This window comes from Telmatherina bonti (genome assembly GCF_933228915.1).
Source record: "Telmatherina bonti genome assembly, chromosome: 9".
Lineage (NCBI taxonomy): Eukaryota > Metazoa > Chordata > Actinopteri > Atheriniformes > Telmatherinidae > Telmatherina > Telmatherina bonti.
Genome location: NC_136627.1, coordinates 8,973,893 through 9,118,071, shown reverse-complemented (window position 1 = coordinate 9,118,071; position 144,179 = coordinate 8,973,893). Strand labels below are relative to the sequence as shown.

The 144,179-nt window shown below is 40.6% G+C and overlaps 5 protein-coding genes across 6 annotated transcripts in view; 4 read left to right on the top strand and 1 right to left on the bottom strand.

Annotated features, from left to right (window-relative positions):
- Positions 1-22,773: 22,773 nt before the first annotated feature.
- Positions 22,774-57,294, top strand: smtnl (smoothelin, like). Its single transcript, XM_079245777.1, has 10 exons — positions 22,774-22,892; positions 23,027-23,957; positions 50,339-50,420; positions 52,374-52,631; positions 52,724-52,786; positions 53,306-53,369; positions 53,449-53,595; positions 53,667-53,778; positions 55,867-56,018; positions 56,801-57,294. Exons 2-10 carry the CDS (start codon positions 23,313-23,315, stop codon positions 56,925-56,927), a joined length of 1,650 nt encoding a protein of 549 aa, XP_079101903.1. The 5' UTR covers positions 22,774-22,892; positions 23,027-23,312; the 3' UTR covers positions 56,928-57,294.
- Positions 57,295-60,156: 2,862 nt separating this feature from the next.
- Positions 60,157-61,560, top strand: sebox (SEBOX homeobox; the record flags this gene model as incomplete). The annotated part of the gene is made up of 3 exons (XM_079246826.1): positions 60,157-60,259; positions 60,533-60,738; positions 60,871-61,560. 3 exons carry the CDS (start codon positions 60,157-60,159, stop codon positions 61,558-61,560), a joined length of 999 nt encoding a protein of 332 aa, XP_079102952.1.
- Positions 61,561-66,680: 5,120 nt separating this feature from the next.
- vma12 (vacuolar ATPase assembly factor VMA12) lies at positions 66,681-74,372 on the bottom strand. Its single transcript, XM_079246529.1, has 6 exons — positions 74,007-74,372; positions 73,786-73,859; positions 72,388-72,477; positions 71,252-71,294; positions 71,065-71,177; positions 66,681-67,017 (listed from the first exon to the last, which is right to left on the bottom strand). The coding sequence occupies exons 1-6, from the start codon at positions 74,185-74,187 to the stop codon at positions 66,922-66,924; spliced, it is 597 nt and encodes a 198-aa protein (XP_079102655.1). The 5' UTR covers positions 74,188-74,372; the 3' UTR covers positions 66,681-66,921.
- A 522-nt stretch (positions 74,373-74,894) lies between these two features.
- poldip2 (polymerase (DNA-directed), delta interacting protein 2) lies at positions 74,895-96,606 on the top strand. Of its 2 annotated transcripts, none has more exons than XM_079246903.1 (11): positions 74,895-75,109; positions 83,709-83,784; positions 83,993-84,090; positions 84,172-84,271; positions 86,341-86,416; positions 86,522-86,629; positions 89,296-89,432; positions 89,532-89,558; positions 89,647-89,772; positions 95,234-95,313; positions 95,439-96,606. In XM_079246903.1, exons 1-11 carry the CDS (start codon positions 74,925-74,927, stop codon positions 95,551-95,553), a joined length of 1,128 nt encoding a protein of 375 aa, XP_079103029.1. In that variant the 5' UTR covers positions 74,895-74,924; the 3' UTR covers positions 95,554-96,606. The 2 variants fall into 2 exon arrangements, with proteins under 2 accessions (XP_079103029.1, XP_079103028.1); XM_079246902.1 differs by having other exon boundaries at positions 83,703-83,784.
- A 2,168-nt stretch (positions 96,607-98,774) lies between these two features.
- lrrc75a (leucine rich repeat containing 75A) overlaps positions 98,775-144,179 on the top strand; it is a gene marked incomplete at both ends in the record, with an annotated part of 61,413 nt that continues 16,008 nt past the window's right edge. Inside the window, 3 exons of the mRNA XM_079246537.1 lie at positions 98,775-99,026; positions 109,952-110,080; positions 127,370-127,482. Coding sequence (XP_079102663.1) covers positions 98,775-99,026; positions 109,952-110,080; positions 127,370-127,482 — 494 coding nt within the window. The remainder of the gene's footprint in view (positions 99,027-109,951; positions 110,081-127,369; positions 127,483-144,179) is intronic.

Genomic DNA, 144,179 nt, shown 5'->3' with positions numbered 1-144,179 from the left:
TCCCAGTGGACAGTCCTTCGCAGGATAAGCACTTGTTTGGTAAACTCCAACAATAGTAGCGTGTCTGGGTGGAGAGGAGTGGTTGTGATGTTGACTGGGAGCTTGAGCTATCTTCCCAGGTTGGCTTGAAGTTTCTAAACTGGTTTATATTAAACTTTTTTTGCCTAATTTACAATATGCCTTAATAACTTTGAAAACTCTGGCACCTAAAGAGTTAAACCAGTTTATCCACATCTGTGAGAGTGAGGTAATTTAGCAGGAAATTAGTTTCATCATGGTGGTTATCTTTTCTCCCATGAGGTTCACAGTAGCCTTCAGATCCTGATGCATCCTCAGTGTGACGGTTTAAGTCCCTGCAACCAAACCACTGACCACACACTTAACTACTGGATTCATAATGATGATCCATGCAAAGTTGGTGGAAAATTTCCTGCATGAGTGTGTTTAGGAGCATGTGCCCGTTGGTTTTTCTTTTCATCCATTTGTGGCTTCAGCTCTTTTTTTTTCCTTCTCTCTTCCTGATCCATCTGCCCCGAGTTCAACGCAGAGCTGACAGCGCAGCCTCTAAGTTCATCCAATAATAAACAGCCGACTGTCAGCTTCTCGTCACCTGAAGTGTTGTTACGGATCTGGAATGACACCCGGTTGTGATTTTCAACAAGAAGAGTGTTTGGAAAAGAGAAACGGCTAATTGCCGTAACAGATCTCACTGACAGACCTTGACAATCCAAACTCACTGCACTGCCAGTTCCTCTGCTGAGGCCAGGTTGCGTGAAATTTCAGCACAGCATAATAAAATAAATAAATAAATAAAATAGATGCAGCAGCCTGACACCATGAGGTCAGTGTCTGTTCTGGCTAACATCGAACTCCTGTCAGCCAACAGCTACATGCGCCTCGGGTTTCATACTGAAACATCATAGATGCACAAGAATGAGAGTGATTTGATTTGATTTATAAAAGCCTCAAAACTGACATTTAAGTCAGTTCATAAAACATGGATGTGTCATTGAATAGCTATGTAGATAGAACACGCAACATGTTGGATGAAAGAAAGCTGGTCCTGTTCGGAGGGGATCCCTGTGTTTGAGGTAAATGTGGCCAGAAAAACAATCCCAGTTATGTGATGCCAGTAAACACATGAGAACTGGCAACAGAGTGGGAGGCGATTCAGATAAATCACATTGAGTTTAATGATTGTTTTTTTTTTATTATTATTTGTGTTCCTTCCATCCCTCTATTTGTTTTTATATGGAAACTGAAGGGTGAGAGTGGGGGCAGGGCAGGGCTGGGAGGGGCTCAGAGACAAGAGAGTGGGAGTATTTATGTCTGTTTATACCATCTGCCGCTCTTCATAGAATTTTTAAATATCTTCATGGTGTGTCTCATATGTGATGGTGAGCAGACGCTTATTTTACACAAAATCTTCCAGAGGACATAAAGACTGAAGGTAAATGATAGTTGGAGCCGGTTGATAAGGAAAATCCATGGTTACCGCTGTGTTTTGTAGAGTTGTGTTTGTTGTGTTGAGGACGACACAGTAACAGGCTCCATGGATAACTTTATCTGTAAGCTGAGCTCTGCCAGCTGCCTCTTGATGAAGTTCTTAGTCCCTGAGGAAACATTTGATCTTCAAGTTGTAAAGTATGATGCAAATACATTCATACAAATTACACTTGCATGTGTTTGTATCCTCAAATCCTCATTTTTGACTGTTTGAATATTTACAAGGGGTGGAAAAATCAAATTAAAAAAAATTGGAAATCAGGATTTTTTTCTTAACAATTTTAAAATCAATTTTTTCTAAATAAATAGAATGAATGCACTACTAATTTTTTTTTCATTTTTATTGTTTTTTTATTGATCTTTTTACTTGTCTTCTGGGGCATTATAGCAGCAGAATGATGGTCTGCTACTGCGTTGTTTTTTTCCTAATTGAAATGAAGAAAAATGACAAGCAAAAAAAAAAAGTTTTATACATTTTTTTGTTGTTGTTTTTAATCTACAAAAATCAGCAAAATCGGAGAATTGTGAGAATCGCAATTTAAATCGAATCGGCACCAAAATAAAAATCAGAATCGAATCAAATTGGGACAAAATCGTCGCTGCCCTAATATTTACACACCCATTCGGGTTGTGAAATTAATAAAATTTCTGATACTGATTCGAAATCCATTGCTTCACTCTGATTAATCTGGGCCTTGCAGAGAGAGCTAGGTGTTAAACCTGAATTTGCTGCCTCAACAAACATGTGCTTAATGCTGAGATAGAGGTGCTTTGGCCAAACTAAAACTCCTTTCTGGTCTGTCTGCAAATGGCAGCATTTTTACTGATTGTTCAGGTGGGAAATGATGGTTCCTCCAGCACTCGTTTCACAGCCATGGAGAAAAAAAAGCTGTGGAATCAGTCTGTCGGTGTCGGCTAATGGCTAATTAAGCATCCTTCTTTGCCTGTTTTTTTCTGAGAGAAAAAACAAAGTGGAAATAAGGACAAGTTAAGCGTAAGAAGTGGGCTGACTTTTAGTGGCTGGAGAGATCTCAGAGAAGAAACAGGATGAAGATAGAAGCTGTATTAGCCATCACTGGTGTGGCAGGATGGGTAAATCTGCTAAACTTCCCTTGTGTTTCTTTTACAACAGTTCAGCGATGGTCAGATGGAAAACAGGTGTGCAAGCTGAAAGTGAAAGCCAGATTAGCACATGCCACCTCTACCTGAGAGCAAAGTGTGTGCAGTGAAAAATCTGGTAAAAACCAGCCCAAGATAAGTCAGGTAATACAGTCCCACGACAAAAACTGTTGTTTTTCACACCTCATACTGTGTCATGGTGAACCCCAGCCAATGGTGCACATGCAATGCTTTATGGAAGGATCACAGAACAATCTAAGTAGCAGAAGTTTAAATGTTTCTTGATGCTGATAAACAGGAATGCAAAAGACAAAACTGAACCAAAATTATCTGAAGAACAGACCACCCATTCTGTCCTCTTGGTGTAAACACGTTTTTTTTAACTTTCTTTTCTGGGGGAATTTAATTTTTTTTAAAAAGCCATTATCTCGCACTGTCACTTCAAAGGACATTGCTTGTTTAGATTGTTGTTTCCATTTCCTGGCATATTTTTTTAAATATTCCCTGCAAATCTGGATCTAATGCAAATATCCTAATGTGTGATGATGTCTGATAATCTAGCCATCTTTGAATGATCATCTGCCTTCTAACTTCATTTATTATCTCAACAAAAACATTTTATATATTCTTAATTGTAAATGTAAAGTGCCGAAGTTCATTTAGTTAAGTTAAATCTAACTAAATGAATGAAATAAATTCCACAGTTATGATAGGTTTAAAAAAATTACAAACAATAATTATAAATTACAAGATATTATTTTCTTGTTCTGGAGGGTGATGACTGCAGGCAGGAATGATCTCCACTACCTTTCTGTCTTTCTTTGGATTTCACCAAACCTCACATTGAACACACTCTGTTGTTTCTTCACTGTGGTGCATAAAGATGTGAAAAATCATCCATTATCTTCAGCAGCATTCTTTGCAGCTCCAATGTTACCACCAGCACAGAACCAGCCTTCTTGATCAGCTTGTTCAGTCCAAAGTGTCTGGTTCTGATGCATCAGACTTATTGACTTATAGAAGATCTGCAATGGTGCAGATACTGAATGATCTCCTCCTCCTAAAGAAGCAGTCATCTCTGTTCTTTCTTGGCGATGTCTCTGTGTTGCATTTCCAGTCCAGTTTGTTGTCCAGCTGAACATTAAGGTACTTGCATTCCTCCACCATCTCCACCTCTTCTCCCAGGATGTGAAAAGGGTTTTGTTCACTCCTGTTCCTCCTGAAATCAATAATCATCTTTTGTTTTGTTTCTGTTCAAGATAAGCTGATTGTTTCCACACCATCTCACAGACTGACTGACTAGTTCTCTGTCAGCTTCTCATCACTGATACTCCCCACTACTGAATCATGTGTGTTGCTGCAGGGAGATATGTAACACCTGCAGGAAACCCTCGAGGACTACAGTTGGCCATCCTGCCATAGGAGATGCAGACATTGAGCAAGTTGTTGATGCATGAGTAACACACAGCCACGAGTTATTTCTTCTTTCTATCGATGTCACCACACAGGCTTGGTACCAACTCAAGGGTTGGCTTTCTTTCTGCATGTGAATATCTGAGCTGTGACAAAAATATTTTTCCAGCCTACATTTTCAAGACCTCCCTAAAAGCAACAGTCTCAGCACGTTGACTGATTTTCTGAAAGATGATCCCCTCTTTTCCAACCAGCATGTCTGCCGGTTGGAAACTATAATTTAATAGCAGACACAGAGCTGCCACTTTACTGAAATCCATAGCTCATTTTATGAGTAGGTGGTATTAAGCATCCACACTGAGAAATGATTTAAATAACTGAAGGGTAGAAGGAAACTAGTGTGCAGATACAACATGTCCTAACCACACCGTAGACCCCGTTGAAACTGGGATCAGTCTCCATTAATTTGAAATGAGGATGCCAGATGTGTGTGGCTTTGTTTGTGTGTCTGGTTGGATGTCACAGTTCCTCAGCAGTGAAATGCGGGAAAGGTCAGCAGGACGGATTCCCAGACTGTTGAACAGCAAGAAGGGTTTTTCAGAAGTAGTCATTACTGCTTCTCTGCATATGTGTCTCACACAGACATGATGTTAAGACAACACACTTCAGATTTCTTAATTCTCCAGGGTCCTGATAAAACTCATCCTGGATGAGCTCATAGAGAAAACAAACTTGAGCAACACTCACTTGTGTGTGCGTTTATGTGTGTATTTCCTGGGAAAGTTGCCAAGCAGAAGTTTTCTCTTTGCAGCATGTGTGTTATGGTTAATTAGAAACTACATGTCTCATCGTCATTACACAAACTTGCCCTGCGAGTGGAAACCAGTTGGTTTTTCTCGCACCGTGCAGCCACTCGACTCCTACTGAGGTAATAAATATTGGTTTGTGTAGGTTGTTTGGTGGCTCTATCTGACTCAAGAAGGCATTTTCAGCTTTCCATTTCGAAAGACCAGTTCTTGGAAACAGATGTCTCTAGTGTTCATTATACCACACGGGGAGGAATTTCACAGGGGTCCGGCCACCCCAGCATTGTTTGTTGCTGGCATAAATCATGCCTGTGAAACTCTGGATATGGTTTGGTTGGGAAACAGTAAAGCATTGGAGCAACCACTTAAGGGTGAACCTTGTGTCTTGTTTCTGTTGTCTTGTAGCAAAGTGTTGAGCGAGCCCATCAAGCTGTTACTCCACTGTTTTTTGTTCCAAGATTAAATAAAATTTCATGAAATCATCATTTTTGACATTCAGTTCAATTTTATAGTGCATCCAAGCAAAGTCATCGCATGGCAACTTTACAGGTGTAGTCCAATACACAAACTCAATTTATTTTAGTCCAATTATGATCCAATTAAAACAAATCCATCATGTGATCCATATGATTTGTCGAGTTTACAAGAACATTTATATATGCTAGTTCATAAAAAATAATCACGTAGCTTTGGATGTCATCAGACTGAATCGTCTCCTCAGTCCTCCTTCCTGAGTTGCATAAGGCAACAGTGGAGTGGAAAAACTACCTTTAACAGGAAGGAAAGTCTCCATCAGAACCAGAAAGAACACCCATCTGTCTGGACTGGTTTGGGGTGGAGAGTACAAGAAAGAGTGGGTCAGCAACAACCATAACTCTGAAGTCCCATTCTTAAATGGAGACATCCATTTCAAACGTTTCCATACGTTGTGGCCTTCATACACCCATGCATCTTTTATGTTGCCATAACATTCATCCACCAGAGGGCAGTACTGATTCCAGAACTTCGTCATTGTGACACCAGTTGGTAGCGATTATTTTTTAGCTATAAAGTCATTTACAACCATTCAAAAACACCAGAGGAAGTAAAACAAATTTTCTGATACTTTTTATTTACCAATTCCTATGTCGTCTTCTTCCCATTTCTCTACTTCTGATTTATTCCTTTCACCAGTTGGGTTTGGGCTATACAACTCAATACTGCCTTGAAAATATCCGGTGGTATTACTCTGTCTGTGTTGAATGACGGATCTGAAAGGATCCTGAAAACGCACTAAATTACGTGAGTAGCCTACACAAGCGATGGAGAAAACCGGGCTTCCATCTGTGTATTCATCTTCTTCATTGAGCATATGGTCCTTAAGCTAGATATACCTCCAGAGAAAGAAAAAAACAGTTAGTGATAACAGCAATGTCAAATATTTTCTACAAAAGGAGTAAAGAGAGCAGAGGGGAGCCTAGTGCATAATGGGATGTTCCCCTGTAGCTTCAGCATTAGATCTAAAAGAATAGATCAGGGGCACCAAGCCAGACTTGACTATAAGACTTATCAATAAGTCTGAAGTCTGATCTGAAAGGTAGAGAGTATTTCTGCTTCCTAAAGCCAAACTAGGATCCGGTTCCTCAGAGAGGGTTCTATCTGCCTTTCTACTGCTAGAACTTCTCGGAACACCCTGCGATGGACTGGCGAGCTGTCCAGGGTGTACCCTGCCTGTGGCCCAAAGCCAGCTGGGATAGGCTCCAGCTTCCCCGCGACCCTGAATTGGATTAAGTGGTTCAGAAAATGAATGAATGAATGAACTTCTAGGAAACACAAGTTAACCTGTAGTCTGAGAGTAAGGAAAAAAAAAAAAAAAGGGAGGGGGGGGGGGGGGGTGCATTCTCATATTTGACGCTGAAGTATTTAGTAGAGAAGCCTATATCAGAAGCCCAAAAGGCCATGTGATAGGCATGTCCATGCCTGCTTACATACATATATATACATACAATTCTTACATACATCTATACATACATATGGCTGCATACATCTATAAAGCCTATACATACATACGCCAACTGCGTTTACATCTGTATACAAAATATAAACATATGTATGTATGTAAGTCTACATACCCATGCAAAACTTCTTTTTCCTCTTTTTTCTCATTTTTTTCTTCCTTTTCCTTTTTTTTCTCCCCTTTCCTTTTTTTTTTTTTTTTTTTTAGTTACATTGCAATTTATATACTACATGTCAAAAACCCGGACACACATTCCCTCTATGTGCAATGGGAAACTGTCTCCCTTGTATAAAACAAAAAGAAAAAAAAAAGAAAAAAGATAATTACTTACTTATCATCAAACCATCATTTGTGATCCCATGTGTCCCCATACCAGCTTCCAAATAGTTTCAGAATTGATTTTAGTATCATTTAGCATATCCGTTGTTCTTTCCATGCTTATAAGATTTAGAAATTCAGATAACCATGTTTCTATGGAGAAGCATTTTGCCTTGAGAATTTTCCAGTTAAATAAAATTATTCTTTTGGCAGCCAGAAATGCTAAGCCCACTGTTTTCTTCTCTAGTCTTGTTTTAAACTTTACGGTCCTATGACCCAGCAGACATAAGGATGGACATGGAGTTATATCTACATTAATAAGCACTGAGGTTAACCTACAGACAGAAGTCCAAAACAGATTAATAGCTGGGCAGAGTCATAACATATGAAATAGATTAGCTACTTGTCTACATTTATGCCAACAAAGATTTGAGATACTTGGGTCTATTTTTTTAAGTTTGGAGGGAGTAATGTATGCTCTATGAAGAATTTTTAGCTGTATTACTCTTCCTCTAACAGATTTAGAGATTATTTTAATATCACGCCAAATATTTTCCCATTCTGTGGATGTGAGTTGGACCCCTAAATCAGATTCCCATTGTGCCTCCGTTTTCAAATTTGGATTTGAAGAGGACTGAAGTAATAGCTTATATATACCTGAGACTGTGCTTCTATTTGAGGATAGAAGTCTGAGGTTTTTTTTTTTTATCAATCTCAAAATCATAAATCAAAGCATTTTTTTATTATAAGAAGTATTTAAAATCTAATGAAGTTTGGTCCTAGAGAGTTTTATATGTGAAGGGAGTTTTATTAGATGTTTTCTTCCTGTGTACAAGTGTGGCCACAAGTTAATTATCTGTGCCTTATCTCTGGCTCTCATGTTTTCTGTCAATGTCACCAGATATAATTCCTGTTTTGTCAGTCTTCACAGCTTCCACCTTTTGGGTGGGTTTTAAGGTTTTATGTCAGAGGTGTCCAGCTCCGGTCCTCGAGGGCCAGAATCCTGCAGGTTTTCTATGTATCCCTGCTCAGACACACCTGATTCAAATTAATTAGTAGTAGAGCTTAATCAGTTGTGCACATCATTGGCTGTTTGATCCATTTAGTGGAAGCTAGATGTGTTGGAACAGGAATACACGGGAAACCTGCAGGACAGCGGCCCTCGAGGACCGACTTTGGACACCCCTGTTTTATGTGTTTTTGTTCATCTGAGAAGTTCTGTTGTGAGTGAAATACAGACTTTTCTCCATGCAGTTTATGCAGCGTGTTTTTAGAAATGAAGTGCATTTGCACCCGTCAACCATTGTACTATATAAAGGAATCTGAATTGTATATGGTGTACTCCTGGGTTTCAACTGTTTGATGCCCTCACTGTCCTGGAATGGCACTGTGGCCTTCATGCTGCTGAAACTGGTAAAATGGCAAGACAATCCATATGGCCTCTGACAGCAATCAAAACCTCATACCATGACAGATAACAGTTAAGTCACTTACCAAGTATTAGAGATATAATTGTTTAAGACAGAGCCAGATGGAGCTCAAAAACTATTTGTTGAAAAACGTCCTTTAGATGGATGTGGTCTGGAGGCAGGGTTGTGTGGCTGCATCTAAAGCTAGGAGGTTAGCGGCATCAATCAGCCACCAAGACAATTGTAATGGGTGACTGTGAGGACCCCAAAATTCAACCACACAAGAATGTTAGTAGCAAAGAAAACAGCTTTATTAAAGCCAAGGGATGAGTCTGATAAGACTGGGCTGGTCCTGTGGCTCAGAGGAAAGCTGAAAAATTCACAAGGTCAGGGATCAGGCCATGGTCAGTATCCGGAAGCAAACGGTACTTATCAAGGCGACAGTCATCGTTCGAGGTCCAGAGGTAAGGCGTGGGTCGACAACCAGAAGTCCAGAACAGGCAGGAAGGACCTGATAAGGGAAAGGCAAGAATGGAAATCAGAGCATTTAAACTGGTTGGCAATCTAGAAGGCAGTCACGAGCATGCGGGATTTCAACTGGGCAGAAACCTGTGCTGATAAGCTGGCGGATAAGGAGAGCATTAGGTGAGGTTTGAGACCAGGTGGCAATTAGGGAAAACCAGGTGGAATGAGTTGTACTGAATGTCAGAGTGGAAACCATGGCAGAGTGGCAATCAGATGTTCCCAGATGAACTGAATCCACTGATTAATCCAGACAGAGAACATGACAACGATCTGGCAGTATGCAACCTGAGGTTAACACTGGAAGGCATTTAGAGGAAAGATGTGCTGCATACTGAGGTATATAGTGGAGGTATTTCTTTGTTTTTAATGTTAATTTTTTTTATTTAGGTAGCAGCTTTTTACTCATTTTACCAAAGAACAGTGAAGACCATCAATAGTTAACTGGACTCAAAGTCAACATGGATTACCCAAACCAGTGATATCTGGTAAGAATGTTTTAATAATGCTTTTTTTCAGGTGTATGCAGGTCAGAGTTTGTAAACTGAAGGAAAGTTGTCAATCTGGGCTGCTGTTGATGAATCTTCGATCTGCAAACCATTTCTGGCCTAAAAAACTTCTGACAGCGCAATTATGAGATATTTGATCTTTGACATGAACCATCAATGTTTTAAATACATTTTAAATAGAAAAAAAAAAACGTGAAAACTAAATTAAATAGATTCAATCTTGTTTTTATTTGTATGAACTGGCTTGCATCAACAGTTATCATAAATTAGAGCAAAACACAGACAAAAATCTAAAAGCAACACCTGTATGAGAGGTCAAATAGGGTCCTGAGTGTAAGGAAAGTTCAGGCTTGAGCACAGCAGGTTTGCAGGCACAGCGATACATGTCAGAAGAAGGATGTTTGCATCCAAGCAGAACTTTCTGAATGTGACAGCAGAGCTTTTGAGGAGAAACACAGAAACTGCTCTCAAAATGAAAAACGATGCTTATGATTAAAGATAGTGAAATATACTCGTAGTACATTGACATTAAATGTACTACCGGGACAGCTGAAAGGCCCCAGATGCAGTACTCCATCCACCACCAACACCTAAAGTACAAATGCATAAAGCAGTTTAAGCATCTATTTTACTTTACTGTTGCACTGTAGCACATATTTCTAGTTTAATCTTTATCAGCTCTTAGATGGCCGCTCATTGTTGTAACTGGTAACACTTTATAATAATGGTACTAATAATATACTTAAGGAATGTGTAACTTATGATGAACTGATGCATTAATTTATTAAAACTTTATCATGAATTCCTGTTGTTCATCATGAACTAATGATGATCTCAATGTTGATTCATGTGATTACTTGATCCTTTATTGATCATCGATTAATGAACATTAGTTCACTGTTAATTCATCAATATGTCAACAAACTTGCAGGTTTAGATACAAGTATATAATTTAATTCCTGCTACTTTTTTTAAAATTTATTTTTATTTAAAGCAAGAGACACTCAAAGAAGTTCATTTAGGTGAACATGGATATGTAAAAGCTTGGAAGGATTATTAACGTTTTAAAATCACTGTATTAATGCAGTACATTTAACAAAGATATGACACTGGTATGTATGGAAATGCTTTATATCAAATGCCGAGCTGCTTTAGAAACAACAAAACAATAAATAGATGAATAAACCTACAATGAAACTTCTTTAATAGTCACCCAAAGCGCTTTTATATCCATGTCCACACAAATGAACTTCTTGAGTCTTGCATGAATAAAAATGAAAATAAAATCAGTAGCAGGGAATTAGATATGTTTCTATTTAAACTGACAAATATGTCATCATATTGATGAATCAACAGTGAACTAATGTTCATTAATTGATGATCAATAAAGGATCAAGTAAACACATGAATCACATCATTAGTTCATGATGAGCAACAGGATTTCATGATAAAGTCTTCATTAATAAATGCTTTAGTTCATTTTACCAAGTATGTGATTTGCACAATTATTGTAAAGTGTTATAACTTATATGGTAAATGGACTTGTACTTCTATAGCACTTTTCTAGTCATACAGACCACTCAAAGCGCTTTACACTACTTGCCACATTCACCCATTCGCACACACACTCACTCAACACACTCATACCCTGATAGGCACATCGGGGGGCAGTTTGGGGTTCAGTGTCTTGCCCTAGGACACTTCGGCATTTCAGGGGAAGCCTGGAATCGATCCCCCAACTTACCAGTTGAAGGACAACTGCTCTTCCTCCTGAGCTACAGCCGCCCAATATATGTTTTAAATATAGACAAAATGAGATTTAAAGTCATAGTTCTAAGATACAAATTCATTGTTCTATAATTAAAAAAAATGCAAATTATGACATTAGATATTCATTATTGTAAGATAAAAGTTATAATAATCAAAGATTCAGATAAATGTAAAAGTCATTAGTATAACATAAGATAATAGTTATAATCAAGAGTTTAAAAAAAGCACGTTGCCACATAAAAAGTCATCATTATTAGATGAAAACATGTTATGAAATAAAAAGCAATAAACTGATGTCATAACATTTTATCTCATTAAATGTTTAATCTCAACTCTTTGACTAAATCTTGTGATTATGCAACGGAAGTAACAAGCTGCAATATGCAGGTTAGAAAAAAAATCTCTTGGTGTTTTTGAGCAGTAAAACCGTTGAATGTCTGAGAGTTTCACCTACTAAACCTGACATCTGAATTCCACTCACATTTCTGGAACTTCTGGTTTTTACGTTCGATCAGTATTTCCATATTTCACACTGACATCATGTGTTTTTCTTTAACCTGCTGCTGTTATGTTGCTTTTCATTTGACATACAGCAGCTTGAAGCGTGTGACGTCTGCAGCTCTAATAGCTCTCCTCATGCGTGCCCACAGATTGCTCGATCGCTGGCTGGAGCCAATGATGCCGTCTTTCCAAACTTTGGCTTTGAGAAAAAATATGGCCTCTGCTTGATGGATGTTCTCTTATAAGGCTGCTAATTGGCACAGGCCGTGGATGCGTGTGTGCTGCTGGTTGTGTGTGTTCAGCTCCGGGGCCTGGATGAGAAAAAGATGATGTAATGTTAAAACAGGACCTCTACCCGCCATAAGACCGATGTGGTAATGCTTAGATGTTCTGATACAGCAGAGCATGTGCGCAGAGAAAGAACAATTGATGGATGTGACTGAGATGTATTTTGGCTCAGTGTGTGTAAATGACATCATCACACACACATGCACGCGCAGTGTTTGGCGTAACAATCAGTTATCGGCTGTGTTGCTACTTGATTGAGCACTGTGGTTCCTGGAAAAAGTGCAGGATACTTCGGAAACATCTTTTCATCTTATTTTAGGTATGAAGTCTAAGTACAGATGCAAAGATGTATTTATTGATAAAAAAAACCACAACATAGTGTTTTTTTTTTTTCATGTTTTGTCTCAAAAGTCTGATCCAGTTCTTGCATTCCTCAGTATCCTCTCCACTGTTGACATTAAGGGCCTGTCCACTTCAATGCATATCTAATCCAGACACCGTCCCACAGAGGACACCCTCTATCTGCTCACTGTCTCTTTGTAGAGGTGCTTCTGCTGAGTCTTCAGTGGTTTAAATAGACAGTCAGACATTCATATATTATTCCACATATATCACACTGTCTACATTAGTAAATGTGGCTGCGACCAGCACCAACTCGTTGTTGATCAAGAAGAAGTTTCAGCTGCATACGTCATCTGTTGGCAGAGATATTACAATAACATAATGACTCCATTGTGATCTGGCAAAAACAAACTGGCTCCAATGAGGTTGTAAAGTTGTACAGATGAAACTGGCACTAACAAAAGGCCAGTAACAGATACTGGCACTGTGCATAAAAAAAGATAAGCATGTTCTGAAATTCCTAAATGCAAACATAAATCTGCACCATTTTGGTTGTAATCTGGGCACGCAGGGATTATATAAAGGTTCACAACTTGGACCAACTCAGAATTTATACCTTTACTTGCGCATTAAATGTCCACATCAGGCAAAGCAGACGGTATCTCATGTATTTACAAGGCGACAACCTCCGGCCTATGTGGAAGTGCTAAACCTGCATCCCCCCACATCCACTAGGGGCTCCAAAATAGAGCAAATCCCCATAGACTCCCATGTTAAAAAGACCAACTTCACAGCAGAAATAAACACATTTACAGCCTGGTTCAAAAATCAATTTTAGGTTTGATAGGTCAGGTTTATCTTCATGACAACTGTGGGGGGAGTGACTTTTTTTAATAAGTCAATTGTTTATAGCCAATTTCATCTTGAAATTCAACATAATTAGGGGCGTGTCCTTTTGATTAACAGGTACCCGATATCCAACTGCTGGTAACTGGCAGAGTGTAGCACAACCGCGGTTTTTAGCTGGCTAACAGAGTGTTTCAACTTTAGCCCGCTTACCTCTGTTAGCTGGTTAGCTTCTGTATGCTCTGGGTTAGCATGGTTAGCTCTTAGCTACAGGCAGGTTGGAGTTTGCTAGATGTCAATCATCCACCACCACTCTTACAGCCCCCCTCTCAGCTCTACCTCTTTGCCAACTTTTGTATTTTCTGGAAGAGACGACATGAGTGACGCTGCCAAAGTGCCAACAGTAGGAACCGCCCAATGAGCTTCACTTCAGCATTCAGAAACCTACGGGTGGCGTCACGGAGGCTCCGTCCACCTTTTATACACAGCATATGTAGCATTTACCTCTCATAACCTAATGCGTCATCTTTGATTATTACAGTTCCTGAGCCCTGTGGTAAAAAGTTTGTTTAAAACCTTGTGTATGATACAATACTTGTCTTCTGCCCGTTTGTGGATAGCTTTTGCGCAACTTCAAACATGTCACACTGCAATAAACTGCATATCTATGCAAACAATTTGAGCTGTTTTTCATATGTTGTTAAAGGGCCAAATAAAGACATCAGGCTTAAAATATTTAAATTTCTTCTGTTTCTTGGGTCAGGCATTAAGATGTGTTTTTATTTGAATGAAATGTTATGATGTTGTTCTGTCAGAATAAAATCTTAGCAGCCATTCTGCATTATTCATGCAGCAGGTATTCCAGGAAGTCAGAGTCAAACAATGACAGGTCTGTCTGTGGCCAAGTTGGAGTTTGGCAGTTAGAGGCCTGCTGGACGCTGCAACACTTCTACAATAAGAGGTGAATTTAATTTGATTTATTTTGGTTGTCAGGAAATTCCACTGGTTCACACTCTGGACATGTTGCCAGTTCATCGCAGGGCTAAAGCTTTAAAATGGTTTAGTTAGTCTTCGGTATGTTTAATATTGGCTTTCTATCGATAGCTGATATTCTGATTTTGTCCAACTCTTAATTTCCAATTAACCGATTCCAATATTTTTGGAGCAAGTTGTGCCAAATAAACAGATATATAAAAGAGATGGAAAGATATAAAAACATACATGACATCTCTCATACGTTGTCATTTTGAGTTAGAGGAGATGTAGCTGAAGAGTTTGAGATATATGTTCATTTTGTGTATACAGATGGCTGAAATGAGTTTCTGCAGGGTGGCCGGGCTCTTCCTTTAGAGATAGGGTTAGGAGTTTGGTCATCTGGGAGGGGCTCAGAGTAGAGCCGCTGCTCTTCCGCATCAAGAGGGGCCAGTTGAGGTGGCTCGGGCATCTGGTTAGGATGCCTCCTGGGCGTCTCCCTGGTGAGGTGTTCCGGGGATTATATCTCTTGGCTGGCCCAGGAACGCCTGGGACAGTACGAAAACGCTCCTAACACTTTGAGTTGAACCTTGTTGAGTTCTAATTTACTAACTTTGATTTAGATTTTTTTTTTTTTTGTATGCAGATAAAGAACATACAGTAAGTCATCATGCTCTGATGTGCATTATCAGAAAGATTTGGGCCATTTGTGGAGCAGAAGTAACAAAGTGCTTAAAATTTGGAGCTATTTCCTATTAAACAGGGATACCTGATTTTTTTTTACTTAGTTTTTAGTATCAACAGACTCAATGTTTACAAGCTTTGTAGTAATTCTCATTTTCTTTCGTCTGTCATTAATGGTCCACTCATCGCACCATCAGATCTGATAGCTGTCATTAATCAGAGCTGGCATGTCTACATGTAATTATGAAATGTCATATTCAATATATTAGATTCTCCAGTCTACGTACATAGTGTCGTTACTTCCACTTATTTTCTAGACGTCCAATCTTTATCGAACATGGTGACATCCACAGTCTTGGCCTTAGCTGTGTTCATGTAGCAGCCAATAAGCTTGAAAAATAAATGTCACATGAATTTTTATGCAAAAGAGGATTTAAATAAAAAAAAAAAAAGACCCAAAAAATCCAAGTGCAGACAATCAATTTAAAAGGTATTTAATTGAATGGGCAAGAAGCATTAAAATTACACCAACATGTATCGATCATGCCTAGAGTGTAGCGACACAGAGAAACAACCAAAGTAAGTACAAAAGCAGGGACCTCACCCTCGGTCCCTGCATTTTTACATACCGTACATGATTTCACCTGTGGACACATATGTGCACAGGTAAGGTAATGTAGCGTTATATTCTCGGCCTCTAGGACACCACACGCTGAAATAAATACAAAAGGGAAATCATCCCAAATGCAATAAGCCTCCATGAGCATCAGGAAATGGATACATTAGACTGGTTTGACAGATACCTGCAGCACACCTGTTGTATTGTTCGTACATGATTTTTTTTACTTCATTTATACACTGGGGCTGCACGGTGGTGCAGTGGTTAGCACTGTGGCCTCACAGCAAGAAGGTCACTGGTTCAATCCTTGGCTGGTTTGGTCAGTGGCCTTTCTGTGTGGAGTTTGCATGTTCTCCCCATGTATGCGTGGGTTCTCTCCGGGTACTCCGGCTTCCTCCCACCATCCAAAGACATGCATGATAGGTTAATTGGTCACTCTAAATTGCCCCTAGGAGTGAGTGTGAGCGTGAGTGTGGTTGTTCGTCTCTCTGTGTGGCCCTGCGATGGACTGGCGAGCTGTCCAGGGTGTACCCTGCCTGTCGCCCAAAGCCGGCTGGGATAGGCTCCAGCTTCCCCGCAACCCTGAATTGGAATAAGCGGTTCGGAAAATGAATGAATGAATGAATTTATACACTGACTTTCCCTGCAGCATGTCATTGTGTTTTTTCTTTGGCGCTCGCTTCTGTCTTTTTAAATGGAAAACGTGAAAACAAGGACAACTGGAACGCAGTATAATGCCTCTGACCCTTCACACCTGTGGCTTGGAAATCATAACGGAGAAACCAAAATCATGTTTTAACTTTCCATTTTTTATAAAACACTTAGTCCAACTCAGGGTCACGGGAAGCTGGAGCTTTTCTCTGTAATCAGTGGACAAGAGGTCACCAGTTTCAGGTCACCAGTCCATCATTGGGCTGAAGTTGTAACTTTTTAAATTGTAATCTGACTGTAAAATATGCATTTTAAACGGGCAAGAATTTGAGAATTTTCATTAATGCTCAACTTTAGATGGCTGTGCACAGATGTGTCCTTGTCCACACAAATTGTTATTGACAGCTGTCTTCCACCATACCTAACCCTCTGCAGGAAATGTGGTGGGTTGCAGGGTGGATGATGACGGAGGAGAAATTAAAGAGCGCCGAGAGGAATGCGGTTAACTTTGCCATGTGTAGCTGTACAGTGTCACCACATCCATGCTAGCAAGTCTGCAATTAACAACGTAATTGTTGGCAAACTGATTTTGTAATTACTCCGCAGCTACATCATGCGCTCGCATACAGGACTGGAATTACTGCCAGCTGGAAGCAGAAAAAAGTCAAAGAAGTACGGTGCTAAAGTAGAAACAAACGCTAAACTAACATAACTGTTGTAATTGTGATCAATGACTAATCAAAGTCTTCTGTAAAGAACATGCTGCTGCTTTCCAGAGAATCATGCAGCCATCGGGATTCCTGTAAATGACTCAACAAGAGCAGTGTGAGAACCATCTTCTCCATGTTTCATGCATATGATGAGAGTTGGTCTGTCCTTGTTTTGACTTGTTGTGTAAAGTAACGCGCACCAGCCAGTTATCTCTCTTTAAGATCTGTGTTTTGGACTGATTACATCTGTTTTTCTCTGCATTGTTTCTCTGTTGTAACGCTCAGAAGCAGTCAGAGACGGGCCAGTAAACATCTCCCATAACAAGTATGAGAGAGCAGATAACAGTTTCTGATGTAGTCAGTCTACAAGCATGTTTCATGAGCTTTCATGACGTATTTAACCGTCTGTATGACTTTACTGCCAATGGATTTTCTCATATATTGATTTTTTTTTTTAACCGCTGCAAGAGTGGAATACTTAGCTGCATGAAATAATTGTATTTTTCTGAGGAAGTAGTAAAGATAAAAAAAAGAAAAAAAACTTTAATTATATTAATACAACTTTATTTAGTCAGTACTTTAAGACAGGGTGTCCAGCTCCGGTCCTCCAGGGCCACAATCCTGCAGGTTTTCTATGTATCCGTGCTCCAACACAAATTAATCTGTCACTCTGCAGAACTACATTGGCTGTTGCATCCGATTATTGTGAGCCAGGGTATCTCAAAAAATAAAAAAGCATTGAAAACTTGTAGGATAGTGACCCTCCAGGACCGACTTTGGACACGCATGCTGTAAAACATTGTGATAACCTCCAGATGCAGCCTGGAGAATGGGGCAGAGCTGGATATCGGGCGGGATTATATGTCCAATGGGTGTGGGGTTGGGGTTAGCCTAATCCAATCAAAATGGACGTCCAACCACGCCCAATCTCCAGCCCCGCCTCATGCTCCAGGCTGCAGCCAAGACCCTCTTAAACATTTAACCCAGAGGTACCTAAAAATGTCTTGGAGGACTGCTGTTCTGCAGGTTTTTAATAGCTGCGTTTCCATTACACCTAGAATTGCGCAAAAACTAAATATCTCAATAAAAAAACTTGTAATGAAAAATTTAGAAAAGTCTCATGGTGGCATGGTGGTTAGCATTGTGGCCTCACAGCAAGAAGGTTGCTGGTTCCATCCTCAGCTGGAGCGAGGTTTAGACAGTGGCCTTTCTGTGTGGAGTTTGCATGTTCTCCCTGTGTATGCGTGGGTTCTCCCAGGATACTCTGGCTTCCTCCCGCCATCTAAAGACATGCATGTTAGGTTGATTAGTTGCTCTAAATTGCCCGTAGGAGTGAGCGCAAGTGGTTGTCTCTATGTGGCCCTGCAATGGACTGGCGAGCTGTCCAGGGTGTACCCTGCCTTTCGCCCAAAGACTGCTGGGATAGGCTCCAGCTTCCCCGTGACCCTTCATCAGATGAAGCGGTTTGGATAATAAATGAAAGTCTCAAATGTTGCTTAAGTTTTACGCTCTCATATGGTGGTTTTAAAGACGTTTTGATATTGATATATATCGCAAAAATGTAATCAAAACACTTTTTTTTTCTTTTTTTTTTTCCCCCATTTACATGTCCCCGGACGGGACGGGGGGGGTGGGTCACATGACCAGTTCATTTTTGACAAAGATGGCGCTGATTGAAACATTAGCAAATTTCAGACTTTTAGAACAAGGAAATGAGGGTGAAAGGCTTTGAAAAGCTGTAGCAAATTCTCCACAGCAAGTAGGAAATCCCAAAATAACGCTACAGGGCTACCGTAGACTCTATCGTAAACTCTCGTCAGCCACCGAGGCTGATATGCTAAACTGTTCAATGGAAATACCTTCAAATCGGAACTGTTTGATACAAAAATCGCCTTTATTTAGCAAAAACTCATAATGTAAACGTAGCTGCTGTTTCCTGCTGCTCCACACTTGAATCAGACTACAGCTTGTTCCATACTCCTTGTTCGTCAGGTCCATACATCCTCCACGAGAAGCACATCTGCAGCGGGGAGGGATCACTGCGGGGGGGGGGCGATGTCTGCTGTAATGTGCAATGAAACCCGGTTGTTACCTCCACCAAGGAGGTTATGTTTTTACCGACGTCTTTGTGCTCAAGATAACTTAAAAGGTTACGGACGGATTTTTATAAAAATTTCAAGAGTTGTTGCAAATGTAAAAATGAAGAACTGATTAAATTTTGGAGGTGATCCGGATCACCGTTTGGATCCTGGAATGTTTTAAAAAGGATTCTTTAACATTGTGCTTGGTGGAGGTTTCCGCTCTGTGCTTTTCTAGTTTCATATTTAACGAGCAACTTCGTCCGCGGCAGGGCGGGTCGTTCACGCGGCTGGTTCCTAGTGTTTTAATGCCACATGTAAAAATGTTCGTACTTTCTCACCACCTCAATCAGCTGTTTCATCAAAACAATCCATTTTACCTGCAACAGCAAAAATGCAGAAACAGCGACTCCGCTTCATGCTTTGTCCGTGTTAACCACGCCCACCTCAAATCTCTGACCAATCGCACGATACTTCGGAGCCCCGCAAGAAAAAAGTTCTGCCAGCCCGATGTGTCAAGAACTGTCTTCAAACGCGTCCGCGAAAACAAAATGATGTCATTTTCTTCTCGGAGCCTCGAGAACAAGAAAAAAAGTTCTCGCTTCTCATGGAGGATGGAACAAGCTTCATGGATTGATGGCAACAAGCTGAGGAGTGGAGCCATTTTATTTAAGTCTGTGATTGTCCAGGGAAACAGAAAACTTGCAGAACTACGGCCCTGGAGAACTGGAGCTGTACATCCCTGACTTTGTACCCTGTGGCTAATTTTCAGGATTCTGCTCTAAAATTCCCATCATTCATTTTCTCATTTATTCCTTAATGACTTAACTGCTTTGTACTTTTTTTCTTTTTACTCCCTCTTAGCCAAAATGGCAGAAAAACACATTATGCAACCAAAATGAGCTCTGAACACTGAAAATAAAAAAAAAAACACACACAAACAACAAAATGATTGTTGTAAAAGGGACACGACTTTAAAGTTTCAGTTTTGATTGATCTGTATGTCGGCAACCCTTAACCAAATGAAACCTGTTTGTACACAACAAATATCAAAACGACTCCGAAACAGAGTTTTAAGGTCAGAATCTTATGTAGTTTTCTTTATTCAGCTTGTGTTAAAATGTATTCATAATGACAACCTACTAACACAAAAAGCCCTGAGTTTCACAGCAATGGAAACACAGAACATCCCTGTCATCAGCGGTAATGCAGTCAAACAAAGTACACGCCTGTTCATGTGCACATATCTCTAGAAGAGGAGACTTGCCCACTAAATTTCCTTAAGCTGTTGAATAAATTTGAGTTCCAACAGAAACTTATCAGTTTAGCTCTGAACAATGTGAAGTTGTGCAACGACTCCTGTGTTTATCTGACTCCTGCTCATTTCCAGCCATGCTAGCTCTTCTGCTTCTGCTCCTGGCCAGTCAGCGTTGGCTCTACATTTAGGCAAATATGAGAATTATTTGCATTAACACAAGAACAATGTCCTATTTTAACATTTAGAGATTTTTTTCCTGCCAACTCATGCTCATGGAGAAAAGAAGCTAGCCACTTAGACACGCTGGCTTTCTGAAGTTTTAAAGACAAATGACCGAGACGTGCTGAAAGACGAGGTTGGTTTCAAGTTCTGCTGTAAGATTATCAATTATATTCTATCATTTAATCAACTCAAATGACACTGTTCAATTAATTTTACTTTCTCCTGCTTCCTTTATGGCTTTGGTGTTTGAAAATGTTTTTTTTTTTTTAGAAATGAGCATCTTCATAAGAGTTTCATTTGACAACACAAGTCAAGGCAGACTTATACAGCTGCACTGTCCTTTTCATGGACCTCAGATGAGCGTGGTAAAGGAAACCGCTGACCTGTGTTTGATGCAACCCCCAGCAGAGCCACAGAAAACAGCAGGAGGTGTTGGTGTGTGTCATTTGGCGTGTGTCTCTGAATGCTTTTAAAGAGAGATAAGTGGACACACGGGGGGCTGTCTTCCAGTAAAGAGCCCCCTCCTCATCACAACTTGGCACTCGATCACATTGCAGCACACAAACACACACAGTATTGACAGTAAACAGGACAGTGGAGTGTCAGGATATTTGCATGAGTGTGTGTTTTGCATAGACACACACACTTAGACTATCGCTATGTGGTGTGGAATGTTTGCTCTGCTGGGGTCCAGTAACTCGCAGGTAAGTTCATCTCATCCAGACTAAATAAAACGCATAAAAACTGCATCAGTGAAAACCGAAACTGATGAAAACAATTGTTTCAGCTAATGTGTTTTTTTGATTTTGTCATTTATGTCTGTTTCCTACATTTTTTTTTTTTGTTTTGTTTTAGTTTTTTGTTTGTTGAAACACACTGCTATAAATAAACGATCCATCATCACTGGAAGAAGAAGAATAAAGCCACAGAGCTTTTAGAAGTTCTTTTTTTATTTGGCAATTTCTGCGTTATCTTCTTCGTGTCCCTTTTCTTCTTCTCTGGTTTGTTCCTTTCACTGGTTGTGTGTCTATAGAGCTCAATACTGCCCCAACAATTTCCGGAGGTATTGCTCCATTTTCTGCGCCACGTGTCGGATAGCTAGCCATTTGAAAATGGACCAAATGAAGCATGTAAACAGACAAAACTGTCCATTTGCGTATCCGTCTTCTGCATCCATCATAAATTGGCCTTTAAAAAAGAGACCAAGTGGTAAGTAATGCAGATAATACGGAAGCTCATTTAGCTCAAAACAGCTTGTTTTGTCCTGCCCCTGCTGAGTACTTAAGTTTTAAAAGGCTAAAAATATAAACAGATTTCTGGGATCATTTCAAATTAAAGCTAACCATGTTAAATGATCAAATTTAAAAGCAAGAAATCTGAACATTCATTACTAATATCCTTGGATGGACGTTATGTTGTGTTGCGTGTTTGTTTTCCATGTGTCCAGACTTTATGCTACTGAAAACTTTTATTTATTTAGAAATTGACTACAAATGTAGGCTTGAAAGGCAAAATGCAGGTTGGCAACTGAAGAATTTAATGCTGTAACAGTTTTGCCTTTAAAGATAAAATTAACATTTTAATGTCATTTATTATAAAAACATACAATATAATAATAAAAGGAGAATAAACGCTGGATTGGCGCACTCCCAGTGGAATTTTGCTCTATTTGTTTCTTTGTATTGAAGCCTATATTTTACAAAATCAGATCTATTTTAGATCAATGACCGATGAGTTCACCAGTTCTTTCAGAAATTTTAGTATTTTTCTGGATAAATCTTCCACAAAGTTCACCGTCTGTCCACCGCTGCAGGAAATATGGTTTAGACACTTCTGGATTTTTGTTTTTACCTAAAACATCCAGTTCAAGACGAATTACAAAGAATAAGCTGAAAGATGCTCAAACTTAAGCTCTTCTTTGATCTTTTGATGTTTTATGATGTTTTTTATTGTCACCTTTTGTCTTTTAACGTGGTCATGATGCGGTCATGTGATAAAACTACAAAAAACAACAAAAGTCTCAGAAGCGATTCACTATAATTTCCTCCTTTACGCTTCCATGTGACAACTGCGATCAAATAAGAATAATTCATAGAGGAAACGAGAAAGCGGCGAGCTGGTTTGCACAACCCCCCCCCTCTCCCTCAACATTTACTACTCTTTCCATAGTAATTCTCCACTCCACCACACCCTCCTCCCTGATACCTCCCCTCTCTCCTCCCTCCTGCCGTCCAGACAAGAGGAGGGATCAACCTGAGAGTTTAAACGCAGCAGAGAGCCGGCAGACACACACTGCAACAGCTGTTCAGTGCTGAGCAAAGCCAGATGAGCTGCAGCGGAGAGCAAAGCTGAGGTAGGAGACTGAAACTTGCATCACTTCTATGTTTCGCTGTTTAGGCGAGCTGCACGTCTCTTTGGACTTTTTCCAGACTTCTGTCTGGACATCAGTGGATATTTTCAGGGTTTTGTCTCCTTTTGTTTTTTCAGGCAGAAGTCATTCTGAGATGTTGACAATTGAAAAGCAGGACTTACTAAAGAAGACGCATCCCAGGACATTTTTTCTCAGGACAGAGCTGAAGGCGCGGGTATAACACAGACCAGACTGTTTCCCACTCACCCTGCAACCTTTCACCTCTCGGCCCTTGTCCATAAGCCCCCGCCCCCTACAGCCAAACCCTCAGCACACTGCCCAGAGCTTTTCTTCTGCCTCCACTGGATCCCCTTCAGACATTAAGTTAAACATTAAAGGTCGCTGGTGGCAGCAGCTGTGCCGATGGAAGCCTCGACTCTGGCCCAGATGGGGGACTTGTGTCACCCTCGATCCCCCTCACCAGAGGGGGAGACGGTGTGTGCAGCTTTAGCCCGTTATGAAAACACCCTCCGAGATGCCATCAGGAAGATCCACGTGGATGTCAGTACTTTTAAGATTGGTATGGAGCGTCGTTTGGAGGAGACGGCCAACATGAGCGGCCCCCTGGGACAAGCTGTGGCTCAGCTCCAGCAGGAGAACCAGCAGCTCAAGAGTCAGCTGGAGGCTCTCACGCAACAAGTGGAGCTTCTGAGCGGCATCCAATGCGACAGGAGCGTTTTGTTGAACAGTAACCACAAGAATGACCTGCAGGACATACAGGAGAACCATCAGACTGTGAGGGAGGTGATATACGGGAAGGGTGAGGCTCACACGCAGAGCCAGGGTCATCTCCACACCCAGACACACCAAACGCAGACGTGCAGCAGCCTCAGCAATCAGTCCAGCCCTTCATCACCCTCAGCCGTCTTCCCGTCCTCCCCCAGGTCCAGCAGTCCTCCTGCTGGCTCCAGAGGTTCCTCTCTGGTGATGAGTCCAGGGTCCAGCAGCAGCCCCTCCATCACCCGCTTCTCCAGCCGAGCCACCTTTGCTCTGACCAATAAAGCCAATGTGAGTACCGTATTTAATCATTTAATTATATCACAATGAAAAACAACTATTTGGTTCAGTTTGATTCTGAAACTTCAAACATCCTTTAAGTTTTTACCACTTAAACTTTAAACTTTCAAAAGATTTTACCCTTATCTTGGCTCAATATTTAAGCTATTCATTCAACAAATTGCTTATCAATGATCAATATTTCCACTTTAGATTAACATTTCAATTCTATTTTTGGATTTATCTGCTTGTTCCAATAGTTTATCAGCTAATTATTACAAACAGATCTTTTAAGTAAAAAAATGTTCTTGATTTATTGTCAATACTGTTTCACATATCTATTAACTTTTAGCTATTGAGTCTAACACTTGCCTACCCTGATCGTTTTTCAATACTTTTCCCTATTTATGCCTACGAGAAAACCAATTTATGTCTGACATAATTTATGATTATACAAAAAAAGGTGTACTGCCATGGCTGGCCCAAACATTTGTAGGGCCCAAGGTAGAATTTGATTTGGGCCCCCCCAGACCACTTCAACACCACTGGTGCTTAATGTTTACTGGTGCTTGATAATTTCTTACACTCATTAATTTGAATAATTTGTGGTTGAATTACACCACACTGGTTTTACTTTGCTTGTATAATCATTTTAAATAAATTATCAGTAAAGGTTCTGTACTTTTTCATATACAGTGACAGAAAACATTAGCAAAGACAAGACAAATTTAAAGGAAACAAGTTCAACAGTTGGATTACTTTTGGTATTAAAACTTGGATCAGAGGTGCAAAAGTGTGCAAAACATGCAATTTTTCACTGCAAAATAACTCCAGCCGATGCTTTACACTTCTTATATAACTCAACTTAAAAGTTTCTGGAGCGCTGTGCCCCAAAAATGTGCATGCACCATTTGACAAAGGTAGCAGAAATGTATCAAAATAGTAGTATTTGAATGACAACAATGATTTCTCCATGTTTGGAAGTTGTCTATGATAAAATGGCATGAATCTTATTTTTTGTTTATTTATTTATTTAGTCAGTCAGTTAGCTAGTTAGTTCAACATATTTAGGCAATCCTAGGGGCATCTGCTAGTGGTGTGGGGCCCCAAGAAGCCCCTTAGTTCACTTGTTTTCAGTCGGATCTGAAATCAGGAAACAAAACAGAAGAAATGAAAGGCTTCAGTAAAATAAAATACTGCTAAATATTAAGTCAATAAAAAAAAAAATCAATGTTGAATTATACAAAAAGTCAATTATAGTAAAGAAAAACAAAAAGTAACTGAATAAAATAAAAAGAGGAATTTCATTAACTTTAAATATCTGTTTCCACTTCTTCGGTGAAGGTTTCGCCAGTCATTGCAATTAGCTCCAAGTCTATTTATTTCTTTATTTACATTTAGTCTTCCATGTTAGCAGCCGCTGGTTTACATGCCATGAACTGCTGCAAACTGAGGTCATTGTCCAGATGTGTTGTAGTTGTAACGACTCACATTTAACCCACCAGCTATGGGCCAGACACTCTGCAACCTGGTTGGTAAATGTAATGCACACCTCAAAAACAGCTCATCCTGTATTTTCATGGGTTATTTTAGTAACGAAGCTGATTGTGAGCTTGACTAGAACACTTTCACAGTGTGGCTTCTCAGGCTAACTGTGTTCCAATCCAATCCAATCCAGTTTATTTATAAAGCACCGTTAAAAACAACAAAGTTGACCAAAGTGCTGTACAGAAGAAACAATAAAACATACATATTTACATCATAATGGGGCATCAGCACATTGTTAATAGTAAAACAACCCTTTAAATTAGTCAAACACCAAAGAGAAAAAATGAGTCTTCAGACAAGACTTAAAAACAAGAAGCGATTCAGCCTGTCTAATGTACAGGGGCAGCTTATTCCACAACTTGGGACCAATAACAGTTGCACAACATCCCTCAGCAGGATGCTTAAGGATTTATGAAGTACAGTAATATGAGTGGAGCAGACTCCAGGGAGGGGAGGTTAGAGTGGCTGTGTGGTTTGTCAGACCTGAACCAGATCTGTGGCGTCAACATAGTGAAATGTGGGCTCTGATTAGTCACTGCTGCTTTTGTCCTGGTTAAACCACGTGGATCCAGTGTGGAGGATTTTCATGTATTCGCTCCACCTGAGTGATTACATGGTGATGGTGAAGTGGAGAAAATTCCATCTTCAGGTTCAGAGAAACTGTAAAGTCCACTGAATACATCTAATGACAGGTGAGACGACATGTTCTCCCACCTCCTGTGACCGAGGAAGTTTTCAAAACAGCATTTCATGACCCATTTCGGTTTGAGTTGCGTCACAGTTCATCACTTCGTCTGCCATGACCACACAGTTTGAGTCAGAGCTTTACTGCTGTGTGGTTTCTGACTGAAAGCCAGGAATACTGTCTGACTGTCACTCTGGGAGAGTTTATGCGCAGCATGTGGATGAAAATAATCCTTTGGCTTGGTTTCATCCAGGGTTCTTTCCTGTGTCAGATGTTGATTCTGCTTCATCTCTTGGCTCATTTTGCTTCCAGTAAGAGAATCTGGCATTTATCTGTTCCTGCAGGAATCAACCAGTTGTTGATGAACACGCCTCCTACTAAATAGAAATATACGTTCTTATGCACAGAAAACAAGGTTAAATCAATCAGTTTATTCAAAAGCAGCACAAAGTGCTTTACAGAATAAAAAGCAAAACTAAAACATTTACAGACAAAAACGTATAACTCACCCGAAGTCAAACACAGCCACCTTTACACACACTCACTTAGGTAAAACATATAAAACACTCTCATCCAACCCCTCAGGCAATCATTACACTCCAACACCAAGGTTAGTGGACGATGTATATAAATCCACTAAAGATGTTATTTGCATATGTATGTTATGTACATCTGTTATATACATCTCTGTAGGACATGTTTAAAATTTGTATCAAGATTCTAAAGGTAGTCTTCGGCAAGTGAAAAATATGTTGTAATCAGGGCCGGATTAAAAGTGTACAAGCCCCTGGGCCCAGAGTATTCCAGGGGCCCCCTCCCCTCTGCAACATGTAAAATTTGTGAATGATACGCTGTGAAACGACATTTCTAACATCTCTCAGCCAATGGTACTAATAGCAATACACTAGACACTGTGGTATAACTATCTGGCTTTCATGCACATTTACTTTTATGTTCAAACTGCTGGTGTTTTCCCCACTTGGGCCCCACATGGGCCCCACATGGGCCCCAAGTGGGCGTGGGCCCATGGGTTTGTGCCCATAATCCCTATTGGATAATCCCGCCTTGGTTGTGATAAGTCAAAGAGCTGCAGTCACAGAAAGATGCCACTAATTTGACCTCCATGGTAGGTGAAGCAGAAAACATCTCAACTATTTGAAAATTCACCACATTGGTGAAATTTTTAATTTCTTCTTTATTTTCAGTTTATTAAAGTTAGTTACAGCCTCGAACAGCAGCTGAATCCTGAAATAATGTTTGCATGTGTGGTTAGGACGGGAATGGAGCTCTGTATTTGGCTAGATAGCCGTGTTTTAAATGTGATGCAACTGTTGTTTGAGCATTATTTCACAAAGTGGGAGGAGAATGTGTTTTTAGATGGAGTTGTCTTATATCCAGTTTCATAAAAAACCCTAAACAAAATAAAGAGATCACATCTATAGACAATGCAGGACAAGAGCTGATTGGAAATCCCCTGTCCCTTTTCAGGTGATTAACAGGTCACTGGTGAACAGAAACATCTCTCCAAACCTGCATGGATCACCAGGATTACTACATCAGTTTGAAGTACATTATATAGTAGTTTCCTAATTATTTATTCTTTAAAAATATTGAGGTTTTGTCCCTGTGCAAGTACAACTGCTAATGTTATACAAGGCTGTTAGCCTGATGTTAGCATGAAGCTACGAAGCAGTGGTAATGTTGTTATATGGAATCACTAGATTAGTTTTAAGATAGTGTGGGGAAATCGTGTCATTTAATCAAGATTTTCATATCGAAGCTGAAAATAAACTGTAAAGATTATCAAGGAGAACGTCTGAATCCACGTTACGTAGCGCTAACTAAGCTAACGTGATATGAAAGTCGGCTAAGTAACTGCACTGATAAGGAACAACAGAGTTCCTGACAACAAGAGCAAAGGAGATTACATAAAAATACATTTACTTTCCCTAAACATATTACCAAAACTAATAAATAGCTTAAAAGGGTGGAATTTGGCAGAAATTTTGGTAAAATGTTTTTTATGGGTTTGTGTCAGACACAGATATGGAAACGTTAGATTTAACATGTTGATGAAAGTCAGCTTAGTTCCTTGTGCCACAATTCATCAGACGGCAATTTGTTTAGAAGTCTGTCTTTTACTGAACCTTTTTTACTGTGTGTTTGTAGTTCACATGCACAGGTCACCATTCAATAAAGATGCCGAGCATGTAAGGGAAGCAGAAAACTGCACACTATTTGCTTAGCCCTACAAAGCCAAACGTATCATATTTGATGCATACAGTTTCTGGGACATTTTGCGTCACTTCATGGCAGAAGCTTTATTCAAACCTTGTTGTACACAATGTAATACTGGTCTCCTGCCCCCTGGTGGACACCAGAAAGCAGACGGTTACACTACAATAATTTTGAGCTATCAGAATGGTGAAAATACCAAAAATGAAAATTTTCCAGATTTTGTTAAAGGGCCAAATAAAGACATCAGATTTTTTTAAAAAAAAAAAAGACTTTTCTGCCCATAGTTCTGAGGTTGGGCATTAAAGCTATAGTAAGTAATCTTCCTCAGACATTTTTTTTTTTTTTTTTTTTACTCTGGGTAAAGTGGTTCCTCGTCCTGATAGTAGTCTATACATTTTGTAATCATGAACAATAAGAAATATAGTTAGACCCCTCTGTTTACTGTAAATCTGTAAAAACTCTGACCAATCCAAACACTCGGACTGAATTAAAGTTGTTCATTTCTTATATTTCATAAGCTTCTTCTCCCGGCTCCCCTCCTCCACCTCCAGCAGCGCATACCTGAGAGCCACACCCTGCATATAAACAGCGTGTTTGGATGAAAATACAAAGTAGTTAAGAAGAAACTCGGAAGGCAAACATGGCTGAGAAAATGGAGAGGGTTTCTTCGACCTGGCTCGGTTTATTTGCCTCCTCCCGCTAAACAGCCGAGAAAGAGAAAAAAAATTGGTGGAAAAAGCTGCGCATTAAAATAAAGTCTCGGATCACACAAGGAGCAAAATCAGAGGGGGAGGAGCCAAGGCAGGGGGAGGAGCCAAGAGGAGCCACTTTCACATCTTGCTCGCTCCCCAACATTAGCTACCCCAGCTTTAAAGGGTTAGTTTCAGCAGACAGCAGGGCCTCAGGAATGTTGTACCACAGTTGGGAGAGCTAAAACCTGAAAGCTGCTTCACCTCCTTTGGTTTTGAAGGTAAAATTATTCCTGCTAGAAGGGGAAATTTTGCTCTAGAGCTCAGCAGTGTGAAGAATAAATAACAGCAATGTTTTAGTGAATCTACAGCTTGTTCGGATTCTCATCCTTTACATTCAGACAGTCGTAAATATCAAATAATGCTCTCAGAAATATTTAAACCACATGAAGGCACATGCTCACATTATGCAAATAGTTGTTCCTCCTGTATCTGTAATTACCCAACTATGTGGTGGATACAACAGTGGAATGTTATCTCCTGTGAAATCATGTGGTCAGAGCAGAAAACGGAACAAGGCCACCTTTGTTTCTGCATGTGGAGATCCCCTGCTGTCAGCTTAACACTCTGCCACGGTGCATCTCATGTCACAAAGTATTGTGATAAAACATACGTGTGCACAAAGCGTCACTGTGTACGTGATGCTTTTTTCGCTCTGCGTGGTCCTTTTTTTGGACTTTTTTTCTGCTGCTCTTTGAAATCATAAAGGCATATCCTCAGCTGTCTGTCAGTTAGAGATGAAGATACAGTACATAAAGTTCAGTTCGCTGTTCAAACAGGCCTGACTGACACAAAACACACATGCAAACGCAGCGCATGCATTCTTCCCGGCTCAAGTCCACGTTATCAGTGCCAGGTAGATGTGTATGGGCGTGTCCGTCCTGCAGCCTGCTCTCCAGCTGTTACTGTGCACCATCACTGTGACCTGCACGCCCATTTCACCTCTGAAACACACACACACACCTGCAGCATGTCAGCGGGTCAACATCAGGAAGTCACCAGCAGCATGCAACTGTGTGAATAATAAACTTCCAAGCCGTGTAGAAATGTGTGGCATGAATTTTCTGCTGAGACGTTTATTTCTCTGTCTGCTGGTCTAACTGGATGATTCATGTATTTTAGCACAGAAGAAGTTTTGTCATAATTTGCTGTCTCTTTCTGATTCACTACGGTGGAATTCACATAAAAATACTTAAATGAAAATCCAGCTGTGTGTGTTTATAGTTATGTCCGTGTGTGTTTCCATCTGGAAGGCTTTTGAGGTTTGTAAGGAGGCAGCTGTGGAAGTCTCTTCTGTCTTTTAATGGTTCTCAGCAGCAGGAATTAGCTGAGATTAGGATTAGGACAAAGACCTGGGTCTTCAACAATGCCCCTGTTTCCTTCTGTTTTTATTTTTAACACATACACACACATCTGCAGACACAACTGTTGCCAGTTCCACTGCAAAAATAACCGTCTCAATGGGCCTTTGTGCGGGTTTTTGTGCTTCACTGGGAGTACACCGAGTGTGGAAGGATTACAGAATCGACCCTCCTTCCCTCATTCCTCTACGCATTCCTGTTTTCTCTTTCTTACCTGCCTTCCTTATCTCACATCAATAAACAGTTCCCTGGAAGCCAACATATCTCCCCACCTTAGTTTTAAATACTAAAGCTTTACATTTAAGGAAAACTTAGAGACTTTTCCCTTGTCCCGATGGATTTGTTAACACCCCACAGCACTAAATTTCCATCGTTCGGACAAAGCATTCAATTTATTCTGTCCCCTTCCTGCCTCAAACAGATCGGATTTAATCTGTCTGGTGTTTGTCAGTGATGCTGCTCTGTCATGTTCTTCAGAAAGTCTTTGCTGCCTTTGCCTCAGGCATCTTATGTTTGCACATGAAAGGGAAAGGGGTCTCACAGCCAGACTGTCAGAAATAAATCACTGCCAGCTACTGTAACTGCAGATGACTGAAATTATCTTTCTGAAGAAAACCATCCTGTCTGAGTTAATATAAAACGTATTATTAATAAGTCCCTATATCAACTTAAGAATGAAGATACTATCAAAATATTATCACTCATAAGTTTCTAGCAGAGAAGTTGACAACTCCCTTTGTGAATATTGAAGTTGTCACTTTTAGCTGCAGTTAGTATCTGCCGTCTGGTCTGCTTGGAAATCCACATTGTAAAATCGGAGGAATTTAAAATCCACACTAACTTTTGTCTGACAGTATTTTGTAACAGCATTGATCCTTAGTGTAACCCTTAAAACTCTGCAAGATCTCTGGGGCTAATATTAAGATTTTCCGAGGAATTTGTGATGGATAGCGAATTCTTCAGGTGATCTCTGGAGGTTTTCCAGGAATTTCTCATCTAGGAGGTTTAGAATCCTGCCACAAAATGTAGTGTTTTCAGAGATTTTATATGGTCCACAACTAGAGATCCAGGATAACACCATTATTTACGTTAAATACAGGAGGGAAACCGAAAAATGATAATACTGTACTAATACTAACACTAAAGAGCTGTAATCTGCTTATTCCAATAAATTGATCTGGTAAAACTGCATTATTTCCAGTAGGTCTGATGGGTTATTGGTTATCTGGGTTGGTTAATGGCAAAGCAGCCGTTTATGGAAACAACTCTGTGTTCAGTAGATGTCTAATTCTTCTTCTGAACACATTCAGCAGAGCCAGTCTGCTGAAGTTAACATTATTTTTAATATAAATTTAATGAAAAGCTAACAATTACTGTGGCACTAAGCTAGTTGCTAACATAGATGCTAACATTAGCTTTGATCCGCCTAGCCTCTCTAAGTGTGTTTTAATGTGGATTCGGTGGATCCAGTGTCCTGGACTTTTTTTTATTATTTTTTTTAACCACATATGTTGCAGTTTGCTACGACTTCATTAGTCCCTTTTTATAAAGTTGTGAAGAGATTGTAAAGGTTGTATCATAGACTCTATTAAAAGATGGACGTAGCCTCCATTACGTCACCCATAGGTTTCTAAAGAACTGAATTGAAGCTCAGTCTGCGGTTCCAACCATCGCCATCTTGGCAGGGACATGCGTGTCATCTCACCCAGAAAATACCAAAGTGGGCAAAGAGGTGGAGCTGAGAGGGGGGGCTGTGAGGGTCATGGTGGATGATTGACATCGAACAAACTCTGAGCTGCCTGTAGCTAAGAGCTAACAGAGCTAACCCGGAGATAACAGGAGCTAACCAGCTAACTGAAGTAAGCTGACTAATGCTAAATCACGTTGTTAACTAGCTAAAAACCGTGGTTTTTCTATGTTCTTCTTACTCGAAGCGGGAAATCAGGTCCCAGTCAATCAAAAGGACACGCCCCTAAATATGCCAAATTTTGAGATTAAATTACTTTTAAACGGGCGAGTTAGAAAAAAAATCACTCCCCCCACAGTTGTCATGAAGGCAAACCTGATCTATTAAACCAAAAATGGATTTTTGAACCAGGCTGTAAACATGTTTATTTCCGCTGTGAAGTTGGTCTTTTTAACATGGGAGTCTATGCAGATTTGCTTTGTTTTGCAGTCAGCCCCTAGTGGATGAAGGGAGAACTGCAGTTTTTTGCACTTTGCATAAGCTTCATCTTTATCTGCTGAAGGTTGCTGCTTGGGTTGCATAGAAAGATGTAGTAACAATGTGCACTCGTTAGGTCCGGTGTTGCCAACTCCTCAATAAGAAAAGTAGCTGTCAGGTGTCCTAAAAGTTACTAGAAGGCACTAAACGATGCAATGACCTTTGCATAATCAAACTGGTACAAATTGTAATGGACGGTGCCGCTGTGAGAAATAATGTTGTAGGAGAGCCAAATTGACGATTAGAGAGCCTAAATGTGTTTAGTACATTAAAAACCGTCAGTAAATATTTTTGTGCTTTTTATTTTAGTTTTTTTTAAGTGCAGTTTGGTTTTTAATTAGGAGTCTGAAACATCTTACAGTACTCCTGACTTTTTGTTTAAACTCTTCATTAGGAGAAATTATCTGTAAGCCAGGAAGGGATCAGCCAGCAGCTTTGCATGTTTCATTTTCAGTCGAGTCATGAAGCGGAGGTGGTCTTCTCCTTCTTCTTTAACTGCAGCTGGAAGGTGGGACTGATGCTGCAGAAGGATAGAGCGTCTTCCGAGTGCTTTTGGATGTGGGAGGGGCATGTGCAGCAATGCTGTTAATTGAAATTAAACAAAAGATGCCTGCTTTCACGTCAGTCTCCAAAAGTCTCCAGTAACAGCAGAAAAAATCTCGATTTGTTGCTTTTTGGGAAAAAAAAGTTGCTAGAGGGGTCAGAAAACCTGTTAAAAATAGCGACAAAGTCGCCACGTTGACGACACTAGTTGCATCTGACATTGTTTTTATTGTTTGCATTTGCAGAGAAAAACCAAGAAAAAATATAAAAAATGAAAAGATTGTCTAAAGTAACACAAGTGCAAGTCAAGTCTGCATCTCTGGCTTTGTTGTTCTCTATCAGAAGAAACTTTTCTTTTCTTTGTGCCCTCAAATATCTTCCAGAACCCCACCTGTACCTCTTCCCTGGATGTGACACGACGCATTCCTCTGCTGCGTGTGTTCATCACCAGATAAACAGATCCGATTAGAGGAGGCAGGTCAGGAGGTTGTTGAACATTCAGCACAAAGAAACGTATTTGATTTATATCTCAACGGATCATTTACGTCATCTGTCAAGATGCAGCAGCTGAGTTTAGGACGCTTTCACAAGCTGAGAGGTCACACGGGTTTTTGCTCGAAGGGGCTGAAAACATCGAAGCGACCCGTAAATCAGTGTCAGACACATTTTGCTTCCAGCTGTCCACTATAAACTCAGCAAAGGCTTTCATTGGTGGAGGAAGGAATGAAAGGCTGAATTACTTTCAGCAGATTGGCGCAACAGACCACAGGATTTATGCAAAATGTGGATTTAATTCTGAGGAGCATCCTGCTGCAAATCTAAACCTAACCTTTTATTCAGAGTAACTTTCCAAAAACATTTAAAATGGGAATCTTGTCTATATGTCTACATTTTGGAAAGTAAGTTTTAATTAGATGGTCTGATCATGTCACTTGTGTTGATATGAACTCAGTCTCCTTCCACCCTTCCCTGAATGTCCACTCGGCCACGTCACACCACTCTGCTTTGATTTTATCTCCTTCACACACACACACACACACACACACACACACACACACACACACACACACACACACACATGCTTGTATGAGTAGCAGACAACCTGAGCATTTAGTCTGCTCTGTTTCTAGCTCTGTAACAGTCTGAGATCAGGCTGAGGGATAGATTATAGGTAAACAGCACTAAAACCTTCTGATCCGGATCTAAAGGGAATTGCACTAATATTACTATTGTAGTCACACACTCACGTGCACAAGATTGGAAAAGGTTCAAGCACAGCAGTGTTGTTTCTGCTTTGTGCTGTTTTAGTCTGTTTTCATGATAAGCCAAGCGGCTCACACGACAAAACCTGAAATCCCTAAACTTTGTGAAAAGTCTGCAGTTATTAGGTTTTCCTCACACATCCAGCTAAAGTTTCCACTTGTCAGCTCTTCAGCATCCTGTTTCTCCACATGCATCCCACAGTGCCGTCCACTTTCCACATCTGTTTGTTTAGCCACAGCCCTTGTAACAAAGGTAGGGAAGGACGGTGAGATGAGCTAATCCAGGGATGGGTTTAACTCTCTGAATGCTCTGAGAACAAGAAATCAGAATCCCTTGATTTTATTCTCCTTTGGCTGGGAAGAATGCTTAGATATTAAAAAAAAAACATTTTATATCTGCAGACGACTGATCCAGCGCCGACATTCCATTCTGTCTCTTCTCTCCGCTCTCTCTATCCATCTTCCCTGTAGCGCTTCTTTCACATTAAAAACCCTTAAAGCTTCTATCCAAACCAGAGCTGGAGATGACTATCCATGCTTTTATTTCATGTCATGACTATTTTATAAAGGATTTGCTGCATTCAGACAGTTCAAAGCTGCTTTAAACAACACAATAATAAGATGTTTTAACTCCTGCATGGTAGCTGCAGTTGTCGCGGTCATGGTGGCTGCAGGTTGATGAGGCAGAAGGCAGGTCGGTGCAGGAATATGGTTTTAATGCTAAAAACAAACAGGGAACATGATATGAAATAGAAATAAACTTGCCATGGGATATGATACCAAAGTGTGTAAGTACAGAGGTGACTTAACAGGGAGAAGGTGAAGCCAATGAGAAGATTAAACCAGGTATATGAATGAACAGGAAGCAGAGAGCAAAACAGGAAACCAGAACTAAACAAGAATACAAAAACCTAAAGCAAAACCTAGAGACTATGATAAACGCTGCGTTTAAGAATACATTTTAAGATTGTACTTCTCACATTTAGAGCCTGATCTGGTCTGTTTATATTAGATATCTACTCTCCTTCTTGCAGGCTGAGTGGTTCAATGGATTATTTAAGGTCTTGAGGGCTTTTGAATCTGTGCCCTCCTGACTGTGAATCACTTTCCTGTGTCTTTACACTGCCTTGATTATCTAAAAACCTTAAAAAAAAAAAAAAAAAAAAAAAAAAAAAAAAAGGTGCCAAAAACCCTTTACCTAGATAAGGTTTGACATTTTTATCTCCTTTAATGCTATATTCAACATTTCCACTGTCTTATCTCTTATCTTGAGTGTTATTATTTATGTACTACTTATATTGTTTGCTTTCATTATATTATTTTACTACCGTAAAGCACTTTGTGGTGTTTAACCTGTGAAAAGTGCTGTATAAATAACCTTTACCTACTCTCCAGCCAGTGAAAGTCAGTCTGATGTTTACTCATGTCTTGTGTCACTGTCACTTTTCTTCTTTTGTCTTCCTCTCTTCCTCTGATAACATCCTTTCTTTGATGAATCAGCCAACGCTAACTGGCTGTCAGCATTCCTAACAGTGGAGAAAAGCAGCTGTCTCATGATTTTCTCATGGAGAAAAACTGTCGAAGTTCCAAAGTTTGTCTGAAAAGTCACGTAGTGAAGTGAATGTATAGAGTTTGGTCTGCGTGTTACATGAATGTGTGATCAGATTTAGTTGCTCAGATCACATTTCAAAGTGTTTATGGCTGTGGTCGTCCCTGCAGGGTGGAAAAATCTTTGACCTGGGTTCCACTGACGCACCACCAATGCTCACAAATCCTACACACGTCAGGCTATCACCACATGGTCTGGTGATACTTTATCTTCTATACTGACAAACTCCACTTGCATCAGAAGCTAAGACTAAGAGTGCTTTTACATCATGATAGTCCGTTTTACTCGACTGGCGACTGCAGCATAGCCCTGGATAGAGGTTGCAAAAGCTGGCGTGAATGTGCCTGAAATCAGTGTTCCTTAATCCTGGTCCTCGGAGCCCACTGCCCTGCATGTTTTAGCTCCTACCAACTCCAGTACACCTGATGCAGATTAACTAAAACAACTTGCCAAATTCTATGAATACCTGATAATCAGATGCTTTATTGGCTACCCATAACACATGCAGGGCAGTGAACCCCGAGGACCAGGATTGAGAAACACTAAAAAATCACATAAATGCACTTAAGTGCACAAAAAGACTGAGATTAGCAGATTATAATCCTGCATGAATCAGACTAGAAGATAAAAACCATCTGATTCATGAGCCGTTTGACAAGTTTTGTTCTTGGTCATTAGTTTTTAATTGACAGAAAACTGTGCGTGAGGAGCTGCAGTGTCATTTCTGACTGAATGGTAACAGCGATGCACATTGCAGTGTTTATTTCCACGATGGGGACATTGGAGATTTCATTCATGACAGTGAAGTCTGAAGTAAACCTGACTGTTTGTGATGACACTAACATACCTCTAAACCTGTCATTTATCCACCCTCAGGGCCAGTTTCTAGTCGTGTGGCGTCTGTGTTAGCTTGGGCCTGCGTAGCAGATGCAGATGTTTGTACGCGAGTGAAGGGTAAAAACGTCATGCTGCAGTTCCTTCTCTGGACCAGCAGGTGGCAGTAGGGCTGGTATTGGCATGTAAACTCCACAGGGTGGAGTTTTCTGATGGTTCGCTTCAGTTCTGGCAATCATTTCCTGTCTTAGAAAGAAAAATATGGCCAGTGGCATTCAGTCCGCAACAAGACCCAAACATCCAGAAACACCTGATCAGACTCCAGTCACAAGAGAGTACCTCTACGTTGCTGCGTTCATGTTGCTGGGATGCACGTCTAGCCCAAAAAGTAGCACATCAAGCGTCTGCAGAGCTGCACGATGTTCAGCTACGTCAGTGTTAATACTTGCTGCAAACAACAAAAGCAAACTGCAGCCAAAATATTCAACACTGGATGTCACCACTAGGAGGCAGTACACAGTATTTGGAAATAGAAAGCAGGTCAATCTGCAAGTCACATCGTATTTGCAGGAAATATCTGTAAACAATAGTTTACCAATCTGTTGCTAACTGTAAGGCTCGAGTGTTTGTCAGTATTAAAGATGCTGGTAGTTGCGAAGGAGTTCTGAGAGATAACTATCCACCACTGATGTTTTGTTCCTGCTCTTGTTTGCGTTATCGCCCCAAGCGGTCAAGTCAACGTTGTAACTTGTCTACCCGATACGATACCTCATGTCAATGCGAGCAGCTTACATACCAAACAAACACCACCAATGTCTGGCAGCCATGATACATACGTGGATGTGTTGCAAACGGCAATTATATTCCAGCCCTAAACCGGCTTTCACTGTTCTGTCCCGGTGGCCCCCTTCATCTAAACCCCTCCTTCACCCCTTCGTCCTCACTTTAAAGCCTGATTCCTGGCACCATCTTTCCCTGTTGCGGTTATTACTGTAATACAGAGGTGTCCAGCTCCGGTCCTCGAGGGCCAGAATCCTGCAGGTTTTCTATGTATCCCTGCTCAGACACACCTGATTCAAATTAATTAGTAGTAGAGCTTAATCAGTTGTGCACGTCATTGGCTGTTTGATCCATTTAGTGGAAGCTAGATGTGTTGGAACAGGAATACATGGGAAACCTGCAGGACAGCGGCCCTCGAGGACCGACTTTGGACACCCATGCTGTAATACATTCACAAGTCAGACAGAGAGGACTGTAGGCCTCCTGAACAACACACTCCCACATGGTTTCATGAATCCCAACATGGGACGAATTTATCACGTCATCATATTTTTGTGCTTAGTGTTTGCTGTAGGGGGGGGGGGGGGGGGTCTTGGTGACGCAGACCACTCATCCAGGTTATTTGGAATACTTTATTTTCCATTAAAGGCGTGTTATTAGTCATTCTAATGGATTTGGACTGATGGGGGGAAAAAAGAAAAGAAGTGAAAGCTGTGTGTGTGTGTGTGTGTGTGTGTGTGTGTGTGTGTGTGTGCGCGCACATGCTGGGGGTTTAACAGAGGTATGCGGCCACTCCCTGGCTACCACTGGTTCTCTTAATGACTTCCAGACAAAAGCCAGTGTTCCCATCATCTCTGTGGAAACAGGTTAATAACGGACTGGCCTGTGGGACAGCTCACCCTTGCTGCCCTCTGGGACCAGTGAGACTTACTGGGAGTTGGCTTGAGGATGATGGATCAGCCTCAACCTCTCTGACTGTGGCAGTGAAGTCCATCTTGGGGATACTTAACAAATTTTATTTGACTCCTCTCCAGCTGCAGTATGTTGGACTAACACCCAGAGGGGACATTAAAATAACGAAGGGCCGAGAACGGGGGGATCAGGAGTACCAAGAGATTTAAATCTGACCAGACTGAAACTGTTTACATGGTGTTCAGTCCAACTGAATCATTTCTGCAGAGTCTTTTTTTTTTTTATTGGCTTAAGCACATCTAGAAGCACAACACCTGGTCGGAGCGCTTCTTTTATTTCACCGTAACTTCTTTTATTTACAGTAAAAAATAAACACATAAAACGTATCAAACTTATCGATATGCTGTTAAACTAGTTGGAAAAAAAAAACTATTAAGTCATTTAAAGGAATGTGACGTTAATGGATTTTTCTAGTGACTTTTTCAGCTTCTTTATTTAATTTAATTATTAATGTTTTGTATATGAGAATCCATCCTCAGTGTTTATCTTTAGTGGAGGTTTCTACTGTTTAAGAATTTAAAAACTGCTGATCATTTAATATTCATGCAGTCATTTGAAGCCGGAGTAGGTAATGTTGGGGAGCGAGCAAGATGTGAAAGTGGCGCCCTGTCTTGGCTCCTCCCCCTCTGGGTTTGATCCTTGTGTGATCTGAGAATTTTTTTATTCGAAGCTTTTTCCATCAACAATTTTCTGTTTCTCATCTGTTTAGCAGGAGGAGGCAAATAAACCGAGCCGGGTCAGTAAAAATCCTTCCTGCATTTTCTCAGCCATGTTTTCCTTCCCAGTTTCTTCTTCACTACTTTGTATTTTCATCCTAAGTTTATATGCAGGATGTGGCTATCAGGTATGTGCAGCTGGAGGGGGAGGAGGGGAGCCGGGAGAAGAAGCTACGAAATATAAGAAATGAACTACTTTAATTCGGTCCAATTATTTGGATTGGTTAGAGTTTCTACAGATTTACAGTAAACTGAGGGGTCTAACTATATTTCTTGTTATTCATGATTGCAAAATGTACAGACTATCAGGACGAGGAACCACTTCATCCAGAATAAAAAAAAAAAAATCTCTGAGCAACATTACCTACTATAGCTTTAACAACCAGATAGATTTGAAACTGTGAGTCTACAAACTGATTATTTACTGTAAATACTAATGAAATGTTTTCTTTTGTCATATATTGACCATGAAATTAATGTCATGATGCTCAATATATCAACTACTATGTCAGCATCAGAAAATAATAGTTCTTTATTTGAACTTATTTGTATTGATACAATAAGTAAAACTGGACTGATATTAACAATCGATAATGCTGATAATGTTTAAATTTTGTACAGAATTTGATCATCTTAACCAGTAGAAAAAATACATCAATATCTGTTATCGGCCATAACAACAGTAATATAGATTCCGTATCGGCCTGTTTATATCAGTGCATCCATAATATTATCTCTGTATCTGTGTGGATGCATTTCTGATAAATTAATTTATTCTGGGATTTATAAATACAAAGACTGATGTCTAATTATAAAGGATTCAATCTTTTCATTCATCTCGTTTAGGCGGAATAAGTAGTAAAAAAAAATTAAAGCAGCATATGTTGATGTAGATTAACCTATATAAAAATAATAAAATATACCAAAAAGGTTTACTGGATGTGATGTGAGTTTAGTCTGAAACCAGTAAAACCAGTAAACAGTCCTGAATGTCTGACAGAAGAGAACTGGGAGAACAACAAACATCACAATCTGGCGCAGATGTTCTCATCTGCACAAGGACGTTTAATCCAGACGGCACCATGTCATCAAAATCCTGCAGCCAGAAAGGCTTTCTGCATGAATTCTCAGGTGTTCCTCTTCACCTGTTTCCTCAACATCATCCAGTTCACCCAGCTGCAGCCATCTTTATTTCTGCACACAAGCAGCCCAGACTGTCCCTCATGTCCGACACTGTCAGCCAGAAGCACGCCAGCAGAGCTTCTCTCTTCTCTGGGACGTGTTTCTCACCACGCTGCCTCCAACAGCAATGACAGACTGCAACTGGGGGTGGAAGAAAATATTGATAAATCGCAATATTTTGTAACAGTTTTATCGATATTCCAAAGCACTGTATTAATTTCATCAATAAGCGATCTTTCCTGATGAGGCAGATTTTCATTTCTTTATTCATCTTGTACATAAAGATCAGTGTTTTTATTTATTCTGCAGTGAAATTTAGATCCTCTGTTCTAATACAGTAAGTTGATGTCAAGCATGCAACAGCGTTCAGTGTTTAGTACTACTAAAGAAAAATCGCAATATATTATCCTGCTTAGAGTGTCCTGATATATTGCAATATATGTGGCCTGAATTGTTGGCCCGTATTGTGATACATATCGTATCACGAGATTCTTGCCAATACACGCCCCGTTAATCTGCTTAAGATGATCGTTTTGGGGTGTAGAGAGAACTCCATCTCACCTTTTTTTCTCGCTTCACACCTTTTCAGGTCTGTTTTACCTTTAAAACACATAAGAACAAGAAAGATCCAACTCTCCGTCTTAAAAACAACATTTAGGATAAATTATCCATCTTTTCTATAACAGATCAGGTGTTTAACTTCATTTCAAAGCTTCATTTTTCTGTTTGGTTTACAGTTTGAAAAGCTAAAATGTTTATATGAGCAACATTTCTGTCATTTTCTCATTGTGTGCAGAGCAACACAGAGACAATCCTTCACATCGACTCCCAGGGACAGTTTAGAGTAACTAACAGAACTGGTTCCTGCTGAACTGCTTGTGACGTGTTCATCGATTTCCAGTTTTGTAGGACATCTTTTCTTTTATAAAGACACATTAAGTTAGTCACTCAATGCTGTGTTTCACTGAGGCGCTTTCCTCCTTCCATGTGGAATCCAGGCCATGACGTATGTTTTCCGATCTTACCTGGACTTGAAAGCATCGGTAAACCTGGATCCACACAAATTACACGTTGTAAATGTTTAGGAGTCTGTTGTTTCTTCCTCTACAGACGCTCCGCGGAGGAAATGAAAAAGCAGAAGTTCTTTCTTCTGATAGCTCCACAGTATAGTTGTTAGACATGATACCATGTTTCGGCTTCGTATCTGACGCTACAGCGTCCTCGTGTCTTTTTAATTGCAACAACTGGAACAAAACATGACCGTCAGGTTGATGTAACGTCAGATATACCAGTGCTTTTGCATTTTCCGTGATAAAAACTGCTAAAGTTCAGTTCCCACACACCCAGTTCACCCGGCTTTCACTCACTGGATGGCTGCCAGCTCACCTCTATTGTTCTGCTGTTTTTCACCACTAAAAACTCCTGAGAAGCTCAAATGTAATAAAAAGAAAGAAAGAAAGAGAGAGAGAGAGAAGCTGCTGATGTGACTGAAAGATTAAAAAACCCATCAATTTAATGAAAAATAATAAACTTTAGTCCAACTTGATGACACACAGGTGGAGCGATGTTCTCATTTGATGGACTGAATCGTGACCACTTTCACAATGTATCTGCAGACATCCGCGTCATTCTGCAAACAGCTGTGAGACTTTTAAGTCAGGTTACAACTGTCTGGCGTTACCTGAAAAATATAGTCACCTTTAAATCCAAACAAAGTGTGCGTAAAGTATTTAGTATTTGTGCACAAATGTTTAACACTGACTTTGCTATTTTGGGGTTTTGAAGAACTTTCTTTTGTCTGGAAACAAAGACTGAGAACAGAAGTGAGGAGTGGAAATCAGCCAGAAACTGTACGTGTGTTACATGGAATCTGCATGAAAAGACAACTTAAAGTTGACGTCAGTCATTGGTATGTTTATTAGTCATTTAGTTTTCTTGCTGCAAGGCTTGGGGAGACTTCAGGTTTGTGTTTCTATGTTCAAACTGTTTGATCAGCTTCTAAAATCCTGCTTTGGTCCATTTCTAATCCTCATAACCAAATTTTAGGTCCTCCAACAGGGGAAAGTTGAGAACAAATGGTGCCAAACTGTCAAAATGCCCATTTTAGGGATCTCACCTGAACAGTCTGTCCTACAGCCCCTTTAATTTGGTTTTACAGAGGTTAGAGATCACAGCTGCTTCATCCCAGAGAAATTTATATTCACTGTAAAGGTTTTTTCTTTAACTTCCTAATCCTTTATCACTACCATGGTAGAGCAGGACTAAAGCTGCAGTGACTTTGATGAATCTCTTGAACAAATTGTGGAAATAAACCTGCTTGAGCATCTCTACCATCTAAAACCAAACCAAGTGTTTGTTACTACTGTTACTGTTTCAATTTTCAGCCATTTTACTGTTTTTACATTATTATTACCTTCTTTTAAAAGTCTCAACCATTTCCTAAATAATATTTATTCTGTTTATTCTTGTCCAGAAAAACGCATAGAAACATGTTTCTCTGGTCTTTCTGTGAGTGTGAAAGTTAAAGGGTTAAAACCCATTTGTCACTCTGTTATGTGTATTTCCAATCAACATAAAAATGTTGCATAAAAATAATGTTTATCTTTTGCCACTATGGACATTTTGTACATGTTAGAAAGCTTGGTGTCTCCACACCTCAGCCACTGAGTTGGGCATACAAAATGCCATTAGGGTTTTTTTTTTTTTTTTACTTAAAGGTGAATATTAAGTGGTTAAATTATTTTATTAAAGTCAAGTTTAGTTTTATTCTAGTTTATTTTTTAATTGTGCCATATTGATTTATTTCTCTCCAGTAACACAAACTCTGATATTTACACATTTTAACAAATCTCCTTTTATCCAACAGTAGTCAAATAGGCAACAGAGATTAACTTATTTCATTATGGGGCAGAAACATGAAGACAAGGCACAGATTTTAAAGCATCCTTTCCAAATTTGATGAGTTCATGAACTTCACTTTGACATATATATATATATATATATATATATATATATATATATATATATATATATATGACATATATATTCCCTTCTCTGTGACTGTGCTGCTTGCAGAACTAGGAAAATAAATCGGAAAAAGAGCAAAAGTTTTATAGAAACGGTTCTGTAAAATTAAAAAAAACTACTTGTTTGCATTAACACATAAAATACACAAAATATTTGTCAACTCTAATAATCTCTGATTTGTTACCTTGATTCTGTGCAAAGTGGAAAGAAAAAAAGGCTTTTACTTCCTATTTTTTGGGGGATATGAAACTGAAGTATGATTGTTAATCCTCAGCAATAAATTATAATAAATGTTTAAAAGTTTAACTATTTACCGACACCAGTTTCTCCCTAACCTCACTTTAAAGTGTAGAGAACAGATCTTATGTGGGGGTGTTTGAGGTGTTAGTCGCACTCCTGTAGAGTTAATATATTTTCTCATGCAGAGTTATTATTTGGAGTTTACCCTCATCAGATCCTTTCCACACCTCAGCCCTGCCCCTGCAGGGTCTTTATTAAAGCATCGGTGATGAAGATGCGTCTGACAGCCTAACAATGTCTTCTGACCAAACACAGGATGTGGCGTTCGCCCCGTACCCTCTTACCTCCTCTTGTTTAAACAGACCAGCAAGGTTTGACCAAGCGACATCGCAAATAGAACATGTCTAAGTTTCCACTGACTTTCCACAGTTTGTACTGTTTTAGTTTAGTTTTAGTTATAATGGTGCCTTTATGGAGAAACATCTGAATGCTGCTGAACAAGACAAATAATCCCAGTATGAATGTTTTCATCATTTTCTCTCTCGGCTCTAATACTGAAGGATTTTCCACATTTTCTGCCCTGTCTCCTTCATTTTCTACAAATATGTAATAACTCAGCGACGCAGTTTCATGAAGCAGCCGGTCTGCTTCTCCTTAAAGAGAGAAAATGAAGCTTTTGTCTGTTCAGTTACCAAGCTTTATAAGAGATGAACTTTGCATATGTTTGTTTGTTCCCTTACATTCATGAGGCTTTTAAATATCACAGAATAGAAATTACCAGACTTATACTGCATTCGATTTGTACACAGAAGTTGGATTTGCCAAGTTCCCTGTAGGAAATACAACGTGAACGTCCTTTGAATTCAGAAATCCAACTGGGAAAGTGGGAGCAGACCCACCTAACCGGAGTTTACTAGTAAAGATGGCTGCCCAACAAAACAAAGATGAATAAAACCAGGAATAAATATACTTTTATGGCTAAATGTACTTGTTTAATTGTACATGAATTAGTGTTAAAGGTAGTGCGTTGTGACTTCTACACAGAAAATAAGTTTACCAAATGCCTGCATGTCCAAAACGCTGAATAAAAGGGATGGATGTCGTCTCTCTGCTAACATTAGGAACGGTTGCTAACATGTTAGCATCTGAAGTCTCAAGCAAAACAAAAGGGGATTCTGGCGTCCATATTTTCCGACTTTGTCAACTTGAACGTTCTCAACTCTGTTATGACGTCATTCCCAGTTATGTTGGAGCGGGGATACATGGAAAACCTGCAGGACAACGACCCTCAATGACCCACTTTGGGAAACCAAGTTATAACCAGTTAGTGTTTTTCTTTGCTTGTTGCCTTGTCTATCCTGTCCCTGTTTGTCCTTATGTTGTTCTCTTCTATTCTTTATTTTTGGTTCCAGTTTCCTGTTAATCCTGCTATTGCAGTGTCTTTAGTTACCGGAAATAAAGTCTGGTAACCTACCCGCCTGTCTGCAGCCAGCAGGCAGACGTTTGTTCCTTCCTCTTCATCACCTCTCTGCGCTTTACAAGAAGTATTAGTACTTTAAGAAGAGAATATTTAACATAAAGAAACTTGATGTCAGTAAAAGATTGAACTGGTTTATGTGCAGGAAAACAACACAAAGTTGATTTTTTTAAAATAAAATTTTCATATAATTTCCCTTAAATGTTCTTGTTGGATCCAACACTTGAGCTTCTGACTCCCTGCATGAATATGTCGGATGCTGCACGTCCTCAGACCTCCGGTCGGCTGCATACAGTGTGTGAAGAACAGCAACAAGCTGTGTGTTCTGCCAGCAAATGAGACCTTGAGATACCAAAGAGTTTATAAGAGCCTCTGGTATCGTGTTTCCCCCTCTGACCCGAAGTGGACATTTGAACAGAGCCACGAAAGCTCACCCTGCTCGACGCCAGACATTCTGTAATTTGTCTCCCTCCTCCTGCAGGATCACCAGCTGTTTCCACCTCGCTACCCCGACTTGTTATTCCTCATCATTTCCCATCACGCAGGAGAAAATAAGTCCACTCTGAACATCTCATCCTGTGGAATAAAACTGCAGAAATCAGAAATATTTGGGGTTTTTTTTTTTTTCCTCTGATGAACTGGGTCAACACGGCTTTATGAATTACAACCCCTCCTCTCCCTGTATATACACACAGCTTCTCCTCCAGCCCTCTTTTAACACACACAATCCACCAGCATTCCTGTTTGGTGAGCTCAGTCAAACACACACACACACACACACACACATTTTCACTCCAAGGTTCCTAAAGTGTTGTCCCAGCAGCAGCATATTGTTTCTACTGAAGGTGTTGATGTGGTTTTGTTTTGTTGCTGTTTCTGCTGGATGTGAAATAATTTAATTATTTTTGTTATGAGACAGAAAGAGAACTGGATTTGCTTCTATGTGAGTTGTGAAGAGAAAACAGGCTTAGTTAAAGAAGATTAGAGCAGAAAATGGTGTTTTTAAGAATAAAAAAAAACACTATGCCATTGTTCATTTTGTTAACATGTGGTCAAAAACAAATGAAATTTGCTATAATACATTTTCATATTATTATTAATAGGAAATCTAACCCTATATGCTTTATATTGAGCCATATTGTGTATTTTAGCCTCTTCTTTTTTAGATGGTTTTGGTTTTTAAGTCCTTGTAACTCCTTGTAGGAGACAATAAAGTCCAACTTTATTGTCTCCTACATTTGCACAGTAGCATATTGTTCAGATGCAACTTCCAGATGTTTTTTATGAGGGAGTGTCGCAGCCGAGAGCTGTCTCCAGAGTAAAGTGGAATATTTACACTAATCAGCAGAAAGCAGACTGTGGACACGGCTTTTTGAGACAGTTTGTTCATGCTTTTAGATGAGAGCAGTATTTCTGTCTCCTTTCATCAATCTTTTGTTTTTCAACAAGAAACAAACTTTTGTCATGTTTCTGCTTTTTTTATGCTCTTACAAAATAATTGCATGTCAGAACAAAGTAAAACTCATGGAAATTGATGAAACACTGCAGAACTTTTGCAGGTATTAGCCATCTTGCATCCTGCCTGCACCGTTAGATCCTCCAGTCAGCAAAAAGTCAGTCTTATCTACTTTTGTTCTGTGTTGTTTCTGTCTTTTACTGCCTTCCTCTGATAATGTTTTCTTGCATTACTTTGCTGAATCAGTCACAGTTTGCATTTAAAATGTCTGGTGTGTTTATATCCATTTGCTAGTGTGTAAAGCTGCAACGTCATGCCGCGTGAAAAGTTGTACAGTGCTGTTTTTCAGCCTTCCGAGACAGCCGGGCAGCAATGGCTCCATTAACGCACAATAAATGTCACTGTGCCATCAAACGAGTCTGGAACACGGAGTTTTGTGGTTGGAAAGTTACGTAACGCACCTTTAACAGTAATAAATGTGAACAGACGGTAGAAAGCTTGAATTCTTCAACCAGCTCTCTGTTTGCAACGCAAGCTGATTGAAATATTAAAAAGAGGGAAAATGTAACCAAAAACAAACTTTTTCCCTGTTTCAATGCAAAATGCTAACTTTTTTCCTTGACATTTTTGAGAAATCATCAGCAGAATGAAAACTATCTTTCTGGGGGAAAAGCACCAGAAACGATGTAATGCACATGCCAGGCCTCTAGGGGGCAGTGAAAACGCAACAGAAGCGTTTTGTCTTTGCGTCTTGCCTGCTAACAGCTGCATGTAACCCACAGTTTGCATCCGATAACATAAATTTTTGGCAGAAACAGGTTTTGCTTCAACATTTAAATTAACTAAAAAGTTGGAGCAGCTCAATCATACCGTGAAGATCTGCCATTACTGTTGTGTTTTTGGAGGGTTAACATGGACTGAGTGCAAGATGACATGAAAGACGTCAAAGAAAGATTCCAGTTGGACACAACTCGTCATGCGTAGCAAGAAAGTCTCACTACAGACGCTGCTGTCAAATCTTTGCAGTTTTATGCTACCAAAACGCTGTTACCGTGTAAACCAGACGTCAGAACACAATTAAACTGCATATAAATCATCAAACTTCATATGGTTATATGCAATTAAATAGCATATGACCATGTCCACACCTTTATATGTTGTTTACTTAAAGGTGGAGTATGTAAGATTTTCAATATTTTCAAAATAAATTAACTAAAAAAATAACTACAATCATAATTAGATTAGGGTAGGTTCCAGTCTGTCCATATATGATGTTATTAAATTACAAGTTTAATCAATGACAAAGACCCTTCTTAAATGTTTGCCTATCCGTAAAACAAAAAAAAAACCCAGGGCTTTTTGTCTTTTGTCATTAATTAAACTTGTAATCTACACGTATAACTAGAACATGGTGTTATTTTCTCGAAGTTTAGAGTCTTTAAAAGGCTGAACTCTGAGAAGGATGTTTCTTTGAAAAGGCCCAGATAATTACCACTCTGCCTTCCTGTCTGACTCTTTGAAATGTTCTTGATTGGTTCAAGTTGTTTTTTTTTTTCAACACTCTCATCCCGTCTCTGTTGGTTTCATGGTTTCTGACCAGATGCTGCAGCTCAGCCTTCAAACACGCTGACTTTATCTAAACACAAAGCGGATGCATCCGCTCAAATGCCTTTTTCATTTCATTCAGCCTGTCAGGTCAGATAAAAACAGCTTTTCATGGATCCAGCATGGAGGGAGAGCCTCGTCCCGGTTCTGAGACCAACGGAGACGCATTGCGACGTGCGGTTTGGGAAAATGTGAGCATCTATCAGCGCTGAACTGTTGACCTCGGCAGTGTTACTCTGTGCTAAAGGGGCTGACTATCAACACACTAAGCTGTGTGTATCTGTTAGATGGGGCCACATGGAAAGTGACAGCTCAACCAGCAGCCTATGTGGGTCAGCAGCAGTGTGTGTGAAGTGTTTGAGGTAGAGGTATCTCCTCAGGAGGGAGATCAGCTGTTGCATGTGGCTGATAGTGCGTGGACAGAGGAAAGCTCTGCTGCAGGTCAGGAAAGCAGGAGGGTCAGGAAACCTGAATACTCATCATGTATGACATTAAAGGGGTCCTATTTTGGTATTTTGAGTTTTCTGAGCTTTCTACAGTGTTAGTGTTGAATCCTCATCAGACATGTGAACGGCGCTGTTTTTTATCACCTAAACGCTTGAGTTTGAGTTCCAGTACACTCTCCATTCGGTTCCCATGGCGATGAAAAACGCATCGTTTTAGAGAGTTTTTTCTACTTGGAAATCCTTGTGACGTCCCGGGGGATAAGGTTCGGTGATTGGTTACCTTCTACTGGTTAACAAGGGCATGTACAAATACATCAGGCGGGTGGAAAACGTGGGATAAAGTTATTTCCAACGATGGCTGGTGAGTTTACCAAAGAGAGACATCCTGCTGCATTCGTTGCTGTGGGTTGCTGTTTTCCACTTCGTTTTCAGGGTCTGATTCAGGTTCCAACATGTAGGGCTGTATGCTATGTGTTGACATTGTATTTTGTTCTTTTTTATTGAGTTCATATTAGCCTAATCCTTCTGTTTATGAGATGTTACAATGACGGCGAAAGCAGTTGCGGTGCGCGCTCCCGATGTAGTGCAGAGGCAGCTGACCAATCAGTGGCAACTTATATCTGGCGGGAGGCGGGGCTTAATGCGGAAGAGTCTCAATCCGCTCGTTTTGCCCACAGGCTGATCTGACAGCCTACAGAGAGGGTCGGTCTGAAGTAAATTAACCGATTTGTGACAATAACTCGATCAATCCCAGCCCTTCTGGTCTCAGAAATAAAAAGAAATTAGCCTGAAATGCACAAAATAGTTCCACTTTAAAATCTTAAGCTCATCGCATTAGTGTGTAGAACTGGAAGGATTTTTGGCTAGCCTCCCATCTGTCAGGCTGTCGGTGATAGCGGTGTCTAATTTAAAACTTCTCAGGTCTTATCGGAGCAGGGGGAGGCAGATACACAACAGAACACTGCTCCTTCCTCCACTTAGCTGCTGCAACGCTGACTTTGAAGTATGCCGAATTGCTCGGTTGTGTCAAATAACTCAAAAAGTCTAAAAGCCCAAAAGGAGTAAAATGATCCAAAACTGACTCAATGATCGATGAACATCTGGATTTGTTTTTTGTTCACCCTGCTCTCTGTCTGTGGTCCAAACGCAACACGTTGGTGTTTGGGCAGCTCAACACGAAACCCCAGAACAGATTAAACTAAGTGTGTGGAAGAAAATGATCCGGCACAGCTAATCATTCCTCCCAGATGATCGATACCACGGTGGTTAATTCACTTGGTGTTTCACTTGCTGGATTTCATGTTCCAGTTTTTACTCACCACTTGAGAAAAACTGCTCTCCCTCTGGTCCCCAGGAAAGGTCAAATATGACTTCATACTCCATTTAAAGCCATGAAGGCTGTGTGTGTTGTTAATTATGAGTGTGTATGTGTGTTTCAGAGTGTCGAGCGAGACGAGCCGATAGAAGCTGATCCAGCGCCAGTGCATACTGGTCAGGAAAACGGACATGCTGCTGCAACAGGTAGAGTTTCTGTGTGAACCATGCAGGATGTTGATTCTGCAGACCGTCGAACTGTTAGAAAACGTGAAGCTGAATGTGTTCAGTTGTTCTGAGGGAACTTTGTAAACCTTAACAGCATTGTTGGGTTGAGTCCCGTGTGCAGGGAAGAGCGTGAGATACCAGCTGAACAGAAGATCTTTGCACGCTCTAGGATGCTGCAGTCCTTAAAGTGTCTCCATGATGCACATTTCAGTCTAATTTAGTTTAATATGCAAGTCCAGAAGGGCAAGAAATAATCAAGCATTTCTCACAAACCCCTTCGTTCATCTTGTAGTGATCCTCTCAGATCAGCCCCTGCCAGAAACAAGCCAACAGAGAAAGCTCCACCATATGCCTGCGTCTGACTGGTCGACAGATAATTACAAATATATCTGTATTAAAACTACCTGTTATTTTATTTAATAACCTTATTTTTACTGCTGCAAATCATGAATATACCACAAGACATGCAAAAGATGGAAATTTTAGCTTGCCTAAAGCAAAATGCCATGAAAAGAACAGTTATGTATAGAGGCATGAAAACATAGAATTCTCTACCGAAGAACATTAAATTAACCACTTAAAAACTTTAAAATATTATTAAAAGACTATTTTTCAAAATTACATGTATCTATATAAATCATAATTATAAGGGTTTGGTGATAAGTATAATAAATACAAATGAATGTGTAACAGAGTAATTGATAATGTGGATAGAGGTGTGCTAGAAGATTTGTATTATAGATAATTAAATATATACGTTGATATCCAATTTTAAGCAAGGGTATTTTTTGTAAATGAATAGTTCACATGATAGGATGTAATATGAATGGACATTACATGTATGCATTTACTATGTAAAAATGGATGTAAAGAGATGATTTTGAAGATGTATATAGCTTGTATTCCAGGATTGAACTGAAATGTTGATGTGCCGTGTAACTTCTTACAAGTTTTTGTTTTGATGTTATAATTGTGCCAGACCCCAGGAAGAATAGCTGTAGCTTGATACAGCTAATGGGGATCCTAAATAAACTAAACTAAACTAAACTGCTTGGAGTACTTATACGGAGCAGTGGAGGTGGGCGTGGCCTAGAGGCGATGACCAATCACGGAGTCCCTCCCCCAGGATGTCACTGGAATTTCAAAGTAAAAAAACTCTCTAAAACTAATCATTTCCATTGTCATGGAAACTGAAGAGTGCTGGAAAACTCAAACATGTGTTTAGGTGATAAAAAATGGCTCCGTTCCATATGGCTCATATGAGTATTCAACACTAAAACACCGCAGAAGGCTCAGAAAACTAGAAACAGCATGATGGAGCCACTTTAATCAGAGACTGCTGGTGACAGAGACGTCCGTCTCATCACTGTGGGACAAAACCTCTGTGGACCAGCAGCCAGAATCATTAATCATGTCTTGTTTTCGCTGTTTCTGTTGTGTTCCCTGCCTGTACCCTGCTGGGACAGGATCCAGATGGATTAAAACAGCGTTCTGACCAATCATACTTTATTTCTTCATTGGCTATCCGAAAAATTCAGACAAAATCTTTATACCCTTCTCTTTCTATACAAAGTTGTCTCCATCATATCTCCTGGATCATTTGGTTCTTTATGGTTCACTCTCAAAATGCTGCTCTCTTGTGCTTTGAGTTTCCTGGAGAAATATGGGAGCTTCAGTTTTCAGCCTTTTTTAGGGGTTTGGGAAACAGACACCATGTCTGCTCGTAAAAAGACTTCCCTTTTTCACGAGATTAATAAGAAGATCTGGCTGAGTTTTTGTCAGACCCTCCAGTCGGCCCACCATGTTCTGCTTTCCTTCTTTCCTTCTTTCTTTCTTGTTGCTCCACAAACTTTTAATAAATTGTGTAAGAACACATTAAATGACCGCATGCACAGTGGGAATATCAAGTTTCACTTGACCTTTTCTTTTCAGAGCACTCAGTGTTGGTCCATGGAAAGATCTCTCCTCCCACCGACTCCCCACAGGAGCATGCAGCGCCGGTCGCCATGCGCATGCCCCACCTCCCAATCACGGCCACAACCAAGACAGCAGAGATCCGGGGCTCTCCTGGATCTTCCAGCAGCCCTGCTGGATCTCCTCCTTCCCCGGGATCTGAGGCTTCCCCCACCAGCCAGTTGACTCCCAGCACCTTCCAGCCTCAACCCACAGACCAGTCTCCAGTTACAACAGGTTTCCAAATTCCCAGTCATCATTTTGTTGTCGCGTGATTCCTAATCGTTGTTGGAAGATCTAAGTCAGACTTGTTTCAACCTTCTCCTCAGTGTCGTCGGTGAAGACATGGACCCCTACAGCAACCAGAGCTCTGGGATCTCCAAGTCTTCAGGGTGAGCCACAGACAAATGTTATTACACAATATTACATGTTATGACACAATATTACATGTTATGACACAATATTACATGTTATGACACAATATTACATGTTGTTACACAATAACTTTACATGTTATTACACAATGACTTTACATGTTATTACACAATAATATTACATGTTATGACACAATAATATTACATGTTATGACACAATAACTTTACATGTTATGACACAATATTACATGTTATGACACAATATTACATGTTATGACACAATATTACATGTTATGACACATATTACATGTTATGACACAATAACATTACATGTTATGACACAATAACATTACATGTTATGACACAATAATTTTACGTTATGACACAATAACTTTACATGTTATTACACTATCTTTACATGTTGTTACACAATAACATTACATGTTATTGCACAATAATTTTACATGTTATTACACAAACATGCAGCAGGAGCTCTGAAAAACAGGTAAAAATGTGACTTTTACTTTGTCTCCTCAGCTGAGAAAGCAAATTCAGCTCCTTCTAAGTCTGTGACGTATTCAGGGCTTCTGCACCCGGACAGGTGAGAAAAATTTCTGAGTCATGCCTTTTTGTTTGGCTGAAATGTGTTTTGCTTTGCGTGACCCTTGCGCTTGCTGCAGAGACGGTGACGTAGTCTGTGACAAGTCCTTCAGCCAGGTGGGAGACAGGAGGCGGGAGCTGGTGAGGTCCCAGACTCTACCTCGCAACATCGGTGCTCAGGCTCGCCGGTCCATCTTCGAACGCCCGGACTCAGAGGCCAACAGCAGGTACAGCTGACGCAGAGCTGTGTTTGAGTGGTGCATGGAGGCAGCTGTCTGACGCATGTTTCCTCACACAGCCGTGCTAAAGCGGTGACGCTGAAGCGGTCTCAGAGTTTCGGGGTGTCCAGCGCCAGCAGCATCAAGCAGATCCTTCTAGAGTGGTGCCGCTCCAAGACCATCGGCTATCAGGTACAACAGCAACAGTTTCCACACAGAGCTATGATATAACTTATTACTCAGTGTAAATGGAGAAAAGTGGCCATGTTGATGTCCTGATGCTCATCAGTCTGCAGGAACCATAAATTCCACTGCAGCCAAAGCAAAAACAAAAGGTGTTTTGGTTTGCATGAACTGATTAGCTTCTTTTAGCAACTTTAGAAAAAAGGAAAGACATTAACTGTAGATGAGGTGAGTGTGCAGAAAAATGTGGCACTTTTAATTGGCTCAGTATTGTCCAGAAAGTGAGATGTGGAGTGACATGTTTCATATTTTCTAAAACTGAGAAACTGTGATCTTTCAGCACCATGTTAGCCTTATATTATTATTTTTTAATGGATTTTACTTTTGTTATCACTCCAGTTCTCTCCTTCACCAAGGGCTGCCCCTGCTCTGACTGCATGGGTGTTGCTGTGGGGGCTGTCCCTGTCTGGTGGGTCGGGATCCAGCGCTGCAGCCTTACAGTTGTGGCGTGGGTCCTGTCTGCCCAGACCCGGGTGGCCCCCATGGTGACGGCCTGGGTGGTCGTGGGTGGGGGTGGGGGTAGGCCTTTGTGTAGAGGCACCCTGAGGATATCGTTTCCTCTTTCTGGTACACATATACCTGGCCATTCGTCTTCTTTTAACTGTTACAGGGACTAATAGGGTGGTTGTGGGTGGGTGCAAGGGGACTGTGGATGTATGTGTGTGTGTGTTTTATATATTTGATGTAAAGCACTTTGTATTGTTTTTTTTTAAGCACGAAAAGCGCTGTACACTGCAAAAACTGAAATCTAACGTTAAAAATCTTAAATTGAGTACACACATGCTTATTTTTTTAAGGGTAAGATAATTCTTAGTTTTTATGCCAGAGAATTCCTCTTGTTTTAAGAGTATTTTTACTTGTTTTGGGAAGTCTTGACAAGCCAAATTTTCTTGTTCTGTTGGCAGATAATTTATCTTATTTTAAGCAACGTTTACCTAATTTTTGTATATTTTTTCTTGTTTTTTAAGGCTGAGTTTTTGCAGTGTAGAAATAAATTTCTCTTCTTTTGGTCTTCTAGTTTTATTGAAAGGAACCTTTACTCATTTGCTAAGTACTTAGATGTTTAACCAGCCAATCACATAGCAGCAACTCAACACCTGCAGTCATGCAGACATGGTGAAGATGACCTGTGGAAGTTCAAACTGAGCATCAGGATGAGGAAATAAAGGGGTTTGAGTGACTTTGAACGTGGCGTGTCTGAGTGTTTCAGAAACAGCTGATCTGCTGGGATTTTCACACATAAACCATCTCTACGGTTTACAGAGAACTGAACGGGGAGGATCTCTCCATTTCAGCTCAATGCTTCAGGTTGCTGGTGGTGTAATGATGTGGAAGACATTTACTTTGGTCCCATAGACTGTATATAGAGATGGGTGGAGCCTCCGTGACGTCACCCATAGGTTTCTGAAGAGCTGAATTGAAGCTTGGTGGGCGGTTCCTACCATTGTCATCTTGACAGGGGCATGCGTGTCGTCTCGCCAGGAAAATACATATATGGGCAAAGCTTTGGGATGAGGTGGAACGGGAGATTCTCATCATGATGTGCAGCAACTGTGTGATGCTTCATGTCAACATGGAGCAAATCTCTAAGGAATGTTTCCACCTTGTTGGAGCGATGACACCAGGACTTAAGACAGTTCTGAAGGAAAAAGTGGGTCCAATGTTCTAGCGAGTTGGACCTGATAAAGTGGACGTGTGTGTTGACTGAGGAGGTTTACTTTATACTTTAACAGACACACACTTCGCTGAACTTTTGTACCCTCACACTGGCCAGCTGCTCTATGTGGCTTTGGTTATTGTCCAGTAAGCAAAGCTGAGCCAAGATTTTTACGAGCATTTAGCTAACACACACACATTCTCTCTCACACACACACACAAAAAGATGACTTCACATGTTGTGTTTTGTTCAAGGCGAACTGCAGACTAATAAAGTGCAGCCTTGAAACGACATGATCTCAGCAACATGTTTCAGACTGAAAACAGAGACTGTTAATTCCACGCCATCATCAGCAGGTTTCTCCCCATGTTTGTCCGCAGAACATCGACATCCAGAACTTCTCGTCCACTTGGAGCGATGGGATGGCGTTCTGCGCCCTGGTCCACTCCTTCTTTCCCTCAGAGTTTGACTACAGCTCTCTGTCGCCCGCCAACCGCAAACACAACTTTGAGCTGGCCTTCAACACCGCAGAGTGAGTGTAAAAAACACGAATATATCAAAGCTGCGAGATGCAAGCTGTGTTTCCCAGAAAATCCATCTGGACTTACTGGTCTCCTGTGGGCTGGTGCTGGTCGGCTCTTATCCAGTCATCTTTTTACAACTCTTTATACAACACACTTTGATAATACAGCCACCATGTTTGTTATTCTTTTCTCATATATGGTGAAAGGTGTGCATTCCTTCTGTCTGACTTCAGAGCGCAACACACACACACACACACACACACACACACACGTACTGTACAACATGTGCGTAAAGAAAGCTTTCTGCTCTTTGACTGCAGGATTAAACCGGTTTGAATGAACAACATTTATGTGTGGTGACTAAGTCTTTAATGTGCAGCAGCAGCTTTATGTTTGACCTTTAAAAGAGATTAGATTTATGTAATAATAAATATGTATATTAATGATCACACGTGTGGGATTGCACTGTAACCCAGTCACCTAAAAACATGCTCAAGACTGGTGTTTTCATCAGAATTATATCTATATATTTGGCTGATTGTGCGCGTTCATCAGTGATTCCACTTTTTTTAGATAGTTAAGAAAATACGTTTCTGCAAATTTTTACAGGTTTTCTTTTAGAAAATATGTTTTACCACTACTGTGCTTTAAATAACCTCACAAATGCTCTTTTTTTTAAAAAAAAAATAGTATTGTTGCTCATTTTAGCTTGAATATCTTAAAACCTGTCAGTTAGATTCTTGCATGAATGCCTGCGTCCTAAGTTGTCTCTGCCTGTCCCTGTCTCCAGAGTGAAGGCGGGCTGCGACCGGCTCATTGAGGTGGACGACATGATGATCATGGGCCGTAAACCAGACCCCATGTGCGTCTTCACCTACGTCCAGTCCCTCTACAACCACCTGCGCAAGTTTGAGTGAAGCTCTGAAGCCTCCAGCTGTGATAAAGTGGCACTGAGGGGATTTTCAGGCAGTCTGTGTCGCCCCCTGGTGGTAGATTATTGTAGTTTCCTGTAGTTTGCCCACAGGAAGCTGGGGTCAGACAAAGCTGCTGTGCTTCAGACATCTTTACCATCACCATGTGTTTGAAAGTGACCGTCCACACTAAACTTTGCACCAGAAACTCTGAAAACTGAAGCTACAATATCTAAGTGATCCGACTATGTTGTGTGATGTTGTGTTATTGGGATGATGAGGGAAATGAAACCAGTAAAATGTGCTGTATACATAAATATAAAAGCTGTTTCTTACAGGAAGACTCTTGTTTTTATTTCTTTAGAAGGTCAAGGTCAATTTTATTTATATAGTACATTTCCAAACAGTAACACTTCTCCCAAAATGCTGAACAATATAAAAGAACACACAGAAAACAGTACAGTAACACTATTGTAACCACGAATTTAACAATCCGTAAACAATTCAGTCTGGGGCAGAATAAAGGAGGGCATCGCACTACAAGGAGTGATTAGAATAGTAAATTAATAGTAACTGGTCAGAAACATGTAAACCTTCTTGTCTAAGGACAGATAGGGGATTATTACTCAGGCTACTGTCATCTAGTGCTGAAGAACACTTCACAAAGCTTTCAGACACAAAGAAGGAAATATAAATTTGGACAATTTCAGGTATTTAAAATTTCAACAATGTAGATTTTTTTAAATCTGTAAAATGTAACCATAGAATGTAGAGAAATAACACAACTTGAGGTAAAGACTCAGGCGGGTTCCTCTAAAATCCCCAAACTTTACGAAAGGTCCATTAGGGCAGTGGTTCCCAAACAGGGGGGGCACGGCATGGCTAAAACTTGGGAGTTTTTACACTGGATACATTTGTAAAAGTACTGATAGGAAATGATGATGATAAACAAGAGAGACTTAAAGTAATAAAGTTCCGAAGTCTTCCTCCATGTTCTGGTGTGAATTTTGTTGGAAGAACCTTATTCTTTAGTCCATGACCCCTCAGTGAGTCCACCATCTTCAAATCCCACAACCTTCTTGTCACCATATTACTACGGTGTCTCTGAATGGACAAAACTCTGTGTGTGACGCTTTAACACTGTAGTATCAGGTTTGCTGTGTAGGTGCTAAAGCATCGATTGGGATAATGGTGTGTTCAAGTTGACGCAGAGGTCAGAAGTCGGATCTTGGACATCATTTAATACCTTGAACGAACTATAGACAAAGACAATACACATGTAAACAACGCTAAAGTAATCACCTGCCAGAATACAAATCTTGTTACTTGTTTCTGTACGTCAACTGAATTGTTTTTGCTGTCTAACCCTTAAAGACTGATCGGTCCATATGAAAACATTTTAAATACGAATTGGACATTTTTAAATCGGAATATAAATGGGGAACAGCTATATTTGGCACTTCAACATAGGCTTCACTTTTAGCTACTTGGCGAGACCATAACAACATACATTCTCATAAAAAGTTATAAAAACAGGCAACACAGACGGCGTTGGTGGTGGTCTGGGAAGTCATAAAATACAGCACAGATTCTTCTTCTTCATTTTTACATCATTTGTTAGTGTTGGGCTATGCATTCACAAGCTCCACAAAAACAAACCTAACACATGTAAAGGATGCAGAAGACAGACAAAAGGGTCTGTATCCATCTTTCGGTTAGACCCAAATGGGCCAGATAGACTGTATATAGAAAGATGGACGTAGCCTCCATGACGTCACCCTTTCGGTTTCTGAAGAGCTGCATGGAAGCTCGATGGGCGGTTCCTACATTCTCCATCTTGGCAGGGTCATCTCATCCGGAAAATACAAATATGGGCAAAGAGGTGGAGCTGAGAGGGGGGCTGTGAGCGTCATGGCGGATGACTGACATCGAGCGAACTTTGAGCTTTCTGTAGCTAAGACCTAACTGAACTAACCCAGAGATAACAGGAGCTAACTAGCTAACGGAGGTAAGCGGGCTAAAGCTAAGTCATGTTGTTAACCGGCTAAAAACTGCAGTTGTTCTGTGTTCTTTTGACTTGAAGCGGGAGATTGGGTACCTGTCAATCAAAAGGACACACCCCTAAATATGCAGAATTTCGAGATTAAATAACTTTTAAACAGGTGAGAAAAAAATTCACTCCCCCCACAGTTGTCATGAAGGTAAACCTGACCTATTAAACCGAAAATGTTTTTTTGTACTAGGCTGTAAACATGTTTATTTCTGCTGTGAAGTTGGTCTTTTTTAACATGGGAGTCTATGGGGATTCGCTCTGTTTTGCAGCCAACCCCTAGCGGATGAAGGGGGAACTGCAGTTTTATGCACTTACACATAGGCCTCACTTTTAACCGCCGGAGGCTCCGTCCATCTTCCATACACGATCTATGCATATAACCCACTGCCCCCACCCACTGCCACACCAAGCTCCACTTAAAGCACCCCAAAACAACCAACTTAACTTTCTATTAACCTTTCTGAGTTTGTTGCTAACATTTCTACTTTGTGATCCAGATTATTACTTTAAATACGTTTAATTTCTCTTGTTTTTGTGACATCAGTTTCCAGCAGGGTGCATGTTGGAGAGGAACATCATTTCCTTACATACTCCCCCTGTTACAGTCTGGCCAGCCCTCTAAAAGGCTCTGCAGTCATCTCTTCTGATTCAGGACGAATAGGTTTAGAAAAACTCACTGCAATGAATATTATGACGTATAAAACATAACCTGATGATGTTAGTTTTAAAATGGAGATGAAACATAAGCTTGAAGTGGCGTGTAATTTGTAATGACGTCATGCTGATCTAAAAGATTATAGCTGAAGTTAATAATACCTGAGGTCATTAAGAGTTCAGTGGACTGAAAACCTCCATGACCTACTTTTAAAATAAAGGGGGAATAGCCCAACTCAGAGTTCAGCCAGAAATGATTCATGACCTTTTCAAAATAGCAGACTTCACTCGATTATCAGGCGTAAAAATCAATCAACAAATAAATCTGTGAACACCTGAGATTCGGTCAGAGTGGGTGAAGACTATGATGAAGAGGAATCAGTAGGATTAGGGATGTGTCTAACACCTGGATCTGCTGGTTCATCCATCCGATCTGATCCGGATATAAGAAGCTGCTCCACCGACTCCTCCTCAGCTGCCTGCAGGACACGGGAGCGTGCTGCGCGTGTCTGCGCGCGAGACTGTGGCATGGCTCTGTTTGTGGACTCCGACTTCTCTTTACTCAGACAGAACCAGCAAAAAGACCTGATGGATCTAAAGGCGCTGTTTGGAGAGCAGGAGCCCTGTAGAGGTGAGACCATATTTTATTTTATTTTATTTTATTTTATTTTATTTTATTTTATTTTATTTTATTTTGTTTTGTTTTGTTTTTATTTTATTTTTTAATTTTATTTTATTTAAGCAGCATTTCTGTAATTAATCCTAAACTTTTAATCAAATATTTCATTAGTCGAATAGTTAAAAGTTTTTAATTGTTTATAATAATAATAATAATAATAATAATAATAATAATAATAATAATAATAATAATAATAATAATAAAACGTGTTATTTATGAGGGCAGACGGTCGCAGTGAGAGCGCTGTGTCCTCTCCGGAGCCCGACAGAGGTGGCGGTCTGGTGGAGGGGCAGAGGAAGAGGAAGAGGACCATCTTCAGCCGGGCCCAGCTCTCTGAGCTGGAGCAGGCCTTCGCCGTCACTCCGTACCCGGACATCACCCTGAGGGAGCGGCTGGCCGCGCACACACACTTGCCCGAGAGCAAAATCCAGGTGAGGCTGCGCTGCAAGACGTCATTGTTTTCAGTCATTTCGCTTCTCCAGAGAATAAAATAACTAAATATTATTATCTTTATTAATAAGCAATGCGTTATGCCACCATGTTGATGATATAAATTTCCACAGGTTTGGTTCCAGAACAGAAGAGCTAGAAGTATTAAGACTGGCAGACTCCCCAAGTCCAGCAAGCCTGGCCTAGGGGGCAGGTTTGTGGATCCCTGTGCTGGATCTGGGACCGCCACATACCCTGCAGCTTCCTCTCTGGCTGATATCTTAAGGCAAGATCAGAATCGATCCTACGAGGATGTTCCGCAGATTTACTCAGACTGGATTCAGATCTATGGAAACCCAGTCTCAGCGTCACCTTCATCTTCCTCGCCTCTCCACCAGCAGACAGTCCGCGTCTGCTCAAAACCATCAGAGTCTCGTCACTGGGAAGAGGAGCATCACAGGCAGCAGAACCTGGGACTTACTGGTTTCATTCCCAGCTCCTTTCCTCAGCCCCTCAGCAGGCAGCCCCGCCACCCTGCCTCCACCTGCTCCTACCAGGCCTTCACCAACCTCAAGTCCCAGAACCTCGCCCCGTCCGGGGGCCACCAGACCGGGTACGGAGGTGGTGTTGGAGGAAGTCACAGCTCTGCAGACCAGGGAGTCTCTTCCCATCCTCAGCCAGTGTACTGGGAGGTAACTCAAGGACAAGGTCACCGTCACCATCATCATCATCATCACCCACAGATGGGACCACAGACCTCAATGGGATACATCTCGGATCTGATCTATAACGCTGCGATTGTGACTAATTTTCTGGAATTTTGACTCAGAATGAAGATTATGGACCAAAACTCAGACATGCTTCTGTCCTTTACACTTTTCTGTACAAATCTGTGTGTGTGTGTGTGTGTGTGTGTGTGTGTGTGTGTGTGTGTGTGTGTGTGTGTGTTAGCTGATTACACACTGGAATACCATGAGATTGTTGTGTTTTCTGTTAGTGAGTTGTTTTCTGTATGGTTTTTTTTTTTTATTCTCTTTAGTTTTAAAACGAATCCATAGAAACCACAACCTGTCCACACAGTTTTTCTTTGTATATTTGATTTGATTTGATTGATTTGAGGCTGCACGGTGGCGCAATGGTTAGCACTGTGGCCTCACAGCAAGAAGGTCGCTGGTTCGATCCTTGGCTGGTTTGGTCAGTGGCCTTTCTGTGTGGAGTTTGCATGTTCTCCCCGTGTATGCGTGGGTTCTCTCCAGGTACTCCGGCTTCCTCCCACCATCCAAAAGACATGCATGATAAGTTAATTGGTCACTCTAAATTGCCCCTAGGAGTGAGTGTGAGCGTGAGTGTGGTTGTTTGTCTCTCTGTGTGGCCCTGCGATGGACTGGCGAGCTGTCCAGGGTGTACCCTGCCTGTCGCCCAAAGCCAGCTGGGATAGGCTCCAGCTTCCCCGCGACCCTGAATGGAATAAGCGGTTCGGAAATGAATGAATGAATGATTGATTTGATTATGTTTTAGCAAACAAACTTGTAATTTGTAGTTTAAAGTGAAGCTTTGTTCCAGCAGAGGTGAAGAATGTCTTCATCTTGCTGTTCCAGATGTTTTCCCCTGAGCTGATTCGGCTTTGGTTACATAAATATGGATTATATTCAGGCTGATGTTTGCAGATATCAGACATTTCAGTTGCCCATTTAAAGTATTAATCAATGATTAAATAAAAACTAAATCACTTTTCCTGCACATTTGCTTTTTGATCAGCCATAAATTAGCTAAACATTTATATAATATATGCATTAATAGAATTTGACTTTTAAATACTGGACTGCCTTTTCTAATGTAATTACTCCGCAGAATTTAACATTTTGCTTCATGATGTTCTCTAAATAATCAGTTCTGACTTGTTAGAACTGGGTTGGCCCATTTTTTCTTCAGAACTGTTTTAATTCCTGGTGTCAGATGCATCATGGTGTTTGAAACGTTCCTCAGAGGTTTTGCTCCATGTTGACATGAAGCATCACACAGTTGCTGCACATCATGATGAGAATCTCCCGTTCCACCACATCCTAAAGCTGCTCTGCTGGACTGAGATCTGGTGACTGTGGAGGCCGTTGGAGGACAGTGAACTCATTGTCATAGTGGAGATGATGTGAGCTTTGTGACATGGTGCATCATCCTGCTGGAAGTTTCCATCAGAAGATGCTACACTGTGCTCAGAAAGGGATGGACATGGTCAGCAGCAACACTCAGGTATCTGTGCTGGTTAAACCATGTCATACTGGTACTAAGGGGACCAAAGTGGGACAAGAAAACCTCCCCCATGACACCACCAGCAGCCTGAGACTTTGAACCAGGATAGATCTATGTTGTCATGATGTTTCCAGCAGATTCTGATCCTACCATGTGAATGTGGAGCTGAACTGGAGACTCATCAGACCAGCAACGTTTCTCCATCTTCTATTGTCCAGTTCTGGTGAGTCTGTGTGAATTGTAGCCTCAGTTTCCTGTTCTTACTGACAGGAGGGAACCCGCTGTGGTCTTCTGCTGCTGGAGAACATCTGCTTCCAGGCTGGACGTGTTGGGTGTTCAGAGATGTTCTGCATATCTTGGTTGGAACCAGTGACTATATGCCTTCCTGTTGCATTTCCATCATCTCCAACCAGTCTGCCCAGTTTCCTCTGACACCAACAAGACATTCTGGTCCAGACAAACTGCTTCAGATCTTCAGATCATCTCTGGAAACTCTGGAGATGGTTGTGTGTGAAAATCCCAGTAAACACTCAGACGAACAACCTGAAACTTATCATTCAGTTACTTAAATCTCCTTTCTTCCTCATCCTGATGCTCAGTTGGAAATCATCTTCACCATGTCTACGTGTGTTGAGTTGCTGCCATGTGATTTGTTAGGTAGATATTTGTGGACTGATTCCTATTTTAATAAAACATCTCTTTAATTCTTTGTTATTTAATCTCCCATTTATTAGTACATTAAATTGTCAAAATGGGTTGTTAAAACTGATCATTGATGAAGCAGGAATTTTATCCATTTATTGTTCACGCTTAAATATTTGTAGTGATTTAATCAGTATTAACATCTTAAATTGCTGATAAATTAAATAAATTAAAGATAATTTATTTATAATGCATTAATGAAATTTCATTTTATTCATCAGAGTTGTTTATTTCACTTCTCATTTTATTTGGTAAAGAAATGAAACAGATCTAAATGAATAAATCCAAATAAACAGAGCTGTAAGGAAAAATGTCCTTTAAATAAACCCACTTTCTGTTTGCACCGTGTTGTGGATGATGTGGTCTCCTGTCACAGCAGCTAGCTCCTGTTTTCCTGCTCCAACATGAAGCCCAGAGTATTATCTTTCAAAATATCCCGATTAAAATGATTACATGAACTAAGATACCATGACAGGAATAATTATTTTCTAAGTCAAAATATTTTTTTCATATCTCTGAACTGTAAGTAGCAGGAGATTTAGATGGACGGAGGGAATGAAAAGAGAAAGAAAAATAAGAACGAAATTAAAGCTGGAGCTCAGGGTCTATCAGCTTACAGGATCTGTAATTTGGTCTGGATTTAAGTTCTGAAATATTACAGGAGAGGTATAATACTGAGGCAAATATAACAGACTGTACATCCAACGCTGGACACAGATCTCAGCATATCATCATTATCTCTAATACCAAATAATCTTTCAATAAACCTTTAATCCCGGTGTCAAATCTCAGATCTTAGAAAGATACTTTTTTTTGTATTCCAGATGTAGTTACATCTTTTAATCCACAAACTATGATAAGAGGACTTAAGAGCAGGACAGTGTGGTATACAAAAACATCAATTCATATCTGGAGGGGGGGGGGGGGGGGGGGGTCAGTGGAGAGGGATCTTCTGTGTTGTGTGTGATTGGATATGAAATGAGATCCGTGTTGTTATTGTTCAGAGCATGAAAATATGTTGTCAAAGCAACTGTCATTGTTTTTTCTTAATGTCTTGGATGGATCGATATTTCCACTCAAACCAGATGCAGCCGAACGTCTTCGTCAGGAGAGAACCACTGTCGCGTGTGTCGCTTTGGTATCCGGAGAAGCTCAGGATCCACCCTGCAGGTGTCCTGGAGGTCAGGCGTGTCCAAAGCTGGTCTGTCCTGTAGGTTTTCAATGTATCCCTGCTCCAACACACCTGATTTACATTAAACCGTAAAACCCCAACCCTGTCAAGACTATAAGTAAGATAATTTTTTTTCTTTTTTTATTTCCAAATATGAGGACTTTATATATATAATATAGACGCTGGAGCTGATTGTCCAAAGAAGAATGCTGCACAAGCTGATGAAGATGATGGAGGATTCTTCACACCCTCTCCACAACCCAGTAATGAAACAACAAAGTGTGTTCAGTGAGAGGCTTCTTCAGGCCCGATGTAAGACTGAAAGATACAGAAGATCATTCCTGCCAGCAGCCATCAGCCTCCGGAACAAGACCTCCTCTAATTAATAATTATACACTACAATATTGAATTTCCCTTTGGGAATTAATAAAGTATTTTTCATTCCATTTCATTTTATTGTCATGACATATTTTGTGTTTATCTTTAGTTCTGGTTTCCTGTTTTGGTTTGTAGTTTTCCTAGTTTAGTTCACCTAGCTTGATTTTCTGATCCGTTTCCCCTGTGTCTGGTGACTTCCTCTATGTATTTATACCTCTTGGTTTGCGTTCTCAGTTGCTGGATCATTGTGTTACTTTCCTGAGTTCCTTCTGAGCAGATTAAAACAGTCTCGATCCTGCATCCCAGTTTCTTGTCTCTGCGTTTGGCTCCACACCTCAGCACCCACTCCATGACATTTATTTATCCTTTTATTAAAATTTAAAATAAAAATAACCTTTTTTTTTTTTTTTTTTTTTAGGGATATTTACTATTTATCACCACGTGACAAGATGCTTTCTGACATCCATTAAGCACAAAAAGACAAAAATCAGGATTTTGTGGAAACTTTGTACCAGAAAATGATGCCAAATGTCGCAGAAACTGTGTGTACTGTTCTTATAGGTAAAGAGGTCCAACAGCCTATAAAGTTCTTCACAACAAAGGATTGAGTCAGGTGTGTTGGAGCAGGTAAACATGGAAAACTTGTGGGACTGTGGCCCTTGATGACTGGAGCTGGACATCCCTGCTGTAGCTGCAGAATAAGCCCAGATCATCAGCCCTCCACCACCATGCTGACAGCTGGTACGAGATGTTTGTGCTAATCACCAAACATCTCCACTTTGGTCCAAAAGTCACGTTTTTAGCTCAGACGCTGCTTTATAGCCTTAATTATCGTGTCAACCTTCTGTTTACACGGTTTCCAATCATTTCTTAGATAAAATGTCAGTATTCATCTTAATTTTTCTGCCTTGTCTTTACAGCTTTACGGCTTCTTTGGTGTCTCCTGACTACACTGTAAGTTAGAAACTGGTGAAAGGTTGTGCAGCAGGCAAAGTCCTTCAGCTGCCGGACAGAGGACACTGTCCTGCTGTGGACGTCGTACACATCCAGAAGCTTCCTACAGTAAAGTTACATCCAAGGTTGCTGATGTGATCCATCGATGGTTTAATGTTTGACACACCTCAACATGTTCAGACAGTTCTCCAGCTTTAGCATAAAGCCTGATACCAAAACATGAATAAAATCAGATACGTGACACAACGTCAGTAGAACAGCAGTCATTTGGACGTCAGATAAAATCCTGGTTATTATTAAATAACAGATTTATTTCCATCAACGATGATTGTTTTCTTCCTTCATTTAAACAGTAAAATCACACTTTGGTATGAAATTTCTTCTTCCATGGAGGTGTTGTCCTGGGTTGATGCAAACCGCTCCAACACTCATCAGACAATTCACAGATTTCCCAGATTTAATGTAGCTTAGAAGGAAAAAGTCTCATTGCTTGTGAACAGCAATTATATTTATTACGTACAATTTCATCCTGGAACAAAGTGAAGGGAAAAGCAACAATCAGGGACACTTCCCAGTAGACATGAACCAGGAAAACAAAAGGGGAAATAAATAAACATAAACTGTTTCAGCTGTCAGGAAACCGGGAATGAGGAACGTCCATCACGTCTCTTTTCACAAAAAAAATAATTTAAAAAAAAGAAAAAAAAAAAGAAGTGATTGTGGTGTAAAGGCGCTACGGTTCTCCCAGTTCTCCCTCCATGGTCCGGACCAGAACGTAGAGTTCAGCCAGGCCGACCACAGACGCAGCGATCACGGCTGAAATCACTCGCTGCAACACAGCAGAGGAAACAAAAAAGTAAACACATGTTTCAGATCACTTTTACACAAATTGTTTGTAGAATCTAAATGCAAACAGAAAGCAACGATCTCCCAAGTTTCATAATCCCATAATTTATTCCTGATGGAACATGTCAGGTGCTGAAACCGAGACTTCATGGAAAATATGGGCTCACTGTGAAACTGATGGACAGAAGTTCATCAATCTGAGACGAAAACTGCGGAACAATTGCAGAGAAACGCTCCTCAAAGTAAAAATGTGACTGAATATCCCACCGTCTACAGTGAATAATAATCAGGAGGAATCTCTGTATGCGTGGGACGAGGCTGGATGCTGGTGATCTGCACTAAAACCAGACATTTTACTCTACTGGAAACCAGTGCATGGACTCAGGAAGACTTCCAGAAGTTTCTGTCTGTGAACAAAGTTCATTCTGAAATCCACACATGCAGTTTAAAGCTTCGTCATGCGAAGAAGAATCTAAATGTAAACATTAAGGCTGGGTATCAATTCAGATTTCAAGAATCGATTCCAATTCTGAAAATTTAGAATTGATGATCATAATTGGATCTGACTGTTCTGATCTAATATGGTTTTCAGTCGGTATTATTTTATTTTATTATTTTCTTTATTTACATGACTGTGTTGTTATATGCAACATATGAATGGTAGTATCATACTGACATTCAACAACAAATGAATGAAGTATTGGAAGTGAAGGATAGCTGTAAGGAGCCGTTCCTTTACCAGAATGACTGAAAAATAATTTCACATTTTTGGAATGACTTCTTCAGAGAGATGTTTGTGAGACAACGTAACGTAGTGCGGTTCTGCTACTTTCATTAGCCGCCTGAAGCTTTCATTTTCAACAAAAAAATACAGGTGCATAGCCTTGCAAATGAAGCCCGCAATCGCCTGTTATTTTAAGTGAACATGCAGAATTGGCTGGTAGCTGTAAAGTTTGCTTGATTTTCATCTGTTGCGGTCTGGTGGACGGCTTAGACATGAGATCTTGGGGATGTCTCAACATGTGGTTCCTTAGGTTTGTCGTATTTCCTCAGATCGCTTTGCTTTTGTTGAGTTCATCTTTCTGTTTGTCTTTTCTGAGTTCAAAATGTTTCCAGATCTCAGCCTTAAACGTTTCGGGCGTTTTCAAAGCCGGGGCTTGGCTAACAATGCTAGTGCCTGACATGGTGTTGATTGTTTTAAAGTCCTCACATGAAGCACACATTCATAAGTTCAATGACGTGGAATAAAGATTAAAGTTCAACAAGCTAAAAATTTCTTTAAAAAAAAAAAACAAAAAAAAAACCAACTATATTTGGACTTGCGGATCGATTTTTTAGGAATTAACATGAAAATCGTTTCAGAAATTGCTGAATCTTGGCACCAGCCAAGATTCTTGTTTTGTTTTTCTCTTTGCTGTTTTTTGAAAAATGTTAAAATCAATAAAAATTTAAATGACAAAAAAGAAAGATTCCTTTATTTGGTCCACAGTGGGAAAATTCACAGTGGAACAGCAGCAAAAGAGAACAGACAGGAAAGGGGCGGGGCATGGAATAGCAAAGAGATAATAATAAATATAGAATATAAATAAAAAATAAAGCATAAGAAGACAGTATACCTGTAAGTATACCTGTACATAGTACAGAGAGGAGCGTAATGAGAATATACAAGCAGAAATATATAATATTCCATGTCTGGATGGTGTAGGACGGTGAAGGACTTATAGAGTTGTGATGTAGTCCAGAGTCCAGTCAGCCAGTTGTGTATTGGCTGCTGGTCTGCAGACTAGTGAGCAATATGTTTGTTGTGTAGTCCACCAGCAGCAGGCTGGAAAGATCTGCGGTATCGCTTCATGGATGAAGCAGTCTCTGGCTGAAGGAGCTGCTCCACCAATGCTGAAAAGTTCATAGAGGTTTTAGAGCAACATCTGCTTCCATCCAGTCAACGTCTCTTTCAGGGAAGACCTTACAGATTTCAGCAGGACCATGCCAAGGGCAAATTATTTTCCTCACATGGAACCCAAACAACAATCATATCTGGCCTCCCTGGACTTTGTGTGTCTTGTTTGAGTTTGTGCTTAAGTGTATGAGGTTTTTTTCTCTGTCCCTTCAGACTTCATCTAGTGGCGCGGCCCGGAGTTACATGACCTTTTTTTCCTCGAGCCCCCTATTATCCTAATGTATCTCTGTTCTTATCTGTTATAAGGCGGCGCCGGTAAAACTGGCTGCGTGGCCTAAGTTTTAGCTTTATTCTGTATTCTTCTTTTGTCAATGTTACATGTCTGTATGTCAAACCTTGGACAAGCTGGCTTGAACCTTGAATTTCCCCTCAGGGATGAATAAAGTATCTTTGATTTGATTTGATTTGATCCTGCATCCATGAGCATCAGACCAGAACGGGACAACATTTCTCTCTTGAAGCTCCAGAAACTGGACTCCTCGCTTCCCAGACGATGACAGACGGATGTTAAAAGAGGAGGAGATGCTAACGATGCTAAACATAAACAACAGATGTGCTGCTGCATTAGATTGACAATGAGCTCATATTTTTCATTACATGATAAAAATGTCTCAGTTTCATCATCTGATAAGACGTTTATGTTCTTCGGGGAATAAAAGATGATTTGATGAGACTTAGAAATGACTGCATTCTGTATTTATTTATATCTTACACACTCCTCAGCTTTGTTAATACGTGTCTGCACGAACCGTCTGAGCAACGTGCAGAAAAGTATGACTCAGCAGGGGTTGTTGCAGAACTGCTGAAATCGACTTATTGCAACATGCATGTTCCGTGTCCGTGAACCAAAACAGTCACGTTAACGACCCTTTATTTTATGTCACACTAGTTTAATACCACAGCTGTTAACGTCTTTATAGCGCAAACAGAACAAGCTATTTTATTTCTGCTTTTTATTTAGGTTCAACTCAAGATGTGTTTGACGTGTGTCAGCGATATTAATGCTGATGAGAATAAATGAAAGGTCAGATAAATGGAACGACCCGTCCCATTAAGTCACCGATGTGGAAACATCAGATTTCTGCTCGTTTAATGGAGCTCAGAAATTATCACAGTCAAATCTGATAACTGCGATCGTACAACACTTGTAACAATACAGAACAGCGGTTCTCAACCTTTTTGCAACACAGTACCCCGTGTAAAATATTTTCCAGCTACGTACCCCCTAATCACTGAAAAGTATTTTTGTTTCAGAAAAACCATTAAATACTTTTCAGTGATTAACAAATAAATTCATAAATTATGTTATAATTTTATTAATAAATAAATGAAATACAGCACTTTGTCATTAGTGTTTTGTTTATTAAACTTTTAACCATGTAAAACAATGGAAATCTCTTTGGCGCTTTGACCAGGACTCCGTTGTCAAGGCGACAGTGACTGACAAATATGCTTTGGCTCGTAACGCGTGGCATTCATTCACGTCGAAATGTAGGATTTTGGGAGGAATTAAATGGTGTACATCTGCATGTAAATCCAGTTTATGAATGTATACTTACATTGGATGAAATATATTAAATATTTATTCAATATTATATTTAGATTATTTAGTTTAAGGAGGTTTTAAAGAAAACATAAAAACAAGGTTTTCAAAACCTTTCAGGTACCCCCTAGAATGCCTTGAGGTACCCCGAGGGGTACGCGTACCGCCTTTTGAGAAAGTGATATAGAACAGTGTTTTTCAGCCTTTTTTGAGCTAAGGCACTTTTTTCACCACAGACCAAAATGTTGTTTTTTTTTAAAAAAGTCCACATTAATAATATAAAGTCCATCTTGTCAAAGCCTCTTGAATAGAAACCAGATAAACACAAGAAAAAGGAATTTTATTATCTTTCACTGGGGTATGTTTGAATGAACACAGAGCTGCTTTTTAGACCAATTAGGTGAAGTTGGCTAATTTCTCAGGGCACACTAGTGTCCCACGGCATAGTGGTTGAAAAACACGGATATAGAAAATATCTCTTTAACATCTATACGTGCGCTCTGTGTCTGAGATGAAATATTATTTCTTACCGTTGTGATCTCAGTGAACAGGTACTGACTGCCCATGTAGGAACAGGCAAAGGCAGCAACTACAGTCACCAGGAAGTTGAAAACAGTCACCACCACGGCTTTGACCGAGCGCACTGAGGACAAGAAGAGGATTCACAGCTCAGACTGTGTCGTCACGTCTCCAACAGAACCTCTGAACCACACTAACCTTGTCGTCCAAAATCTGCTACTGTCCCACTTCTGTTGATTTCCTGCAAACACAAAACGATAAATGATCTCACAGCATATTCAGTGATGACTGAATATAATCCTAACCCACTCCTGTCCTAAAGGACCACAGTCCTGCAACTGTTCAGAGTTTAGCTTGTTACATCGTCTTCTCCACGAGAAGAACTGAGTTCTTGTTCTCGAGGCTGCAAGAACAAGAAAAAACTTCTTTTTCGTCAGGTCCATACATCCTCCATGAGAAGCACGTCTGCAGTGGGGAGGGATCACTGCGGGGGGGCGATGTCGGCTTTATTTGCAATGAACCCGGTTGTTACCTCCGCCAAGGAGGTTATGTTTTCCCGGCGTCTTTTTGCTCAAGATAACTTAAAAGGTTACGGACGGATTTTTATAAAAGTTTCAAGAGTTGTTAGAAATGTGAAAATGAAGAACTGATTAAATTCTGGTGGTGATCCGGATCACCGTTTGGATCCAGGAATGTTTTAAAAGGATTCTTTAACATTGTGCTCGGCGGAGGTTTCCACTCTCCGAGTTTCTAGTTTCATATTTAACGAGCAGCTTCGTCCGCAGCAGGGTGGGTGGTGCACGCGGCTGGGTCTGAGTGTTTTAATGCCACATGTCAAAATGTTCGTACTTTCTCACCACTTCGAACAGCTGTTTTATCAAAACAATCCGTTTTACCTGCAACCGCAAAAACTGCATCCGCTTCATGCTTTCTCCGTGTTAACCACGCCCACCTCACATGTCCGACCAATCACACGATACTTCTCAGAGCCCCGCTAGAAAAAAGTTCTGCCAGCCCGGTGTGTCAAGAACTGTCTTCAAACGCGTCCGCGAGAACAAAATGACGTCATTTTCGTCTTGGAGCCTCGACAAGAAGAAAAAAGTTCTCACTTCTCGTGGAGGATGGAACAAGCTTTTCCCTGCTGCAACACACTTGACACACATAAGAGCTTCACATCAAACTCTACTAATCATCTGATTTGAGTCAGGTGTGTTGCAGCAGGGAAACTCCTAACACGTAAAGAACAGCAGCCTTCGAGCCCACCGCTGAGCTACGACCTGACGTGAAACGTTGTCTTTCGGGCCGTGCATTACAGGAAACATGTGACAACGTACCTGAGCGTTGACATTACGTGTCATCCGGTTGTATTCCTCATTGGCTAGTTTTGCTTTGATCTTCTCCAGACGTGCGACTAACTCAGGATTCTGAAATAAAAGGAAAAATGCTGGTTTTATGGTTTAATCAGAAGAGCTACATTAACAGAGCTGCATCCAGCGCCGGTGGAAAGCAGATGGAGGCGTCATCAGGAGGTCAACCATCGGGTCAATGGCTTTTCCACTGCTGCCATTTCTGATCTTTAGAAACTGAACATTATGAGCAAGAGGTGGACTGGACTGGAAGCCAACTTGTTGGCAACAGATGGATGCAGAAGGCACTTACTTTATCTTTTTTGCCTACATACAGACTATGACTTAATCATCAGATTTGATCACATAAAAACAAAAACATGTTTGTTTCACTAAATCAGAAATCGATCTACACAGTTTGTCTTATTTAAAGATCACTTCATGCATCTGACATAATGACACTACAGTATAGTGTTAAAACTAGGAACCATTAATTAATCACAGTATCAAACACCATGATTAATTAGTTGTAAAGATTCCTCATCATCATCACTTTCCATAACTGATTATTTCTGAACCGATTCACCAGATCAGCACAACTCATGCACAGAACAAAGACAAAGTTAAATATTTATGTTACTGCCTAGTTAGTTTGTTAGTTAGTTAGTTTATTTAGTTTCAAACAAATGAAAGAAAATATAAGAAAAATATACGTACATACCTATACATATATATGTACATTTCAGGGGTGGACTTACCATTAGGCAAAACTAGGTCGTGCCTAGGGCCCCCAGTTCTTTAGGACGCCATAAAACCTGTCATACACTTATGGATATTTATTACCTAGTTACTTATTATGAACAAAAATTATGTTTTTGATTAAAATGCATTCACTGAACTGTCAGCAGAATGATTATTGTATTATGTGTGTCTTGTGCCCCCCCTTCAGGTATATATGGCCGCGCACTAATACCTAATGTGATCTGTGTGTGTGATGCGGTCAGTGAGTTGATCTGTAGCTTAAAGAATGACTTGTCACAATAAAAGATCAGTTCATACCATCGAGTGAAGCAACCCTTCCCTGTCATTATACACGGTCCTCTCAGTCAGCAAAGAGACTTTTACACTGACTGTTTGTTAGCAACGCAAATAATATACAGTAGTGGAGTAGAAAGTGCAATATTTACCATAGGGCCCCATGCCTGCCTTTGCCTGGGGCCCCAAATCTCTTAAATCCGCCACTGGTACATATGCACATACACACACGTATATACATACATATACATGCTAATTAAGAAAATAATAATAATCACAAATATGAATAACAATAATATTTCCTCATCAATTTGATAATTAAACATGGATGACTTTTTGACAAGATCTTACTCTGGGAGGCTTCACCACCTCAGGCAGGTGCAGACTGCTGTCCTCCAGGAGCTCGTGCAAAAATAAAGGATGCTCTGAAAACCAAATAAAAGACAGAGTCACGTGAATATTGTCATTAATCTCTGAAAAACAAATAGAAAAGACAGAGTTAAGTGATTATTGTCATTAATCTGAAAAAGAAAACAAATAAAAGACTGCACATTGAACTCTGGCAGCTTCACCTTTGTCTCGGAGGTGTTGTTGAAGTTTCCTGGCTGTGCTGAAGGACAGGATTGCTGGTTGGTTTTCCAGAAGCTCCTCCAGTTCCCTTTTCAGTGCTTCGGGCAGAGATAGGTCCGTGTTTGACAATAATTCAGTCACCTTGTGTCTGAATTTTTCCCCGATGAGAAATGCAGATGCCATGATGCAGGTCCAGTTAAGTCTGGTCCACAACAGTAACCTCAAACTTTTCCCTCGAGCTTGTTTTCTTACGGAGCACAAAGTATGCAGATGAGCTTTTCGTTAATCATGTAAAGTTTCGCCTAAACTATTAAAGTAAGTTGGTATTACCAGCTAAGGGGAACAAATTGTGAAAAAGGAAGCAGCCATGTTGGTTTGTCTTGTGACAAACGACGGTTTAGCTCACGTGACCAGCGATGGGATATTTTTTTTTTAAATGCGGTTTTTTATTTAATATAAAAATTATCTTTTACAATCTTTATTAATAATATAATATTTTATTATATTAAACTACATTAAAATGATAGCAATATTTGGTGTTAGAGTGTAAATGTTGCTCGTAACATTACACGTGAGCACTTTTGGTGCCTTCAAAGTCCCCTCAGAAGGTGGGACTTTGTTCGCCTTTGCCCGTTTCGTAACGTGACAGACCTACACAATCGTTTTAGCGCTGTGATTTACTGTCTCTCACTCTCTCTTAACAACCAGTCATTTTTAATATTATGCAACAATATATATAATATATAAGAGTATGTTTCGTCACATTCTTTGAAATGACAAAGTTCAAAATCAACATGCCTTTTTTTTAGAAGCGAGAAACTTGCGCTATCGGTTGTTCCTACCGTTTGAGGAGCCCTGAAGGCATCGTGAGTACCCAGCGGTACATGCGTGTGTGGAAACGTGCGGGGCATGTAGGAAGGATGGCGGCCTGTGCGTTACGCAGAGGCTTGCTCAGCAGTGTCAGTAAATACAACAGAAAACACACACAGAGAATACTGAGTGTTACTGACCCCAGCAGCGGGTTTGAGGCGTACAAACCGCGGTTGCAATGCCGAGCCTGTGGGCTGCTCGGCGGCGTTCAGCAGAAGAGGTTCATGTCGTCACGGTAAGAGACGCAGCCAGTGTCCTCTCCTGTTCCAGCTAACATGCTAAATACTTTAGCTAAATACTAGTTAATCAACTAACAAGGTAAGACTCTGGATGGTTTTGTTGCGTGAATATGTAGTTCTAGACGAAGCTTTTTGTGATTTTTGTTTTGTTATGTGACGGTATGAAGGTGAATTTGAGCATTTTTGAGTCGTCCTATGCAGGGCCGGATTAAAAGTGCAGAGGCCCCTGGGCCCAAAGTGTTCCAGGGCCCCCCCCCCTTCCCCAACATTGTGAATGATACACTGTGAAATAACATTTCTAATAGGGCTGGGCGATTAATCGGATTTTAATCTCAAATACGATCATAAAAATAAAAGGGTGTGATTATTTTTCTCATTGCAGTTTTCTCCTGCTGTCTTCAGTTGCTAATCAAGCGTCTCTGGCATTGCAGTGCTGTGCAGTAAACTCCTCCCACAGCCGCTTTGGTTTCATTCAGACACTGTTGTCTCTAAATCTGGCAACTTCTTTTTGTTAAAAGCGACTAGTGACAAATCTAGCAACTTTTACTGGAGTTATTAGAGACTTTTCTAGTGTTTTGCCAACTGACTTGAAGGCACATATTGTTCTGCAGTTAGTTAGGAAGGAGCAGCGGGAGCCTCTCCCATCCTAAACACTCCCAGGCTGCCAGTCTCAGTTGGCTCCACCTGCAGGTCAATGTAGAATAACTGCAGTAGGTTGCAGTAGTTCACAACAACATAGTTTATACCATTGTCAGTGAGAATTGGCTGCATTATTTTTGTATAAACGCACACGTAGTTCTGCGAGTTAAACACTGTAATATCTCTCCGTTATGGGGCGTTAGCATAGCCATGCGTTAATAATCTGGTTCAAATCAGCTGTCTTTTAACAGATGAATGACAAAAACGCACAGTAGCCTGACAGCGGTTGTTTGGCATAAAACGTACATCGAGGCCAACGTAAAATAATTCCTATATAAACGGTCAAAGCAGATTAAACAACTCGGAACCGTGCATTAGACCGTTATAATGTGCGGCACGGAGATGAGAACACCACGACGTGCAGCGTTGTTTAAAAATACTGGATAATTGTGTTAAATAATCGAGATCTCAATTTCAGTCAAAATAATTGTGATTAGAATTTTTGTCATAATCGAGCAGCGCTAATTTCTAACATCGCTCAGCCAATTGTATTAATAGCAATACACTAAACACTGTGGTGTAACTATCTGGCTTTTATGTACATTTCATTTTATGTCCAAACTGCTGGTGTTTTCCTTACTTAGGCCCCACATGGGCCTCAAGTGGGCGTGGGCCCCTAGGCCCGTGTCCATAATGCCCATTGGATAATCCGGCCTTGGTCCTATGTTTGTTGTTACCCAGTAAGCTAAATAGCCAACATGGTTTGAGCAACAACTCTCCACCATCAGTTCAGTTTTCACCCTGTAGAGCCAAATCGTAGGTTAGATAACAACAGCGGTGCTCCAGCAGGGCAATGTTCTGCTTTTTCTAAGTAAGATTAATAACTAAATTTTCATTTGGGCCATGAAAATGCTAAACGACCCATTTTGTACTACACAATTTTATGACAGATTTCGATAAGGTTCTGACAGTTTGTGAATACTGATATTTTGTTGATGGATACCTTTTTGCAAGCTAAATATTTCCATTATTTAATGTTGACCCAATATAATTCAACACTAGTAAAACTCATTGTAACCTTCGTGACTAAACTGTTAAAAATTTTATTAAATACTTCTCAGCAAACCAGTCCAAAAAGCTGCATTCATACCATAACAACCATTTACAGGAACCACTAAAATGGTCTTTTTTTTTCCCCCCCTAGTATCTGCATGTGGAGATACATTTGTGTGATGTGAGCAAAACTACTAGTTATTGAAAATAACATTGAACAGTTTGCCACACCACATTATGCTTTGAAATGCAAAGTGTGTCTGAAACTGAGACAGACACAGTCCACCGGTAAAACTGGAGAAGGACACTAGTCAGATGTCAACTGCAGACATTTCTGCTATGAGCACCGACAACAACAACAAAAAAGCAACCGCACACAGTCCATTTAGCCTGGTTCTGATAAGTCATGTCGAAAAGATGGATTCAGGGCAAAGGTCAAGATAATATGAACATTAAATGTGTTTTTGTTACAATGTGATGGTTTATTCTATCAGCTGGAAAAAGTCGTGATTATGAGGTATTTAAGCAGAGGCTGTGGACGACCGATGTAGAGATAGTTTGTCAACTGTAGGTCTGAGGTTGTTGTGCTCATCCATTACTTGGTGGCTTGTTTTTTAATTAGGATGTACCAGCTAGAAAAAGAAGATGCACCCCTGTTCTCAGGATTGCTCCAAACACCTTGTTTTAATACATGTTACGGATTTCTTATTGGCCATTACCCTTAAACGTTATTGATAGGGGGTATCAGCTCAATACCAAGTGTGTGTACTTGTACTTGATATTAGTAAAAGTGTACCAATACCACGCTAGTTAAGCCAACGCAGATGTGTTTGATGACATGCTTCAGACATGTTTAAAAAAAAAAAAAAAAAAAAAAAACCGCCTTGAATGTTAAAATGTGACATTTTTTTGTTCCACTAAAAGCCATATCTTTGTTTCAAAACCACACATTTATGGTTATATTTAGGTTAAATGTGCCAAATAAAAATGAAACTTGTTGAAATTGTTTGATCTGCAATGTTATTATATTTGTATTGGTGAAGTAACTTCAGAAAGGATGGGTCATTTATTACAACCTAATGAAATCTTACACAGTTATAACAGCAATAATAACCATAATAAGTCACAATAATGTTCACATGAACAGATTTGCTATTGGCAAATATCAGTATCTGCAGATATTCAATTTTCAGATATTGCTATCCAATCGGAACTCCCAAAAAGTGGATCTGTGGATCCCTAGTTATTGAAATTATTGTGAATCAAAATGAGGTTTAGGAAAACGTGTGTCCTTAATTGAAGCACAAATGTTCTGTAGAAAAATAGTTGAATGAACTGAGGATGACAACATGGGAAATGCTGATTCAGGTAAATGTTGTGAAAGGAAGCTCCCTTTTCCTCTCTGCGAAGAGGTCGTGTATTAGCAGTGTTTGGTCTGTTTGTTAGCAACATAACTCTAAAAGTGATGGATGGATTAAATTTTCAGAAAATCTTGGAAATTAGAGTAATTACATCAGATTTTAGGTGTTACCAAGATCACAGCCTGTATCCAGGAGTTTTCTTCAAAGGATTCTTCATCCAGATAATTCTGCCTTTACAACTACAAAATAATGCCCACAATTATTGGCCAAAAATTACAATTCCTCTGGAGATATGTGCACTCTGAGAGCTTCCAGTTTTGTTTTGTTTTTAAACACATAGCGGTCTCTCTTATTGGTAGTTTTATCAAACATGATTAATACTTTTCTCAGATCTTCAGGAAGCCCTTAGATGCAGCTCGAACTCTGGAAGTCAGATGGAGGCTGCTCTGGTGATGTTTATCAGCCAGTATATTCTCAGCCTCATGCTTCACCAAAAAGCTGCGTTCATTTTTATTTATTTTTTTCATGCCTGATATCTGCCGCTGAACTTCTGCAGCAGTTCAGGTGAATCCACGCTGACTGAAAGGCTTCCGTCGTCTAAATGTGTTCAACGCTCTTCCAGCTGCTCTTTTTTAATAGATAATTTCACAATATTCAACATTTTACAACATTTGATAAGTTTCTGTGATTCTTGTCAGTGTTGCTCTTTGTAGTACTGGATGTAAAATGCGCAGTAGTCAAGCCTACATGCTGTAAAACAGCTGATCAGAGCCAGTCTAAGGGAAAGATCCAGCTTTCTCTGCCCTATTCTTGTTTTAACACAGTGTCACTCCACTCTTAACTTGTGCATGGCAGGAATAAACGCTGAATACACAGATAAAGATGAAAGTCTTATACCTAGACCTGAGGAAACGGTAGGTGCACTTAGGGCTGGTTGATATGGCCTAAAAATAAAATCTTTTTTTTTTTTTAAACCAAATCCGATTTCCAATTTTAATCAATTCCATGTTAAATTCACTGATCCGTTGTTAAAAAATAAACAATAAATTAAAAATGTAAAAAAATATTCTTTTACAGAAATTCTTTTATTTCTGTAAACCTTGAATTTAAAGTGCAACTAAACAAGCTGTAAAACAAACTTGTAAAAAGAAAAGACCATTTTTACAGGTGCTGCCAATGTAAACAATGAACAAATAACACACAACCTGTTTGCACAGAGTGCTTTTTCACAGTGAACTAGTTTTTAGGTTTTGAGCATTAATATAGGAATAGGCCTCACTTCACTTGTGTAACTTTATTCTAACATTTAAACAGAATTAATAAGTAAAAGGGCCCCCTCTTGGAAGAAGAGTATTTTGACAATAAATAACCAAAACAATTTCCCACTTTGGGGATGAGGTAACAAAAATGAAAGTTTTACTTTTTTGGGAGCAAGTTCTTCTTTGCTAGCTGTCATGTTGGTGTGTTTAAGCGGTTCTGTGGGAAACCAGTCGGAGTCCAAAAGGTGAAAAAAAGAATCTCAATTTTCATAAAAATAAATCTTCATAAAGAGCAAGTTTGAATGAATCAATTAATCACCCAACCCTAGTTGCACCAGTGTGACCAAGAAAAGGCGTTAGCTGCACCTGACAAATTGTTGGTTGCAACAACCTGTCATCAGATTGTTGCAGAGCAAAAGTCCTGCTTATATAAGCGATCATGTTTAAAAAGAACCAATAAAACTCTGTAGTAGCTACACACGGCCTAATGGTGCATTAAGTGAGCCATTTGAAACTTTAATCTTGTAAAATGTTGGACTAAAATGTACCAAAATGCTTCTAATATTATACATTTAAAGGAAAATTATACTAAACTAAAGCTGTAATTCTTTTATAATCTTTACTTCAGTAAACTCTGAGCTTCCATCCTGAAGAAGTCCTCAGAAAAACAACCAAGCTCTTGAGTTTTGTCTCCTCGCCCAGCTTGGCCATGTGACCAGAGCTTCCGGACATGTTGTTATCAATAGCAACATGTGTCCACTGTTGTTTATTGTTGTCGTTAGCTGTTGTGCCATCATTTCCACCTTTAACACAAACCTGCAGCAGTGATTTTGTGGATTATAAGAAAGTTGGTTCTGTTGCAGCATCAAGGGAAAACTGTATCAGATTAACCGGAAAAAGCACTATAAAGTAACAGAGAAGCAGTGTGTTAGAAATCGCCTCAGCGGGGGGGAGTGCATGTGGGTGAGAGCTCCAGTAGTTAGAATAGAAACAGTGATTCAGTCCCAGTTTTCCTGCCAACTTTTTGTGTATTTTTGACAGCTCAGGTTCTTGATGGACTGAAGGTAGCAGAGTGATGTGGATCGTTGGCTTGGTGTTTGGAAACGGACTTGTTGACCAGAGGAGCAGTTGGCTGACTCTCCAGTTTACTGTGGTTCAGCTAAATTTAGATTGCTGATTATCTCTGGACACACAGACGTTCCTCAGATAGTTGCTGAGGTAGAAGCTGAAGAGAGGTCCTGATGTGTCAGGTTGGGTTTTATCAGCTTCTGCTGTTCTGGCACCGTCCACAGGGATTTATCTAGAACTCATAGAGCCGCCATGGTTTTGTCAGACTTTTCATCGGTTATCATTTGCATTGCATCTAGCGGACATCTGGAATTAAAAATGATTTAATCTCAAAGTTGTGGAAATGGTCTTTTACATAAATAAGCCAGGAGCAGTTTTCTTGTTGTCAGTAAATTATTATTAATTAATAACTTGAACAGTTTCATTCTAAAAACTACAACACTGCAAATCACATGCATGCAGTGTTGGCCTCTGGCAATGTACCAAGGTACAACGGTACACATGTCCACAGGATCTACCATCCTTAAACATTTAGGGCACGTTAACATCAGCCTTTTTTTATTCGAATCCTAGTTTTTTTGCTTGGAAAGTCCGCTTGTTTGGGGAGCTGTGAATGAGCCAAATGACTTCTGATTCTGATCAAAAAAAGCGGACTTGGCCTGCAAACGAACTCAGGCTCAACTCGTTTCAAGGGGACCAAATACAGGAAGAAAAAGTCACTTCCTGCAAATGACGTAGGGCTGGGCAATATGACCAAAATCTCATATTTATCTCACATAGCTCATTTTATATCTCCATAATGATAAACATAACGATATAAAATAGTTTGTGTAATTTTGTGTCAGTCATCAGTTATGTGTCAGATGTTGCTTGGCAACAGCAGCAGTGATCTCCTTCCATCTGCGGGAACTATGGCCGTATGACGTTTCACAGGTAAATACCTGTTGCAGCGTTTACGTCTGGAGTTTATTATGAGCTTTCACCTCCATTTGACGCTGCTTTTGCTCGTTGACTCTATTCTTTATTCTGTATTCTTTGTCCTGATTCCTGTGCAGGTGATAAAATGAGTTAGTTGTGTCGGAGTCCGTTGTTGGGACGGTGAGCTCGTCTGTTGTCGGTTCCAAGTCGGTCTTTTTATATCCAAACTGCATCCATATGACTGAAATTTCCCCTCTTTTAGGAACAAGCTCATCAGTTTTAGTTGGCTGGTCAACTTCTTTAGTGAATTATCCTGCTCTAAAACACGTCTGCTACCGTCTTCCTCCATGTTTATATATTGCAGCATGCATGCCGTAAAGCACATCTTGACGTAAAATACTGCAGTAAAGCACCTTATTATGGCGTAAACGTAACGATAGAGCATCATGAAACAATAGACATTTTTCATGGTCCAAACAATATATATAGTGATACCACACAGCCCTAATTTGATGTAGTGTTGCATTGTGGGTAAATACATAGCGATGGCGTTAAAGCTTCTCTGGCTTGTCTGTTGTTCATACTGCGTCCATTGCTGCAGTGTGTTTCTGCTGTATACTTGTATAAGACAACATAAACACCTTAAACAGCGATAGCTTCGTCTCCATGTTTAACTCGCAGGTGGAGGAAACAGAGTTTTATTCTTCACGCTGGTTTTGTCCTCTTTTACTAAATACTAGTGCAGCGCCATCTCTGGTGAGAATGGAGACATACTATTGTAATGGTTTGGCTTTTTTGACCAAAGTGCAGCGTGAACACGATCTCAGTCCACATAGATACACCCCCCTACAACTGAGCCGAATCCCCAATCGGACCGAGTCTAGCAGACTCTCCTGATGTGAATGCAGTCTTAGACCTTATTCAACACACCAGAATAAAATGAGCGGCTGAAAAACATGCAGAAGAGGAATTTCAGCTATTTAATTCAGGTGTGTTGGACAAGGGCTGCATATAAAAAGTTGCAGGATGGTAGATTTCAAGGACCAATCTACAGACTCCCCCTTTAAAATATTCCCTTTATTCCCAGTCATGTTACTCACCTGCTTCCAGTTTACCCAGTTAGTAAAATAGTCCTCCTCTTGTTTTCTATTCGTAACAATGACTTATTCAGCCTATTTTTTTTCTCCTGTTTCAGCTTTTTACAGATGTGTTACCATCAGATTTATATGAGCTGGTATTTATCATGAAATGGTAAAATGTTGTTGTGGGAATAAGATGTTGCTTTTTCTATGATTAGTAAATCATTTTGTTGTGTTTTTATTTACATTTTACAGTTTCCAGACTTTTGGGGTTGTAGAAAAAAAATGATTGCCAAACATGAATTAAGTGACTAAATATTTAGTCCGCTTTTCACCTTTAAATAGGAAAAACATGCATTTAGCACAGAAAGGAGGATGTTAACAAACCAGTTTAACTGAAACCTCATGAGGCGACAACGTCACCTTTATAGCCTTCAGAAATAAAACCTACCTGGTAGCTTTGAACGGATATAAAGATCAGGAGATAATTTAACATAATTTCACCCCCAGCTCTGCTAAGTCTTTATTTTTATAGCGCAAAGTCATTGATTGATCATGAAAATAATCTTTTTTTAAACTCTTTAATTATCCTTGTCTGCAACAAACACAGTCTACAGCAGCATTTATTAGATTTTCTCAGCAGGATTTTGACATAATCTGCTGCTTTGGTGCTGATTTCCTGTTTTACTGACGTTTGCTATAAGAGCCTTCCTGACCTCTACTCGAGGTTATTTATCCAGAATGTAAACGCTGTTTTTTAAGCATTATTTTCATCGTAAAACCAGGTTACTTTGTGATTATTCTTGTGCAATACTCATAAAAATAACCTCAATCCAACTTACTGTGTAATATTAAATCCCCCTGTTCATATATCCACCTCATTAATCCCCTCTCTTCATCTCTGTTGTGAAGATTAGCTTTGCAGGGTGCACACAAGTATTTGTCTGAGGAGACCAGCTGTTGTTGTCGGTGGTTAAGAACGTTGTGTTGTGAGCCTGAAGGCGAGGACATGGAGAAACGTCAAGATGATGTTTTGGTTTTCTCACCTCTGACAGGTGGAGGTGTTGAACTTGTGATTGAGTTTACATCAGATGGTTCTGCCGTTGCGGATCAATTCAAACCATCATCTTTAGGAGTGAAAATCCTGACTGACTGTGTGTGTTGTTTTGCTACTGTAGTGCACGGTGTTACAGTGTTGCCTGTTTTTGGCAGGAACAGGCCTGAAGGGAAGATTTTGGAGACTGTTGGAGTATTTGAGGCTGTGAAGCAGCACGGCAAGTATGAAACGGGACAGGTAAGAAGATGTGGTCCAGCTCAGGACCTCCTCATGAGCGCATCTTGTTGTTGTTGTTGTTATAAATCTATAAGTTGATACTGAAGCAGACTTGTATGATCTTGTCAAGTGACTGTAATCCCATCTAACTTATGCTGTATTAAACCTCCTTCAGATCTAATCTCAGAGAGATTGATCTATTTTCTGCCTGCTGTGCTCCTCCCCTCAGCTGTTTCTCCACAGTGTGTTCGGCTACAGAGGCATCGTCTTGTTTCCTTGGCACGCCCGCCTTTACGACCGAGACGTCACGCCTCCCATGGCTGACAGGTAAACCTGCAAGGTGGAGCGTAAACGCTGTCCTCTACCTGGATTTTGGGGCTTTGTCTGATTTGTGGCGTCTTTTCTCAGCAAACCGGAGCCCCCCGGAGCCCACGGCTCAAAGGAGGTGAAGGGGAAGACTCACACCTACTACCAGGTCCTCATCGACACCAGAGACTGTCCTCACATAGTGAGTCTTTATGTCTATATGTGGTGTGTGTTTAACCCTTAAAGCTCTGCTAAATCGCCTCTGCTGCTGAGTGCAAGTCGGTCCTCAAGGGCCGATGTCCTGCAGGTGTTCCACGTATCCCTGCTCCAACACACCTGACTCGTGTTAAGCAGACGTTGTGCAGAACTTCATTGGCTGTTGGTGTTACACAACTAAAAAACTCACTTTCGAAGTCGAACGTTAACTTTATTTAACTGACGCCTTGTTTACCACTTCTACACAGACCAAAACTTACTTCCATCCACCCCTTCCGTTTTATACCTTCAGAATAAAATAACAAGACTTTACTCCTTTCACAATAATACATACATAACAATGAAACATGTACTAACCAAAACACAGTTACTGTATTTTAAACTTAACAAACTCACTGTCTTTCAAAGAACAAAACAATTATCTTTAAGAATGAGTTTTTAACACAATTAGTTGATTTTAAACTTAACAGTTGGATCAGATTAATGTGAGCCAGGTGTGTTGGGGCAGGGATGCATGGAAAACCTGCAGGACACTGATCCTCGAGAGCCGACTCTGGACATCCCTGGCTTATATTGTTGACATCGGGACAGTAGTGTGTAGATTTAGGTGACCTACATGCTGTTTCCAGGCATTTATCAATTAATAAATTAAGCAAAACTTTATTTATAAAGCGGCTTCACATACCAAGATGTAGCCAATGTGTTGCACAAGTAAATAAGTGTATAATAAAAGCATCAAACAATAAAAGAAAATAAACAAGCCTCTAAAACAGGGCTATTTAGCCCACTCCCACCATATCCGTGGCCCGGCAGGTTTTAAACACATACCTGCTGCAACACACCTGGTTGGTTTTACGCCAAACTTCACTGGCCGTTGAATCCATTTTGTTTCAGTCAGGTGTGTTGAAGCAGGGATCCAGTTAAACCCTGCGACCCTCGTGGACCTGGTCCAAGTACAAAGCCAGACCTCGTGCTCTCTGGAGTTAAACGCCAGTGAATAAGATGACACTTGAAGACACTGAAGTCCTGGCAGAAGAGGGAGACCATTCCAGAGTTTAGTGGCTGCTGTAGTCCATTCCTTGTGTTTGGATCGGACCCACTGACAGTATCTGGTCTTCAGATCTCAGGATGGTAACGGTGCAGGAGCTCAAAGAGATGGGGAGGTGTCAGAGCATTTAAACATTATAAAGCCAAAAGTAGAATTTTCTAAACAACAGACAGGGAGCGCGGTAACGTCTTCACGCCGTTTTACTCCCGTTAAAATGACGAACAGCTGGAGTTTGAATCAGCTGTAGGTGGCGGAGGAGAGACTGGTCAATCCCAGTATGAAGGGAGCAGCAGTAGTCCAGTCTAGAAAAGATGAAAGCATGAATGACTCTTTCAGAGACATCTGATTGGCTGTTAGATCCACTTCATTTGATTCAGGTGTGTTGAAGCAGAAAAACATGGGAACCTCATAGGTTGAATACCGCTGGGTTAGACCGTCGCAAAGCCACTTCCTGTCACAGTTTCCACCAATCAAAGAGCTTAAAATAAAAAACAGATCAACAAATGAGCAGAAAGTTCAATGTGTTTCTGAATAAACAAAAATATTCCTGCATGACTGGAGCTGAGATGTTTTCAACGGCAGAAAGCTGAGATGGACATGTTTGGGGGGTTTTTAGGATAGTAGTTGAATAGTAGCATAAAAAAGCGTAAACATGGAAATAGTTTCTGTTGTTTTCGGTGCCAATATTTAGTCCTGAAAGTTGAGACCTGGCAGGATGATGTGCAAAAGCTTGATCACTGTTGATATGTGTGTTATTTCTACAAAGTTCTGTTGGTATGAATCTTGTTTTGTTTGGTCTTTATGCTGCTATGTCTATAGATACGTTCATATTAGCCTCCTCTGACGGTCCTGAAATGTGTCTGGATGGAAACTGGGAATAAAGAGGGAAATTCAGCATTTTTACTTAAAAAAATAAATCAAACAGACCAAAACGGCAAAACAAATGGCTTAGAGATAAAATGGGTTAATAGCAAACTCACCATCTATGTCTTGTCTGTGTTTGACAGTCTCAGAGGTCTCAGACGGAGGCAGTGACCTTCCTGGCCAACCACGATGACAGCAGAGCGCTGTACGCCATCCCAGGTACACGGCGACAACAACGACCATCTTCACAGGAAGATTACAGACGGATTTTTGTGTTGTGGTCGGCGTGAAGCCACGCGTTGACATGTCTGGTTTTTCCTTCAGGTCTGGACTACGTGAGCCACGAGGACATCCTGCCCTACAACTCGACGGAGCAGATCCCAATCCAGCACGAACTGTTTGAGCGCTTCCTCTTGTACAACCCATCAAAATGTAAACACTGTTCCTCAGCTTCCAGCATCGTTTAGCTCTGCTGACATGATGATCTGCAGAAAGTCGCTTCTGTCTGATTGATCTTCTGTTCAACAGAAAACACGAAAAATTGTGATTGAAAATAGTTTTCATGACACAAGCTGGGAAATTTGACAAAACCAGTGGAATATGTGGGTGTCTCTCCACCAGTTTGAGTTTTCTACGGAGTCTGAGCCAAAAGAAGAAAAGTTTCACATAAGATCTAAAATAGCTACATGGCGGACGTCGAGTGTAAACCGTTACAGCGGCATATCAAGCGTCTACCTGTGGTTAAGTTTCTCTCTCTCACAGCAGACACACACCTCATTCCCTCGCCCGTTTAGGAAACTCCTGCACACACGTGTGTGTGTGTGTGTGTGTGTGTGTGTGTGTGTGTCGTTTCAGCAAGGACGATAAAGAATGAAGACGTAGCTAGAAAGATGCATCTAAAACAGTCATAACGAAGAGACCAGTGTGTGTTTCCCAGTGGAATAAGCACACCGGAGCAGGAAAACTCCACCTGCTCTTCATGTGAAATAAGCTGATCTGAAACCAGATTTGATGTGTTTTACATGTGGGTGATGTGACGGTCTCCAGTGTGTGCTCTCTGCCTGCTGGTGTGAGTGTAGCCCACCTGTGTCTGCATGTGGTACGTGATGAGATTTTAAAACACTGATTTGTATATCTGGATATGAGCTAGAGGCCATATCAACGAGCCCTGAACTGACGTAGATCAGCATCTCCGCCAGGAGGCAAGAGGCCGACAGAAACACAGTTAACAAGAGCATGACAAAGTGAACGGTGTGCAGCTTTAAGCTTGTTCCATACTCCACAAGAAGCGAGAACTTTCTTCTTGTTCTCGAGGCTCAGAGAAGAAAATGACGTCATTTTGTTTTCGTGGACGTGAACTTTTTTCTTGCGGGGCTCTGAGAAGTATCGTGTGATTGGTCGGTCATGTGAGGTTAACACGGAGAAAGCATGAAGCGGAGCTGCTGCTTCCGTGTTTTTGCTGTTGCGGGCAAAACAAATTATTTTGATAAAACAACTGTTCGAAGTGGTGAGAAAGTACGAACATTTTTACATGTGGCATTAAAACACTCGGACCCAGCCGCGTGCACGACCCGCCCTGCTGCGGACGAAGTTGCTCGTTAAATATGAAACTAGAAAATCACTCGGAGAGCGGAAACCTCCGCCGAGCACAATGTTAAAGAATCCTTTTAAAACATTCCTGGATCCAAACGGTGATCCTGATCACCTCCAAAATATAATCAGTTCTTTATTTTCACATTTCCAACAACTCTTGAAACTTTTATAAAAATCCGTCCGTAACCTTTTTAGTTATCTTGAGCGAAAAGACGCCGGGAAAAATAAAACCTCCTCGGCGGAGGTAACAACCGGGTTCATTGCACATAAAGCCGACATCGCCCCCCGCAGTGATCCCTCCCCACTGCAGATGTGCTTCTCGTGGAGTATAAATGGACCTGACGAAAAATCATTTTTTCTTTAAAACCTTGAGAGCAGGAACTCTTGTTCTCTCCACTCTTCTCGTGGAAGATGGAACAAGCTTTAAAGCCAATGGGATGAAGCATCAAGCTGAGGTCAGTCAGCTGAGCAGATGTGTTCAGAATGTCCGCGAGAACAAAATTACATCATTTCCTTCTCGGGAACAAGAAAAATGTTCTTGCTTGTCAAGGAGTTTGTAACAGTTTTTAATCATTAGCTCTTAATGTTCATCCATCCATCTTCTGCCACTTATCCGGGTCGGGTCACGGAGGCAGCAGCCTAAGCAGGGAAGCCCAGACTTTCTCTCCCCGGCCACATTTGCCAACTCTGCGGGGGGGATCCCGAGGCGTTCCCAGGCCAGCCGAGAGATGTAATCCCTCCAGCGTGTCCTGGGTCTTCCCCGGGGTCTCCTTCCAGGAGGCATCCTGACCAGATGTCCGAGCCACCTCAACTGGCTCCTCTCGATGCGGAAGAGCAGCGGCTCTACTTTGATCTCCTCCCAGATGACCGAGCTCCTCACCCTATCTCTAAGGGAGAGCCCGGCCACCCTGCGGAGGAAACTCATTTCAGCCGCCTGTATATGAGATCTCGTTCTTTCGGTAAATCAAGAGCTTCGCCTTCTGGCTCAGCTCCTTCATCACCACGACAGACCGGGGCAGAGTCCGCATTACTGCAGACGCCGCACCGATCCGTCAACCTCGCGCTCCATCCTTCCCTCACTCGTAAACAAGACCCCGAGATATTTAAACTCCTCCACTGAGAGGGCAATCCACCCTATTCCGGCTGAGGACCACGGTCTCAGATTTGGAGGTGCTGATTCTCATCCCAGCCGCTTCACACTCGGCCGCGAATCACTCAAGCGAGAGCTGGAGATGACGACCAGATGAAGCCAACAGGACCACATCATCTGCAAAAAGCAGGGACCCAATCCTGAGGCCACCAAGCCAATCCCCTCAACACCTCGGCTGCCCTGAGAAATTCTGTCCACAAAAGTTATGAACAGAATCGGTGATAAAGTAAATAATAAACTCTTAATGTTGGTTTTGCCAAAGGAAAGTTGTTACAAAGACTTTTGTTTTTCTTGTTTTATATAACTGTGTGCAGTAACCATGTCTGTGTGTTTTGTCCCTCTCTGGACCCCGTAGCACCTCTGTTCACTGCCAGGGACACCCTGAAGGCCTGGCAGGAGAAGAACCACCCCTGGCTGGAGCTGTCGGACGTCCACAGGGAGACGACGGAGAACATCCGAGTCACCGTGATCCCGTTCTACATGGGAATGAGGGTACAGGACATTCATGCTATCCGTCGCTGCCCGACGGCGCCTCCATCTGTTTTACTGGATACTCTATAATGTCTAACCACAATTCCTCCTTGTTCTCAGGAGGCCCAGAACTCCCACGTTTACTGGGTGAGTAGCTGACGATGGAAGTAAACACTCCCACGACTAAAAGCAAGCAGAACTGATGTGTGTGTGTGTGTGTGTTGTCTTCCCACAGTGGCGCTACTGTATCCGCCTGGAGAATCTGGGCAACGAGGTGGTTCAGCTGAGAGAGCGGCACTGGAGGATCTTCAGCCTGTCGGGAACGCTGGAGACGGTCCGGGGACGAGGCGTCGTAGGCAGGGTCAGTAAACGCAGCATCGTGTTTCCTACAAACCCAGCATGTTTATGGAAATCTGCTTACTGGGGGAAATGGAAATCTGGTTACTAGGGAAAAATAGATATCTGGTGACTGGGAAAAATGGAAATGTAGTTACTGGGAAAAATGGAAATCTGCTTACTGGGAAAAAGGAAATCTGGTTACTGGGAAAAAAGGAAATCTGGTTACTGGGAAAAAAGGAAATCTGGTTACTGGGAAAAAGGAAATCTGCTTCCTGGGAAAAATGGAAATCTGCTTACTGGGAAAGTGGAAATCTGCATACTGGGGAAAAAAATGATAATCTAGTTATTGGGAAAAAAAATGGAAATCTGGTTACTGGGAAAAAAAATGGAAATCTGGTTACTGGGGGGAAAAAATGGAAATCTGGTTACTGGGGGGGAAAAAATGGAAATCTGGTTACTGGGGGGAAAAAATGGAAATCTGGTTACTGGGGGAAAAAAATGGAAATCTGGTTACTGGGGGGAAAAAAAAGGAAATCTGGTTACTGGGGGAAAAAAAAGGAAATCTGGTTACTGGGGGAAAAAAAAGGAAATCTGGTTACTGGGGGAAAAAAAAGGAAATCTGGTTACTGGGGGAAAAAAAAGGAAATCTGGTTACTGGGGGGGAAAAAAGGAAATCTGGTTACTGGGGGGAAAAAAAGGAAATCTGGTTACTGGGAAAAATGGTAATCTGGTTACTGGGAAAAATGGTAATCTGGTTACTGGGGAAAAAAATGGAAATCTGGTTACTGGGGATAAAAAATGGAAATCTGGTTACTGGGAAAAAAATGGAAATCTGGTTACTGGGAAAAAAATGGAAATCTGGTTACTGGGGGGAAAAAATGGAAATCTCGTTACTGGGGAAAAAATGGAAATCTGGTTACTGGGAAAAATAGAAATCTGCTTACTGGGAAAAATGGAAATCTGCTTACTGGGAAAAAAGGGAATCTGGTTACTGGGAAAAAAATGGAAATCTGGTTACTGGGAAAAAATGGAAATCTGGTTACTGGGAAAAAAATGGAAATCTGGTTACTGGGAAAAAAAAATGGAAATCTGGTTACTGGGAAAAAAAATGGAAATCTGGTTACTGGGAAAAAAATGGAAATCTGGTTACTGGGAAAAATAGAAATCTGGTTACTGGGGGAAAAAATGGAAATCTGGTTACTGGGGAAAAAAAATGGAAATCTGGTTACTGGGAAAAAAAATGGAAATCTGGTTACTGGGGAAAAAAATGGAAATCTGGTTACTGGGAAAAATGGAAATCTGGTTACTGGGAAAAATGGAAATCTGGTTACTGGGAAAAAATGGAAATCTGGTTACTGGGAAAAAAAATGGAAATCTGGTTACTGGGAAAAATAGAAATCTGGTTACTGGGGAAAAAATAGAAATCTGGTTACTGGGGAAAAAATAGAAATCTGGTTACTGGGGAAAAAAATGGAAATCTGGTTACTGGGAAAAAAATGGAAATCTGGTTACTGGAAAAAAATGGAAGTCTGGTTACTGGGAAAAAAAATGGAAATCTGGTTACTGGGAAAAATAGAAATCTGGTTACTGGGGAAAAAAATGGAAATCTCGTTACTGGGGGGAAAAAAAATGGAAATCTGGTTACTGGGAAAAATAGAAATCTGGTTACTGGGGAAAAAAATGGAAATCTCGTTACTGGGGGGAAAAAAATGGAAATCTGGTTACTGGGGAAAAAATGGAAATCTGGTTACTGGAAAAAAATGGAAATCGGGTTACTGGGGGAAAAAAATGGAAATCTGGTTACTGGGAAAAAAATGGAAATCGGGTTACTGGGGGAAAAAAATGGAAATTTCGTTACTGGGGGAAAAAAATGGAAATCTGGTTACTGGGGGAAAAAATGGAAATCTGGTTACTGGGGAAAAAGAATGGAAATCTGGTTACTGGGAAAAATGGAAATCTGGTTACTGGGGAAAAAAATGGTAATCTGGTTACTGGGGAAAAAAATGGAAATCTGGTTACTGGGGATAAAAAATGGAAATCTGGTTACTGGGAAAAATAGAAATCTGGTTACTGGGGAAAAAAATGAAAATTTCGTTACTGGGGGAAAAAAATGGAAATCTGGTTACTGGGGGAAAAAAATGGAAATCTGGTTACTGGGGAAAAAGATTGGAAATCTGGTTACTGGGAAAAATGGAAATCTGGTTACTGGGGAAAAAAATGGTAATCTGGTTACTGGGAAAAAAAATGGAAATCTGGTTACTGGGGATAAAAAATGGAAATCTGGTTACTGGGAAAAAAATGGAAATCTGGTTACTGGGAAAAAAGAATGGAAATCTGGTTACTGGGAAAAAAAATGATAATCTGGTTACTGGGGAAAAAAAATGGAAATCTGGTTACTGGGGAAAAAATGGAAATCTGGTTACTGGGGAAAAATTAGATAGTTGTAATAATCTGATGTGACGCCTCAACATCTACATCTGAAGTTTGGTGTTAAAAAACGGTCATCGGATTTCCTTTGGACTACATCCATAAGCACAGAGTGAATTCATATTCAGACTTCGTTATTTTCCAGACCTCGTGTTTTTGTTGAACGTGGCGAGGCCTGTAGTTTTGGCGTTAGCTGCTAATGTCAAATCTAATTTTTGTTTAGCATAAAATTTGCCTCTTGCGAACTCCTGCTGTGGCTCTTTGCTGACTTCCTGCTGCTTTATGCTGTCATTTTTTTCTTTTGTCATCCATTGACGTAACTGCAACACCTGTGTTCATCGTCCATTACAGAGAAGTTATTTTTCTTTCACGTGATTGGGGGAAAAAAGCTCATGTATGATTCTGCTTGCATTAAGACATCTGAGTATTGGGCAGAAATCCAGATGTCTGACTTCGTATAATCGGTCTGATGGATAATCAGATTACCTTATTCACATGATCACTATCTGATTATTCCAGAAATCGGTTAATGATCAGATTTTGTTCATGTGAAAAGACATGTTGAAGGTTTTTATGATCATTCAGCAGTAAAAAAAAAATGGACACCACATGTCCTCCTTTCTTTTTCACAGTAAAAGCAAAATATGAATCAACACCAGCAGGAAATGTCTGGTTTGGGTTAAACGTAATATAATTGCAGGGGATATTTAACCCTTATAACTGTGTGTAACTGTGTGAGGTCAATTGTGATTAATGGCTAAACTTTTAGATGATTTAGATAAGTTTCCCAGGAAGGGCTGAGCGATATGATGATATATATCGTTTGGACGATAGCAAGTGTCTATCGTTTCATGAGGCTCAACTGTTTACGCCACGATAAGGAGCTTTACTGTAGTATTTTGTGTCAAGATGTGCTTTACGGCATGCACGCTGCAACATGGAGGAATACTATAGCAGATGTGTTTCAGAGCAGGATAATTCACTAAAAGATGACCAGCCGACCAAAACCAAAAAAAGAGGGGAAATTTCAGTCACATGGATGCAGTTTGGATACAAAAAGACCGACTTGGAACCGACTACAGACGAGCTCACCGTCCCAACAACGGACTCAGACGAAACTAACTCATTTTATCACCTGCGCAGGAATCAGGTTAAAGAATACAGAATAAAGAATAGAGACAACGAGCAAAAGCAGCGTCAAATGGAGGCGAAAGCTCATAATAAACTCCAGACGTAAACGCTGCAACAGGTATTTACCTGTGAAACACCATACGGCCATAGTTCCCGCAGATGGAAGGAAATCACTGCTGCTGTTGCACATCTGACACATAACTGATGACTGACTCAAAATCACACAAACTATTTTATATCGTTACATATTATTATGGGATATAAAATGAGTTATATCGTGATGATATTTTGGCCATATGGCCCAGCCCTAGTCCCAGATATTTACAACCCATCCAGAATGTTTACTGTCCAGCCAAAATGTAGTTTATGAGACTCAGTGTTCCTCAACCTTTTCTGATCCACCTCCCATACCGTCCCCGTCAGTAAAATGTAGGCTACGCTCACACTGCAGGGTTTTATGATCTGAGATCACATTGTTTTTGTGTTGTCGTTCGCATTGTAATTTAAAGGGATATCATGTAACTTTTAGTCAGAACCCTCGTTAATTGATCACTAAGAGCACTAAACCTGGAGCTTCCTTAAGGTTTCAGGACAATGTTGCAAAATGAAACATCTCCATCTGTGACTCTCTGGGTGGGAAATAAATCAATAAAACTCAAAACAAAGCAGCAACTGCACCAAAAACACGATGGAACGTAACTTTGGCACAACTTATTGTTATTAAAAGTTAGCATTAGCTGTTAGCTTATGGGACGTTAGAGTTGCTCTTCTTCTAATTGAACAGCGTATGAAAACGTAACTGAACCAGGCTAGTTGTTAATCGTTGTTACGTCTTTAATATTTACATGAATTATAGGACATGCCTTGATTAAATACAAAGCAGCCCAACTAACACCAAATGTTTAGGGAGTCACCTTAGCTTCGGTCTAAAGTGTACTAGCTTCAACTAGCCTCATTTAGCTTCTGCTAAACAGCTAAATAAATCCTGCAACGTTCTGCAGCTCATCAGGCGCTTACTGCCTTTGTTTTGGATAAATGAATGCTGAAAGATGTGAAAAAGTTCATGACATGCAGCTACATTTGCACAACAGGCTAAGAGCTAACCTAGCAGTCTGATAACACTGAGGCAAACAGGGAGTGGGTTTAGCCTCCATGTTCTTTAATCAGACTCGTGTCTTTCATCCCTTCCCTTTCTGGCCTCGTTAGACACCGTTTTCACCCTCTGACTTTGTTCAGCCACGACAAACTATGATTGGCAGAGGAGGAAAACGTAGCACAAAGCAGAGCCCTCTGTAAAGGAGGTGGGGGCCGGTTCATGTCTGGTTTGATTAGTGCGAGGACCTCAAGTGATCTGCATGCACAGAGGACATGGCGTCACACTCAACATGCTGTGTTTACAGAAGTAAACATGGACGCGGCACACGGCAGCGTGCATGCATCACTTTCCAGTTGTCATGGAGTCAGAGCTGACAAGATTCTGATATTGATTTGTCCATTTTTTACTTTCGATCTGACTGTGAACAAACTCCTCTGGTGCAGATCGAGAGTTCAGACTGAGTCAGTTTGAAAAGAGACTCATGGATCTGATTTAGAGCGGCGTGTGAAAGCGGGCCAGGTCTGGTTGGACAAAACCAGGTTGATTCTGTTCAGACTTGTACAAATAGTTTTTTATATTCGTTTTGTTCTGTTTCTACTTACTGACTGTAGTGTTCTCCACATGGGGAGCTGCGCCGGATCGGCAGGGTTGTTGCCCTGGTGACCGCCTTTCTCCGGGTGGTTGGGGGGGACCCCGGTTCGCCCCGATCTGCGCGGCTCCTGTGGGTAAAGGTTGGGGTGGTTGTGTCCTCGCCGGGTTCAGCCGTCAGATTTCTCTTCATGTAGCCGACTCTTCATCGTCGCTGTGAATGTGTTGTGTGTCATCACAGGAACCAGTGTTGTCCAAAGAGCAGCCAGCCTTCCAGTACAGCAGCCATGTGTCTCTACAAGCCCCCAGCGGTCACATGTGGTGGGTTTTCTCTCACACTAATCCACATGATAAAGCTCATCTGTGGTTCTGTATGTTTAGGATGAATCTTGCTGTCCTGTTTGCTGCTGTCTGTGTTTAAAGAAGTGGCTTGTATTTTTGTTTAGGGGGACGTTTCGTATTGAAAGAACAGACGGCTCCCACTTTGACGTCCGTATTCCTCCTTTCTCCCTGGAGAGCAACAAAGACGACAAGGCGCCCCCTGCTGGTTACACCTTCTAACTGTCGCTCCCTCCCTTCAAGGCCTGGGCGGGGGGGACGGTCTTCGCCCTGCCTGGATGACCTAGACGTGCATTTCCCTGTAATCTTGCTTCAGCGTTCGTCGCCAGTCAGGTTGAGCAAAGGGGGGAAAATCTCGATCCTTCATCTGTCTGAATGCACCCAACAGCAGTCTGTCGTGGATTTGAATATAGAATAGAAATAACTCTGCTGTTCCGTGCATCCTCGCACCGTTTTATGTTCTAAGAGACAAATACAGTCAAGTGGAAGTTAGAATTAATGCTGCCAGGAAGAGCTGAGCTGCTTCTGACATGCAGCCACTGAAATATTAAAGAGCGAGCATTTCTTGCTGCGCGTGGATCAGAAAGAGGCAGCAGCTCCAGCTGAGCTTCGTGTCAGGGCCTTTGTTGTAGAAACACTGCTTCTTTTTATCCTGTGCAAAAATAAAACTACATAATGACTTCTTGACTTCTGAGAGGGAGAATATGTTTAATTCTAGGCTGTATGCTGCAGTGTTTGACAGCAAATTGAGTTTTTAATGTCCAAATAAAGTCCAGTCCTCTACAAATCCTGTTGTCAGTTTGACACGTTTGTACACATGACAGCGTAAATAAGGAGAGACTGAAGACGCAGATGTACTGAAGCCTGAAATTCCTCATCATAGCTGCAGACTGAAGGTTTCTGTAGTGTTTCCTTTTTACGTTTAACTCATAATTATCAATCATTTTCTTTTAAAAATCTCCTGATTCAGAGGCTGAAAACATGTAGCCTGTGAACTTGAGTTGAAGGTCAGGATTGAAATACAGAAGCAGCACAGCAGTTTTCAGCCAGTTGGAGTGATGCGTCTTCGTACGACACAATGAAGGCTAAGCCTCAACGCGCTGGACTTTACTTCAACGTCTTTGACTGGCTGGCGTCCCTGAGCCTAACACTTCCCCCTGAAAGAGGAAGGAAACTAAACACTGTTTTCAGAAATGATTTGAAGCGACAGAAATGGTTAAAATGATGTAAATAGAGATGTAATTAAAGCAAAATAAAGATACATTTTGGAAACTATATCGTGTTGTTTGCATACATTTATCAGTGTTCATGGAGAGAAATGTAGGAAACTATCAGGTCCACCTTGTTCAGATTTGTTCCTACCTTGTTCCCAAAGCTGCTCTGCTGGACTGAGGTCTGGTGACTGTGGAGGCCGTTGGAGGACAGTGAACTCATCGTCATGGTGGAGATGATGTGAGCTTTGTGACATGGTGCATCATCCTGCTGGAAGTTTCCATCAGAAGATGCTACACTGCTCAGAAAGGGATGGACATGGTCAGCAGCAACACTCAGGTAGGCTGTGCTGGTTAAACCATGTCATGTTTGTACTAAGGGGACCAAAGTGGCCAAAAAAAATGTCTCCCACCACCAGCAGCCTGAAGCATTGAGCTGAAATGGAGACTCATCAGACCAGCAATGTTTCTCCATCTTCTATTGTCCAGTTCTGGTGAGTGTGTGTGAGAATTTTAGCCTTAGTTTCCTGTTCTTAGCTAACAGGAGGGGCACCCAGTGTGGTCTTCTGCTGCTGGAGACCATCTGCTTCAAGGTCAGACCGAGATATGCAGAATGGTGTCTCAGACGCTGTTCTGTTTATATCTTCTTTATAAGACCATTCTAACCCCATAGAGATGGTTTTGTGTGTAAATCACAGTAGATCAGCTGTTTCTAAAATACTCAGACCAACTAGTTACCTCGAGTCCCTTAAATCCCCCGTTGTGTCATCCTGATGCTCAGTTGAACTTCTGGGGTTTTTTCCTGTATTTTTTCGATGTGAAAAATGTGCATTTACAAAGTCAAACAGGCCTAAGTGTCAAGACATGAATTACGTTATCATGCAGAAAAGAGAAAAATAAGGAGAAAAAAAAGATATAAAGTCAAACTGAAAGATATTTATGCAGTGCTCTTGGCATGTGGGTATGTAGGTCTCTGTGGTGCTGGTTTCTGGTGGATTTGTGCCATAACTCCCATCAGCGCCAGATGTCGCTGCGGTGTTTCCCCATTGTGCACATTTACTGCAGTGAGCCTTGTTTTCCTGTTATTTTCTACATGAAACTGCTTCTTTTAGTTTCCCTGCCTCCAAACATAAATATAAACTGCAGAATTTTTATGAAATTATCTCCAAAAGTTTTTAAAATACTACATCAAAATCTAATTCTTCAAAGAAAGTATTATTTGTGAATCTTTTTTTTTTTTTTTTACTCCTAAACAGAACTGAGTTAAAAAGAAAAGAAGCATATTTTATATGGCTTTGGTTTCTACTCAGTTTTAGATGTTTTAAACGGAACCTGGAGGTAAGTCATCAGTTTATCTTTGCTTTATAGTTAAACTAAAGACGTCAGCTGTCCGCCCATTTCCCCTGCAGGCTGTTTTTATTCATCGTTACAAGTTTTAGCTTTTATCAGATAAACGTTAACGCAACCGTTAAAACAGCCTTTTTTTTTTCCAACGGAAATCTCCGCGCGGCTCTGTAACGGCCAATTCGGTGGCGCTCGCGCCGCCTCAGCCCTTCCCTGCCTCCTCCTTCAGCACCATTTGAAGACTTGTGCTCACGTGCCCTCGCTGCGCGCCCCCCCCCCCTCTTTCAGTTGGAGCAGAGGATGCCACTCTTCGTCCGCTTCCAGCTCTGGAACAGCTCTGTGTCGCCCCCGCAGCGGAGTCGATCCCCCCCGGAGCCTCCGCTCGCCGCGGAGCGCAGATTCAACCTTGGAGGAGGGCGAAAGCTGCGGTTGCTGCAGGTAATGCATGAGGAAGGACGGGGCAGATCTGCAGGGTAAACACTGCCGCATGCGGCTCCTCATCCGACCCGCAGCCCGAACAGACAGCGTGCATTTAGGAGATACAGCCGCCGATGTCGAGGTGATTTATTTTGGTGAAGTTGTGTTCGGGATAGCGCGGTCCAAGCTCCTCACTGGAGCCGACTTTTGGTTTCCTCCACCCTGACTTTGCTGTGCCCGAGCTGCGCGGCCATGCTGCAGGCTGCACCCCGTGACCTGTTCCCGACCTGAGTGGAATTAACAAACTCACATCTCATTATTTACCTTTGTTTATCTCTCAGCCTCTTCTGGTTTCTGTCGTAGCCCCGAACTGACCAGGTTTTACCTGATAAATGTTTGATGAAAACATTAATCAGAGCTGCTCTGTGGGACCAGCATCCTCTTCATCACAGCCTCCTCTGAGGCAGCATCATGGGTGCCAAGCAGACCAAAGGCCAGGAGCTGGGGGGAGCCAGTCCTCAGCACAGCTGGAAACGCACCCCCACCAAGGAACGGGGAGACATCTTCACCTCCCTCATGCTGAAGTCAGGAGACCGGCTGAGCCGTGGCGGGACGCCGCCGCCTCCCTACCAGCGGCGTATTGGAATGATCCAGGAGATGATGCTGATGGCCAAGCAGGGGAAGCAGGATGAGGCCACGGAGATGCTGAAGACGCTCCGACAGGTAGCTGTGTGTGTTTGTCTGTGTTTGCATTAAAACTTCCAGAAACCACTGTTTTATTTATTCACTTATTAATCTCCGAGCTGAAACCTGCACATGCAGAAACAGAAGAAAACACACTGAATAAACTTCCCACATCCTCCCTCCCCTGCTGCATGGCTGGGCCTGTTTTGCTCTAACTGGCTCTGCTACCCAGCTACAGAGTCGACCATGCTGTGATCTACAGCCTCTCTTTGCCTTTCAAGACATTAGCAGCACTTTGCTGACTGCTGCTGTCGCTACAGAGAAAAGGGAAACACTTAGCAGATGGGAGGAATCTGCTGTGATGAGATAGAAAAGGAAAGCAGGAGAATGAAAATGCCAGAGCTGAATGGAAAAGCCGGAGAGCTGAAGAGTGTCTGTGCATGAAAGAATGAAATTATGACAAGAAGAAAACAGATATAAGAGGAAGAAGAAGGGATTCTGTGTTTACCAGCCCTGACTGAACCACAGGGAGCAGTTCTGCAGGCTTCAACACACACAGCTTTCCCTCTTTGGGCTTTGGAGATTTCATTTCTTTCTTTAACTCGACTGATCATGAATCCTGACTCAGTGGCAAAAACAAACCTTAATATAGAGGCCAGTTTTACAAACGCACCACTGAGTGGTAACCATGTTGTAACAATGCCGAAAACAACAAATCTACTGTAATAAGCTATATCTACGGTGTTAACATAAACATACTTGTGTGGTAGAAAAGTGAGAAACAAAATTCAATTCAATTCAACGTTATTTATATAGCGTCAAATCATGGCAATGCCATCTCAAGACGCTTTACAGACAGGAAAAAACAAAACAAAACAAAACATAATGAAAGCCAATTCATAATAGCCTTTATAAGGAAGATTGAGTTGGAAACTCCAACTCAATCTTCCATCCTGAGCAAGCACACTGGCGACAGTGGGAAGGAAAAAACTCCCTTTAAACAGGAAGGAAGGAAAAACTGACTGGATGTCCCTGTAATACCACTTTCTATCACTAGAGGCGCAAGTCACCATAGGGTTTATTCAGCCAAAAGAAGAAGAAACAGCAAACTAGCCAGATTGCTAATTCATTGGATGATGACTTGTTTTTAAAGTGAAAATACAATGTAAAACACAAAGGAGCTAACATGGCTAATTTTCCTGTTACACAGCGTTTGATCCAGGTTTCACACCTTAAGCGTCCACAGCTTTACAAATCCACTCGCTTCAGCGGCAATTCCTCCTTTTTGTGTGACAGATGACCATCCATACATGTCCTCTTTTAGAGAAATACATGTGTCCAGCTAGGAGTTTGATGCATTTAAGCCTCTAATAAGTTTACGTCAGATTTGTGTCGTGTTTCATCCTCCAAGCTAGCTTTATATTGAGGAGGGGTCAGCTGCAGTCCAGAGAAGACAGAGTAAAGGCCCATTTATGCTGCTTTATGCTGTTAATGACATCTGTTTAAATGTCTTTATACGTTGCTGACTTCATACTTCTATGACCCTTCAATGCCATAATGTTAAGTCAGTTCATCCACTTGTGGGCAGTGTTGAGTTTGGAGTTCACTTCCACATTATGGCAGCTGTTGTTGGCGGTAATGCACCGCTATAGGTTGTTTACAACCGTCCAAAAACACAAGAAGAAGTAGAAGAATAAAACCACAAAGTTTTCTTTGCTGTTCTCACCTTTCTTATGCATGTTCTTTAGGTTCTTTTTTGTTTAGCAGTTTCTGCATCATTTTCCTCCTATTCCTCTTCTTTTCTGAATAGTTCATTTCACCGATGCACATCAGCTGTACACCTCAACACTACTATCAGGATTTCTGGTGTCATTGCTTCGTTTTCTGCGTTCACTGACGGACAGCTAATCCCCTTGAAAACAGACTGAATTACACCAGTGCAGGCAGGGCCAGATTAAAAGTTCACAGGGCCCTGGGCCCAGAGTGCTCCAGGGGTCCCCTTCCCCACCGCAACATTGTGGAAAACCTGAATGATACACTGTGAAACGACATTTCTAACATTTCTCAACCATTGGTACCAATAGCAATTTATGTACATGAGGGAGTATAAACAAGCCTTTTGGCCACTAGAGACGCTAATCCAGTTAATTCCCACAGTTTACACGACAATTGCCAATTTAGACAATCTCCATCTATGTTTTGCAATAATCTTTGCAGAACAGTGTATGAAAACCATCAAACTAAACCAGGCTAGTTGCTAATTGTTCTGTTACATCTTTGATATTTGCATAATTTATGCAAAATGCATTAATTACATGCAAAGCAGCCCAACTTGCACCAAATGTTTAGGGAGTCACCTTAGCTTTGGTTTGTGGTTAACTAGCTTTAACAACTTTATCTTTGACTAAACAACAAAATGAAGACTCAGACGTATACTGCAACGTTCTGCAGCTCATCAGGCGCTTACTGCTGTTGTTTTGGATAAACGAAGGCTGAAAAATGTGAAAAAGTTCATGACATGCAGCTACATTTGGACAACAGGCTTATTGCTAACTGAGCAGTCTAACGCTGAGGCAAACAGGAAGTGGGTTTAGCATCAACACTGTTCTTTCATCAGACTCCAACTAGCCAATTCTTTGTCAAAGTTGACTGGTGTCTTTTCTTTGGAGCAGTCCCTTTCCTGCTTTCTCTTTCTGGCTTCCTCAGACACCGTTTTGACCTCATTACTTCGTTCAGACATAACAAGCTTTGGTTGGAAGAGGAAAAAAGAAGCAGAGCCCTCTAGAGGGGGAGCTGTAAAACAAAGCGCTCCAGGTCACATGATCCCATGAGAGACAGATACCAGACTACAATGTCTGGTATCTGAAGAGGGCAGTCCCCTTCGTACGTCAACATGTGTCAAGCGCGTTATACTGACCCCAGAAATCATCCATTATTACTTACAGTAGGCTGATGTTTGAGTCAAATCTTACACCATGTCCCTTTAACTGGGTGTTTGTGCAAAACTGTGAAGAAAGTCTGAGTGACTGTCCCCACTTAAAAACTCGGATGGCCTTTGCACCTGTGGGGAGTTGCGAAACCATCAAACTTTTCCCAGTGACATGGTACAGCATCTCAATAAGACCAAGGTAGGGTACATGTTTAAATTAAACTTAAAGTGGCTCCATGATGCCATTTCTAGTTTTCTGAGCTTTCTACTATGTTCTAGTGTTGAATACTCATCAGGCATGTGAGCGGTGCTGTTTTTATCATCTAAACGCATGTTTGAGTTTTCCAGCACTCTCTATGTTCAGTTTCCATGGCAACGGAAACGATTGGTTTTAGAGAGTTTTTTTCTATTATGAAATTCTAGTGACGTCCCTGGGGAGGGACTCAGTGTTTGGTCATCTTCTCTAGGTTGTGTATGTTTACGAGAAGAAAGCCACGCCCACCTTCACTGCTCAGTATAACTACTCCTAGCAGCTGACCAATCAGACGCAGGCATAGGGTGGAGCTTTCTCTGTTGGCTCGTTTCTGGCAGAGGCTGATCTGAGAGGATCAATACAACATGGATTAAGCGGTTTGTGAAAAATACTTGATTATTTCTTGCCTTTCTAGACTTTCATATTAAAATAAATAAGACTGAAATGTGCACAAAAGAACCGCTTTAATGATCACGTTTACATGAGATTTTTCATTCCTCTTTAATTTAGATTAAAAGTTAAATTTGCTTTAAACAGATGGAAAATTACCATGTAAACACCTAATTCCGAATGGAAATGACAATTCGGAATAGAAATTAATTATGGAAATACTATTTCCATGTCAACTCAAAAGAGAATATTTGGGAGTAAGTAAAGACTATTTTACTGAGGGAAGTCACAAATATTCTTAGTTTGGATTTGATGTTACATGTTCACGTGAATAAAAATCTTGTTGCAGAGTAACAAGCCAAATATGGATCAAAGAAGAAGCAAATTGTGGTCCACTGTGGGCCTGGGTTGGCTTAACCCTTTAACTTTCATGCAAACAAAAAGGCCAGAAAAAATGTTTCTGTGTTTTTCTGTTTGATTTGGACAAGAATAAACAGAATAAATGTTTTAGCAAACGGTTGAGATGTTAAAAAAAAAAAGAAGTCAGTGATAATGTAACAACAGTAAAATGGTGTTATAACAAACAGTTTGGGTTTTACATTTCCAAACCAGTTGGTAGAGACACTCAGGCTGGTTTATTTCAACAATTTGTTAACGAAATTTACTGCAAATTTACCTCCACCAGATGGTAGAGCATGACTTTAAAAGGTTAAAGTGAACTAAATGCAGGAAGCTGACTACACTGTGTGGAATTATGGGTAAACCAACCAAAATATGTGCATGAAGGAGGATAACTGGGTAAAAAGAATGACGAGAAATGTATTGTGGTTGCATGTGGATAAAACGGGATAAAAGTTCTGATAGAAATACGATGAACCAAAACCCGCGAGGATCTGATGCAGCTCCATGGGATGAAAACAGAAGTCGTCCTGCTTTAACCAAAAGATGAACCAGTTCTCGCCTTCCTCATTCGTCTCGTCTTCTCCTTCCATAACTCATGATGTTGCCTCTCACATAGACAGGAATACGATATTTAAAGTGATGACTGGAACAGCTTCCACATTCGGGACTTACATGATTAATTACAGAAATATTCCAGCTTTGGCAGCACTGGTCTCTCATCCAGTTCTTCCATTTCCTTACACTGAAGTTTTACTGATTGTTCTTAACAAACCAGCACAAATACAAACTGAAAGAACTGGTAAATCTGGTGGGACTAGTCCCCTATTTATTTATCTGACACTGATTGTTTACGCTCTCTGTGCTGACATTGAGAGAATCAGTTTCTAAGATACACGCCGTTGTCAGAGTCTGCACAGCTGGATGAAATGAAAATGCCAAACAGAAATATGATTACTCTGCTTCAGGAAACAGAGAGACGCGCTAGCATTGCTGGGCAGATGATTAATAGAGCCTAATAGGAAATGTAAAGTTGGCCTCATGTTGGCTAATTGGGTTTGTTGATTAGCCTGTGACTATTTCTGAGCTAACCAATTATGTGATCAAACAACTGGAGTAGATCTGATGTGATCTGACGAGGTTCTGTTCATCAAACATCTTTATTTTTACCGAAACACCTACAAGAAACACAAGTTAAATGTATTATTGATAAATAATTGGTTGATTTGATGTAAATTAAATGTTAAAAAGCAGGCGTGCGTTAGCAGTGAGTGATTTCTGGTTGGATTTTTTTCCCCACTATCATTGCAATATGTAAATAACTGCTTGATTACTGGGTTCTTCTGGCCTGGATGTCGTTTCCTTTTGTTTGCTGGACGTACTCGAGCCGATGCGTCTGTCTCCTGCTCCGTCTCTCTTCATGGTCAGCCAGGTTCAGAACATCACTTTGATGCGGAGCGCTCTAATTAGTGTGCATGGTGTTCTCTAATGAAGGACGAGACCAAACTGTTTTGCATGTCGCATAAATTGCTGCAAGTGTTTCTGTGCACACTTAACCCTAAGTGCTCAAAGACATGCACTCTGTATTGTCATGCTGTCTACGTCATGCATATCACATGAAGGGCTTTTGTTAGTAATGTACTCTATTTCCAGGTGGTGAATATTATTATTACAAGAAAAGAAAAAAACTAATCTTTTGCTTTCTCTTCTTTTGTTGTTTATTTCTCTTTTTGCATTATTCTTCAATAAATCGTTTTCCTGTAGCCATTTAAAAAGAACCTTTATTATTGTACAAGATTACAAGGAAATTCTAGTTGTCAGCGTCTCTTATCAGCCACAGTGTAACATGAAAAATATTAAATAACTAGAACATGTATGAGTAAACAGCCCTGTGATGGACTGGCGAGCTGTCCAGGGTGTACACTGTCTTTTGCCCAAAGACTGCTGGGATAGGCTCCAGCTTCCCTGCGACCCTTCGTTGGACTACACAGTTAGAATAATGAATAAATGAATGAATGTATGTATAAGTAAACTAGTGCAAAGAAAACAACTTGCAGCACTTTTAACATCCTCTAGTCATAAAACATATGCACATATCTGTGAAGACAGAGCAGGTTTAGATTACTACAGTGTAACAGGAAGGAGAGGTCTCTACATCACTGCTGTGCAGATGTTGGATGATGACTGTGGAGAGAGAAACTATGAACAGGTTCTACTAACAAAGTAGCTGACAGGTGGTAGAAAGGATTTCTAGGATGCAGAACTACTTTACATGTTGCATTTACTGGCCCTTGGACATCAGACGCTTGACTAAGTGGAAGTCAGTTGTGGGACAGTTTGTTAGGATGTCTGCTAAGCTTGAAATGACTCGAAAGACGGAGCTTCACGTGCATTCTTTTTATTGATGAAAAACTTGTATTTCTCTTTTTCCAAAACCCCCACATGCTTCCACTCTTACGACTCAACCAAAACCTCTGCGCCATCTTAATGACCAGTCTGATGGCTTGATCTGAATATTACAAGTTGCGATTCAATGTCAGCACCGGCTTGCTTTTTCTGTTGATATGCTTCAGCCTGGTGATGCAGCTGGTCCAGGTTCAGTCCCACTGGCCCACTTTCTCTTCTACCATACAGTGCAAGGACAGCAGAGCCCGCAGGATGTTAAAAATAAAATTTAAAAAAAAAAAAAAAACTCACGCGTGGGGCACGCACTTTATACAAATAGCATTTCACACCCGTTTTACAACTTCCCTGAAAGTGAAAGGGTTTTTATTGCATTATTGATGAAATCACCATGATGTCACAACTAATTGATTTTAATTGGCCTGACTAGTCAACTTAAAAACAAAAAGCACTTTAAATGCTCATCCCAGTAAGTCCTTCATGGCTGCATGAAGTCAACTGGAAACAATGCGAGTCTGTGCAACCTGGTGACTGCAGGCACACATTATAATACACACCTGTTGATGAAGTAATCATGGGTTTCTGTCCCAGTGATGCCATTCTGAGCTGACAATGCAGCGGCCTTATTAATATGTATGCGTGTCATTCATTCAAAGCTGCTGTCATTATTTGCTCCCCCGCCTACGCAGAACAATAGGCAGCATGGAAACCTCAGTGAGTCATACTGAGCATCTCTCCCCCGACACTCAGTCCATTTTGCCACTGAACTGGTTCTGAATTGTCCACAAAATAAACCCAAATGGACATGAAATGTTTCTGCAGGTGTTCATGTTTGGACTGAAACGTTTGTGTGTGTCCTGACACACCCGACTCATCTCCATCGACACGCTTTAGATTCTGTTGTGGATGTGCAACATCAATGCACCCGATAATTCATTATTACTAATATTATAGCAGTAAATTTGGTTATTTGTCTGTTGATTCTGGATTGAAGGAATATAATGGAACAATACTTCATTAAACATGTAAACATGGGCATATTTATAGATTTCTTTCATGTGGGGTCCAGGGCACAGACTGGGAAAAGAGTGGCACATGTAAATGGTCTGTCATGGTGGAGGTCTTCTATTCGCCAGCGTTGGGTTTTCTGTGTGTCTCTCTGTCTAAAATCATGGATGGATTTTGATTAAATTTTCAGAAAATCCCTGAAATGGAAAAAAGAAAAAGTGATTGAATTTTTTGTGTGATTCGGAAATCACTACGATCGTTTTGCCCTTGGGGCCCCTGTTCATACTATAAACTATAAATAGTCAGTGTGATTTTTTTCAAATCAGCCAGGGGTTATTTACTTTTAGATCATCCTGTATGACTTTATTAGATAATCTTTACAATTCATTTACTTGGATAAACCTCAGTCATGGGTAAAAACAAATATTTGTTAAAGTCCAGCTGTCTATGCTTGGGGTGGCTGGTCACATGGCCTTTGGTCCTGCCCTTGCATATGTTTGCAAGACTGAAGCTCAGACAACAGCAGAAAGAAAGCAGTCTGCAACACAGTGTTAGAAAAAACAAATAAAAAAATGTTTTGAAAAAGAAAATACTCTAGACAACAGATCTATTAATCCTCATCACATGCAAATTTCAGCCAATCGCATGAAGAAGCTCTTTGAATGGAGCGAGTCTGTGACTCGGAGCAGCTTTGTTTACTGTTTTCACCAGTAAACATTAGGGGTGGGAAAATCAAATCGAAAATTCAAATAGCTGGATTTTTTTGCTTCACAATTTTAAGATAAATTTTTTCGATTAAAAATGTGATTTTTTTAAAATAATAATCCTTTACAAAATATTTGCCATTTTTATTGTTTTTATTGATCTTTTTACTTGTTTTCTTGGGCATTATAGCAGCAGAACGAAGGTCTGGCTACTGGTTTGTTTTTCCTAATCAAATTCAAGAAAAATGACGAGCAACAAAGGTTTTGTTTTTGTTTTCAGTCTACAAAAATCAGCAATATCGAGAAATTGTGAAAATTACAATTTATATTGAATCAACCCCAAAAATCAGAATCGAATTGAATCGGGACAAAAGCATATCGTCACAGCCCTAGTAAACATTACTGGTCCTCACATTTCATTCAAGTTGTTGAGTTAATGGGTTCAAATAGGCTTCATTTTAATATTATACTGTTACTGTTTGTTTGTGCAGATCTCAGTTCACATCATATTTCATAATTTATGATGAATATCTAAATATGTTCTATTAAAAAACTATGATGTGGAAAACCATAACAAGCTTACTGCAACAGTTCGAGCAGAGCTTTGCCTAAAAATAAACACACCTGTCAAAAATGTTGGCAGGTACACTGCTCTCATAGCCCTTACAAAAGGAAAGCCGAGTTCTGCTGCGCCTCAGGCAGACTATGTGCAAACGAAAGATCCGTGTTTGTCCAGCGACTTGCCCTGACTGCCAGCACATTGTCGTGCCCTCAATAATAGGGCTTCTTCATTTTTCACACTGAGAGACGGGACAAAATGTCACAGTTTCTTCTAATCTACGTGGCAGAATGCCATGAAATGTGCAGCTTCATGCTACCCGGGAAGCCCGTGACCTTTCCTCACTCACCACTAACTGCACACATTCGTCTTCCTTATAGTTAAGAGCAGCATTGTTTTAGAACGTCGATATAGTGGTGGGCTTTTACAGTGCTCTGGGTTTTTAATGTAATTCTCCGCCTGTAGTGCTGCGCAATAGATAACTAGAAATATTGATGTCATCAGATGCCTGAATACATGCAAACTGTGTGTGTCCACACAGCCAGCTGTCTGCTTAAAATCACCAATAAAATCATGAACAGCAACTTTTTTTTGTCTTTAAATCCCTTTGTGTCCTCCAGTTTAATCCTGAACCATGTTCCTTCACATGGCGTCATTGTTCATGGTGACTTTTGAGGATTTAACAAGGCTGCTGTTCATGCGTGAATCTCCTCCAACAGGTTTATGCTTCGTCGGCTTTGATGGGACTTATGATGTGACAAACTTTCATTTTTCCCTCAGCTGTGAGCAATAAGACAGCGGAAAGCTGTGCAACAGGATGTCATTTACTGCTGTAAGGGGTCAGCCAGCTTGAACAGGAAATGTGAAAATGTAAAAGCCTTTTACATCCTGACTTGTAGGCAAGCACAACAGATGTACATGAATGGAAACTGTATGTAGCTTTATGAATAAAAAATAGGTTTTAGGGGCCATTCAGACTTGGTTCTTTCTCATTTTCTTACTTTGAGTTCTCCATGTTTTTTAATAGTACCACATAAAGTCAGAGGACACTTTATCAGGTCTGCCTGGCCAGAACCATGTTGGATCCCTTCTTCCTTCAGAGCTGCCTTCATTCTTCATGTCATAAATGCATCAAGCCGTTGGAAATGTTCCTCAGAGGTTTTGCTCCATGTTGACATGAAGCATCACACAGTTGCTGCACATCCATGATGAGAATCTCCCGTTCCACCTCATCCCAAAGCTGCTCTGCTGGACTGAGATCTGGTGACTGTGGAGGCCGTTGGAGGACAGCGAACTCATCGTCATGGTGGAGATGATGGGAGCTTTGTGACATGGTGCATCATCCTGCTGGAAGTTTCCATCAGAAGATGCTACACTGTGCTCAGAAAGGGATGGACATGGTCAGCAGCAATACTCAGGTATCTGTGCTGGTTAAACCATGTCATGCTGGTACTAAGGGGACCAAAGTGCAACAAAAAAAATGTTTCCCATGGTATCACAGCAGTTGCAGGAACATCCTGAAGTATTGATCCAAAGCAGGATGGATGCTTTCATTTTGTTTCGACCAAATTCTGAGTTTACCATCAGAATGAAGCAGTTTAGATACTAGATCAGTTCCAGCAACGTTTTCCATTGTCAGTCCTTCTTCTGTTATGCTTCGTCTGGAACCAGGGCTACATGGTGTGGTGGTTAGCACTCATTCCTGGTTAACTGGTCACTCTAAAGTCTCTCTAGGACTGACTGTAAGTGGTTGTTTTTCTCTCTGTGTCGGACTGGTGACCTGTCCAGGGTGTACCCAGACTCTCTCCTTGTCACTGCTGGGATGGTATACAGCTTCCCTGTGAGCCGATACTGGAATGAGCAAGTATGGAATATAGATAGACCTCGATTGAAATGTGTTGTTTTTCTGTCATCTCCAACCAGTCTGCCCATTCTCCTCTGACCTCTGACAACAACAAGACATTCTGGTCCAGACAACTGCTGCTTGCTGGATATTTTCTCTTCTTCAGATCATCTCTGTAAACTCTGCAGATAATTAAATGTGAAAATCCCAGTAGAAATCCCAGTAGATCACCAGTTTCTGAAACACCATACAACATGCCACGTTCAAAGTCACTTTAATCTTGTTTGTTCCTCATCCTGATGCTCAGTTTAAACTTCATCATGTCTACATGACTACAGGTGTGGAGTTGCCGCCATATGATTGGCAGATTATATATTTGCTTTAACAAGTGACTGTGCATAAACAGGAAGTATGTGTTGCCTGTGAGCTTCATCGCATCAGTGATTATACAACGCTCTTCTGTACTCTGTCTGTAGGACCTGGGCATGGAGTCAACATCTCTGGATGATGTGCTGTATCGCTACGCCAGCTTCCGAAACCTGGTTGATCCAATCACACATGACCTGATCATCAGCCTGGCGCGATACGTTCACTGCCCTAAGACGGTAGGACATCATATGCTTCTGTTCATTGTTCATCCAGACCGTCGCTGCTGAGGACTCAGCCATCAGCAAATTCTAAAACTAATTAAGTAGAGAGCCAAAGATCAATCATCAAACATTACACACGTGCACACACACGCAAGCAGCAGAAGAAATAAATATGGAGAATGTGTGATGAACATTGCTGATCACAGTACACACCTGTGCATGCTAATACACATATACAGACTGAGGTGACTCATTGGGTTGCTGCGATCAGATGGTCTCCTGACTCATTCTCTCTGACACTATTAGGCTATGGAAATGCTCTAAGTCAGTGGTTCTCAACCTCTTTTCCCTGAGGACCCCCTTCACGCATCTACTAAAAAACTGATGACCCACCACTTGCTTCATGTTGAAATCATGCTTGGTTTTATGCTGTTGTTAGATGCTTCTCAGCAAAACAACTCCTTTCCTTTAAAAAAAACAATATTAAGGTAGTTACTAACATAGAAGTAGGGCTGGGCGAAATATTGAGTACTCTTGATGCTTTTAAAGTTTTACTTAAGATAAAATAGCTGTACATTGAGTACAAACTGTTACAGCAAGGTTTTAAGCCATGTGCATGTAATTTTCTTCATAGTTTAGCTTTTCTCACTCACAGCAGACAACTCACTCCCACGCCAGCCTGAAAACTTGTGCGCACATGCAAGTTGTTACAGGAGAGATAGGAAAGAGGCATGAAGACATAAGGTGTGTCTCCATTACACCTAGAATTGTGCAAAAACTAAATATTGCAACAGAAAACCGCTAATGGAAACACCTACATTTTAAAAAAAAGTCTTAAATATCGCTAAAACATTTTTACGCTCTAATAAGGAGGTTTTTCAAACTTTCCGATACAGAAACATATTGCAAAAGTGTAATGGAAACACTTTTTTCACATTTCCGTGTCTCCTTAGGCCCTTTTAACCAACCCTACATAGACCCTTTCTTAATTTCGGAAGAACAAATCACATTTGTAAAACATGCTGTTAATGAAATTGTGCAAACTGTGTGTTTTCAAGCTCCCAAAAAAACTTTAGTTTGAATGAAGAAAAAAAAACGCAAGCAAATACACCCTGACTCATCTCTACATGGACGTGTCCTTAATTTAAGTCACACTGGTTCTAAACCGCAAGGACCCCTCGTGCTCTTTGGGGGCCACATTGGGGTCTGAGGGACACCAGATTGTGAACCACTGCTCTAAGTGGTTTTGGTGTGGGTCCTTCAGGCAACTCCCTGAGGTTGTTAATTCCTGTTGTCAGGGTCACTGAGAGAGAAAAAGAGTGATAGAGCAGCAATATGACAGCAGTCATAATGGAAAAATAATGGTAAAAGGGAAGAAGATAAAGACAGGAATTAAAAGACCTGAATGATGACTCCGTTTTACTACTAAGATATATAGATCAGATCAGAGAACCATCATATTACTCACGAACCTCTGGATGACAACGTACTGGCAGCCTGTCCAGCTGGTATAGTCTCTGGTATAGGTTGCATTGTTCCACCTGTCTCATAGTGACAAAACAAAATAGTTTCTTTTGAGGACTTTTCTTATGAATGAAAGATCTGACATAAGTTCTTTAAGATAACATAAAGTTCCATATTGAGGCATTGATTTATAAACTTCCAGTGAAAACAAGATGTTTCTGGTGTTTCAACTGTTTCTGTTGATTCTCCAAACATAATCAATTTTTTCTTTTGAGAAATCATGCAAACCATTTGTAAGAGCAGTCTAACCAGGGTTAATTTAGTGACATTATGATAAAGACATTAAAAACATTATTTTTTTCATTTTCTGCCTTTATTTTGTTGTTCAAGAAGGAGAAGTCATCATGACATCATGACAAAGCTCCATTAGTGACTTAAAACTCCACCAATGACTTGACATTGTCTTGATTTCTGTTTCCTGCTTTGTCTTGATTTCTGTTTCCTGCATTGTCTTGATTTCTGTTTCCTGCATTGTCTTGATTTCTGTTTCCTGCATTGTCTTGATTTCTGTTTCCTGCATTGTCTTGATTTCTGTTTCCTGCATTGTCTTGATTTCTGTTTCCTGCATTGTCTTGATTTCTGTTTCCTGCTTTGTCTTGATTTCTGTTTCCTGCATTGTCTTGATTTCTGTTTCCTGCTTTGTCATTTTGAACAATTACATGCTCAAAATGACATAATTTTTAACAATTACATGCCCTGAATGTGCACATTAGTGTTGAGTCTTGAAATTAAGTTATGTTTATTTTGCATTTTACTTTTACTGAAATTATTTTCAGTGAAATTGTTTATTTTGCTTTCACGGAAATGAACATTAGCAATTAAATAAGCATTAAGATTTGCTAATGTAGGAAAAACTTTGACAAATGATTTTTATTTTTTTTTTTTATTAATTAAGTTTATTCACAGTCCTCAACACACACACACACACACACACACACATACAACACCTGCTAGAAATCATAGTTAGACATATAAAAGCAAAAAGAGAACAAACCATGGGATTATGCTAGTTAGCATACTAGCATAAAGTAGCCAAGCACACAATGACATATTCAGGGATTGTAGATTTAATTTAGGACTGACTGTTTTTGTGTGTGTGTGTGTGTGTGTGTGTGTGTGTGTGTGTGTGTGTGTGCGTGTGTGTGCGTGTGTGTGTGTGTGTGTTGTTTTTAATAGAAATGAGCTTCATAAAAACAAGAACATTTTTTGATAAATATACAACTAAAACATTTTGGCAGCTTAGCTTTAGCCATAGCAATGCCAATACAGAAATTTGTTAGTGAGCAAACACAAAAAGAATAACTGAACCTAATGTTTCTAACCAAAACAAAACAAAATATTTTGATTTTTTTTTTTACTAAAACCAACAACAAACAGGTAATGAGGACTGAAATTTGATGAAGAAAATTTAACAGAAATAAGACCATAATTTCCAAAGTTCTTCTAAAAATGTTCGCTTAAGAATGTTTTGGATTGATGAAAAGAGTTTGTGTACAGAAGGTCAAGAAACAAAGATGTTTGGATTTGTGTACATTTTAAAATATGTAAATAATTAGAAGTTGAGAAACTCATGAAAAAAAACCCAGCAGGGGCTTGTTATGTGATGGATAAGAGGAGGAAGTATAGAAAGAGGAAGATGGAGGCGTTATCTACCTTTGCTTAGCTCCATCATTTTGATTATTTTATTTTGCTTTAAAGTGGAACTATTATGTGCATTTCAGGCTAATTTATTTTTATTTCTGAGCCCAGAAGGGCTGGGATTGATGGAGTTATTGTCACAAATCGCTTTATTTACTTCAGACCGACCCTCTCCGTAGGCTGTCAGATGGGCTGTGGGCAAAACGAGTGGATTGAGACTCTTCCACATTAAGCCCCGCCTCCGCGCTACATCGGGAGCGGGCACCACACCTGCTTTCACCGTCATTCGTCTCATAAACAGAAGGATTAGGCTAATATGAACTCAATAAAAAACACAAAATACAATGTCAACACATAGCATACAGCCCTACATGTTGGAACCTGAATCAGACCCTGAAAACGAAGAGGAAAACAGCAACCCACAGCAACGAATGCAGCAGGATGTCTCTCTTTGGTAAACTCACCAGCCATCGTTGGAAATAACTTTATCCCACGTTTTCCACCCGCCTGATGTATTTGTACATGCCCTTGTTAACCAGTAGAAGGTAACCAATCACTGAGCCTTATCCCCCGGGACGTCACAAGGATTTCGAAGTAGAAAAAACTCTCTAAAACGACGCGTTTTTCGTTGCCATAGAAACTGAACGGAGAGCGTGATGGAACTCAAACTCAAACTCAAACATGCGTTTAGGTGATAAAAAACAGTGCCGTTCACATGCCTGGTGAGGATTCAACACTGTAACACTGTAGAAAGCTCAGAAAACTCCAAATACCATAATAGCACCCCCTTAATAAAAATAATAAACTATAAAAGCAATCAATGATCTTTATAGAACCCTGTAAATAATTAAAATTGTACCACTTTAAAACCATTGTAAAAGTCCAGAGCAGCACTGTTTCTGCCTATTAAACCATAATTCCTTAAATTACCAGCAAATCAAAATTTGTACTTGTAAGTTTTTTGCGGGGTGAAATAATCTAAATTATAAATAAATCTGAATGCATTTACTCATTAATGTTTCTTTAAATTCTCTCAACGTTCTTTTCCAGCAAGTTTCAAAGGACCTTGCAAACCAGTTAGTAACCAGCCTCGTTATTTACACTGTCTATCCTCCACCATATTTGTGTTTTCCTCTCATGTGTCACTTCATTTCAATTTCTCTCCACATTCAGCTGCACTTTCTTCAGGCTGTTGCTCATGAACAACACCACATTAAAACTCAGCCAACTGATGTATATAGGTCATGCAGTAGTGTTCATGAGTAATTTGCTTTTTGTCGTCTAGTTCTATTCAAAGATTCAACTCTTTCAGAAGAGCCAGCTCTTCCAGTTCCCAAATTATAGTGGTTTGTGTTGTTAAGCATCTTTTCATTCTATGTTTTCAAACAAATATGATTTATTTATGGTTTTTTGTTTAAAATAATTAATTCCTGTTGAACATTTTACTCAAACCTTTAAATAAAAAACTGAACAGACAGCCAAACAAATTAAAATTTTAAAAAGGCATAAATCTTAAAGGTACAGTGTGTAACTTATTCAGCTTTTTATTACAAAAATCAAGTATGACTTTGATAAATATGTATTTTACCTAAGTCTGATCACAGTTACATACAAATGAAAGCGCTTAGAATGAGTTGTTTATAAATACGTAGGTGGCGGTGCACCCAACAGAAGGCTGCCATGTCGCCATCTTTGAATAATGTAGCCGAAAGGGAAATTTAGTTTGATTGATCACATCATGTGCCCATCAAATTAAAGTCCTGTGCCAACCTGCTGAGCAGATGTGGCTAAAGATTTGGTTCTCTTTGATGTAGTCAGTTTTTCTCGCTTCATTTCAAAGACGTGTCACTTTTACATCGTCTGTCAAAGTGGCTGCTCAGTTTCTTTTTTTCTTAATTGTTTGTTTGTGGTGTAGACGGTTTATTTTAGGTTTAATTTAGGTATCCGTACCGTACCATGCGGTATGGATAGATGGAGGAGGAGAGGGAAGTTGTTTTAGAAATAATTAAAGAGAAAATTATAATTGTCCTCTTTAATGAACAACATCAAAATGCAGACTTTTAAATTGAATTAGAAATAACAATGAGGGTGAAGGGCTTCAAAAAGCAGTAAAAAATCCTCCTCAGCAAGTTAAAAACCCTGAAACGACACTACATGGCTACCTGGCAAAGCTGCGATTCTCGTAAAATCTCATTGCGATTGAGAATTTACAAGAAATCGCAACTTATACGCTGAACACCATTCAATGGAAACGCCTGGAAATCACAACTTTAATTTCTTTTAGTTGTAGAAATATAGCTTTTATTTAGCAAAAAAAAACTCTAATGGAAATGCAGCTATTGACATCTAGTGGTAGAAATAAGCATAGCAGTGAGTTCAAACACCAAGCACAGTTGTGAATGGACGGTGGCCATTAGTTGGCCAATTTTCCAGACAGAAACGTGTTTTCGTTTGTTAGTGGATTCAGTGGTGCAGCGATGACTGCACTACAGGCCGCTACTTCCACATATACACATGTATTGTCTTCTTCTTTGGTCTTTTTAAGGCATCTCTTGTCCCAACCTGACAATTTTACAAACTTTTACCAGAGACATGTGGGGTTAAAGCAACATTAGAGTCATATTTCTGACAAAACTAATAAAATACAGAGGAAATTCCAGTCATACAATGCCTTAAAAGCACTCTCAGTATTTTCTACCTTCAGCATGTTTTGCAAAAGGAACAAATTCAACACAACAATCACTTTCCAGCACTGATTCGCCTCCAATATGCTAATTTATACATCTGTGATCATGAATATGGCTGCAAATATTGTGTTTTTAGTCACACTGTGCTTTTCGACATCAGCTATCGTGATCATTGCAGATGCATTTTTGTCCTTTCAGTTGTTGATGTTCTAGTCAGTTCTTCAGTCTATAAATCTGATGACTGTATGAACACCCCCCTCCTCACAGTTCAGTTTAATCTGAGGAAGCAAAAAGAGAAAGACTGCAGAAGGATTAATCACACATTTTCATAAATAAATAAAGGGACTGAAAACCTATTTAGTTGAGAGACTGGATTAATGTATTGAGGTAATTGTGCTGATGCATAAGTAGAGAAGTATTTGTTGATTGCATCGTATGAATTCAGCGCTCATGAGGAAGTTTATAGATCACTCAAGTTAATGAAAGAAACCCAGAAATAAAATTGTTCAATAAACCCAACACTCAAACTGAAGGAGAGTAATATTACAAAGACTAAAAAATGCAACATATAATACCGTGCACACACCGGGTTCTCGGCACATTTCCTTTATGAATCTGTTAAATGCATGAGACAGTTTGGTTCTTTGACCCAAAAGAATAACTAACCCTCCTGTCACCTGCATTCCCATCAGCAACAGCAAACCCTGCTGTGACAAGGAAGAGGAAGTTCATTTATCTTATTCATCTCATTAAATGGGATGCATGTGTAACAGTTCTGCTTGGTTTTGCCTGACAACACACCTGACACCTGACCCATCTTAAGCCCAGATGGATCAGCTAAATGTGGTACACCGTGTCTGAGCTCATGCTGCATGTTAAGGCTAAATTCAGCTCATCCTGAGTCCATGTCACAAGTCAAAGCCAACCAACCAATCAGAATTCTGTGTTGTGTATTCCCCTTCCAGGCAAATGAAGTAGGGTTTTTATAAGGACTGCAAACCAAAATGTCTTGTTGATGTCAGATGTCAGGAGAATCCTTAGATGGCTGGAGATGATAGAAGGGCAACAGGAAGTCAGATAAGCACTGGTCAAGATATGGAGACCATCATCTCTGAACACACAACACGTCCAGCCTAGAAGCAGATGGTCTCCAGCAGCAGAAGACCACACCGGGTGCCGTTCCTGTCAGTAAGAACAGGAAACTGAGGCTACAATTCACACAGACTCACCAGAACTGGACAATAGAAGATGGAGAAATGTTGCTGGTCTGATGAGTCTCCAGTTCAGCTCCACGTTCACATGGTAGGATCAGAATCTGCTGGAAACATCATGACAACATGGATCCATCCTGGCTTGATGTTACAGGCTGCTGGTGGTGTAATGTTGATGGGGATGTTTATGGCCCATTTTGGACCCAATGATACCAACATGACATGGTTTAACCAGCACAGCCTACCTGAGTGTTGCTGTTGACCATGTTCATGTTCTCTTTATGAGCACAGTGTAGCATCTTCTGATGGAAACTTCTCCGTCACCAGATCTCAGCCTTCAGTTGCATCTCCCATCACTTATACCTTCAGTTTGATGATTAACAGGAAATGCCTAGATATTCAAGCTTTCACAACAGGTTTCATGATTTTCCAGTGAGAAGCAACAGATGCAAGAAATATCTGCCCACTCGTCCATATGTCCACATGCAACATAGTCATTTCCAACATAATATCTACGTTTACATCTCTCACACATCCTTACACATATTCATTACACATATTCATTTTACATATGATTTCATTATATATGTAAAGATTAACTGGAGCAGCACATTTCACCAAAACACCATAAAGATTATGTTTTTAAATCAGGTAACGGAGGGCAGGACACAGCCTTGTCAGGCATCACCGGGAAGCAGGGGGCTTATTTCAGAGAGCAAATAAGAATCTCCATCATCCGTGCTGTCTGACAAAGAATGACTCATCGCATGTAAAGCTATTTATAGCACAATTTATAATCCTGGAAGAAAAAACTCCTCTTGCATGAAGGATTCAGTTTAAAGCATGACTAGTATGGACATAAAATTTATTTTTGCTAGTTGTGATAAACAATGTGGATGGACAATAAGCACAGTCCGTCTCTTTTCTTTTCTTCTCTTTGGATCCCCAAACTTAAATTCATGTCCTGACTTAATAAGTGGAATGAAAACATTATTTTTCAAATGAGAGATTTTATTTAATAGAGACGAAGGATTGACACAAACAGGTTCATTTAAACCAGACTGAAACTCCAGCCATGTCTTTATAGATGTGTGTGATGAGGCATATAGTACCAGGTAATTTTCATTTATATTACCGCTTTGTACCAAACACACACATGCACACACTCGCAGCATCAAAGCTCTTTTGTCAGTCATATCGGCCACTGATGTTGAGGTAAAATACTGAAAAAGAACATCGCATGGCATTCTCGGTAGAAGGGCAATAAAACATATTTATTTCATTTTATTTGATTTAATGACTTATTTGTCATTTTATTTGATCAACTATCTTATTAATTTTATTTTTTAAAATTTATCTAATAATTTATTTCTTATCTTTGAAGTTTTATTTATTTTTTCTTTTTAAATTTCTTATTTATTTTTATTTTATTTTGTTAATGATTTTATTACTTCTTGAGCTAAAAGTTGATACTTTTAGTTTTACGTGGTGTTGCCTCATATTTAACAAAATTTTATGAATTAGCCAGCAGCTCAAACGGTTTTTATTAGTAATTTCAAGAACATTTTTATCTAGTTTATAGAATTTAAACATACAAATGTATGGAAGCGTAGAGCTGTCATCCTCATAAAAAAAAGACGTTATACGTTATAACGTGATAGTTTATTGTAAAAACGTGAAACGTGTCACGTTATAACGTGATAGTTTGTTGTAAAAACGTGAAATGTATCACGTTATAACGGGATACGTTTATTGTAAAAACGTGAAACGTGTCACGTTATAACGTGATAGTTTATTGTAAAAACGTGAAATGTATCACATTATAACGTGATACGTTTATTGTAAAAACGTGAAACATATCACGTTATAACGTGATAGTTTATTGTAAAAACGTGAAACGTGTCACGTTATAACGTGATAGTTTATTGTAAAAACGTGAAATGTATCACGTTATAACGTGATAAGTTTATTGTAAAACGTCAAACGGATCACGTTATAATGTGATAAGTTTATTGTAAAAACGTGAAATGTATCACGTTGTAACGTGATACGTTTATTGTAAAACGTCAAACGGATCACGTTATAATGTGATAAGTTTATTGTAAAAACGTGAAATGTATCACGTTGTAACGTGATACGTTTATTGTAAAAACGTGAAACATATCATGTATCTGAAAACGTGAACTTGGTCATTTTCGACTTTAGATGAGGAAATTGTGTGCGGGGTGGATAGGAGATTACAAATGGCTCATTAACAGGACTTGATAGAGTTTTTCTTCATACTTGGGTTGAGACATTGTGAAATTATGGTGCTTTGGAACACTTTCGATCCATTGTAATAAATATGCGTAGTTTAAGGACAGTTTTAAAAGGCATGGGTCTGTACAGAAGGAAAAATGAGTCCAATCCCCATGACGTGGCATCATTTCTAATTGAAACTTGAGCGGCACGAGAATTGCTATGAATGCAAACATCATTGGTGCATCCAAGTGCCATGTATCCATCCCTCCTCTACCGCTCATCGGGGTTCTGATTGCAGCAGTAACCAGGGAAGCCCCCCTCCTCAGCCACATTCGCCAACTCTGCGGGGGGTCCCAAGGCGCTCCCGGGCCAGCTGAGAGACGTAATCCCTCCTGCGTTCAAGTGGTTATATGTTTTTACAATAAAACATATCACGTTATAACGCGATATGTTTCACGTTTTTACAATAAAACTATCACGTTATAACGTAATAAGGCCCAAACTTTTTTTTTTTATGAGGATGACAGCTCTACACTTCTGTACAAATGGTACAGTTTTCTCCATACGTTTATTTTTCAGACCACTGAGTTACATTCAGGGTTTTCGAGGAAATGCTAATGCTTCCACATCCCCCATAACTTCCTCCTGCAGAGATCCCCAGCTGGGAGATTTAATACCTCCATCACAACTTTTTATTTCGACATCCTGGTCTTTTGGTCATTGCTCAGAGTTCATGTCTGTAGGTGAGAGTGGGAAGTTGGATCACTTTGTAAAGAAGCATTTCTTGTTTTGGCCTTGCAGATACTGTGTGTTCAACACAGTAGCGGCTCATATTAAGGTACAAAGAAGTAAAAACATCAACTAAAACAGGGACACAAGTCTACATGCTTCCTGAAGTAGATGGAGGACAAAAGTAATTTTATCCATTAAGCAAATAGTTAATTCCATTAGCAGGCAGGAAAGTGGACATACTGTCCCTCTGGAGTCAGCATGTTTTTCTCCACTTGCAGGCTGGAAAATCGTTAGGAGTTCACTTTAACCCTGAAAATCTGGTCCTTCTGCATCCATATACTTTACATTTGTTCTGGTTAAGCCAAAGCGTACTGATGTGATGGACTGGTGACCTGATCAGGGTGTATCCCACCTCTCGCCACACCATCCATTAGTCTTCAGGAGCCACAGTCCCCCTTTCTTCCCTGCAGGTAACTACTTGGTGAATCTGGAGCTCCACATCCGTTTGCTGCTTCATGGTTACCCCCGGTGTCCTGCATCGAGTTGCTGGGCTGCTGCCTTGACACCAAACTACCGCAAACTAACCAGAACTAACCTAAAGCCAAAATGCCCAACTATCGATAATCGATCGATTTTTATTCCAAAGCTTGGTGGACCCACTGGACTTGATCCATCTACATATGTGAGTCACACTCTGCATTAGGTGAACCAAATACAGGAAGTGAATTACAACTCAAAATGCATTATTGGTTTAGCGCACGGCATTGTGGGTAAACGTGACCAACACATGCTTGTGTGGCAGCGCTGTGCAGGAGAAGCGACTCGTGGTTGGACAGTAGAAATACAATCAATCCAGTGCCTCCTTAGTGGCATTCTGGACCAGGAAGGTGGTTTCCACTGGCTTGGAACAGCACGGTTTGGTTCCATAAACCTCAGATCTCTGCTGTGTTTCCATGGCTAACTGTACCTTTACCTTGTAGGCAGATGGTCGGCCGACACTGACAGAAAGCCGTCATATCAGAACAGCTGCTTGCTTGAATTGTAACAAAGAAGAACACGACACAGACACCGGTTGTGTTTTTCCTTCTTTGCATTTGTCTTCAAGCAACAACAAAAAAACACGGTTTATATAAATGTAACTGCTTTGTTTTTATTGCAGTCACAGTTTTTTTAAACTCTTATGCAAAGTTTGGTGTCTGTTCGCTCTAAAATCTAAAAAAGAGAATATTTTTTCTGTCTGTTTCATTACAAGACGCCATAATGACTGATGCTGCAAGATTTAGTTGTAAATGCCGCGGCCTTTTCCACAGCGCAAAGGTAGTGAAGATACTTTCTTTTAATGAAGGCATTGCAGCAAATACTTAAACAGGTTTGTCTCTAAAATCTTTGCACTTCGAGTAGATAAAGTGATTCCTTCCTGAGATCAAGCCTCTCAGTCCGCCACACATCCTCCTCTCCTGACTGATGAAACCCAAGCAAGAACATTGAATTATCCAGACAATTTATCTGCACAGAGGAGAAGGAGTTTCGCACTAATTTAGCAGAGCATGCAGGCAATACGAGGACAAAATAGGACTAAAGTAATGGCTCGAGCTGGACTATTCAAACTAACTTTATCAGCAGGTTAGCCTAAAGGGATGCAGGCAAGTGGAGGCATCAAGGAGAACAGAGGTGGGGAGGAAATAAAGCAAGGAGATGTCATCAGCTCTCTGGAGACAGAGAACACTCGTAGATGTGCTCTGTATCAATAATGTAAGGAGGGAGAAGAGGCAGAAAAACAGCGAGGAAGATGAACAGAAGAGGCAGAGAGGGAAAGAAGCAAATAGAAGACAGTGCTCTGCTTCACCGATAATAAACCTGCTGCTTCTTCACAGCTGCTTTCCTCATCGTCTCTCTTTATTTCTACCAGTGAAACAGGAAGATAGGGAGCATGTGCTGCCATTCAGGGCGGGGTAGAGGAGATCAGATTCCTGTGAATGTGTAGTAATTAGGTCCCTTTACGGTGAAAGATGTGCAGTATGTGGTGAATAGAGACTTACAGGAGAGTAAATTTGTTTGAGAGACATTTAGATGCCGTTAATGGACAATAAGCAAACTGGGAAATACAACACGGACTGTGAGGGAGGTGTTTTTATGAGGACAATGATTTCCTCTCCTCTGTGTCAAAGTTCATTGTAAGTTTATTTGTGATGGCTTATTTTTATTCATATCTTTATACCTTCACTACTACAACTTGTCTTTACATATATTTTGTACTATTTCTGTGCAGTTTTGCTTGTCATATACACATATTTCTTATATTTGATTATTTATACCAGTGGGTCCCAAACTTCTTCTGCAGGGCCACCTTTTTATCAATGACAATAATGTCAAGCCCCCCCCATCACATAAACCAATGAAACATTACATATAAATGACAGTTGGGTGAGTTTTCTTTGTGTTCAGGATAAAGTGTTGTAACCTGTTTGGCTTCGTGCTTCATAATGTCAGATGATAATGTTTTGATACATGCAACATACTGTTGTCTCTTCATTACTCACCATTAATATGCTGCTATGCTCTATCATATTTTATTTATTTTCTTCTCTTTTTTTTTAGTACTTTAGAAGTCTCTCTTGTTGATTCCCCACTGTGTCCCATTGGTCCTTTCACAAATTCATCCAGTGCCAAAATTTCCTGTACCCCCCCCCCCCCCCCCCCCCCATCATACCTGTAGACCAAGTTTGGGAACCACTGATTTAAACAGTGATCAAATGCAATGTTTATTGGTTATTAGTCTGATACTGTATGAAATTCACCCACATTTGTAAGTAAAATGTGTTTGTTGGATGAGCAGCAGCGCAGGATGCGGAAACTTGACAAATCTCTGATCAGCTGAATCAGCTGATTTTGCTGTTAACTCTTACTTGATGTTATTCATTGGTCAGGATGATTGAAGTCTGAAGAAACGTTTAACAATTTTCAATTGTTAATTATTTTCAACAAATTTCATTGAGCAAAGCAGGGACCTCCGTAGCATGTGGAAGACCCTCACACAGCAACAACAGCCTGGAACCAGTGTTTTCCTCAGCGATGAGGGCAGTACTAAAGAGAAATACATGGCTTGGCTGTGACTGTAATCTGACTAAAACTAGACTTAAAACTTTTGGAGTTTTTGTCGACTAAAACTGAATTTCAACTGTCACGCATAGACAATGGATAAAATGTGGCCAAAACTAATAAAATTTTCGTCCAAAACATTAAGACCAAAGCTAACAGCACAGAACCTCCTCCTTATGCTGGTCAGGTACCGTAGTTTCAGTTTTGGAAATTTATTTTCTTCAATGGGAAACTTGATTCACAGACAGGGTCTTAAAGAACATCACACAATAAAATCCAGTCACTCACAACAACACCATTGTGATTTAAACTATTTAAAAACAATTAAAAACACTTGAATGATGAATCAAATAAAATGTTACGAAGGGGATAAAAAACACTGACAAGTTATCAATAAAGCAGAATAAAAAGCAGGTCCTGAGCAGTGGTCTCTGATAAACCTGCCCTGTGGGGGCCGGCGTTGTCATCTTGGAGGATAAAGTTCGGTCCCCGGTTTCTCTGCACTGAGATTTCCTCTACTGGTGCACTGGAGCTGCTGGCCCACACCATCACACTGCCTCCACCAGTAGCTGTTCCACTATCCCATTAGCAAAGTTCTCCATGTCTTCTCCACACGTCGACTCTCCAATCCAACAGCTGCAATTCAACAGAGCATAACATTTCTCAATAAAATAATCCTTTAAAACTAGAAATAAAATAAAGTTGTACACATCAATCCCTATAAATCCTGCTGTTGTCTTATTTATCATCCCAATATCAATATTTCATTATTTTCACTTCACTCTTGTTGGCAGTCTGCAGCTCTCTCTCAGTACTTAACATGATTACACGTCCTTCTCTGCAGTGTGTTCGCCGTCACGCCGCCGTTTTCTGAGTGGACAATTTCGTTGAGAGCGCAGACGAAGTCTGAGTGTAGGAGAAAGTCTCAAACTGGAAAGAGGATATTTGTAGAGGAAGCAGATTGGTCTGCAAGCTGGGACTTTTTGATGATGAACTCTAACCCTGTGGAAACTGAAAAGTAAGCTTTTAGTGAAGAAAGTAACTTACACCCGTAGTTAAGCTGCAAGGCAGGAGTGTTGCTGTGGAATTATCGACCTTCATTCACCTGACTATATCCTGCTGCTGGGGCCGATCTCAGGTGGACCGCTGCTGTTGTGTTTCTTTGCTTCACTCAGTTGTGACATTGTGCAGACATATAAAAAGATTTATTTTTGTAGTCTTCTTATTGACCCTGATTTTGCACTGTTTAGTGGGGGGGTCAAAGGCTTTGCATCCAACTAGAGCACTAAATGCAGTCCCGATTGTATCGCAAATAGGTGAAATTCTTCATCTCAGATCTTAGACCATGAAAGAGCTGAGCTGCAGAGCACTGAGACAAATATATGAAAATCTGAAAACTGCTTCCTTCACAGGGAATCGCAAGAATCATTTGTCCTGAAAATCATAAATTTGCTAGATTATCTTCACAGTTTCTCCAGTAATTCATTCTCCCCTCATTTAATCAGAAAAATAAGGAATTAATGGGCAACCAGGGAGATGCAGAGTCTCTGCCTCCCTCTAGGTAGAAATGATTTGACTCTCACAGATGCTGTCGTGGAGAAAATTGTTTTTCTGCTGCTTGGTCCCACTTCTGCCTCCGAGCACTGAGTAGGACACAAACAGTCACCTTCTCACAGTTTAGGGGACGCAGACTGTCTGTTGATATCACCTCTTCCCTTCAGCATCTGTTTATGAGCATGCAAACCTGACTCACCACCTGAATGACTGTATTTCCTACGTTTCATCATCTCTAGGATAAAACTATTCATAAAGATTTTGCATCATTGTGGAGAACAACTCACCAGCCTGTAAAACAGGACAGAAAAGTTGCACCAAAAGGATGAAATATAAACAAAATGTTTCACCAGCTGCAGGATGATCGCTGTCTTTGTACCCTAAAGTAAAGGGAAATGCTCTGTAGTTTGATTAAATGACGTTAATCTTTATCAAACACTGCCGTTTAATGGTTTTGTATTCCAGATTGCGGACATGTTTGGACCAAATCTGTTCTACTTTTGGCATTAATGGCTTAGTTATGGGAAGTGTTGTCCAGGCTTCCTATGGTCCAGAAGTCAGTTGTTGGCCTGGATGGACCAGAAGTGCACATATGGGAGCCTTCTTTACAGAATTTCCTTGTGGGCCACATGCAATGATTGTGTGGCTAAAAGCAAAAATACATGTAATGACTGTATTTGGGCCAAACATTTTTTTTTGCTATCTGGGTATGCTCCTCCCTGATTGGTGGAATTAAACCAATCAGAGTGAACCATACCCCGACAAGTTCATTCAACCAGGAAAAAAAAATAAATACATTTTTTAAAAGATTTTTAAATGACTTCTATGTGTTTTAATAGACAGTTACGAGTTTTCTGAATATGCAGTTGTGCGACTTGTCTTGTATGTCCTTTAAGTTGCTGTCATGAATTTTTAAATTGTGCTGCAGGGACGAATAAAGTTAATTGAATTAAATTAAATTAAATTAAATTAAATTAAATTAAACTGAACTGAATTGAATTACAGCAGCTGCACAAGAAAAGTTATAACTATAAACAACACTAAAAACATACACATCACAGTGATCAAATCACATGTAAAATGTAAACTTAAGCTCTCTTACAGCTGCAAAAACATACAAAACTGAAAGAAACGCCAGGAGATCTGCAACCCAATGTTACACAACGTAACTACGCTCTTATTTACCTTTTGACAGTAATTGGAGATATCTTTTAGCGAGACCAAGTTCTTTTGTTCTTGTGTCATAAGAAGAATCTCATCATCCCACCACATCACCCCCATCCAGCAGCAGCTCCACTGGCTCCCAGTCAGACAGAAAATCAACTGCAAAGTCCTCCTAGTTGCCTTTAAGGCTATTCATAACCTCATCCCTTATTTGTCGAACTTCCTCCAAATCATCAGTCCATCCCACTTTCTCAGGTCCTCATCCACCATCCAACCCGCTGTAACCCCACCCCACCAAGCACCATAGGGAGCAGAGCTTTTAGCCTAAACTCTGGCACTCTTCACCACCCGACATCCGCAATGTCACCTCACTTCCCATCTTCAGATCCACATTCAAGACTCATCTGTTTAAAAATATCAACTCACTTCAAGTCCAACTACACGGTTTCTTTCACACATGCTGATTTTATCCATCTGACCATCCATCCATTCATCTATCCATCCAACCATCCATCCATCCATCCAACCATCCATCCAACAATCCATCCATCCATCCATCCAACAAGCCAACCATCCATCCATCCGTCCATCCTTCCGTCTGTCTGTCCATCCGTCCATCCATCCAACAAGCCAGCCATCCATCCATCTATCCATCCTTCCGTCCATCCTTCGGTCCGTCTGTCCATCCATCCATCCATCCTTCCATCCATCCGCCCAACCATCCATCCATCCTTCCATCCATCCATACATCCATCCTTCCATCAATCCATCCATCCATCCATCCATCCATCCATCTATCCATCCATCCATCTATCCAGCCATTTTCTTAACGGCTTGTTCCATGTAAGGTTAGCAGGGAAGTTGGAGCCTATCTGAGCAATCATTGGGGGAGAGGTCGCCATCACAGGCTGATTTCATCTGTTGCTGCTTTATCTGTCTGGTTGTAAAGTGCCTTTGGGTTTCATGAAAAATGCTTTTAAATAAAATGTATCATTATTATTATTATTTATCGTTATGTGTTGCTAATTTTTACACTTGTACTTAGATTTTTATATGAACTAATATATTTACCTTATTTATTTATTTTTTTATTGCTGTTTTTCTCTCTTTTTTATTGCTTTGGGGAAAAAGTAGAAGGTGTAACCATGGCCTGTTAAATCACGTCATAAAGACATGATATTTAATTTTGTTGCTCAAAATAAAAAAAAACAATTTTGCAGATTATGTTTTATTTCTTAAAACATTGTTGTGTATCATGAGCAGATGTGCTGATATCAGTCAGATGGATTGAATAACCTACTAAATTCTGTGGAAACCTTTGTAAGCACATCCAGCTGTTCTCACACTGATGCTGCAGAGCTGAACAAGTGCTCCTCATCTCCTCGCTGCTTTCTGTAACTGAGCTCATGGGTTGTGTGTGTGTGTGTGTGTGTGTGTGTCCTTGTGTCCGACAGGAAGGAGACTCTCTCGGGGCGATGGAGAAGGTCTGTCGCCAGCTGACCTACCATCTCAGCCCCCACTCTCAGTGGAGGAGGCAGGGCTTGCTGAAGAGGAAACCTCAGGCTTGGTGAGTGTGTGTTTGTGTGAACATCTCAGTGTGTCACCAGTGTGTCATCATCTGCTGCCCCTTTGGATGCCGTGGAAAAATCTCCTAATGTCTGAGCCGATTTATTTCCTCTCTCACACACACAGTTTGAGCTGAAATCCGTCCTCTTTATTCCCTCGGCCGGCTTCTCTCCTTCCTCCAGTCATGCAGTCTTTAGGCAGACACTGCAACCTGAATCCATTTGTGTTACTGTGTCCGCATTTAAGCTGTGAGCTGTGTCGGTTGTTTGTATTTCTTCTCCTCTTCCTCACACATGCATTTTGTAGAAATGCATTTCTAAATCCTGCAGCTGAGTAAAAGTGGTGATCCTGACTGGATTTGGTTTTTATGCAGCAGTGTGGCACAATATGCAAATAAGCCATCAAAAGGCAAGCAGCTAATCCGAAAGCTTCTTTAGCTCAGCTGCAGCACAAACGCTCAGGACTCAAAGTTAAATAACATTTAGACATTAAATGTGCAAACACTATCTGATTATAGGTTACTCAGAACTTTGCTGGTAGTATTTTGTAGTACTTGTGTGTTCTGTTAAGTTTATTATCTCCCCTCAGGGTGCAGCAGTTATCTTCTCTGTTGGCTTGCCTCTGCAGATCAAACAGGCTTTCTGTTTGTCTCTTAAATCTCTTCAGTAGCTGTCTGGAAATAGTTGTTTCCAGTGTTTACTCTGCAGAACGAATGCAATGTAAGTGTCAGGATCTGTGGTGTAGTGTCAGCAACAACGGCAGGCAGCAGACACCTCAGCGCGGCCTGAACTTCCTCAGATGTATCAGAAACTAATCAAGCAAAGTTTTGTTGCAAAGTTGTGGCTCAGGTTGATATTTTGAGAGAAGTCGACATATTCCCTCTTCATTTTACATGTCAGAACCTTTTTGTTCTCCATGTACAAACAAAGAAGAAGGTGGATGAGTGTAATGGATAATATTTTTATACTGGAAAAGATTACTTTCATAAATGGACTACAAATAGAAAAATTTTAGGAAAATTTGGGAAAACTGGGTTAGATTTGTTTTAGCAATGACAGGAGAATTTATTAAATGTATGATCCCATTGGGCTTGTTTATTTTTCTTTTATTTTATATATTTTTATTAAATTAAATGTTTTGAATTCTCATCCACCAGGACAGGATATTAAGAAGAAATACAAAAATGCAAGAATTTTAACACATATTTGAGAAGGCAGGAATTTAAGGCATATGGACTTAGAAGTACAAGTAGCATTAATTCTAATTATATGTAAAGGGAAAAGGGAATCGGTAGGAATATGTGTGTGGCAAGAGAAGGCAAGCTTGAAGAGGAACGTTTATGTAGGAAAAGGCTGGTGTGTGTACGTAGGTGTCTATATATAGATGTATAGGTTTGGTGCTCTTTGTCTCCCACCTATGTGGAAGATTATACTTTATACATTTTGTTGTTTGTTTTTTCTGTTTAAAGAAATAAGAAATTGAAACAAAAAAGAAAACTTTTTGGAATCATATTGTAGAAATGATCATATTAAAGGAGGATAGATAAGAAATGGAAATGTTAGAATAACCAGCAGGTGTCAGTTTGTCAGTGCAGGAGGAGAAGAAAACATGTCAGTGCAGCTGAAAAGACCCGCTGAGATTGTTTTTGGTTGCGTTTCAGTGCTGCCTGTCCACCAGAATGATGTGTTACGTTTACGTTTTAATCAACCTGTCGAGCTCCCAGCGTCACTGCATTTACTGGAATGAAATAAAGATGAAATTCAGATTGAGTTTGGCACTTGTCTGAAGTGATTCTGCCAAGTGAGATCAGTGCAGGGCTGCAGTCTGATGCAGGCTGGACTGATTAACCAGAGCGGAGACGAGCCCAGCTTAGTCTGAGGCAACAATACTGTTTGGATCAGTTTGCAAGAAGCTTGTAAAATTAAAGCAGCACTTCTAAACTTTGGCAGATTTTTTTCTCATCGAGGCAACCCCTAACGATGGCTAATCCAGGATCCATTTTACATTCTGTCACTTCTCTGAGTGCTCTCCGGTCAGTAAAAGTCAGTCTGGTGTTAACACTTGTCTCAGCTGATTCGCTCTTTCTTTAATCTTCTATTTCTTTTCTTTTGTTATTATTATTGAATTAGATCAGGGGTGGGAAACTCAGGTCCTCAAGGGCCACAGTCCTACAAGTGTCAGAAGTTTCCCTGCTGCAACACACTTGACTCAGATCCATTAGCAGACTTGTGCTAAAGATCCATTTTCATCATACGTTTCAATAAACACAGTGAAAATATAAGCAATGATAGTGTTAGTGTTAGTGTTAGCGATAGCGTTAGCGATAGCGATAGCGGTCAGAACTTCTCCCGGGCAGCCACACCTGACACTTGGCTACTAATTACATAGAGTTCCACCTACTGGATCAATTGAGAAATTCTAAAAAAAATTGTCTCTTAATAAAGATGTCTTGTTGCTAGCGGGGCTGTAATTCAACTGTAGGTGATGCAACATTCTGGAAACGAAAGCTTGTAAGTCTGGCGTCTCACAAAAACAGATATAAACTTAGCAGTAAGAGCAAGCGGCAACCTCCGGCAGTAAAAAGTGAAGCCTATGCAGAAGTGCATAAAACTGCAGTTCCCCCTTCATCTGCTAGGGGCTGGCTGCAAAACGGCAGAAATAAACATGTTTACAGCCTGGTTCAAAAATCCATTTTCAGTTTATAGTTCAGGTTTACCTTCATGACAACTGTGGGGGGAGGGAATTTTTTTTTTTTAACTCACCCGTTTAAAAGTAATTTAATCTAAAAATTCGGCATATTTAGGGGCGGGTCATTTTGAGTGACAGGTACCAATCTCCGACTTCAAGTCAGAAGAACGTAGAATCACCGCGGTTTTTAGCCGGTTAATAACGTGACTTAGCTTTAGCCCGCTTACCTCCGTTAGCTGGTTAGCTCCCGTTATCTCGGGGTTAGCTTGATTAGCTTTTATCTACAGATAGCTCGGAGTTCGCTCGATGTCAATCATCCACCATGACGCTCATGGCCCCCCTCTCAGCGCCACCTCTTTGCCCATATTTGTATTTTCCGGACGAGACGACACGCATGACGCTGCCAACATGGCGACGGTAAGAATTGGCCACCGAGCTTTGTTTGTTTGTTTGTTTATTCATTTGTTTCAAACCAAATTCACAATTTGCAAAAACAATTTTACAAAAACAATTTTACAAAAATTTTTTACAATTTTGGTTTGAAAAGGGGGATGGGAGAAGCAATGCTTATTTTAGTCCACCCCCTTCACACACCACGCAGCATAACACAAAACAAAATTACAAAATTTACACAATAATCAACACAGACAAGACAAGACAAGACAAGACAATGACAAAGACAGGCCCAACGCACTCCCGACCGCCCCCCGCTCTTCCCGATCACATGACTTCAATACATTTTAACATGTTGTTATCAACCATGTGTTTTACACAGCAAACATAATCAGGTAATACACTTCTAACACATAATACATAGACAGAAATTTGACACTCTGTGCATGTGCCTGGCCATGAAGTTTTCACTGCCTCATCTCCTCCTGGTACTCACTCATTACCTTCCTTTTAAACATACTTTTAAACAACAAAAGATTTTTACAAGTTTTCATTTCCTCAGATAAGTTGTTCCATAGAGTGACTCCCCTCACAGAAATACACATAGCCTTTAGAGTTGTCCTTACTTTTGTCTGATATAGTTTAGTTCATTTAGCTTCATATAGTTTAGTTCATTTAGTTTAGTTCATTTAGCTTCATTTCAGCTCCTCAGAAACCTATGGGTTATGTCACGGAGACTCCGTCCATCTCTTTATATACAGTCTATGAGTAAGAGTCAGAAATTGGTTTGGTTGATTTTTTTGTTTTAGGTGTTTGCAAACCCTCGGTGTAAGAAGAGGTCTGTGCTCTGGTACAACCTGGGGAGTAAACCATTCAGCAATGACAGGAACATGTAACATAAAGACAAGACACTTATCTTAGATTGATGTCTAAAGTCAAGTAATGCAGTTTCATGATAATAAAAGCCTCCATTTTCTCTGGTTTATTCATTGGTAACATTTCTAGATGCTCTCTGAAGCTTCTTTCACGGCTTTAACATGGTTTAGTCCACACCTGCTCCAGGTGTTTCAGCTGAATCCTGTTGTGGAGTGAGAAGGGATGAAGAAATGAAAAAGCCCCATCTTTCCCCAAGGAATGAAAATCTACCAAAACCGAAGAGAAAGGATAGGAAGAGAGATAGAAAAGAGGAAAAGCCGCACACCTTAGCTAGCAGTTATAGCTGATATCAGCAGCATGGTGTGATTCATCTAAAGACAGCGCAGATTATTATTATCAGACAATAGAGCTGGGAGGTTATACTTTATGATTGTGCTGAATGATCCTGTTTCTGGTCGAACACGATCAGCTGAGAGCCTAAACATGGCGGAAATGTGAAGCCAATCTGACTCGACCTTTTCACTTTCAGCAACATACAAACTTCCGTTTCTAAGTTGTTGGAAGTTGAAGTCATTGTTGAAAAGGAAAGTTACTTTACGTCGGTTGTGTCACAGTGGTTTGTGCATCCCTAAAGAAACGTGGAGCAGATCAAGCCGATATGCGATGAATAAGCCGTCCGCCACCATCATACCGCCTCCACCAGGAACTGTTACCTTGTCAGGGCTTAATGCTCTCCATATCTTCTCCGTATTTTGCTTCTGTCATCCTGCTGCCATAGACTGAACTGGGTTCGTCACAGAGCGAAACATTTTTCCTCGTCTCCAGGCTCCAGTGCACGTTGCACCAGCACCAACAGGTTCGATGGTGGGGGGCAGCCAGCATCAGAATCAGCTGTCTGGCATCTGCAGAGAGCATGCCATGAGTTTTTCACTGGCATAATCCTCATACTTACCTCTGCTGCTCATCCCACAAATATGTTCCTTCCAAATGGCTCTATTTAAAAGAGAATTAGACTTTCCAAATACTTAGGACTTTTTTACAAGAGGTTTAGTAAAAATTAACCTGTGATGCAACAAAGTTTCTCACCAACTCCTCAGAGAAATTTCACTTGTTGTCGTCGCATTTTGAAATCAACATTTAGGAGAGAAATTGGTGGAAATCCAGGTAAAATGTCCTGATATAAGAAATTTAGCATGTTGTAAAATTTTCTGTTAGTTTTTCTCTTTAGTGCAGCTTGAGTCCAAAAAAACTTCATGTCAGTCGTACAAAACAAAACAATCATTTCCTTTTCGCCACGTTTACAGTCCTGCTGCTACCAGCTGCGATGCTGCGGAAAATGTTCATGAAAACATAATACAATGATAAGTTTTATAAGTCAATATTTTGCCCTGAGGGGAACATAAACAACGTTACAGATGTTGGCGTTGAGGCAGCGACCAAGCTTAAAGCTGGGCTAGGTAATGTTGGAGAGCTAGCAAGATGTGAAAGTGGCGCCCTGTCTTAGCCCCGCCCCCTTTATTGGCTCCTCCCCCTCTGGTTCTGCTCCTTGCATGATTCAAGGCTTTTTTACTCATAGCTTTTTCCACCAACTAATTTCTCTTTCTCGGCTGTTTAACAGGAGGCAAATAAACCGAGCCGGGTCGGGAAATCCTTCCTGCATTTTCTGTCATGTTTGCCTTCCCAGTTTCTTCTTCACTACTTTGTATTTTCATCCTAACACACTGTTTATATGCAGGGTGTGGCTATCAGGTATGCACTGCAGTAAAAGGAGGAGGGGAACCGGGAGAAGAAGCTTATGAAATATAAGAAATGAACAATTTTAATTCGATCCGAACGTTTGGATTTGTCAGAGTTTTTACAGATTTACAGTAAACTAAGGGGTCTAACTATATTTCTGATTGTTCATGATTAATGTACAGACTACTATCAGGACGAGGAACCACTTCACCCAGAGCACCTATCTACCTAGCTTTGAACAGCAGTATCGTGGAAATAATAGAGTCCTCAGCTGTGTCTTAAAGTTGAAATGTGCACAATGGCTGCATCCAGTTCACTGGTGTTTGTGTTTGTTAAATCCAGTCCGCCTTGCTGATGCAGAGTTTGCACCCCTGTTTGAACCAATTTCATGCTTGTTGTCATGGATTCAACAACAACAACATTCCTCAGAGATTTTGTTCCGTGTTGACATGAAGCATCACACAGTTGCTGCAATACGAGCGAGAAGTCCAACTGAATAAGATTTATTACCAAAAAGCATTTTTACAGTGAATAACACAATCCACCAAACACTGAATTCCTGACATTTTGTTCTAACTTTATGTATCTGTGGTGATTAAACCAACATCAAACCCTCCCAGAATCAACGGGATTAGGTAAGATGTCACCAGTTCAATGAGTTCAGGCAGTGATTTTACATCTGAGTCATGTTTATGGCTTTTTTCACTCACACCCACTAATCATTCCAGCTGCAATCACCAGTGGGTTTTGCTTTCTCATGTAGGTTTAATCATGTCTTTATTTCCATCCTTTGTACCGGAATATAAAATAACTTTAACCTAAAAGCTGTTAAACACTAAAATAACACAAAAACATACACATATGGTTTCCTGGCTTATACATTTCTGTTTTATTTCATCACCGCCTCCAAGAAGGTGGTAAAAGGTTAAGTGTTCGCCTGCGTTTGTCGTTTTGTCTGTTTATTTGCATCTTTCCGCAAAAAACTACTAGACGGATTTTCATATGTACGTCTTTCTGGTCTAACTTAGATTGGGAGTGATTTGGATCACCATCCGGATCCAGGAATGTTTTGAAGGATTCTTTATCACTGTGAGATTTTCAGTATATATGTCATGAGTGGAGGTGGAGGTGTGGACCCAAAATGCAGGTGTGGACCCAAGACAGCTAGAGATGCAGAACTTAGATGTTTTAATGACATAATAAACTGAAGGCAGACTCACCAGGAAAACATGGTTTAACACACACAATAATCCAGCAACCAAAAACAGAAACCAAGCCGTATATACACACACAACCAGGATGAGACACAGGTGGAATGACTTAACTAATGAGTCCAGGTGAGCGGGATGGCAAGACTGGAAACTAGACATCAGGGACCTAAACCAGGAAAACTTCAAACTAAAACAGGAAACAAGGGACTAAAGAGAACACGAACATCGCATCCTGACAATATATGCATGTATCCCCACAGTAAACGGTGAAAAAAGACCAGGAGAAGTTCATATAAAATGAATGTAGGACTATAACAGGGTGGAAATCACAATGTATGTGGATATGAGCTGCTAGGTGGAGGTCTGATCTCTGAGTGCTTTTCTGCTTTTAAAACTGTAATTGACTCATTTCTGTTACATATGACATATTCCAGTCACCGCCCTCTGAGATGTCTCTCCTTAATTTATTGCTTCATAATGAAGCAATTACATGAGGCAGCAGAACAGAAAAACAATGTGTGACAGAATATTTAGTCTGTTCTTCTGTTTCTGAGAAGCTCCAAAGCATATGAGAAAAAAATACATGAATTCAGCCTTTTTACACTTTCCAAAGGAACCATCTAACTCAGGGTACCATGAGAAAACCATGAAGGCATTCAGACCTGCAGGAAATACAGGTTTTAGAATGTCTCAAGAATGCAATAAAAATTGATCTTTACTTTATTTAGTGCACATAAGCAGCATCACTCTGCTGTTGCTACAGCAACAGGAGGCAGCTCTGTTTCCAGCTCTTCCAGACTCACTGAGCCTTTCGGTGATGATGCTGGGGAGACATGGACGGTCCACGGTGATAATTTTCATTACTGTGAAGCAGAAACACCAAACATCAGTTTATTAACACATAAATAATCATATCGCTTCCATTCAGGGTTGCAACCGTGGCAGCCCGGCTTAATTTTTCTCTGTGTGTGTGTGTGTGTGTGTTTCTAAATAATATGCAGTCATCTCATTTCAGTCCAGCTGAGGATGATACCGTCAAAAAAATTGGACGAGACTAGAATAACTCAAACCAGGACGAAGAATCACAGTGAATAATAAGAATGTGTCTAGATGTGAATAAATGTTACATCCACTTTGTACTGTCTGGTTGGTTTGCTGGGTTAGTGGAGACAGACTGATGGGAAAAATGTTAAACGTTCGTTCTACTTAAAATGAAAGTGTTTAGGAGCCGAGGGGGTCTGAAAGCTTTCTGGGGAGAATCCATCTCCTAAAAATGAGAAAATTATAAACAATTATGTGCTGCAAGTGTCATATGTGGAAGTCTGAGACTTCCAGATTCAGTTCTTCCATCACTGTGTTGGATGTACAATCAGGTCCAGTTCTGGTTCTGGAGCTGCAAGACGAGTGTAATGTCAACCAGTAAAGGCAGTCATGATGTTCTTTGTGGAAGAGAACATGTGTGAAATCATGGCAGACAGTTTTTATTGTCCATTCAGCACATCTGATGGGACAAGAGAAGAAAAGCTACTCGGATCCTGCAGAAGTGAAGCCTTTGGGGAAGTGCCAAAAACTGCAGTTCCCCATTCATCCACTAGGGGCTCCAAAACAGAGCAAACCCCATAGACTCCCATGTTAAAAAGACCAGCTTCACAGCAGAAATAAACATGTTTACAGCCTGGTTCAAATAAACATTTTAGGTTTAATAGGTCAGCTTCACCTTCATGACAACTGTTGGGTGCGTGAATTTTCTTTTATAACTCATCCATTTTCAACCAATTTCATCTTAATATTCAGCATAAATGGGGAAGTCCTTTTGCTTGACAGGTAGCCGATATCCTGCTGCAAGAAGGTAGAATGTAGCACAACTGAGGTTTTTAGCTGGTTAACGACATGATTTAGCTTTAGCCTGCTTACCTTCATTAGCTGGTTAGCTCCTGTTAGCATCAGGTTAACTCAGTTAGCTCTAAGCTAAAGGCAGGTCTGTGTTTCATAGATGTCCACCCCCACGCTCACCGCTCACAGCCCCCCCTCAGCTCTTCGCCTAACTTCCGGGAGAGACTTTTCCAGAGAGCTGGATACATCCAGCATCTAGCTCTCTGGATGCTCAGCACCCCTAAACATCTGATCCTAGAATCGCTCCCGAGCAGAACTTTGGTTGATTTAAGCCCTGATGTATGCATGCACAATAAGTGACACCCCCCCCCCCCCCCCCCCCCCCCCCCCCCCAGCTGCATCCTCTGAGTGTTAAACCCATTTCAGTATGATTTCACTTGAAATGATATTTTTACATGGATTTTCTGCTTTGAGTCAGACTAAAAACATCATTGCCTGTTCTGACATCATGTGAAAGATTGTGTAGCCGTTGTGGTGCATGAGTCATGTTGTATGCTGCTGGTAGAGCAGGTTGTCCACAGTGTGAGAGGTTGTTAGTTTGATACCCAGCAGTGACGGCATGCTTACCATCATATCAGCCTCCATATAACATCACCATGTGTTTTATTGATGTAAATTACTTTGTAGAAACTAGCTAAAGATAAAAATGGGTCAAAAGTTAATTCATTGTCCAGTGAATGATTGTAACTGACACAGATGCTGTTTCCAAGGCGACGGGATCATTTAGGATCACACGGTTGGACGCTGTGGGTCTCAGTGTGCACATTTTGAAATGAAAAAGAAAAATCTTCTTAATCTCAGATGGAAATTTCAGTGTTGTTATTTTTTTTAATGAAAAACAACAAAGCTGACTGCACTCTCCACAACAGACTTATAGAGGATCTGCAACATCTTGGTGCAGATGGTGAATGATTTCAGCTTCTTTACAAAGCAGAGTCTGTTCTGTCCTTTCTTGTTGATGTCTCTGTTGCTTTTCCAGTCTGGTTTGTTGTCCAGCTGAGCACGAAGGTACTTGTACTCCTCCACCACCTCCACCTCTTCTCCAAGGATGTAAACACGGTTTGTTTACTGTTGTTCTTTCTGATCCAATGATCATCTCTCTTGTTTTGTTTGTGTTCAAGATGAGGTGATTGTTTTTGCACAATCTGAATACTTGACTGACCAGTTCTCTGTTCTCTGCTTCTTGTCCATCAGTAATACTCTCCACTACTGCAGAGTAATCAGAGTATTTCTGCAGATTATGGAAGTCTGAGGTGTACTGTGTGAAGAGGAATGGTGAGAATTCAGACCCTTGAGGTGCTCCAGTGCTGCTGATCTCCATCTCAGACACACAACCTGGTCGGTCTGTTTATTAGCTACTAATAGATCCAGGTGTGTGTGGAGACCCACCTGGAATTTGTGGAGTTTCTCACATAACAAAGCAGCTGGATTGTATTAAAAACACTTGTGAAATAAAAAACATGATCCTCAAAGTGCTGCCTTGTTGGTCCTGATGAGAGAGGGCACAATGAGGCAGGTATGAAGTTGTCTTCAAGCCCTTTATGATGAGCAAACTAATGGCTATTCAACACTCGGAATATAACGTTTTTAAACACCGTTCATGTAATCTTGCAGCCCAAACTGAGATTAGCACTCGTGCAACAGAGTGTGTGCTAATTTCTGCCACAAGTGCAGCACCCAGGGGAAAAAACTAGCATGGGCACCCAGGTATTGTGCCAGTGCTCCCAATTACGGAATGATAGAAGTGCCACAACAAGGGCGGACAAGATACGGAAAAAAAGAATAAGGGAAAATAAATTAACGAACCCTGCAACACTAAACTGGACTCAACGTTATTGAAAATAAATGAAAGAAATACAAAGTAAAAGGGTTCAATCAAGTTTAGATTTTATTTGTCGATAAATGTCCTAATTTATTTCTTATATTCCATTTTTGCTTTTTACTCTTTTTTTTGTGGCACTCCTTTCATTCCATTAACCACAGCACTCATAGTTTTAGAGAAATATGGTGCCAGGATATGGACATAAGTTTTACTTATATTTCCTTGTTTGAAACTGTAACTCTAAGCACAGGTATTAAACTAATCTGCAAGTTTGGACTGATTCTGCATGTCTGACACCAGTCAGAAATCTGACTGGTTTCTGAGTAACACTGTAAAATATGGGATAAATGCTTTGTACTGGTAAAACTCACTTATATTTTCTGACTTGTAAAGTTTACTAGCATTTTGACACGTGTATTTTCATACATATATTTTCAGACTTGCAGAATCCCTGCATGCAGATTTCATTTGTGCCTGTCCTTGTTATACTTACAAATACACAAATACAACTTTCAAAACATTTACAAATACAAGTTACAAAACAATAACAAGTCACAGCAGTGGAGAGCTGAGTTACCAAACCTGTGTCCCTAATCCAGCTCCAAACACCACCTGTTGCATCATCTGTCTTGGAGGCTCTACGAGCTACAAGCTGTTTTAACCACATTCACCACGTTTCAACATGCTCATTTTTCTACTAAATCCTCCGTCGTCTGCAGCCTTTCTGAGAACAGAGCTGACGAGAAGTTACTCAGTAAATCTGAGGAAAGTCATGATTCTCCCCAGGAGACGTTCTCACAAAAAGATCAGCTTCACGTGAACATGGACCAGGCCCAACAGCTTCAGCTGCATGCACACAGCTGTCTGTCTGTCTGAAAGTCTGTCTGTCTGTCTGTCTGTCTGTCTTTATATGTGTGTGTATGTTTTCCCAAATGGCCCATGTAGTCTTCAAGCTGTTGGCAGGGAAATAATGAGTTCTTGCTGAGGTAATGCTGGACGACAGCATTGTTTGCCATGGAAACACACACAGACATATCTGTTTTGCTCAGACAGAGCATCTCCTCGTCCTGCTCCTTCTCTTCTTGCAGCCCTTTTCGCCTGCCTGTCTGTCTGTCTGGTTTCCTGGGTAGCAGCCTGTCGGTGTGTGTGCCGCCTGCTGACTGTCTGGCAGTCGTTGCCTCTGCAGCAGATTTATTGGCGGCCTCCTGCCTGGATTCTGGCAACCAGCATGGAGAGAAGTTGAGGGTTAACTCAGGTTATCTTTCTGCCCTCCTCATTTACATGTTCTGCTTCGGCTTACAGCACTGAGGACATCAGACCTCACATATGCCCACATTTGTTTCTGTGTGTGTGTGTTTGTGTGTGTGTGTGTGAGTGGGAGAGAGAAAGAGACACGAAGAATTAAAGTGGAAAAAATTAAAGCTCCAATTAATGTGAAGCAGCTTACAGGCCAGACGAGACAAAGGTGATTTTCTGATATCCTAAAGACATTCTTTGCAAAGTGATGACTGTTTTAATAGCTTTGGAGGAAAACTGTTAGATTTATTGGAAATATATCACTGTGGGTTTCTGACTCATTTTTCACACCTATAGGAAGCCATTGATTTGTCATTACACATCCTTTCACACTCAATCATCGCTCCCTTCGCTGGCTGGGAGGAATGTTTGTGTGGATGAAAGTTTCACAAAGATCCACTTGTGATGCAACAAACCATCTTACCAAATCCTTAAAGAAATATTTGGCTTCTTTGTGCATTTTCAAAGGGATTTTTCAGATTTGATGTAATTCAAAACGAATAAAAAGGTCTTTAGGTTGACTGGTAACGTTTTCTAATGTCACATTTTAGTATTTAAACATTTATGCTAACTTTTCATGAAAAAACATGTCAGATGTACAAAATCAGAAGAATATAAAGTTTTGCTGGAACAGATTTACAGCCATGGTTCCACAGACATTGGGATACTGCGTTAAATGTAAATAATATCAACATTACATCAGTTGCAAATCTCATAAACCTGTATTTTATTCCCAATGCAACAAATAACAGACATTTTACTATTTCATGAAAAAATATTTTCTCATTTTTAATTTTTAGGCAGAAACTTATTTTCAAAAAAGTAGAAATTGGGCAACAAAAGGCTGGAAAAGTCAATCTACTCATCTATTTCTCTGGACAAGTAATTGACACAGATCAAAAACAATTATAAGAGCTTTTGACAACATACGAGGTAAATTGATTACAAGAGTAAAGGTCAGTAAACCAGTAAGGCTGTGGTTTGGGAGGGATTGCTTGGTGAAGTTTGCTCTGGTAAACCATGATCTTTGTTGCTAACTCTATGTTGCTAACCGTACCCAGCGAGAAAGAGATCAACAAACCCATTTTGACTAATCAAGGGATTGCAGTGTGTCAAGATCTGACCTGTAGGGTTGGATCGATAAGACTGACACCCCAGCTGTGATGGCCAGACCAATGGCCACACATATAAAGGCGGTAAAAGCACCACATTGTTAGTTTTCTTTATATTTAAACTTAGTTTAAATGCTTTGGTTTCTTTTTGTTAGCGCGCACATTAAGGAGCCACTGTATTTTCAATTGTTTGCGTTTTGGTTAATCTTGTTTCTTTTTACTGGTGCTGACGGGATTAGCTTGGGCGTTGGGGGTCAGGAGTGTGCACAGGTGGGAAGCCAGTGAGCAGGAAGTCCCACGGGCCTTTGGGAAGACCTCATCTTCAGAGGGGGAGATTAAAAGTTTAGTTTAGTTTCTTCAAATGTTTGTTCATTTTCTTTCCCATTTTTGAGTAGTTTGGGTTTACCTTTTGTTAGTAGTTTTGTTAAGAATAATTAAGCTAACAGTTAGGTTCTGTTTCTTTGTCTAGTTTGTTAGTATGTTTAATGTGTTACCCCATATGTTTTGTAACTGGTCTGATCAGCCAGTATTTAAGTTCTCCTTTGTTTGTTGTTTGTCAGGTCAGTATGTTTTTGTGTTATGTTGATTATGTTCCCTAATCTGTTAGTTTAGTTATTTTCAGACTTTGATTTAGGTTTTGCGTAGTTGACCTCTTTTAAAGGCCTAGATCATTTATGTTGTTTGGGCAAATAAAACCCCTTTCTTTTGAAGCCACCTGTGTTCCTCTTCCTTCGCCAGCTTGGTCCCTCACACCAGCGAAGGCTCCCAAACAGGTAGGCTGGTTGGGTTGGATAGTTCGATACGTTTCCCAATTTTAGTGTACCGACCCCCGTACCTGTATGTGGAAACATTACTGGGTATTAAAGGAGCATTTCATGTCATGGTGTGGAGATTTTTTTGTATGGTCTTTGTTCTGGTTTCCTGTTTTATTTTGTAATTTTGTGTCCTTTGTTTCCCTCATGTCTTATTTCCTGTTTTGCCTGTATTTTAGTTTTCCTGGTTTCATTTAGTGCATGTGATCCACTTATGTCTTGTTCTGTTTCTGTGTGTATATCTTACACATATCTTTGTCTTCAAGGTTTATTATTTTATTTCTACTAAAACCCTGTTGCACCATCACACCAGGAAAATTCTAGTTTGTGAAACTTCTCACTGACAACAATGGCAATGAAACTGCTTCTGATTCTGATATATTGACTTGTGGCCCTTTTCCATTAGTATCATCCAGACTGCATACCGCTATTGGTCAGGGGTGCAGCCAGTCAGATGTCAGGGTCAGAGAGTGACATCACTGGAAGAGCGACTCCAACTCGCAAATTGTTTACCTTACTTGACAAGCAAAAGTCTGTTCCGTGGTTTAACACTGAGGTGGAGACATTTCTTTGCTTGGCTGCTGAGGAAAGGATACAGAGGGAACTAGATGGAGTGATACGAAATGAAAAAAATCCATCAAGAGCTTTCCGACTCAATAGCTGCGGGTACCAAAGGAGTTTTCAGCAGTGTTGAGAGAAGCTGAAAAAGCTCAAAAGTGACTATCGGCAGGTCAAGGACCACAATAGTCGGCGTGTTTAAAACAGACGAGACTGGAAGGGATTCCAACAAATGGATATGATTTATGGTCAGTGACCGGCGAGCCACAGACCAAGTAGCAGATTGCCTCTAGGTCCTGTGTTGTTATAGAGCTTGCCGTGCACAACACTGATGTCACAGTGATTTCACACAAACCCCGCCCCTTTTAGACCTGGTACTAAATTGTAATGGAAAAGAAACAGGACCAAGCTGAGACAAGTTGAGGCGAGTTAAGTTGAGACAAGCTGATACTAATGGAAAAGAGGGATAACCAGTTCCCATTTTCCAGTTTGTTTGTTTGTAGTTCCTCTTGGTGTTCTTCAGTCTGTGCAATTGCTCTGCCTCCTGCATCTCTATCCTGCATTTGAGTCTACATCAGCACTCTGAGGGCGTGCAGGAGTGAATGGACAAAGTTGCAGATGGTAGGGGGGGGCTTGTGCCTGGGGAACGCGGCTGGTGCACTGGGGTGCGGCCTGGCTGCCACTCGGTGGCGGTCTGGGTGTCCTGACTCTCCATCAGCATGGGCTGGGCCCTCTGCCTGTGGGGGTGGGGGGTTGCCTTCGGGCTCTTGAGGCTGGTGCCCGGCGGGGCCAGTCCTTGCCAGTCCAGGCCCGCTGGGGCCTGTTCCCCCTGACTGTGGGGAACTCCATCTGGTACTCCCCTCCAACTCCTCCTGGGTGGGTCCATGGGTGGCTCCGAGTGGGGCAGTTGGATCCTGTGCTTGGAGGTGGCTGCAGGTGGCCTGAGTCTCGGGGTCTTCCTGGCCTGCTCCTTGCCGTTGTGTGGGCGGGTGCACATTGGCATGATCACTCTTCTCTGGACACGTTCCACTCTGTATGTTCTGCATGTGACACAGTCACTCAGTCGTCTGCAGGTTTATTCACTAACAGCAGCTAGTTTTCTTGGTCTCTCATTTATATTTACCCTGATAGTTGATGGTGCTCCTGACAGTTGACGGCTTCGTCATCCGCAGCAGGAATGTGAATCTAAAGTTGTCCTGTTTGCGTATATGTGTATGTACATGTGTCTATATAGGCGAATGCGCATGGGTGTATATGAGTATGTAGATTCAAATGTCTGTTTTTTTCTTTCTTTCTCTCTTTTTCTCTTTCTCTATGAGGTGTTTTCTTTCTCTTTCCCTTTGTCTTTCTGTCTCTCTTCTATCTTCTCCGGTCTGGTCCAGCAGTAAAAACTCTGTATTACAAACAATTATGCAAAATGAATGGAGAAATCAAATAAGAATCCAGAAAATCAAGGGAATCATCATACGAGTCAAGGCAAAGTACATTTGCTCAGCAGAACACAGCATCCAGGCCATCATTCTGCTTGCTTAAATGCTGGATAAGACACACACACAAAAAAAAAAATCCATAGCTCCACAACATTTCAGAGGCAGAGTCTCTCAGGTGTGAAGATCAACAGAGGTTCAACAGTCTGAGACAAACTGTGGACCAATTTCGTGGAACAATTTTAGAAACATGTTCCTACCTGAGTGTTGCTGCTGACCCTGTCCATCCCTTTCTGAGCACAGTGCAGCATCTCCTGATGGAAACTTCCAGCAGGATGATGCACCATGTCACAAAGCTCACATCATCTCCACCATGACGATGAGTTCACTGTCCTCCAACGGCCTCCACAGTCACCAGATCTCAGTCCAGCAGAGCAGCTTTGGGATGAGGTGGAACGGGAGATTCTCATCATGATGTGCAGCAACTGTGTGATGCTTCATGTCAACATGGAGCAAAACCTCTGAGGAACATTTCCAACGGCTTGATGCATTTATGACATGAAGAATGAAGGCAGCTCTGAAGGAAGAAGGGGTCCAACATGGTTCTGGCCAGGCAGACCTGATAAAGTGTCCTCTGACTTTATGTGGTACTATTAAAAAACATGGAGAACTCAAAGTAAGAAAATGAGAAAGAACCAAGTCTGAATGGCCCCTAAAACCTATTTTTTATTCATAAAGCTACATACAGTTTCCATTCATGTACATCTGTTGTGCTTGCCTACAAGTCAGGATGTAAAAGGCTTTTACATTTTCACATTTCCTGTTCAAGCTGGCTGACCCCTTACAGCAGTAAATGACATCCTGTTGCACAGC

Excerpts from the sequence above, each read along its gene's own strand:
- poldip2 (XM_079246902.1), top strand. The coding sequence starts at position 74,925 with ATGGCGGCCTGTGCGTTACGCAGAGGCTTGCTCAGCAGTGTCAGTAAA. Across the intron at positions 86,417-86,521 it reads AGCGCTGTACGCCATCCCAG|GTCTGGACTACGTGAGCCAC; the intron begins GTACACGGCGAC and ends TTTTTCCTTCAG. Across the intron at positions 89,559-89,646 it reads AGAACTCCCACGTTTACTGG|TGGCGCTACTGTATCCGCCT; the intron begins GTGAGTAGCTGA and ends GTCTTCCCACAG.
- vma12 (XM_079246529.1), bottom strand. The coding sequence starts at position 74,187 with ATGGCATCTGCATTTCTCATCGGGGAAAAATTCAGACACAAGGTGACT. Across the intron at positions 71,178-71,251 it reads AGCAGATTTTGGACGACAAG|TGCGCTCGGTCAAAGCCGTG; the intron begins GTTAGTGTGGTT and ends TCTTGTCCTCAG. Across the intron at positions 67,018-71,064 it reads TGTTCACTGAGATCACAACG|CGAGTGATTTCAGCCGTGAT; the intron begins GTAAGAAATAAT and ends GCTGTGTTGCAG.
- smtnl (XM_079245777.1), top strand. The coding sequence starts at position 23,313 with ATGGAAGCCTCGACTCTGGCCCAGATGGGGGACTTGTGTCACCCTCGA. Across the intron at positions 23,958-50,338 it reads CTCTGACCAATAAAGCCAAT|AGTGTCGAGCGAGACGAGCC; the intron begins GTGAGTACCGTA and ends TGTGTGTTTCAG. Across the intron at positions 50,421-52,373 it reads CGGACATGCTGCTGCAACAG|AGCACTCAGTGTTGGTCCAT; the intron begins GTAGAGTTTCTG and ends TTTTCTTTTCAG.